We start from the raw sequence: 144,179 nt of genomic DNA on the forward strand, positions 1-144,179 counted from the left end.
CGTTCGTGCTGGACGTGCAGACCGCGTGAGACGACGCTTCATCCAGTCCCAAACATGCTCAATGGGGGACAGATCCGGAGATCTTGCTGGCCAGGGTAGTTGACTTACACCTTCTAGAGCACGTTGGGTGGCACGGGATACATGCGGACGTGCATTGGCCTGTTGGAACAGCAAGTTCCCTTGCCGGTCTAGGAATGGTAGAACGATGGGTTCGATGACGGTTTGGATGTACCGTGCACTATTCAGTGTCCCCTCGACGATCACCAGTGGTGTACGGCCAGTGTAGGAGATCGCTCCCCACACCATGATGCCGGGTGTTGGCCCTGTGTGCCTCGGTCGTATGCAGTCCTGATTGTGGCGCTCACCTGCACGGCGCCAAACACGCATACGACCATCATTGGCACCAAGGCAGAAGCGACTCTCATCGCTGAAGACGACACGTCTCCATTCGTCCCTCCATTCACGCCTTTCGCGACACCACTGGAGGCGGGCTGCACGATGTTGGGGCGTGAGCGGAAGACGGCCTAACGGCGTGCGGGACCGTAGCCCAGCTTCATGGAGACGGTTGCGAATGGTCCTCGCCGATACCCAAGGAGCAACAGTGTCCCTAATTTGCTGGGAAGTGGCGGTGCGGTCCCCTACGGCACTGCGTAGGATCCTACGGTCTTGGCGTGCATCCGTGCGTCGCTGCGGTCCGGTCCCAGGTCGACGGGCACGTGCACCTTCCGCCGACCACTGGCGACAACATCGATGTACTGTGGAGACCTCACGCCCCACGCGTTGAGCAATTCGGCGGTACGTCCACCCGGCCTCCCGCATGCCCACTATACGCCCTCGCTCAAAGTCCGTCAACTGCACATACGGTTCGTCCACGCTGTCGCGGCATGCTACCAGTGTTAAAGACTGCGACGGAGCTCCGTATGCCACGGCAAACTGGCTGACACTGACGGCGGCGGTGCACAAATGCTGCGCAGCTAGCGCCATTCGACGGCCAACACCGCAGTTCCTGGTGTGTCCGCTGTGCCGTGCGTGTGATCATTGCTTGTACAGCCCTCTCGCAGAGTCCGGAGCAAGTATGGTGGGTCTGACACACCGGTGTCAATGTGTTCTTTTTTCCATTTCCAGGAGTGTATTTCTATCTCCCGCGACAACGCGCGAACTGCCCAACAGTCTCCAAGTATTTCCTGCAACCGTACATCGCGCCTTCCCGTCCAGCATTCCCCCAGCTACTCTGCCCCGATGCTGCTCCCCCCCCCCCCCACCCCCCGTCTTCCATATAGTCACTACATTGACTTTGGTAGTCACCTACCGTAGTAACTAGCACTGTGATTGGCTAGAGCGCTCCCGCTATGTCTCCAAGCCAGCACATACTCACGAACATATCTAAACACACCCGAAATACTGGATTTACATGTAAATATCTTGAAATTAAATACATTTTCCTACAGCTGAACCATAAACACACTCAAACACACATTATTAAATACATTAACAAATTAAATAAACATATATCAAAGGAACAGAAACCAAAGTAGGCTAGCAGCCTAATGTGCTTTCTAAAACACAGTAAATTTTTGACCAATTTCTTCATGAATAGTATATAGCGGATATTAACAAAGACATAGACGAATGAATACATACATAAGAATGCTGCTACCGTTTTTTCGTTTAACTGTGGAGTACTTATGGCCTGACGGGATCAGTAGTAATCGGCCACTTTGACTTCCAATAACACATGTACAATTCAAGTTACGTACATGTAATTTATGACAGTTTAGGTTTGCAATAATAGCTTTCTAAAGACACGTCGTTCGACAAAATCGGATGAACCGTTTTGATTTTGGAAACTCGTTGCAGGGTGTTGCTCATATAATGTACAGTCAGATAGCAACTTTTAAACGAATAAAGATATTGACAATCTGTTTACACAATCAGAATCGTCGTGCAAATAATGGTAATGTACAAGTTTCTTTTTAAGGTATCATGAATCCTCTGGTTATTATTAACTTCTACATGAACTGTGAAATGTCTGCCATTATGGTTTCACAAAGTCCGCCGTCTTTGGCACTGCAGGCATACAAATCTCCTTCACTGACACAAAGCACAGTCCTCGACTCAGCGTCAACATGGAATTCCCAGCCACGCGGTGGGACTGGACCACACACTGAGGCTACCCTCCTTGCTCCGGCTAATGTTCGGCACCACGCTGTTGCTGAGGAGCCAGAGCTTGCCGAGCAGCCCATATAACCATGCCAACTCCGAAGGACTTAAAATAATTTCAGAGCGCCACAACTCGCCAGTTATCACACACACCTCCACTTATTAACATTCTTGCTTGCCAGAATGTTCAGAAGTAGCACCCCTCAGTTCATACAAGTACATATAAAAGAAATTACAAAGAACAGAATTACATGGTTAGAACACCAGGCCAATAGTGTTTACAAAATTTTTGTTGTTGAGTAGAAGCATGAATTTCGAAATAAACATAAACTAATACAAATTATGTACGGAATGGCATTTTAAACAAATGCCTGCATTTCAGTTATGCACGAATGATTTTTTTGGAGAAGAAATATAAATCTTTAAATGTGCTTTTACTTATGTGCGATTTTTTAAGCATTTCTTGTGCCAGTAACTCAACGCTATGTGCCTTCTTGCACTAATTTTTCCGTCGCACCACACACGCTCACATGGATTTTAGCACAAAGTGTTGATAAACTCACATCAGTCTTTTGACCAAGTGCCTTTCAGAAATAGTGTTTACCCCTGAATTCTGAGCTCCATCGTTTATCGTGACAAATCTGTTTACAACGAGAACCAAAAGTAGAAACCCATCAGCAAACCATTTCCCAAACCCAGCCAGGATCCTCGCTAAAAATTCCCGACAGCGGAAAAACGATATTTTAGAAACGAAGTCACAAGGCAAACGATTGAATCACAGTAAGCTCAATTTCCCCCAAGTTCTATTTAATTGAGTTTAATAAATCCTTTCTACCTTCACACACGAAAAAATTGAAGCACATACAATTACAATTTTAATACCCTTCAAACTGACTTCTAAATTCTTTGCTACACTCTTATACAAATCATAAATCAATACATGTTTTACTTAAATCCACGAGATCACTGACCTCCACGCATCCTCAGTGCCTAAACTTCCCCGTCTTGCACACGTAGAGTGCCACAATAAACTAACAAGTTACTAATGAATCCCCAATTAAAACATATAAAGACATCCCTCCAAAATTACTACCACTAATTACAAATTAGAACAGCTTTTCGTTTCTCCCCTTTCTTTTTATACAATCTCAACCCCGGTCACGTTTCTTAGACCCAAAGGTTTTCCTGAGACAGGGTATTTTAAACGGCATGCATTTGTGCGAGGGCACTCTGCCAAAACTAATGGTCCATTATATAGCTCGAAGAATCTCTTAATCTGTGTCCACTTCGCTGCAACGCTCTTTGGTGCATTCAAGCACTTTGTCCCGCACTTTGTACTTCATCGGTTCGTATCGCCCGTCGTGTCGCCTTTTCCTTTCAGCGGTTTACTTTTCCATGCGGACCGTTACTGTGTGCTCTCTTGCAGCAGCCGATTCAACTTTTCGCGGCGGTAATTCTACCGTTACTGTGAATAGGAAATTTGGTTTCACCCCGGTCATGACTTCCAAAGGTGAGTACCCCGTAGCCTTACTTTTTACGTGCTCAAACGCGCTCACGTACTCCACCCAATTCGAATGACGATTTCTGGCACACGTCCTACATAAACATCGTACTTTCCGCATATACCGTTCACAAGCGTTGCTCGCTGGGTGGAAGATGGATATACGGATATGTTGCACACCCTGGTCGCTCATGAACGTGTGCCAATCGTGTGAAGTAAACTGTAATCCATTATCGGGCAACAGCCTTACTGGTTTTACAATCTTCTTGAAGATCAGAGTTTTAGTATTCGCTTTCCGTATCGGATACAGTTTAATGAACTTAGAGAACACGTTCACCACAACCAAGATGTACTTCATGATACCGCGTCCTGTGGGTAGTGTGCCAAAATTGTCCACAGCCAGTAACTCGCCCTCTTTAGTCGGTATAATGCTTTGCATTTCCCCCTGTTGCGCGATCGTGCAGTATTTGACGCGTTGGCAACGGTCACACGCTGCCAGCTGCCCGCGGACCCGTCTGGCTAGCTTATTTACGTGGGCGTATTCCACGATGATTTCGGTGCACTTTTCAGTCCCATAATGTCCGTGACTTAAATGGACGTAGTCTATTAACTGTTCCACATACCTATTGGGAAAACACAGTCTCCATTTGTCCGTCTCTTCATCTTTCCGTCGGAATATCACTCCCTTATGTCCGCAGCTCGTGGTCGTGCGGTAGCGTTCTCGCTTCCCGCGTGCGGGTTCCCGGATTCGATTCCCGGCGGGGTGAGGGATTTTCTCTGACTCGTGATGACTGGGTGTTGTGTGATGTCCTTAGATTAGTTAGGTTTAAGCAGTTCTAAGTTCTAGGGGACTGATGACCATAGATGTTAAGTCCCATAGTGCTTTGAACCATTTTGAACTCCCTTATGTATCTTAAAATATTTTGGTACTTTCTCATATCCCTTGCTGTCGAAATTCACCTTAATGTGTTTCAGCTCAGGAACGTCGTTTTGTGCTTGCCACATATCTTTGCACACTGCACGAATTTCTTTCTCCCCCTCTAGCCCCTTCGTATACAGTAGCTTAAATTCGTTCGGCTCCTCCCTTCTATCGTCTTCCGCTCCCACTGGTAACCTGGGCAGAACATGGGCAACACAATTTTCTGCACCCTTGATGTAGCGGATTTCGTATTCGAATTGCTGGATGAACATCGCCTAACGCATCAAGCGGTCGTTCAGTAACCTGCAGTCCTGCAGATAACTCAGTGCCTTGTGGTCCGACAACACTCCGTGCCCTCTAAATACATGCGGAATATCTTAAATCCGTGCACGATCGCAAGCATCTCCTTCTTCGATACGCTGTATCGTCATTCGTGCTTATTTAGCATGCGGCTCGAGAATGCCACACTACGGTATTCCCTTTTTTCCATCGACTAGCTTTTCCTGAAACATCTCACAACCTGTTCCATAGTCCGAACTGTCCGACGCTGAACAGAAAGGGAGATTCATATCTGGGTAGTACAACATCTTACTATTGCTCAATTTGTCCTTTATACCCTGGAATTCCGTTTTACATTCCTCGGTCCACCTCCAAGCTGCATTTTTTTCAACAATTTGCCTAAATTGGGAATGTTCATTCCTCCCTCCCCCAAGAATTTTCTATAGAAACCGCACAAGCCCAAGCATGACCTCAGTTGTTTCCTCCTTTTGCGTCTATTACATTCTGCAATGGACTTACATTTTTTTGGAACTAGGTAAAATTCCTTCTGAAGTAAGGATATGCCCCAGGAATTGAATTTCTGCTCGAAGAAACTCACATTATGCTAGCTTTAAAGTCATTCCACCTCATCTCAGAGCCATGAGCACCTCCTCTAAAACTCGACAATGCCCATTCCACATTTCTGTAGCGATCTGTACGTCATCTACGTATATAACGAATTTGCTTGTTAGACTCACCCCCAGAACATGACTCAACGCTTTTATAAAGCCTGCCACAGAAATTTTAAGTCCAAATGATACTACCCTAAACCGGTAGCTTCGCCCTTCAAAAAAGAAAGAAGTGTACCGTCTGCTTTCCTCTGGCAATGGGGTCTGCCAAAATCCCGAGGTCAGACCAACACTGGATATTAAATTGATATTATTAAAATTCTGCAGCAGTTCCTCCATATTGCCAGGCTGGTCTAATTCCCTTACAATTACTTTATTTATTAATTCTCGCATCTAATAGAATTCGAGTTATCACTTTTTAACAGTAACGATAGGATTGCAGTAATCGCTCCTACATCGTTCGACTATCCCCCAATCCTACATTTGTTTTAATCGAGCTCTGACGGCATCCCGATCAGTTATATGTATTACATACGGTTTGCTCTTTATTGGTTCGTGAGGTTTCACTTTTACTAGTACTCGAAGTCGGTAACTTTACCAGGTCGATCAGAGAATACGTCCTCGTAGCGGTACAACAACCCACACAAATCATTCTTTCCCCTTTTAATATACTCTTGTCTGCATCAGTCACTTCCTTAAGTCCCTTATGCTTATCGACTTCCTCACTACAACCATCAGTAACTATGATATGAGCAATCTGATTTTCACTTGCCCTTCTTCACTGTGAAATTCATTTTATAGGGATTTCCCTACACAGTTAAGCGAAGTATTGTATTTGCACAGGAAGTCACTACCTAAAACTACCTCCTTTACTTCACCGCTCATTACAAAACATTCTATCGCGAATTTATTTTCCCCACATTTAAATTCTAAAAGTATGTGTTGTCTTATTGGCTTACTCATACCGCCAACTGCCGTTTTAATCCGAACGCTACTGACTTGAAAGATTACTAGATTCCTATTTTTGATCAAGTTCATAAAACTTTCGAACACCACTGAGACATTACTACCTGAATCTAGAAGTGAATCTACTATCTATTTGCCAACTTTAACTTCAATAATTGGCTGTACATTTACAATTTTCTCTCGTTCTAAATATTTCTCCTTTAATAAATCATTTTCTACGTCTCGTCCCTTCTATTCCTGTTCTAGTGTACACACATACTGTTCTATCCATCCCTTAATCTCATGTTCATCCAAAAATATTCATTAAATATTTCCTTCGGCGCACATTCATTTCTTCCCTTTTCTATACCTGTAGCAATTTTAAACTTCTCTCGTTTCCACACATGCGGCAGTAACGACCGTAACGTTCCACCGTATCAACACCAGTCAGTCACACTAAAATCACACTCCTCCTCCATATACTAATTCGTACGAACTTCATTACACAAATTATTCCCATCCACACTATTTACTTCAGCACTCTCTAAATTTTCTGCTAGTTCTTCCACACATTTCACCGGTTCACTACCCACAGCATGCACAACTTTACTGTTTATCCCATCCAAAATATCGACATTGGCAGATTCAACTAAAGTACACATCAATTCACTGTTAAACAGTGAAATAATACATCGATGCCTAAGCCATCATCACCATAAATATTCATCTTAGCAACCTTATCTGCTGATACACCATTCATACACTACATAAATTCGCATTAGAAACCTTGCTGTCCTCCGTCAACAAATTACCTTTACCTGAATCTTACACAACTTTATCGTCCGCCGCTACTGCCGTGGCGCTTACAACCACGGCAATACAACGGGCGGCTACCGCTGAAGAATAAGCCGCATCTACAACGTAGTTCCGGCGCGTTCCACCAGCCGGCACTAGAGACGTTTTCCCGCCAAATATGAAAGCAGCCGCGGAATACGCACGCGCACGACCGGTTTTTCCGACGTGGATGATAATACGATGACATCACCATCCGCCAATAGGGTAGCGCCAACGGCCGCCAATCCTAGCCGCCAGGAAAGCAAACCGGCGTCTTTCGACCAACCGCGGTCCGCCACCAGGAGGAGACAACGTCGCAGCCGGATCGACCAGGTGCCCGTCTTCAATACGCCAGTCTTCGACCCAGAAGCGGCGCCCGCCTAACTCCTCGGCATCCGTAGGAGAGCATCGAGAGAGCACTACCAAGGAACGGAAAATCAGTTCATTTACAAAAGTCAATATTATTAAGGTTGTATATTCATGTTTTGATACTAAATTTTTGGGCAGGAGAAAAGCCCTTTTTATTTTCCAAACAAGGTTATCTGTTGTAAAATTAAGTGGTGTCCTTGTTACCCCTAATAAAGCAAATTTCATTGTCACGTGGGTGTTGATCAGTGTATATAACAGTTGGCGACGAGGATAAAAACTTGGTACATTTTTCAGTATGGCGAATCTGGAGCTAGTCGACATGACCCAGGCAGTGCTGACCCTGATACAGAATCTACAAGCCACCAATGAGAGGCTGGTGCAAGAGATGCAGAGGTTGCTACTCGACAACGAGCGAACGACACCTCCCTCATCGGCCAGCCCAATGCTGCCTCCTTTTCCAGTTTTCGACCGTGAGGTAGAACCATGGAGCTGCTATATGGCCCGGTTGGAGCAACAATTCGCAGGATATGGAGTATTGGGTGAGACGCAGCAACGAGCTTTTCTATGGGCTCATGCAGGCCCTGCTATCTATCAACTTATAACGCAACTCCACCCAGATGAGGATCCACCAAATTTGAGGTACGAGGAGATAAAGATCAGTTTAGCACAGTACTTTTTCAACTGTCAAAAGGGGCAGCACAAAACTTGCCGAGAATGGATAGCCCGGTTGCAAGGACTATCACGGGACTGCAAATTTGCATGCACCAATGTAAGGTGTCAAGTCATATTCAGCCTCTCTCGTGAGGGACATGATTCTGGTTGACGCACCAGATGAGTCGTTAAGACATGATGTACTTAAACTTAGAGACCCAAGCTTAGAAACTTCTGCTACGGTCGCAGGTTCGAATCCTGCCTCGGGCATGGGTGTGTGTGATGTCCTTAGGTTAGTTAGGTTTAAGTAGTTCTAAGTTCTAGGGGACTTATGATCTAAGATGTTGAGTCCCATAGTGCTCAGAGCCATTTGAACCTTAGAAACTTGCCTACCAATCATTCGAGCATTTGAGCGATCACAGCGCTCGGTTGGGGACACACAGGAACCGGCATTAGTTTTTACCAGCAACGAACTAACAGGGTAACAATGACTAATGTTAGGCGCAGGGCACAGTTAGAACACCGCAGACAGCCTCTCCCATCCTGCAAGTATTGTTTCATCAAGCACAATAGACAAGACTGCAGGTTCGCAGAGTTCAATGCACAGCATGCGGACGTAAGGGTCACAAGGCGGAAGTCTGTCCTTGAACCGAAAAAATGGATGTGGACCTCACGCAGGATACTGCTTCTGACACAGGTTCGGAAGGAGGAATGCCGTGGAGCGCACAGCCACACAAACTGAACGGCCGGCTACCGCGGCAGAGTAAGCGGCGCCTGCAGCTAGAGGCGTTTCCGCCAAACATTCAATCAGTCGCGAACTACGCAGGCGCACGAGCCTTTTTCCGGCGCGGATGGTCACACTATGGTATCACCAGTCAGGGATCGCCAACGGCCGCCAATCATCACTCCGGAATTAGCGGAGGGAGACTGGAACCGCTGTGTTAAATAGCCGGAAAAAAGGGAAACAGGCGTCTTTCGACCCGCCGCGGACTGCCGCCCGGAAGATACTTCGACGCAGCCGGAACGTCCAGGTGCCACGTCTTCGCTACGCCGGCCAACGACCTCGGAATCTGCGCCCGCCTACTTCCGCGGCGTCCGCCGGAAAGCGTCGAGAGAAAACCCGACAAAGGAACGTAAATTCAGTTCAGTTGCTAGTATTTCAATTCAATAAGGTGACATTTTCTTGGGCTTGTTATAAAATTTTGGTAGGAGAAGAAGCCTTTTGCTTTCGAAGATAGTTTATCTTTTTATAAAGTTAATCGGTGGCTTTGTTCCACCTAAAAAAAAATTGTTCGCATATGGGTTTTAATCTGTGGATATAACGCTAATGACATCACATGTGTCCATGCCGGAGGCAGGATTCGAACCTGCGACCGTAGCGGTCGCGCGGTTCCAGACTGAAGTGCCTAGAACCTCTCAGCTTCGGCTTCTTTCCATCCTCAGATCATACAGTTAAGGTTACAATGGAAAGCAATCGTCAAGACGATAGTGTCCTACAAAAAAGCGTATAAAATAAGAATTTTGTGATTACTTGGTTTGGATCACAATTAATAGAAAACTAATAACAATAATTATACAGTAATGAATAGATTATAAACGTACCTTCGTCAAAAATTCTACATAGTACTGTCAAGCTGTTAAAAGTAATATCAAAATGCGAAGTTTTGGTGGCCAAAGAAAACTTCACATTAAGTAAGAGATTAAGAAAGCACGAGACTTACGATGGTTGTCAGCAACAGACTGATAGTTTAATTATAAACGGTTTTATTTATATTAGAAGCAACATGCGCTAGTGAGCCTAAGAGCTTACGAAGACTAAGTATTTGTGTATATAACATAAGTCAAACGAAACTTAATATCAGTGTTAAAGAAATGAAATGCCATTGAGACCTTACGTCAGTTACAGATTTACAGTACAGGTTTTAACACAACAATGATATAGCGTGTAGGACTAGGAGGTTATTTGAAAGAAATGACCTCAATGTAGTGTTCATCACTAATAATATGAGTAAGCTTCTTTTCATACATAATGAGATACCTCCTACTGATAAATATGTAAGATGTGGGATACAAAAATTCAGTGCTGCGTACGCGAAGGCCTTCACGCAGGATAAACAGCAATGACAATTAAGACTCGGTTCCGTGAACATTTATTGAACAAAGGCGGCGAGAATCCTTATAAGTCAAAGTTCGCAGATTATTTTAAAGCGGAAAAGCACTTATACCCACAGTTTTCGTTACTTGATGCTGAAATCTTGCACATAATCATACTGGCTATAAAATGAATCTTTTAGAGGACACAGAAATTTAGAAGCATTCCTGTCTGGGCTCCAAAGGTCTGATGATGGATGATCTCTCTCATGCAAACGGGTTGTTTTGTGATTGTATTTGTTCTCTTTTCAAATGATTTGTAACCTGTCTATGTGTTAACTGTGATGGCTAGTCCGAACCGCGCGCCACCTATTTGAGTAGGCCAGACCCAATCTTCCATATGTCGTCAGCCATGCGTCTACGAGCTGTACTCTTACATAAATTATGTTATTCTCGTGCGGGTCAGGCGTTGTACTTGAAAGTCGCCTGCCTGGTTTCGGCAGATAAATACGATGCTGCCGAGACTGGACATACATGCATTCTACAGCTGATGGTTGTCCTCATTCGCAATTGCGAATACATTTAATGTAGTTCACAACGGCTGTAGTCGCCGCAGTGCCTATTACTTTGGACATGTACGCTTGTCTAAAGAAACTTTGCATCGTAATCAGAATAACACAGGCGCTGCAGTATCGCATTTGTATAATGGTCAGTGTGCCTATTACATTTTCCTACGTTCTGCATCTACATGGTTACTCAGCAATTCACACCTAAGTGTCTGGCAGAGGGTTCATCGAACCATTTTCATACTACTTGCCTACGATTCCACTCTCGAATGGCTATTGGAAGAAAGGAACACCTACATTTTTCCATTCGAGCTCTTGTTTCTCTTATTTTATTACGATGATCAGTTCTCCCTACGTAGGAGGGTGTCAACAAAATATTTTCGTATTCGGAAGAGAAAGTTGGTGATTGAAATTTCGTAAATAGATCTCGCCGCAAAGAAAACCGCGTTTGTTTCAGTGACGGTGACCCCAAATCGCGTATGATATCAGAGAAACTCTTACCCCTATTGCGCGATAACACGAAACGAGCTGCCCCTCTTTGAACCTTTTCTATGTCCTCCCTCAATCCCACCTGTTACGGGTCCACACCGCATAGCAATATTCCAGCAGAGGACGGCCAAGTGTAGTGTAGGCTGTCTATTTAGTGGGTTTGTCGCTTCCTCTAAGTGTTCTGCCAACAAAGCGCAGTCTTTATGCAGTTTTGGTCTTTCCAATTTAAGCTTCTCGTAATTGTAATTCCTACGTAATTAGTCGAATTGACAGCCCTAAGATTTGTGTGATTTATCGTATACCGAAAATTTTATCGGATTTCTTTTAATACCCATGTGGATGACCTAGCACTTTCTTTTGTTTGGTGCCAACTGCCAATTTCCGCACCATACAGAAATTCTCTCTAGATCATTTTGTAATTGGAATTGATCGTCTGATGATTTTACTAGACGGTAAATTACAGCGTCATATGCAAACAATCTAAGGGGGCTGCTCAGATTATCACCTAGATCATTTGTGTAAATCAGGAACAGCAGAGGGCCTATGACACTACCTTGCGGAACGCCAGATATAACTTTTGCTCTACTCAATGATTTACCGTCTATCACTACGAAGTGTGACCTCTCTGAGTGGAAATTACGAATCCAGTCACACAACTGAGACGATACTTCATAAGCACGCAATCTGACTAATAGTCGCTTGTGAGGAACTGTATGAAATGCCTTCTGGAAGTCTAGGAATAGGGAATTGATCTGAGGTCCCTTTTCGTCAGCACTCATTATTTCATGGGAATAAAGAGGTAACTGTGTTGCACAAAAACGATATTTTCTGAATCCGTGTTGATTATATATCAATAAGTCATTTTCTTCCAGGTGATTCAAATGTTTGAGTACAGTATATGCTCCAAAATCCTACTGCAAACTGAGGTCAGTGCCTTTATCTCGCTAAGGTTTTAAGTTACTAGCGCTGACGTGCTGTGCCACAGCTAGTATTCATAAGAGCTGTAGGCAGAGGTCCTAAACGGAGAGACAACTTGTAAATACCCGCTGGGACCTCGCGCTCGCCATCTTGTCCGGTGTCTCAGCCGCGGCGGGCCCACTTACTTCCGTCACTGAAAACTCGTACGCAGCGGCCGGCCTTTGCGTCAACATACTGGAAAGTTCAATGTAGTGCCACTACTCCATAGGCTACGGCGCCACCGTCAGCTGATCATTAAATAAACCTAATCATTGCCCCCATTCTTCAGCCCTTTTCACAGGCTGGGTCATTTTTATATTAAAATTTATACGCTAGATTAGTACCTGACGTAAGGTCTTAATTTCTATAAGACTGGTGTTTAATTTCGTTTGATTTACGGTAGAGACTGAAGTGCCCTGATTTTGCTTAGTCCTTGTAAGCTCTTAAGACCGCTAGCGCTCTTTGCTTCTTACACAAGTGAAGTCTTTTTATAGTTAACTATCAGTCTGTTAGGGCTACTCGCCATATGCCTCGCGTTTTCTATATACTTTAGTTACGGTGCGAAGTTTTCTTTGCTCGCCATATCTTCGCCGTTTTTACGTTACTTTTAACTGCTTGACAGTACTATGTAAACATTCTAATACAGGTACGTTTATAATCTGTGTATTATTGTACACTTATTGCTACTAATCGGCTGTCAATTGTGATCCAACCCTGGTAATAACTAAACTCGAACTGGGGACCTTTGCCTAAAGCGGGCCAGTGCTCTACCATCTGAGGTACCCCAGCACGACTGACGCCCCGTACTAACAGCTTCACTTCTGCCAGTACCTCGCCTCCTACCTTCCAAACTTTACAGAAGCTCTCCTGCGAACCTGCAGAACTAGCACTCCTGAAAGAGAGGATATTGCGGAGGCATGGCTTAGTCACAGACTTGGAGATGTTTCCAGACTGAGATTTTCACTCTGCAGCAGAGTGTGCGCTGATATGAAACTTCCTGGGAGATTAAGTCTCGAGTGTTGATCCGGCACACAGTTTTAATCTGCCAGGAAGTTTCATATCAGCGCACACTCCACTGCAAAGTGAAAATCTCATTAGGGAAATTGAATTCTAATTTTATACGCTTTTTTGTGGGACACTACCATCCTTGACAGTTGCTTTCCGATGTATGCTTAACTATATGATCTTCTGAGGATGGCAAATTAATTTGCTGAAACTAGTCAAGAAATTAATTTAATAAAAATCTGTGCAGCTGACGACGGATTATTTCTATTTTTAAAATGTGCTTCACAGCTGCGGATTTACAGCCATGAATAAAACTGAGACACAATTATTTTTCATAATACAAGTATAGAAATACTACACTAGGTTTTCTACTAGTTGAAACTTAATCAGCTAAAACCACTTCTCATATTTTTTAAACTTCACAGACAATCGACACTACTTCGAGACAATCACAGCTTGGCACAAAAACAAGGCAACATCCACTAACGCATGTGTAAAACACTTGTAACACCATAATAGACAGGGAGTAATTCTTCAGTGTAATTAATGATGTGAATTGTCAAGTGTTTTCTCTTTACTGCTTAATATAATTGATTTACTGTAGGGAAATAGAGTTTTACCAAATGTGTTTTGTAGAATTGTAACTGTGTATTTAAATAATGTGATTTTCTAACATAGGTTTGTTTCTCTAAAGGAAATAATAATGTAAAAATAGTGGTTCATGCTTAGTAACTTGCATTGTATAATGAAAAAGACATAGTACTTCCTCTCCGCAACGGAAGTGAGTTGGCGCTCGCCAAAAGGTGGAATTGGCGCTCATTCTGGATGGCAAGCGAGAGAGCACAGTGAGGAGTCAGTAGCCAGCAGCCGATGAGTGAAAACCGCAGGTGCCGAGTGAGGCATCCAGTACCTAAGCTGAGATGGAATGGCCTCGGGTGTCATTGCGGTTGTAAAATGGTGCTCTCGCATTGGAAATGGCTCTACAAATGATATTCACGTCGCCAAGACGAATTTAATGGAGTCCAAGTGCCCTCCATGTGCTCGCCACCATTTCATCAGATCAAAGAAGTAGGAACTGTATAAATGTATAAACCAGAGTATTTGTGTGAATTAATTTGCAATAATAAAGCAAATAATACTAAACTTTTTGTTCGAACAGTGAATTGTCTCCTTTCGTGATATCTATCAGGGTCCTTTCCTGTTAATGACTAATATCCGAGTATCCTGTGTGTGAAAAATTGATAATCATCTGTGTATATAACAATGCATGTTTCTGAATACAAAAATATATAGAAATGAGTAGTCAGATTATTAATTGCATTGACATTAATGGAGGCACTAATTATTGAGTGTATGAAAATTTCTAATGTGTTCCGATTTGCTTCTGTTATACAAGTGTCAGTGTTTTTAAAGTTCAGCTGCATAAAAAATTGTCAATGAAAATTACTTGCTTGACAATTGGTGCTATAAAGCACTTGGTTTTGATACTATTAAAAGTGTAACATCTGCTTGAACCCATTTCTGAAGCTGTAGAGAGTATTGCCTGTCCAAACGTTTTTAAAGCTTTGCAAGGTAAATGATATTAATTGGGGAATTAACTAAGCTGGTATCGTAATGTAAACTAATTTTTAAAAAGTTTGTATAGTTTGCTTTTATAAAGAGGGGATGGTTTTTGCCCCCACCCCCACCCATTCAATTTTTGTACGTTAGCCAAACTGACTAGATGTTCTCTAGTTAATGAAACAGGAAGTAACTGTTTAAAAGCGTATAACTACAGAACGTATGTGTATAGTACTGCCTTGTTGTATTTGAGATATGTTTTCGTGTGTTGGTCAAACTTGAACTCTTGTCAGGTGCTTTGTATTTCTGTGTATGCCTTTGAGAACAATTTGTGTCTTACATGATTGAAAGGTAGGAGTGGAGATTTTGTTTAACAGGGATGAAGTTTCTGTTCATTTCTGTAATTGCTTATACATGCTATTCATAACTACTGCTATTCATTGTGTAGTGCGTCTGGTTACTGAAGAGATTCATTGCACTTCATTGAGAAAAAAATAATTAAAAATTCTTTTGCACAAGTAAAGATAGACACATTCAATATAGTGGTTCCACATAATTATGCCTAATTAGGCTGGCGACCGTTTTATTATTTCATTTAGAAAAATTCTGTTTCGTAACTTCTAACAAAATTAGTCTTTCTGTCTTCTACCAATTGCTATCCACACGAAATTGTCCGATACCCTCGTTCTGTTAGGTAATAAACGGTCAAATACAAAAATCCTTCCAGAGGGTAACACTATTTGCTAGCTTATGTCATAATTGGCAGATACGCTGCTAGAGTGTTGTACATGGCTCCTTAGTAACAGGTTAGAAAGTACTGTTACTAAACTTGAGTATAGCACGTAGCGCCAATAGTATTTTACGTGGCGCAGCGTGACAGGACGTTATTTCAAATTCACTGTCAGAGATTATGCAAAACAAAAATGTTAGGCGAAATACAAAAGGGGAACGAGTAGTAAACGTCCAGCGTCACGAACCTGTAATATATTAGGAGAAACTGTGGGTAGAAATTTTCTTAGAGCCGAAAACTAAAGATATAAAATAGCAACAGAAGATAAGAAATGGACACAAGGACGAAAGTAAACCAAGACGAACGGGGCGGAAGAGTACAGAATACATTAGGTGGCAATAGTTTGCCAAATATAACATCAGATAACGCCACAAGACGGCAGCAGGTTTATATAGAATATCACACGCATGTACATGAGAAAATTCGTACGATGAACGTGTCAGAAATAAAGATTCGTAAGTAGTAATGCCAGAAGGCATAACGATGAAAGACGCATGCAGTCAACTCTCTTTCTCTCTCTCTCTCTCTCTCTCTCTCTCTCTCTCTCTCTCTCTCTCTCACACACACACTCACACTCACACACACACACACACACACACACACACACACACACACACACACACACATATATATATATATATATATATATATATATATATATATATATATGTGTGTGTGTGTGTGTGTGTGTGTGTGTGTGTGTGTGTGTGTGTCACCTAACGTTACCGCTGGAAATATTTCGTTAACCACATCAAATACTGACGAACCGGTTCCACAGACCGAACGTGAGGAGAGGGGCTAGTGTAATTGTTTAATACAAACCTTACAAAAATGCACGAAAGTTTGTTTTTTAACACAAACCTACGTTTTTTTTTAAATGGAACCACGTTAGTTTTGTTAGCACATCTGAACATATAAACAAATACGTAATCAGTGTCGTTTGTTGCATTGTAAAATGTTAATTACATCCGGAGATATTGTAACCTAAGGTTGACGCTTGAAACCTCCGACGTTCAGTTGCGTGTTGTAACAAACACGGGCCACGGTCGGCGAGCAGCATCTGCAGGGACATGTTTACGATGACGACCGTGTTTACGAGTGTGGTTGTAGTGCACTGTTGTGGTTTGGTCTAGCTGTCGCAGTGTCCGCATGTAGCGCTTGCTGCTATTGTTATTCTGCATTCGTCTCCGCACGCGGACCATCTGTAGTACACCGTGTTACCAGACGTCTGTGATAGTGTAGTGTTGTAGGAACTGTGACCATGGTGTATTCGAACTCTGAAAAGACGGAGATGATACTCATCTATGGCGAGTGTCGACGAAATGCAGCTGAAGCCTGCAGGGTGTATGCAGAACGGTACCCGGACAGAGAGCATCCAACGTGCCGCACATTGCAAAACATCTACCGTCAACTGTATGCAACAGGTATGGTCGTAGCACGCATACGGATCCGTAACAGGCCCGTCACAGGAGAAGCGGGTACAGTTGGTGTGTTAGCTGCTGCTGCCATGAACCCACACATGAGTACACGGGACATTGCGAGAGCCGTTGGACTGAGTCAAAGTAGTGTCATGCGCATACTGCATCGTCACCGCTTTCACCCGTTTCATGTGTCGCTACATCGGCAATTACATGGTGATGACTTTATTCATCGAGTGCAATTCTGTCAATGGGCATTAACAGAGAATGCGTTGCAGTTCACCCTGTTTACCGATGAAGCGGGTTTCACAAACCACGGGGCAGTGAATCTACGGAACATGCATTACTGGTCCGTGGACAATCCTCGCTGGCTCAGACAGGTAGAGCGACGGCTACTGTGGACTGTAAATGTATGGTGCGGAATCACTGGCGACCACCTCATTGGTCCTTACTTCATTGCAGGGGCCCAAACAGCTGCAACATACATCGCGTTTCTACAGAATGATCTTCCAACGTTGCTCGAAAATGTCCCACTGGAAACGCGTCGACGTATATGGTATAAGCATGATGGTGCACCTGCACATTCCGCAATTAACACTAGGCTGACCCTTGACAGGATGTTCGACGGGCGTTTCATAGGACGTGGAGGACGCATAAATTGGCCAGCCCGTTCTCCTGATCTTACACCTCTGGACTTCTTTCTGTGGGGTACGTTAAAGGAGAATGTGTACCGTGATGTGCCTACAACCCCAGATGATATGAAACAACGTATTGTGGCAGCCTGCGGCGACATTACACCAGTTGTACTGCGGCGTGTACGACATTCATTACGCCAGAGACTGCAATTGTGTGCAGCAAATGATGGCCACCACATTGAACATCTATTAGCCTGACATGTCGGGACACACTCTATTCCACTCCGTAATTGAAAACGGAAACCACGTGTGTACGTGTACTTCACTCCTCATTGTAATGTACATGTGCGTCAGTGAAAAAGACCAATAAAAAGGTGTTAGCATGTGGACGTAATGTGCTGTTCCAGTCTCTTCTGTACCTAACGTCCATCACCGTTCCCTTTGGATCCCTACTTAATTCGGTGCTCTCCGATACACACGATCGAACAGCGGAGGAGTGGTACTCAAGCGTCAACTTTAGGTTACATTATCTCCGGATGTAATTAACATTTTACAATGGAACAAACGGCGCTGATTACGTATTTGTTTATATGTTCAGATGTGCTAACAAAACTAACGGGGTTCCCTTTAAAAAAACGTAGGTTTGTGCTAAAAACCATACTTCCGTGCATTTTTTCATGGTTTGTATTAACCAATTACACTAGCCCCTCTCCTCACGTTCGGTCTGTGGAATCGATTCGTCAGTATTTGATGTGGTTTACGAAATATATCCAGCGGTAATGTTAGATGACTCACCCTGTATAGAGTGAGTACTGCTCCATGAGATGACGGATTAGTATTTTATAACTGAAATTTTGTAGAATTCTGAGGAAGGTTCTGAAGATGTTAAAACACGATACGACACAAGGGTGCCAAAAGGAACCGCATTATAGTTGTATGACTGTGGTCGTAACCGATTAACAATAGAACGTGTCAGACACCAACAAGTGACGATGCAAAGGGCTATACCGATCATTAAGGGGAGGTTCTAATAACAGATCATTGAACGAAACACTTCAAAAGCTAAGAAAAGAGACAAAAATCATTGAACGAAACCCTGCAGATGCTAAGAAAGTGGGCAGACATCACTGAACGAAACACTTGGAAGGCTGAGAAAGGAACGTAAAAGGGCAGCGATGCATAGCGAGCAGCAGTATCCAAGCCACACTGTAACGCAACTGAGAAAAATTGACATATTGTAATACGTGAAGGTGGTGTACAGTTTGGCTAAAATGGCTCTGAGCACTATGCGACTTAACTTCTGAAGTCATCAGTCGCCTAGAACTTTGAACTAATTAAACCTAACTAACCTAAGGACATCACACACAGCCATGCCCGAGGCAGGATTCGAACCTGCGACCTTAGCGGTCACTCGGCTCCAGACTCTAGCGCCTAGAACCGCATGGCCACTGCGGCCGGCAGTGTACAGTTTATTTTTCATTCTATGATCGGTTTCGGTGAGAGACCATTTTCCAGGTGAACGTTTTGTTAATGGCAGGACATTTTTGTACGTCATAAAACAAATGCCAAAATATAGCATTTATAAACAACATTTTGCTGTAGAATCGAAGACACATGGAGGTCAATAAATGTTAAAATATAATATTTGTAACTAACTTTTTGCTGTGAAAAGACAGATGTATAGTGTGTAACTGACTCTCCATACATCTATATTTACATAAGAAAACTATTTATTAATATTATATTTTTGCCTTTTTTATTATATATGCAGGGTGGATCACCTACAACCTGAACCGCAAATATTGCGGAAATGGAAGGAGCTATTGTAGTGCTGTTTTCACAGAATGGATTGGTTCTCAGGGGCTCGTATTATTAGCCAATCAGCATACTGTAATAAAACTTAGAAACTGTATTTTTTGTGCAAATATACACTTCCTTAAATGGAGTGATTCCCATTGACATTAACAAACTAGAAGTAGGTTAGAATATCAGCGCCTGAATCAGTTCAGTTCAATACAAACTTCTTTATGAATAAATGTGTTGTACACGAAATAAAACACGGTACATCTACATCTACATGGATACTCTTCAAATCACATCTAAGTGCCTGGCAGAGGGTTCATCGAACCACCTTCACAACTCTCTATTATTCAAATCTCGTATAGCCCGCGGAAAGAATGAACACCTGTATCTTTCCGTACGAGCTCTGATTTCCCTTACATTATGGTGGTGATCGTTCCTTCCTATGTAGGTCGGTGTCAACAAAATATTTTTGCATTCGGAGGAGAATGTTGGTGATTGGAATTTAGTGAGAAGATTCCGTCGTAACCAAAAAGGCCTTTCTTGTAATGATGACCAGCCCAAATCCTGTATCATTTCTGTGACACTTTCTCCCACATTTCGTGATACTACAAAACTTGCTGCCTTTCTTTGAACTTTTTCGATGTACTCCGTCAGTCCTATCAGGTAAGGATCCCACACCACGCAGCAGTATTCTAAAAGAGGACGGAGTAGGCAGTCTCCTTAGTAGGTCTGTTACGTTTTCTATGTGTCCCGTCAATAAAACGCAGTCTTCGGTTAGCCTTCCCCACAACATTTTCTATGTGTTCCTTTTAATTTAAATTGTACGTAATTGTAATACCTAGGCATTTAGTTGAATTTACGGCTTTTAGATTAGACTGATTTATCGTGTAACCGAAGTTTAACGATTTCCTTTTAGCGCTCATGTGGATGACCTAACACTTTTCGTAACTTAGGGTCAGCTGCCACTTTTCGCACCATTCAGATATCTTTTCTAAATCGTTTTGCAATTTGTTTTGATCTTCTGAAGACTTTATTAGTCGATAAACGTCAGCGTCATCTGCAAATAACCGAAGACGGCTGCTCAGATTGTCTCCCAAATCGTTTACATAGATAAGAAAAAGCAACGGACCTACCTTAGCGAACGCCAGAAATCACATCTGTTTTACTCGATGCCTTTCCGTCAATTACTACGAACTGACAGGAAATCACAAATCCAGTGACATAACTGAGACGATATTCCATAAGCACGTTATTTCACTACGAGCTGCTAATGTGGTACAGTGTCAAAAGCCTTCCGGAAATCCAGAAATACTGAATCGATCTGAAATCCCTTGTCAGTAGCACTGAACACTTCATGTGAATAAAGAGTTAGTTGTGTTTCACAGTAACGATGTTTTCTAAACCCATGTTGACCGTGCGTCAATAGACCGTTTTCTTCGAGGTAATTCATAATGTTCGAACACAATATACACTCCTGGAAATTGAAATAAGAACACCGTGAATTCATTGTCCCAGGAAGGGGAAACTTTACTGACACATTCCTGGGGTCAGATACATCACATGATCACACTGACAGAACCACAGGCACATAGACACAGGCAACAGAGCATGCACAATGTCGGCACTAGTACAGTGTATATCCACCTTTCGCAGCAATGCAGGCTGCTATTCTCCCATGGAGACGATCGTAGAGATGCTGGATGTAGTCCTGTGGAACGGCTTGCCATGCCATTTCCACCTGGCGCCTCAGTTGGACCAGCGTTCGTGCTGGACGTGCAGACCGCGTGAGACGACGCTTCATCCAGTCCCAAACATGCTCAATGGGGGACAGATCCGGAGATCTTGCTGGCCAGGGTAGTTGACTTACACCTTCTAGAGCACGTTGGGTGGCACGGGATACATGCGGACGTGCATTGTCCTGTTGGAACAGCAAGTTCCCTTGCCGGTCTAGGAATGGTAGAACGATGGGTTCGATGACGGTTTGGATGTACCGTGCACTATTCAGTGTCCCCTCGACGATCACCAGTGGTGTACGGCCAGTGTAGGAGATCACTCCCCACACCATGATGCCGGGTGTTGGCCCTGTGTGCCTCGGTCGTATGCAGTCCTGATTGTGGCGCTCACCTGCACGGCGCCAAACACGCATACGACCATCATTGGCACCAAGGCAGAAGCGACTCTCATCGCTGAAGACGACACGTCTCCATTCGTCCCTCCATTCACGCCTGTCGCGACACCACTGGAGGCGGGCTGCATGATGTTGGGGCGTGAGCGGAAGACGGCCTAACGGTGTGCGGGACCGTAGCCCAGCTTCATGGAGATGGTTGCGAATGGTCCTCGCCGATACCCCAGGAGCAACAGTGTCCCTAATTTGCTGGAAAGTGGCGGTGCGGTCCCCTACGGCACTGCGTAGGATCCTACGGTCTTGGCGTGCATCAGTGCGTCGCTGCGGTCCGGTCCCAGGTCGACGGGCACGTGCACCTTCCGCCGACCACTGGCGACAACATCGATGTACTGTGGAGACCTCACGCCCCACGTGTTGAGCAATTCGGCGGTACGTCCACCCGGCCTCCCGCATGCCCACTATACGCCCTCGCTCAAAGTCTGTCAACTGCACATACGGTTCACGTCCACGCTGTCGCGGCATGCTACCAGTGTTAAAGACTGCGATGGAGCTCCGTATGCCACGGCAAACTGGCTGACACTGACGGCGGCGGTGCACAAATGCTGCGCAGCTAGCGCCATTCGACGGCCAACACCGCGGTTCCTGGTGTGTCCGCTGTGCCGTGCGTGTGATCATTGCTTGTACAGCCCTCTCGCAGTGTCCGGAGCAAGTATGGTGGGTCTGACACACCGGTGTCAATGTGTTCTTTTTTCCATTTCCAGGAGTGTATTTTCCAGCATCCTGCTGCATATCGACGTTAACAATATGGGCCTGTAATTTAGTTGATTATTCCTACTACCTTTCTCGAATATTGGTGTTGTAAGTAGGCAGTTTATGTTTTCTTTATGTAAGTAGGCTGTTTATGTTTTCTTATTGGCAACGTTACGTAGCGCTCTATATGAAAATCAATGGCTGTGCTGTGTGCAGTCTGTGGCTAGTTTGCATTGTTGTCTGCCATTGTAGTGTTGGGCACCTGGATGTGAACAGCGTGTAACGTTGCGCAGTTGGAGGAGAGCCTCCAGCAGTGGTGGATGTGGGGAAATGAGATGGCGGATTTTTGAGTACAGAATGGATGTCATGAACTGCTATATATATTATGACTATTAAGGTAAATACATTGTTTGTTCTCTATTAAAATCTTTCATTTGCTACTAGTAGTTAGTGCCTTCCGTAGTTTGAATCTTTTATTTAGCTGGCAGTAGTGGCGCTCGCTGTATTGCAGTAGTTCGAGTAACGAAGATTTTTGTGAGGTAAGTCATTTGTGAAAGGTATAGGTTAATGTTAGTCAAGGCCATTCTTTTGTAGGGATTTTTGAAAGTCAGATTGCGTTGCGCTAAAAAATATTGTGTGTCAGTTTAAGCACAGTCTTGTATAAATTGTTCAAAGGGGACGTTTCATATGTCGACCCTTAGCCGAGGATACCTCACTGGAATCTTCTGATTTTTTCTTGTAGTTTGTGTAATTAGTGTAGATTTTGTTTATTGCTAGCGCGTAATTGTAGAGAGAATCTCCTTTGTAGTTGCAGCCTTTCATTGTTGTACAGTAAAACAGTTGTGGCGTGCATGTAGATTTGCACCAAGTATTTCACAGCTGCGCTTGCAATTAACGAGATATTATTATCAGTGCTATGTTAATGTGTTCTCTTATTTTTGCTCTTCAAATTGTGCTTTTCTGTGTTATCGTGTGAAATATTGTGACAATAATGGCGTGTGAAAAACGTAATACTAGGCTCCAAAGTAAACTGAGAAATGACAGTGAAGACGAAAGCAGTGTTTTAGCGCCACCGAGTAATGAATTAACTAATGTTCAGAGTAGTAATTTGGTATTTGTACATAGGGAAATGGAGCGGTTTGCAAACAATGGTGTAGACAGTGAAACAATTAGTGAACAGGGAAGCATTATCGATCGATCGGTCGGCAACAGCTTGCCTCAGGAATCCGAAATGACAGGACACAATCTTGCAAATACTGTAGATTCAGGTTTTGCGTCCTCACCCTTTTCTCAAATAAGTCAAGACACATTTTCTGCTTTTCAAACTGCGAATATTGCCAGTTCAAATGCATTACCGAAAAGCACTGAGGAACATGTTTCAGACACCAGTGCATTGTTATTACAATTAATGCTACAAATGGGACAAAAGCTTCAAAAATTAGATACAATGGAACAAAATCTTCAAAAGTTAGACACAATGGAACAACACCAGAGACAAACACAGCAACAGTTAGACGCAATGGAACTAAATCTTCACACCACGCTTGAACAAACACGTGAAGATTTAACTACTGAGTTACATAAAATAGAATCGAAATGTCAAAAAGTCTGTAATGACGTAAAAACACAAATTTGTGAGCATTTCCAACCTTTTTTTTTTTTGCATCATGAAAATGCACTACAGAATCACGAAGCAGCCATAAAAGAACTACAAACTATTGTTCATGAAAATCATGAGACCTTGCAAGCTAAAATGGACTCAGTTGCATCTACCGATTCGGTTACGCAACTTGCAAAAACTCAGGAAAACTTAAAGGACACAGTAGAAAGACACATGGAGGAAATTAGTTCATTATCAGAGAAAGTAGTTGAACTTTCGGATCAGCTAAATAATTTATCTACGAAGGTAGATGATAATCTGAATGACAAAAAACCAGTAGTCTTTAATGACACAGAAGAGTGCGAACAAATTAGGAAATTCAAACAAAATCACAATCAAATTAATACGCAACAACAAAGAGAAATCCGGGAAGTACAAGATCAGCTGACACAGGTAATACAAGAATTACGCATTTCAGAGGTCACTCGCGCTCCAATACGGGAAGAGGGACATAGAAATACGGAACAGCCACAAAATAATAACACAGGGCACTTCGGAAATTATGAAAGAAATTGGCAAGGTTCACCGAATTTTTAAATGGAACCGCCGAAACGACGTAACAATGACCGATATGCGACTCGCCGACATGATGATTTTGACTATAAGCTGTTCATTACTACACGTAAATTCAAACATTTAAGAATTCTGACAACGACATTCATCCACAAGCATGGCTTCATCAATTCTCTCATTGTTTTCCTCCCAACTCGTCATTAGAACACAGATTAGAATTAATGTGTGGCTACTTAGAGAATAAACCAGCTGTAAGAATGCGATCGGTCATTCACGATGGTCACAGTGAAGGAGAATTTTACCATGCCTTCCTCTCAGCATATTGGTCTCAAGCCACACAAGACCGAGTAAAACATGGCATCATCATGATGAAACATTTCGAACAATCTGAATTTTCCAGTCTTGTGAAATATTTTGAAGACATGTTGCACAAGAATCAGTATCTGTCAAACCCATACAGCCCCTCGGAACTCATCCGCATTTGCTTAATCAAACTGCCTGAACATATGAGACATATTATTTTAGCAGGACGTTGTAAAGACGACATTGAAGCTTTTCAGGGACTCTTACAAGAACTGGAAATTGACACTGACAATCGCGGAACGCGAAAACAGGAGCACAACAATTACAGGTCACATCCGTCACAATTCCGCGATGACAGAAATAATAACTGGACGTGACAAGGCTATTCTCACAACACAAATCGTGACCAAAACAGACACCACCCATATGACAACTGTTGGCAGAGTAGTAATAATTACAGGGAAAGGTCACCTCTCCGTGGTAGTGACTATCACAGAGACAATCAGAGAAACAGACAATATGGGAACCAAAATAATTATTATCAAGGGAGACAGAGTAACTTTAGACGCAACGGTCCAGCGCACAGTTACGATTCAGAGAGAAATTCTCCACCACTTAACCGACAAGAAAGAAACTACAGGAACTACCAACATGACGACAGAAGATCTGATCGTAACGACAGACCTGAATTGCATCAGAACTGGCGGGATTTAAACAGAGCAGGGCCTTCTCGTCATGGTGAATTTGTAGAAGTTAGGTCTCCAAATCCCAATAACGACGCGCGCCAACAAAGAGACAATAGGCAATGACTCACACCGCTGGCAGACACAAAACGTACTTATGAAACTGACGACGCAGCTGCCGTAGCTAGTAATTACGTAAAAATGGAAGACATTAGGGACATCTTACTCCAGGAACACGATGTAAAACATAACAACATTGCATATCCTGTGATTCACATTACTGTAAATGACGTAAAATTTACGGCAGTACTTGACTCTGGCAGTCCCATATCAGTAATTAGTGAAACAGGTTTTAGCAAATGCAACAAATCGAATGATTGCTCCACACTTCCGTTACGTAAGATTAAATTACAAGGTGCAATCTTTGGAAAAAGTGTAGATGTACGCCAACAAACCAACTTAGAATTCTTTTGTCAAAGCCACAGCTTCTATATGAACTTTCTTATTGTTCCATTATTGTCGACGGAAAGTATACTGGGAGTAGACATTTTGAATGAATACAAAGCAATCTTAAGCTTTCACGATGCTGAAATAAGTTTAGAGAAAGAAGGTAAGTCAATCGCTTTGAAATTTGAAGACTGGCTCTCAAACCATGACGAGGAAATTGGTCGGCTTTACCTTCTGTTAGACAACAGTTCGGAATTTTCTACGGAACTAGACACTAACAATCAATCTGCAAGTACTGACAGGGGTGATATCGACGGCATATTTGAAATTAATGAGTTAATTCAGAATAAAATTCAAACAATTGAGAACTGTAATGACAGTGATAGGCAGGACCTTTTTGAGATTTTACAAGCACATTCCACAGTTTTTACTCACAAAACAGGAACAATCAAGGGATTTCAATACCAATTTCGTGTTCGTGAGCATACTAAATTTTGTGTTAGACCATACGTAATTCCAGCACATTATAGGGACCATGTTAGAACAGAAATACAATTTATGCCTGACGAGGGCATTATTGAGCCTGCAGTAAGCTCATACAACAATCCATTAGATGTTGTTGAGAAGAAAAAGGGATCGATCAGGCTTGTCTTAGATTCGAGACAATTCAATTCTATCACCATTCCTGAAACAGACAGGCCGCAAAAATTGGAAGAACTTCTTCAAAATTTTAATGGTGTAAAAGTGTTGTCTTCTATTGATCTCAGATCCAGCTTTTATCAGGTCGAACTTCATCCAGAATGTAGAAAATACACAGATTTCCTTTGTTTCGGCGTTTGTTATCAGTTTCGGAAACTTCCTTTTCGTTTGAACATTTCTTCGGCAGCATTCATTCGCGAGCTAAATTCCATATTACCTGAGTTCTTAAAACGTCACATCACCTTATATGTGGACGATATTCTGATAGCAGAAGCCTCATGGGAACAACACAATCGCATCCTCAACAGTTTGTTACGTATTTTTGCAGAATCTGGAATTACAGTTAACTTGGAAAAGTCTGAATTCGGTAGGTCAAAGGTGAGGTTTTTGGGACATATTATTTCTTCTGAAGGCATTCAGCCGGATCCTGAAAAGTTAGAAGCAATGATAGCCATTCCAGTTCCATCCACAAAAAAACAAGTCCGCAGTTTTCTACGTCTCGTAAATTTTTACCGTCGTTTTCTGAATATGCAAATTCTTGTTACACCAAAACTTTGTTCTCTCACTAGAAAAAATACTATTTGGAACTGGGACGAACAAGCACAGTTGGAATTCAATTCTTTGAAAGAATCGCTACTTAACGCGCCAATACTAGATCATCCAGATCTGTCACAAGATTTCTGCCTTAGCACGGACTCTTCTAAAGTCGGTCTTGGTGCTCATTCATTTCAAGAAGCCATAGAAAATGACATTATTGTTCAGAAAACCATTGCTTTTGCTAGCCGAATGCTAACAAAATCTGAAAAAAATTATTCCGTTACTGAATTAGAAGCTTTAGCTATCGTTTAGGCATTTAATTATTTCCGTTTCTTTCTTTCTGGTAAGCACGTAAAAGTATACAGTGATCATCGTGCATTACAATTTCTTATGTCTTCAAAATTAAATCATGACAGGTTAAAACGTTGGTCATTGTTTCTGCAAGAATTCCGCTTCACAATAGTCTACATTCCCGGCAAGGAGAAGATTGTTGCGGAGGCACTGTCACGCGCACCGGCTGGGCTTGAGAAAAGTAACACAGAAGGCAAACTCGAGAAAAATTTCAGTATTCTTTACATTCAGAAAGTCGCCTTTGAAAACTTCATCACCACATCTTAAAAGGACATTGCTCATGGACAAGATAAAGATCCGATTTGGAAAGACATCAAGAGCAAATGGCATGAAAAGACACACACACAGATTCGGCATTATTATCTGGTTAGAAACATCATACTGTTCAAACGCTGCACTGTTGATGACAAGCTATGGGTACTTTGTATTCCTGACGATTTTGTTAATAAGCTCATTTGGTACATTCATTTCAGCTACGCACATATTGGCCCACGAAAATGTTATTATATTCTTCGAACGACTTGTTATTTTAACAATATGGAAAAGAGAATTCGAAGAGTCTTGTCTATTTGTAAACTTTGTCAAAAGGCGAAACCATCTACTATCTCACATCGTGCTCCGTTGTTTCCTATTATTCCTTCTAAATTAAAAGAATTTGCTGCTGTTGATCTCTTGGGACCCCTTGTCAGAACATCGAATGGATTTTCGTACGTTCTAGTCGCTGTTGAACTTACTTCAAAATTTGTTTCTTTCACTCCGTTACGTAAAGCCACTGGACGGTCTGTATCCAACGCCTTTGTTAAAAATTTCTTACGTGAAATTGGCCACGTTGCTAAAGTCATTTCAGATAACGGACCGCAATTCAGATCTGCTGTTTGGTCACGCATGCTTCGGAATCATAAAATCAAACCTGTTTTTATTCCATTGTACTCACCACATTGTAACCCCTCCGAACGGATTATGAAAGAAATCAATAAGCTTTGCAGACTTTATTGTCTCAGAAAGCATCAGCATTGGGACAGATATTTACACTTATTTCAAAACGTGCTGAATGAAATGCCTCATGACTCCACTGCTTTACCACCTCCTCTTGTACTGAAGAATGGAGAACCACCGAACAGAATCAGAGAGCTTGTACCTTTCCCGAATACACGTAAACTTCGACACAAAGACATAATTGATCTGGCTCTTAAAAATATAAAATCTGCAGCAGACAAAAGGAGAAAACTATACGGTAAAGCAAATGCAAAGAAATTATATATTGGTCAGAAAGTTCTCATTAAGGGTCATTCATTGTCACATAAGAAGAAACACTTGAGTCACAAATTCTTTCTAGTTTACAATGGACCTTACAGAATCCGACGTATACCACATGATAATTGCGTTGAAGTTGAAGCTCTGCGTACTAGGAAGAGTAAAGGTTTACACCACATTTCACATGTAAAACCGTTTATTGTAAGATAATCTGCTTTTTAACTTTGTCTTTGCTATAAAACGTTTCACTTCACATTACTAGTATGCTTTAGAAACTGTTACCATGCAACAATGTTTGAAGTTAAATATCCAGTCAAGATCCAAGAGAACTTATTTAAACAGAAATTACGAATGCATTGTTATTGCGAACAGAGGACACAGTGTTATTGTGAGTGTACATTCTTGCTTGTTAGTTGCACGATTACGTAACGACTATAAGGCTCACATACTTAGAACATATACTGGTACTGCAAATGAGACTTTAATGCAACATTTTGGTTTACTTGAAAATACATTCTGGATTTAAAGTACTTTCTGTGAAATACCAGATGACACAGTGGTTAGTTTATGTGACAGCTACACGATTTTATCACGACGCTACTAATGAGTGACAATTTACAATGTTGCGTTTGCGGTGTTTCTGTTTTATATCTGCACAGTTTTTCTGAGTTCTTCTGTAAAGTAAAACATGTTTTAGTAGTAACTTTAGTGGTATAGCTACAATAAGACAGCCTTTTCCGTAGCACAACAATACGTTACAGCACAGTAACTTCTTCATCACAACAATAAGCGTAATAACTAACATATATATACGCAAAGCATTTCACTTTTGTTTATCATGAGGTAAGTACATTGGCTTCTGCAGAACTTAGCTTTCGGAGGACAATAACTACAACACTTCCACAGAGATTATCTTACAGCAAGACGCACATTTAGCGCTACAGGACACGCATTTGAGTGATTAATTTTGTACTTAAGTCATTTATTTTTAAAGATATTTGAAGTACAATGATACAAAGGTTTTCCGTAATACATTTCATTACATTCTTGTAATCTGTAACACCTGAGTGTATAATTACATTAATCCTCAGGGGGGTACACGCTTACTTTGTGTATCATGTGTTTGGCAAGCACAAGGAGCCCTAACTAATATGGTATTTGCTTACACAACTTTACACATCAGTACCATATTTCTCTAACACATAATTACACAGCTATCTGATCATTTAACTGAGAGATACAAACTTTTTTACTACGACAGTGACACATGTTTACGCAATTACAGAGTTGGATTACTTCACACTTACGAAATTGTATTTTGTCTGTACTTTGTGAACTGTTCACATTTTTCGGACCCATTGTGATACTATGAGAGCTTTGAATGATATATTTGGTATGGTATCACGATTTTTAAAGGACGTTTGAGGCAGGTGACACTTTTGACATGAGCAGAGAATTTTTTTTGGGTTTTGAAATTATTGGAGGAAGCTACGACGATTTTGAGAGTTGACTGAGGTGTTATGATGTTTTTATTACGATGACTATGTGTATTATGCTGTTGCAGTATGTTTATGATTAATAAGCTGATGCTGTATGAGTTATTTGATTATGCTACATATCTGTTATGATGAAATATTGAAGAAGTGTCGACGAATAAGGTAAGGAATAATGAGTAGTGGTTAGGGACGCTGATTTGTGAAAAAGGATGTTGGAAACCAAGAATCGTACTTTAAGAGTTATGAAATGTATGTAAATGCGTGAATGTATTACAATGGCGACGAAAGTTTTTTGGACTCTGTTATGTCAATAGCATTTTGTCTCTACAGAGTTGTAACGCAAATTCTTGACCTGTGAAATATTTTTATATGTGACTGTCACTGTAGCGGAAACTGCTGTCGTAAATATTTCTGTAAGAAAGTTAACGGACCACCTGCACGTAATGCGTCATGGGCACCCAGCTGTGTCAGACGCCTGAAAAAAAAAGCCATTAGTGAGGGCCTTTTCAGAGGCACAGGTAGAAAAAAAAAGGGGAGGCCATTATCCTCGCTATTAACATTCCTTTGTAGAAAGCATCGCAAATACGACATGCTCATTACTTGGAAACATTCTTACATTTGCACACATGATTATGACAAGTATCTTTCTACGAGAGTTGAGAGATTTTTTTACTACCTTATGAAATGCCATATGGCTAATTAATGATGTTTCATGCCTTCCTTTGTACATATTTTCATTTTTTTAAATATCTGGTTTCTAGCTGCACTGCAGCATTGGTTAAAATATAATTTTATAGATGTACTAATATAAATATTTTCTGTCTACAGATCCAGTAAATACTAATTTTGTAATACATTTCCCAAAAATGGGGGAGCACAAAGACATTTACCTTCACAGGAATTGCATACGGAATTTTCTTTTCAAGTACTTGGTAATTTTTTGTAGAATTAGTTTTTGTGGTGCACCACTTTAATTACATAGACATTAAGATGTGAATAGACATTTTACGTCATAATTCCTGTAACACTGATGTATATGTTATTTCTATTCTTTTGTAAAGCCTGTATTACTACAAATGTTATCTGTATTGTTATGTTTTTAATGATGTATTTTGTACCTTTGTAATTGTATTCTCATGTTATAATATTGTAATTGACACCAGTTCATCAAATTAAGTAACTTGTAAGCATTCATTTCACTGCACACATTTCTGTTGGTCACAGTAATGCACAATATGTGAGAAGTTGGGACTGTTAGTGTTTGCACGTGTGTTAATAATTGAGCAAGGGACTGGATAACAGCATTGCTGGTTCTAAGGACAATTCCTAAAACTTTGTGAGTGTACAAGTGGTGGTTTATGGACTTGCTATATTGTCCGCAAGACTCTTCGATGGTGATTGTGCACCTGCACAGTTGCAGCAGGTGGCTGCTGGCCATCTCTACAAGGACTACAGTGGGTCTGCATCTTTGATAACCCACCAATACCATTATTTCTACAAGGACTACAGTGGGTCTGCACCTCTGGTGGCCCACCAATACCACAACCTCTACCAGGACTACAGTGGGCCTGTCCACAATTTCTACAAGGACTGCAGTGGGTCTGCACCTCTGGTGGCCCACCAATACCATATTCTCTACCAGGACTACAGTGGATCTGCTCTGTGATGACCTACCTACCAATATTCTTCAAAACGTCGAGTGACTCTGCTGTGGGTTTGCTCTGTTGTGGCCCATTACCTGTATACTGCTCAGACTTTGAGAAAAGAAACGGCAGTTTCACTGTGATGATTGATCAGGACTGTCTTTATGGACTGTGAGGAACCAACATTGTGTTAATAAGTGTGTGCATTTGATATCTTTCTTACTGTAATTATGAAAAATTTTTTCAAATCTGTATTAGCCAGTGCCCAAAACAATTTGTAAATTTTTTGTGGGGAGCATGGGGGCTATGTAAGTAGGCTGTTTATGTTTTCTTTATGTAAGTAGGCTGTTTATGTTTTCTTATTGGCAACGTTACGTGGCGCTCTATATGAAAATCAATGGCTGTGCTGTGTGCAGTCTGTGGCTAGTTTGCATTGTTGTCTGCCATTGTAGTGTTGGGCAGCTGGATGTTAACAGAGCGTAGCGTTGCGCAGTTGGAGGAGAGCCTCCAGCGGTGGTGGATGTGGGGAAATGAGATGGCGGATTTTTGAGTACAGAATGGATGTCATGAACTGCTATATATATTATGACTATTAAGGTAAATACATTGTTTGTTCTCTATTAAAATCTTTCATTTGCTACTAGTAGTTAGTGCCTTCCGTAGTTTGAATCTTTTATTTAGCTGGCAGTAGTGGCGCTCGCTGTATTGCAGTAGTTCGACTAACAAAGATTTTTGTGAGGTAAGTCATTTGTGAAAGGTACAGGTTAATGTTAGTCAGGGCCATTCTTTTGTAGGGATTTTTGAAAGTCAGATTGCGTTGCGCTAAAAAATATTGTGTGTCAGTTTAAGCACAGTCTTGTATAAATTGTTCAAAGGGGACGTTTCAGTGCGACCTGTGCAACTTTCCAGTCTTTGGGTTCGGATCTTTCGTGGAGCGAACGGTTGTATATGGTTGTTAAGTATGAGTTAATGCATCAGCATACTCAGAAATGAACCTAATTGGTATACAATCTGGACTAGGAGACTAGCTTTTAATAAGTGATTTAAGTTGCTTAACTACTTCGAGGACATTTACTTTTACGGTACTCATGCTGGCAGCTGTTTTCGATTCGAATTCTGTAACATTTACTTCGTCTTCTTTTGTGAAGGCATTTCGGAAGGCTGCGTTTAGTAACTCTGCTTTGGCAGCACTGACTTCTATAGTATCTCCATTGCTATCGCGCAGAGGAGGCATTGATTGTTTCTTGCCGCTAATATACTTCACATACGACCAGAATCTCTTTGGATTTTCTGCCAGGTTGCGAGACGAAGTTTCGTTGTGGAAACTGTTATAAGCATCTCGCATTGAAGTCCGCGCTAAATTTCGAGCTTCTGTAAAAGATTGCCAATCTTGAGGAATTTTCCGTTTTTTAAATTTAGCTTGTTTATTTCGTTGTTTCTGCAACACTGTTCTAAAGCTTTTTGTAAACCAAGGAGGATCAGCTCCGCCGTTTGCTAATTTATTTGGTATAAACCTCTGAATTGCTGCCAATACTCTTTCCTTGAATGTAAGCCATATCTGGTCTACCTTACATTATTAATTTGGAGTCAGTGGAGATAGTCTCTCAGGAAGGCGTCAAGTGAATTTTATTTGCTTTTTTGAATAGATATATTTTTCGCTTATTTTTCGAGGATTTGGGGATTACAGTATTCAGTCTCGCCCGACAACCTTGTGTTCACTAATCCCTGAATCAGGTTTGACGCTCTTTATTAACTCAGGATTATTTGTTGCTAAGAGGTCAAGTGTGTTTTCACAACCGTTTACTAGTCGCGTGGGTCCATGAACTAACTGCTCGAAAAAATTTCATAAAATGCGTTTAGCACTATTTCGATTGACATGATAAGGACCTTCAGACTGTACAGTCATAGAGATATGTAATATTTTTAGAATTGTTAAATTTTAGGTGGAAAAATGAATTAAAAAATGAACTGTGCAAAACTGTCATAAATATATAATTTACACAGGTGTGAGGCACATTTGCTCCCACCATAGTAATTACAGTTTTCGAAAAAGTTCATATTAGGTCGATAAAGAAGCTTGTCACTTCATCGTAACGATCATTTTGAACAATCAGTGAGTATCGACATCCTCTGTCACCAGCAAGTCCTATTGTCATTATCTAAGAATGGCTCATTATGCAACCACATAAGAATTTTGATCTACCAATTCCATAGTGCTGTTTATTGAAAAAGAAGTTCGGGATGAAGTGAAATGATTCGGTCACTGACATAATATTGTCGGACGTATCTGTAATCAACCAGTATGATAACACACTAATGTCTATAGGAATGCTAACTGAATGTAATCTTTCGTCAGTAATTAAAATACTAGGAAAAATGTACTTCATGGCTCCAGCAAGTATCAAAGTCACAGGGTCGAACATGTCATAACAACGTTCAATACAGCAACGACAAATAATATAGCTCTTCACCAAACTCCATAATTTTATCACGATGCAGCATAACATACGAGTACATGCGATGATTGACGTATATCGTGTGCAGTAAGTTTCGTTGTCTTTCAGAAATAAAAGAATTTCAAGAAGCCTCGAAATAGTGATACGTAGCACTTTCGTTACTAAGCGTTTGCGGCTAGGGTGCACTGTTAAACCCAGAGTTTATGGTCACCTTAGGATAAGCAACAGATGTAATATTCGATGAGAAAGATACGAGAGCTACCATAGCAGTAATTAATTTAACCTACTAATACGGAAAATAACCACCGTCAGTGCTCATGGTGCGTAACCAGATCTTCCTTATCTTCTGATCAAAAAAAGTCTCAAAACTTATCATCCCTTTCAGCAGTTAGTCTCATTTAGGGATCGAAGCAGACATACCGTAAGATTTACTAAGATCTGAAAATGTCACAGATGATGTCGATATTGATGCCATTTTCAGGACAACTTAACCTTTTAGCATTATATGGGTAAAACGTATCATGCCAGAAATATCTTAATATATGATGAGACCTTTAGTACGAATCGTGAAACCTGGTCATGTCCTAGCGTAGTTAATTATTAACTACTCCGAAATTATTAAATCATAGTACTCTACACTGTACGGTATACTAAACTTGGCTCCCTCTATGAACCTCTTACTTGATCAAACAGCAAGCTGGGCTACGCAAGCTTCTTTAGGCGGCATCAATTGTGACAAAGGACATAGAAGAAATACTGGACCGTTTAAAATACACGTAATAGAATCCGAAGAAACATCAAATACAGTGCCTTGGTTTTTACTTTCTACATACAATAGGGAGTAACGGCAACGTTATGGTCACTAGACTACTTTCAGATTGGCGTGTCTGAGACACCAAAATGCTTTTTTAGGAAGGAGGAAGAGATGAAAAATGTCGTGTTTACTTCCTAATACAAGGAAACATAACGTGGATGTTCCCTTAAGATTTGTGGACCTAGGGTGTATATAATAATCAGTCTTTATGACTGGTTATAAATGACTTCAGTGTCTACAGACGTCAAGAAATAAGAAAGTTGGCGTTTTGAAGAATATTGGTTTCCGTATACAGCTAGAGCACTTTCATTGTCGATATATACCTTTGTACCAACATGTAGCTATCAGTAGAAAGTAACTGTAGCCAGGTCTACCAAGGCAATTGTCTATTGCCAAATAAATAAATAAAGTTATCAAACGAGAAGGCCTAGCTAAGGTTGTCAGAACTCTCTGTTGACAGACAAAACAGAAACTTTATTTATAAGTATCTCTGGGATTTTTTTCTGATTAGGAAGGACGAAATTATTTGCTGTCGTCCGCTAAAAAACTCTTACATTGATCAAAACATCATCCAATAGGAGAAAACAAAATGCTATTACAAAGATGCGCTCTTACGGATTTTCGAGTGTTGGCGAAAAAATAATGTCTGGTGACATCGAGAATATGAATGTAAATTTTAGCATAATAGATGAATACTATAAGTGCGTTTTTCACAGTCAGTAACACAAATATTTTCTAGCAAGAGTGAAAGAACCACAGACTTAATTACAAGACGCCGTCTTAGACGGCACGAAACAAAAACGGACGACGAATGTGTTGCAGCAACTAGATCGAAAGACACCAGAGAGAAACCTACAATGAGTACCACAGATTGAATTATACCGGTCTGCTGAACAGCAAGTGTGGCTTCTTGGAATTTACAATTTCTTTCTGTTATAGGGAGCCAATGTTAAAGTCATTGTTTGGACCGAAATAGAATTTAATTTTCACTTTGTTCAAAATTCGCGTGTTAGATTGGCATAGCGTCAGATGGTACTGTCATAAAACAGTCGTTTGGATTTTTTGCTACTTGATTAAGTACATGCATTTCCTTATGTCCCTAGAGTCACAATGTATAGATACCGCCGTGTTACTTACCCTTGCAACAGTACAGCTCGGATCACGATCAACGGAAGCATCACGTACGTCACAACGTCTTCCATCTTGACAGAGTATTAGAATATGTGTTTCCGCGGATACGTCTATCACGGGACATCGATTGTTGGAGCTGCGGCAGCCATTTTGTGGAACCTTGTCGGCTCTAGTGGGAATCATTAAATGCTAATAAGTAGCACTTTTCAAAAGACAATGGAACGCGAATGTGTACGTGTTTATTCACTTACTGTAAATGAATATCTGTCTCTAGGAATGAGGGCGTACAACGAAATCAGCAGAATAAAACTGGAAAACTGACAATTTTAGCAGCATTTGTCTTACGAATTCATATAGTTCAGCGAAATTGTGAAATTCCAATTCTGATTAACACACACGATTCGAAAACGAGATATAGCAACTAAAAATATCTTCATCCTCTACGCAGAACTCTTATTAGCATCAAAAAAGTTTGCACTTATGCAAAATTATCATTTTAACGTCCTAACTAACGAGATGAAGTTTTTAAAACGTCGATAGGTCATGCCACTGCAAAATATCGTGTGACATGTATTGAGTGTGACTGTGTTTTTGTCAATACGTGAAACGCATGAGGCTCTACTTTTCGTGTAGTAGTGCAAGTAAATGATAATGAGAGCAATGTCTTCGAACAGTTGCAAAATATTGCAAAGTGTGAGGTTAGAGACAGTACAGATGATGATAATATTTCTGCAGAAAACGACAATTCTATTCTATAGAAATTTGATGGTAATTTAAAGAACAATCCATATGATAACGGGATTAAAATGAACATGGAAAGCGCGTTGCACCATAGTATGCAATCTATAGAGCAACCCTATGGACCCCTGGGGAACAAAATACTAAGCTGAGGACACAGAGCGGCTACAAAAGAGGAAATTGCTTCTCAGCTTGTGGCGAGATCAATGTGTAGTTTTACGTACTAAGTGTACAATGTGTGTTATGTTATCAGCCCACCTAACTGTCAGTATTCTTCGGTACAATTACATCACAAACATATGAGCTCTCTTTTCAGGTTTTTTCACAGTCAGTAATGACCACCATACAATGCCATGCTTCAGATGCACATTCTTAGGAATTTACACAGATTTAACCACTAAAATGCTTTAGCTGACACTACTCTATTGAACTGAACTGAACCCAAAATAAAATAGAGCACAAAGGAAAGGTCACATTAGAATCTTCTTTGAATTGTTAGGTAGAAGTAAAAACAAGTATAAAAGCGGAAAATGTAGATCCAAACGCTTAAATAAGATCAAATAACAAAGGAATCTGCCATGGATTCGAAACTGTTAACAGAAGCTTTAGTCAGCGTGGCTCTGAACTGGAAGAATTTAATAACACACGCCACTCCCTAAGCTACTAATGAAAGTGATTAAATTAGGTAATGAAAGGACTTACTCCTGTTAACTACTTGCAAATAACGAACTATATATAAACAAATTTGACATGGTAACAAAAAAAGTACCTGCAAATGAATTGTAGTTGCTGAACCATAACATACAAAACACCAAAATCAACATGCTGAAATGCAGAGAATTTCTGAAACAGATTAGTATTAAGATAAGAAAATAGAATACAATTGTGAGAGAATTTGTAAGGGATCACATAAAACAGAAAAAGATCGGACCGGCCAATCACACTGCAAGAAAGGAAAATGAAATGGAGGAATGTTTGGTATCATAAAACAGACAAGAAAAAATTAATGCAAGTTCATGACAAGTAACTATGCACTGTACAGTAATGTCTTCAAGTTCCAGCACATTTCCACCGGAGGTGACATAAACCACGCTGCTTTCATTAGACAGGCTGAAGGAATTATCTTTGAATGCTGGGCAGAACAACAAAAAATGAATGAATTGCAATTAGATTTGAGAGGGATGCAATTTCTTGAGGAATGGCAACAATATCCACATGCAGTTATTACCAAGATAAACCATTAGAACTGCATGCCTAATTACCATGGCGTTTGCCCGCATGAGAACAGATAATAACAAAGGAATTTATAACTTTTTGATTTAAAGAAATATTGGGATTAGACATCTCAGGGGTTTGGCAGCTTTGATAGCTATGTGCTTGTGGTGCACAAGAGTCCAAGGCGCTAACCACATTTCCTCCAATTTCGTTTTATTTGTGGAGCGAAATTTCTTTCGCAACTCACCACTGACTGTCTCTTTAGCTATGAATCTGTGAAACAAAATTCGGTCAGCACACTAGTAAACTGTGTGAAAAACAATTACAACTATATTTATAACCAAAGCAAACAAAGTATTGCGAATTCTACAGTACACACAGTTGTCAATAACTATGTTCTTACCTTCACTGTCGATTTAAATAACTTATCCTAGGAATAAGCTGCATGTACTTATAGAGCAATTTGATTGTATAGTTATGTTCATAGTTATTTACTCTGTTGAGACTATAGAAGTACAGGTATTTGAGAATACTGTAGCGTCATCACTACTTTTTAGGCATTACTGTGGGAAAAGGTAGCTCAGCCACGGCTGTTGAACAAGCCATAAGAAGGTGTCAGAGACCAACGCATCTACATGCCTGTTGCAGCAACAGGGCTGTTCACTCATTGTGATGCTAGTGAGGTCGAGTTTCTAAACCATGAAGCTATGGACTGATTATTCCATACGTGGTTGGGAGCAGCATACAAGAACACACTTGAGCGTCTGAACGACATAAATCAATCCTAACAAAAATATTCGCATCGTGGCAGTACTTAGAGTCACAATAGGACTACACTAGGCCATGGGGTGATTTGTGTCAGCATACAACCACCACGAATTTGGGCGTCCGCCGCTGCCACACTGTTATCTGGCAGTAAGTCCTCCCCTCTTGACTTGGCACCTTTCTACTGGTGACCCATTTCCAGGTTCACTTCAGCTGCAACCTGACTCCTGTACTGGGAACAGCATATCAAGACTAGTAAAGTACAGCCAGTCGCACTCCTATACCGCTGCCAGTGTCCTGTCTTCATGCCTTAACCATATTGGGACTTGAAATTTTCTGGCAGATTAAAACTGTGTTCCAGACTGAGACTCCAACTGAGGGCATTCGCGGCGTGCGGCTCTAGGCGCTTCAGTCTGAAACCGCGTGACCGCTACGGTCGCAGATTCGAATCCTGTCTCGGGCATGGATGTGTGTGATGTCCTTAGTTTAGTTAGGTTTAAGTAGTTCTAGGGGACTGATGACCACTGATGTTAAGTCCCAGTGTGCTCAGAGCCATTTGAACCATTAGCCTTTCGTAGAACATTATTCTACCAACTCAGCTACCCTACCGACACTCACGACCCATCCACACAGCTGTACTTCTGCCTGTACCTCGTTTCCTACCTTCCAGAACGAAAAGTAGGAGACGAGGTACTGGCGGAAGTACGGATGTGAGGATGGGTCGTGAGTCGTGCTTGGGTACCTCAGTCACTGGAACACTTGCCCACGAATGGCAAAGATCTCGAATTCGAGTCTCGGTCCTGCAGAGATTTTATCTGCCTTGAAGTTACGTAGCAGCACATACTCTGCTGCAGAATGAAAACTTCATCCTGGAATTATTGTGACCGGTGATGAAAGCTGGGTTCATAATTGTCACCCTGTAAACAAGTGAGCATCATTGGAGTCGTATAAGGCGTGTCTCACTTAGAATTCGTGCCTAAAGATACCACCATGAACTCTGAAAGCTACTATGAGGCCTCAGAACACTGAACGCATGAACGAGACGAGTTCGTCCACGCACGGAGCACCCTCATCTTCAGTAGGACAGCGCCACATCGCACACGGACCCTGCGACATCTGCAACGATCTCACGCCTTGAGTTCACTGTAATCGATTATCCGCCACACAGTCCCGACTTCGCCACATCCGATTTTCGTCTGTTTCTGAAATTTAAACAACGTCAGCGAGGGCTACACTTTGATAGTAATGAAGCCATACAAGAAGAGGTGAGGTTGTAGCTGCGTCAAGACAGTCAAGAATTCTTCCGTGACGGTATCAACAATCTAGTATCTCGTTGGCAGAAATGTGATCGTCACCAGGATGACTATGTTGGGGAACAAATATGTAGACATGAAGAAGAAAGATGTAAAATGCCAATAATGTTATTTTTATTCGAAAGAGATTTATCAGCTTTCACATAAAAATTTCTGAGACATAACTTTACAGCACGCCCTCGTATACGCACACTTCAACTAAGTTTCAAATCTGACCCACACACAGGAATTGTACTCCACGTGGTTACAACTCTACGAGCAAATCTTGATGAAACTGTAAATCACCATAAATATGGACTTAGCTTTCCTACTTCAGAAGGTTCTGAAGTGGAGATATTGCATGAAAAACTTAAATTAATTAATTAAATAATAATCAGTGCCTAGTACAAGCATAAGGGGGTTTCTAGCGTTGGACAGTGAGCAGATGTTAACATTATTCCAGAGAACTCATTCATGTGGCCAAAATAAATTTTACACAACTATATATCTTACCAGTAGTTATACAGTAGATGTGGCGCTCATGATATTCGCCAACCAGTGAAGAAAATTATTACAGAGAAATCCTGTGTTCAATGTAATGATTCAATCTTTAAAATTCATTACAAAAGAATACAATAAGGAAATCCATTTATTTCTTTTAAAATTTATGAACAAACATTTGGTATGGTATACAAAATAAAATTAACATGGAATACACGTATTCCGACCACACGAAAAAAAATAGTTTCTCAGAATATCCTGAAAAATAACCCAAAAATTAATCTAAAACAGTTTATGAAAGAGAGAATGTTTTGGCGTTTGGATGCGAAAGAAGCTGGTCAGAATAGCTACAAATGCTGATAGATAAATATGGACTGGTTACACTGATCCACGTTGCCGCCTTATGTAATACCACTCAAAAAACGTGTAAGTCCCTGCTACATGTAAAATAACCATTGTTGTGAAATTTTATACTCCAACAAAGCCATTGGAATAAAAGACCTATTAGGAATGATGCAAAATGTAGCTGTTGGCATGCATTTTGTACAAAATGTGTGGGTACATCTTAGCAAACAAAACCACAAACTAGGACATCGAGGCCTCAGTTCTTTATCTCTGGACAGCTGAAGAGAAACAAGTCCAGAATCTAATGCTACTGACTCCAACTCTATTGCACACGTCATTGATACTACCTTCCATAATTTTCCTTTTCCTTTACTATTTTTTTTTGTGAAAGCTGAAATAAGCATGTTGCAATCTCACATGGAGAATATCAACACTTACAGCGTTACAAAGACTCAAAGAAAGTAAGGTGTCCACGATTGCAGCGTTGCACCCGTGAATGTGCACTCTGTTGGTGGCACATGACCTGCCTCTCGTGACACCTGCCAGAAATTCCGTAGAAAACAGACAAATCGGCCTGTTTGATTGTAGATCGGACGGACTTCTGATAGTGAGGCGAGAGAGAGTAAGTATTTGGCTTGAAGGTGCCAGCCCTGACATCGCCAGAAGGTAGACCACCCACTGCACAAGTGTTTTTTTCTGTCTGTGTGTGTGTGTGTGTGTGTGTGTGTGTGTATGTATGTGTGTGTGTGCACGCGTCTAGTTTGCGAGTCGCTGAGACATGAAAAGACGTGTTACAGTGGACAGTGTACTCAGGAATGCAGACACCAGCTCTTATATTATATTCCGATTTATCATGTTTGTGGAATATCCAGAATAGACGGAGGATTCAAGCAAGAGTATTATGTGGCACGAAAACTATGATGAAATCCCGCAGAGGAAGTTTTCACCTCTATAAAATTGGAAAAAGGTAGAGGAAAACGCAGTAAAAGAATACCCTCGAACAGCCTTTGCTCTGCTGTTGACATTGTTATGTTTGTATCTAGCACATATAAACTTCAAATATTAATGGAAGACCTTAATAAAGCAAATTTAAAAAAGGCATGAAAAGCAGTCAAGATACACTGAAGTTATGTATAATCAACATACTGAAAATAAAATAACACAATTTAACAACTAAGTCATGGAAGCAACTGACGAATTTTTGTTGTAATAGAAACTGAAGGAAGTTTGAAATCCATGGAAATATCTGAAGGACGCCATTATTAAGTAGTTAACAGACAGCAGATCATACGATGATAACAACCGCAGTCATGATACTTACATTGCTTGCGGTAGAACAAGATTCACATCTACAGTCGGCCGGGATGGACGAGCGGTTCGAGGCACTACAGTCTGGAACAGTGCGACCGCTACGGTCGCAGGTTAGAATCCTGCTTCGGGCATAGGTGTGTGTGATGTTCTTAGGTTAGTTAGGTTTAAGTAGTTCTAAGTTCAAGGGCACTGATGACCTCAGAAGTTAAGTCCCATAGTGCTCAGAGCCATTTGAACTATTATTTTTCACATCTACATCAACAAACAACTAACCCCGGCACACTTGGAAGTTCTGGTTGGCTATCTAATCACTTCCAGCGGCAACAAAATTTGATTTTCAATGTATCGCACTGTCATTGGTCGAATTTAATAATTTAAAAAGCTGACATAATCATCTTTTAAATGTTTAACACGGTAAGCGAAGTTATTCAACTGGTAACTGCCGATTTGTATTTCAGCAGCGTAACTCACAGCGCACAAATTACTCTGACTATAATCATGCAGTATATGAGAACTGAGCATATTATATTCTTCCACACACGTCACTGAATGTAACTGCAAGATTATATCATTATGAGATACATGGTTCGAGAGTTATAATTTTTATACCTCGTTATTTACCGGTAGCAAACAAAACTGGAATATTCCGTTGGTTATTATACATTTTGTCGCCATATAAAAAAATTAAAATACTGCAAAGCCTGCTGTCCCACGAACTGCTTGTAAGCTGGAAAACCTTTGAGGATGTGAAGAAGAGCCTCTATAAAACCGACACATTTACTTCATACCAACTCAGAAACTGAGCACTGCGCAACAAACTGAGGAAAGGGTAAAGTTTTCATTTTTTAAAATAGATAAGAAAACAAATAAATAAATCAGATACATGCGGTGGAGACTTAAAATTAAATAACATTCTGTAGGAAATGATTTCTAACGTGAATGTTGAAAAATCTTCTTGAAGGCTGCATCTACCATGTGTGATCAGTATGTGCACTCAACATATTTCTTTCATTTTACAAGTGCGAATATTTGCTTATTCTTTCGCCAGCCAGACACACACATTAGATGCATCACTACAGTGGTTATCCTGTTGAGAACAAAAATGTATGCTGAATTAAAGGAAAATATCTAAAGCCAAGAAGCAGAGGCAGCGAGATAATCTCAAAGATCTGGTTAAAATGAATCTGTCAAAAGACATGTAGTCACACGGTTCAGGACTCTCCAGCCATAAAATTTGGACCAGTCATCAGGATATGTCACATCAGCATTGAAGATATCAGTAAATCCTAATGCCAAGTCTTACGGAAGGACATTTCCGCTAACTGCAGAAAAAGGCACTAGCTGCCAAAAAAAATTGAATATGGCTTACCACAGGGATTCATCCTTGCTCCTCCCTTGTTTGATCTATATATACCTGCTATCCCTCCAACACAGTTCAAAAAATGTGGCTATGCAGACGACAGGGTAATAGCTACCCAATCCAAAACTTTTGAAAGGTCTGAAGAAATCCAAACTTCTGATCTACATATCTGTAGTCATTATTTCCGCAAATGGAGGATACAACCAAACTCAAATAATACAGAGGTTTCATGTTTTAATATGTCCAATAGATTGGCACACAGGTCCCTCAATGTCTGTTTTGAAGGACACAAACTTCATCATAATATGCACCCAAAATGCCTTGGGATAACGTTAGATAGGACACTTTCTTTTAAGGATCACTTGACACGGACGTCCGCTAAGCTCAAAACCAGAAACAGCATTCTCCATAAACTCTCGTTGGGGATAGTCAGCAGACTATCTCTAGGTATCAGCACTATTTGGTATACCCAGCAGCAGAGTACTGTGCGGTTGTCTGGCTTAATAGCCCATACGTAAATAATATAGATGTACAGCTTAACTAGGCCATGCTCTTTGTCAGTTGAGCGAATACCAGAAGATCGCTAATAACACCGGCCCTCCAATAATGAACGACGTATTCCATGCGGATCGAAAAAGACTAAGATCAAGACATTCCACTCTCATCCCAGCCAGGTCTCTCATGGAAACTAAATTCAATCTCATCGACGAATGGAAACGCTGCTGGCAACAAAATTGTTCCCCACAATGCCTGAAGCTGCCCTGCATCCAGAAGAAAGCCCCTGGGTTCAACTAGCCTCGGGATAATTGGACTACCTATAGCCGCATCCGGACGGGCAATGGGCAATGAGCAGACACTCTCTAGAAGTGGGGCAAATCCCATCACCATCCTGTGACTCTTGCGGAATGACAGACAGTTGCTCATGTTGCATCGACATGTCTCGCACGTCCTTACAAGGGTCTCCCACGTTGCGTCATAATACAAATCGAGGTGTACTTCTCTGACCTTTGCGATGTCCATTGTCACTCTCATCTGATGCGGATCACTTACCGCACAGCAATACTCCAGAAGAGCTGTCATCCGTAAGAATTTATTTGAATTCACAGCCCTTAGATTTGTGTGATTTATGGTGTTTATTATTTAGATCAGTTGCAGCTTTTGGCACGTTAGAGGTATCTTCCCCACTGTAAATTATTTTACCAACGGTTTTGATGAATTTACAAGACTGTAAATGACAGCATTGTCTGCAAACAGTCTAAGAGGCCGGACAGACTCTCTCCTAAGTAGGTTATACAGATGAGGAACAGCAGAGGAGGTCTAACACTTCCTTGGAGAACGCCAGATATCAATTCTGGTTTACTCTGTGAGTTTTCACAAATTATTAAGAATTATGACTTTGTGTTGACAGATGTGAAAATTACCGAACAATCAGTTTAATAAGCCACAGCTGCAAAATACTAACACGAATTCTTTACAGACCAATGGAAAAACTAGTAAAAGCCGACCTCGGGGACGATCAGTTTGGATTCCGTAGAAATACTGGAACACGTGAGGCAATACTGACCTTACGACTTATCTTAGAAGAAGGATTAAGGAAAGGCAAACCTACGTTTCTAGCATTTGTAGACTTAGAGAAAGCTTTTGACAATGTTGACTGGAATACTCTCTTTCAAATTCTAAAGGTGGCAGGGGTAAAATACAGGGAGCGAAAGGCTATTTACAATTTGTACAGAAACCAGATGGCAGTTATAAGAGTCGAGGGGCATGAGAGGGAAGCAGCGGTTGGGAAGGGAGTGAGACAGGGTTGTAGCTTCTCCCCAATGTTATTCAATCTGTATACTGAGCAAGCAGTAAAGGAAACAAAAGAAAAATTTGGAGTAGGTATTAAAATCCATGGAGAAGAAATAAAAACTTTGAGGTTCGCCGATGACATTGTAATTCTGTCAGAGACAGCAAAGGACTTGGAAGAGCAGTTGAACGGAATGGATGGTGTCTTGAAGGGAGGATATAAGATGAACATCAACAAAAGCAAAACGAGGATAATGGAATGTAGTCGAATTAAGTCGGGTGATGCTGAGGGTATTAGATTAGGAAAAGAGACACTTAAAGTAGTAAAGGAGTTTTGCTATTTGGGGAGCCAAATAACTGATGGTGGTCGAAGTAGAGAGGATATAAAATGTAGACTGGCAATGGCAAGGAAAGCGTTTCTGAAGAAGAGAAATTTGTTAACATCGAGTATAGATTTAAGTGTCAGGAAGTCATTTCTGAAAGTGTTTGTATGGAGTGTAGCCATGTACGGAAGTGAAACATGGGCGGTAAATAGTTTGGACAAGAAGAGAATAGAAGCTTTTGAAATGTGGTGCTACAGAAGAATGCTGAAGATCAGATGGGTAGATCACATAACTAATGAGGAAGTATTGAATAGGATTGGGGAGAAGAGAAGTTTGTGTCACAACTTGACCAGAAGAAGGGATCGGTTGGTAGGACATGTTCTGAGGCATCAAGGGATCACTAATTTAGTATTGGAAGGCAGCGTGGAGGGTAAAAATCGTAGGGGGAGACCAAGAGATGAATACACTAAGCAGATTCAGAAGGATGTAGGTTGCAGTAGGTACTGGGAGATGAAGAAGCTTGCACAGGATAGAGTAGCATGGAGAGCTGCATCAAACCATTCTCAGGACTGAAGACAACAACAACAACAACAATGACTTTTCTGACAGGAAGAAACGAATCAAGTTGCACGACCGCGACGATAATCCATTGGCACGCAAATTTCATGGAACTATCTCGTGAGGAACAGTGTCAAAAACCTTCAGATAATCTGGAAGTATGGATTACTTCGTGTGAATAAAAAATTAATTGTATATCTAAAGAAGATATTTTCTGAATCCGGCTTGGCTGTTTGTCAATAAATCGTTTTCTTCGAGGTAGTTCATCCTGTTAGAACACAGTTCATGTTACAAAATGCCACCACAAATCAATGTTAGTGATATTGGTCTGCAGTTCAGCGGAGTACTGCTGTTTCCCTTCTTCAGTATTGCCGAAACTTGTGAAGTATGGGGCTATTGTATCCGACATACTATACAAATTACCTGACTTCTATAAAATCTGGAGCGGAGGCCTTGACTTTATTAAGCGATTTCAGCTACTTCGCTACATCGACGCTATCTACGTCTGCTTTAGTGGCACTGTTACCATTTACGTTACGACTGATATTACGCACTGAAGGTATTGATTGTGTATTTACACTGGTGTACTTTAAATATGACCAGACTTCCTCTGGATTTTCTGCCCGATTTTGAGACCATTGCTTTGTGGAAACCATTAAAAGCATCTCGGAATGAATTCTGCGTTATGTTTCGAGCTTCGGTAAAACACCGTCAATATTAGAGTTACTTTTTTCGTTGCTTCCCAATCACTGTTCTGACAATCTCTTATTAATTTATTTGGTATACTGTATCTCTCAGTTGCCTTCGAAATTATTTCTTTGGATTTAAACCACATCCATTCTACACTTACATTGTCAGATTGGAAGGAACGGAGACTGCTTCTTAGTAAGGCGTCAAGAGATAATTTATCTGGTTAAACGTCATTGTTTGAGGTTGGCGTCAGCAAGGAGCATGTCACTTGCACACACTTTATAAACTGTCACTGATCCTCGCCCCTGTCATATCTCCTAGGCAGAACGTAACTAAAGCACCGGAGGGAAGTATTTTTCGTGACAGGTCGTTTTACTTTGACGAGTCTTGTTTCATCTTGTCGAACATACATAGCTGCCCTACTTTCGCCGTCATCACTGGCTCAGAACCACTATCATTACTTTCAAAGACGCTAATTTCTGTTCTCGGCCAGTTTGTGAAATCGCTAACGACTTCATGATACAGAACATGTTAGATCAAAACAGAACTCACACTACACAAACTGCGACTGATTTCAATCCAGAGTCGGAACAGCATTCCTACTAACAAGTGATTGATTTTGCAAAATAATTTTCTACATTAATGCAAATTTTAGAACCCACACGTGGAGGTCAGTCTCCTTCCTGCGGTTAGATATTCTTGACTTGCGTGTCAATATATTAATTCTCTAACCACATTATTCAATTAACCTAAGGCATGGAAATACTCTGTATATATTTTCTACCTGGGAATAAGCTAAAGCTTAACACATTATATTCCCTAATGGCCAGAGGACTTGGCAATGTGCACTGAAACAGGCGTGGAAACAGCACGAAAACCAGAGAGACTGCACGACATGTGGAAAGTTGCCTGACAAACTATGAGTGTTTTACAGTGACTCAAGCTGCAGCGCGAGCAAACTAGGATATAAGTCAGCTACTACTTACAGAACTTCAGCTGAGTCTTCCTATTAGATCATGAACACAGTTTGTGTACTGAAATATGTCCCAGACACTAAATATCAACGGTTAATCACACGATCTGGCGTTGGGATTGAGTTCAGAGATAGCAAGGCTTATGCAAAGCGTGAAGTAAGAGGGGGGAGGGACGGGACATTTATCGTAAGTAGCATAAATGAGTATTGAAGTAGAACATTAGCCATGTACCTCATACTACAAGGTTTCAAAGTGTAATGAATCGCACCTTGTGGACTCGGTTTGTGCAGGGACAAAGGTTTTGGCGTTTGTTGCCTACACTAACTAACAACCTGAAAATAAAGCCTGTGAGGCATAAGCAATAATTTACGATGACGTAGTCTCCGCTCCCGTACAGCTCGAAGAATGGGATTTGGGATGCCTTACCTGGACATCTAAAAGTTTGTTTCGAATGACAAATGGAAGTAAAACAAGCAAATGTAAAGTAGCGCTAGGGCGAAATACAATGTAAGTAAATGAAACAGTTTTTTCACGATAAAAGATTAAGTACTCAAACCTGGATTCAGGGTGCACGTATAGAAGTTGTGGACTAGGAGAAGGTTCGAATGCTTCAAATGGCTCTGAGAACTATAGGATTCAACTTATGAGGTCATCAGTCCCCTAGAACTTAGAACTACTGAAACCTATCTAACCGAAGGACATCACACACATCCACGCTCATGGCAGGATTCTAACCTGCGACAGTAGCGGTCGCGCGGTTCCAGACTGTAGCGCCTAGAGCCGCTCGGCCAACCCGGCCAGCCTAGCAGAAGGTATACGATAATATAGTCGTGAATTACTGATATACCAAGTATGTCCAGCATGCCCAGATCTGATTTTCAAGTTATTCGTTCTGGCTACAAATAGACGTCGAGTCAGAACATTTAATGTCCCTTCCGAATATCATACCACAAAGTTAGGTAAAAACGTCTCTAACAAGTGTTTGTGAGTAAGAGAATCTTTTTTTAAGTCTTTTGAATCTGCAGATGGGTAACTCAAAGACAGACAGTGATCACGGTATGCATTAAAACAACGGGTAACGTAAACAAAGCCTCAGTATTATGCACAGCAATCCCACATACAGAAGCAAGAGCGAAAATGAGACGCATTTACTTAACAATAATAGTATCACTGTTTCCAGTCACATGACTGCAGCCTGAATGCTGATCGTATACAAAAGCTGCTCATACACAAAACGGGTCAAAGACGAGAGGAGAGTACTTCTTGTTCCAAACTGCACGAGGGGACCAACAAAACACGGCACGCCTTCTCTCTGATTGTCTGGGCTGGGTCAAAGCTTTAGCCTTTTCAGTAAGAGGTGGGCGCTCTTTCCTGATGGGTGAAGTTGTGACAGTATTGCAAGACAGGGCGACTCGTCATTGATCGGCTGCGAATCAACAAATGACTTTCGCGTACTGCGGATATGCGACACATGAAAGGTGCTCACTACGAAAAGGCTGCCTATGAAAGGTTAAAATGCTATAGAACTACTATATTTACCTACCTTGGCCTCACACTCGACCGCCACCTCACCTGGACTCCCCATCTCCTTACCATCCAAAACAAAGCTCACAACCGCCTCCGCCTCCTGAAACTCCAGTCCGGCCGGAAGTGGGGTCTGCATCCTTCCACCATCCTGCACACCTACAAATCCATGATCCGCCCCATCCTTTGTTATGCCAGCATCGCTTGGATTTCCGCCCCTCCCTGGTTCTATAAAGCCCTCCAAATCCTCGAACGCCATGCACTCCGCCTCGCCATCCGCCTTCCGTCCCCCACGCGCATCCTCTACGACCTCATCCCCTTCCCCCACCTTCTCCTTTTCCTTGAACACATCCGCACACTATATATTGTCCGCCGCCTTGATCCCCCTCACCCCCTGGTGTCTCCCTTCCTCTCCACTCCCAACCAGTTGCCACGCCTATACCGTTGTGTCCCCCCCTCTTTCCATCTCCACACCCTCCATCTCCTTTCCCAACACAACTTCCACCGTCTACCCCTCCCGGATGATGAGCTTCGCCCTGACATCTACCCTTCCTACCAATTCTAACCCCCTCTTCCTGCCTCCTCCTCAGGGCTCTCTCTCCTCCCCCTCCCTCCTTCTGAGCGGATTTCCCCTCCTACTCCCCCTCCATTTCTTGTGCCTTCTCTCAGTGTCTCTGCGCTCCCTCCTGCCCTGTCTTCCCTTTTCCTCTCCCGCCCCATGTGTCTCCTGCCTCTTCGTGAACCCACGGTTGCCCCTCCTCTCTTCATCCCGCCGCTTCCCCAGCTGCTCCATGCTCTCCCCTCCTTTTCAATCCTCTCTGACCTTTCCCTCGGCAGGTCCCACCTGGTAGTTTTATTCTTCGTCATGTGTGCTCCAAGTGGGTTTTAAGTGTGTTGTTTCGGAGTGTTTTTAATACTGTGGCCCACTTTTCACCTGTGCATGCGCATCCAGTGTCTTCTCTGTGTTTTAAGAATCGCCAACTGTGTTTTTAACGTTCTGGTGACCTTTTTAACTGTCCCCAATGGACATATACATGTCAGTGTATTTTTACCTCCATTTTCTCCCCTTACTCTGTTTTATGTTCCCCTTTTTAATCTCCTTATGTATGTATTATTTTATTCTTGTTTTAGTTGTCGTGTCCCTCGGCTGAAGAGCGGCGGATTGTGCTGCTGACAGCCCTTCCCTGCCCATATGGGGCAGGGGAATGAAATCACAATAAAGAAAAAAAAACTATATTTACCTAGCGAAAAAGCGAGAAGACAATTGTTGAATATTTCATTATATAAATTTTAGGGAGGTTAACGTTATTGTACCCAAACAATTAGGTGACTAGTAAACTTCACGAAAATACGCCTATCACAAGCAGTGAATCTTGTTTATTAGCATGTGCGGTAGAGTTATCACAGCACTGGTAGCGCTATAAGTATTCGTTCAGACAACTGCTCAGACGTCGACGAGACTGTAACAAAATTAAATATGCTGAATGAACCAGCGGTCACTATAAATAACTGGAACATTAAAAGGATTAAATTTTTGTGAATATTTTTGTCGTCAATCCAGGTACTGGAATACGCACATAAAACTGACTCTTCTTATGCATTTAAATATTCTTGTTTCCTGTATCTAGGTATATGCCGTGTAGCCACACATCACCATTTTAATCGAAGATATGTGAAACTTCAACAGATGCGACCTACCTGCAAAATGTTACTAAAAATAATAAAATTTAGAGACTACGTAAGTTGGTATCTGATATCCAATTTCTTGATTGGCTTCTTTCTTTCTGTTACTTTGCTTTCCTTACTAAAAATTTTGTTTTGCGTTGTCAGCGACATATGTCCTGAAATTTTCAGGAAGTGTAAGAGATACCCAGTTTAGGCAAATTTTCGTGTCCTTATAAAGGTAGATGGTTCAAATGGCTCTGAGCACTATGGGACTCAACATCTTAGGTCACAAGTCCCCTAGAACTTAGAACTACTTAAACTTAACTAACCTAAGGACATCACACACACCCATGCCCGAGGCAGGATTCGAACCTGCGACCGTAGCAGTCCCGCGGTTCCGGACTGCAGCGCCAGAACCGCTAGACCACCGCGGCCGGCATAAAGGTAGATTTTATTGGCTTCGGCTATATGAAAGATATAGTGAAGAAAGTGAAGGTGTTAGTAGATTTTCATTTATTAACCAATCTGAGATGCACATCTCCTATGAATAGTGTTCACAGTTTCATAGCGACGCTGGTTTTCTACTGAAAAAAACATCAAGCTCTAGGACATATAGCACGAGAACTATTTGTTTATTTAAATGCGGTCAGTCGCGAAATGGAAACCATAGTGAAAATCAAAAAGGTTTTCTTTGTAATAGTTAGCTACATATCAGAACTACTTCATTACGGGGTGACCACTCCGACTTAGACATTTGTTGTAACGCTGTACAAACTTTACATAGAAGGCAGCCGCCTGTGTTTTCTGTCAATCCCTGACGCTGGTCTGCAGCTCATTGTCTGTGCCCAAATGTACTCACAGCCAGCGGACCACGCGAGTAGAGACGAAAATCAGGGGGAACCAAGTCCAGGCTGTATGGTGGGTGATCAAACACTTCCCATGGGAAACACTGCAGGGGCGCCTTCATTTCCCCTGCAGTGTGTGGCCAAGAATTGTCATGAAGAACGAAATGCATGACATTTATGTTATCTGGGCTGCATGAAGTCAGGCAAAATCCCTCAGCAGGCACTCACACTTGGCGGGAGATAGTATTTTCTAGGCTCTTTACGTGGCCACTGTGTGCTCAAAACTGAAATGAGTGACATGGCGCAATCGATGTGCATACTAGAGACACTGACCAACAAATATGTGTAGAACTTCATCGGATTTTCCCTGTGGTTTCCGTTTCAGACCTTAATAAACGAGCAGCCTTCAAAATTCTCAAATGGCTGTCTTCGAAATTTGTCGACTATATTAGCATAGGGTGTCAAGAGAAGGGTGGATAATGCGTGTAATTAAATGACAACAGCGACCGATATTTTCTTTAAAATGTTATTTATTAGACTGCTCAAATAGTATGCGCTAATAGTATGTGTTCCATATAATTTGTCTTCATATAGTATATCACAATATAGTTTTCGTTTGTGTTTGCTTTAAACTTGTTAAGACAAAATATTATGGTTTTGCTAGTATGTTTCTTGTAATTACACATCGTTTGCTACAAATCACTTACTGCAATAAACAACATATTGTTGAAAGCTCAAGCTCAACAAGGAATTGCATTGTGAATTTGTGACACCAACTGTACGCTTCAAGCTATAAATATACACAATTACGTGAGCATATGTACACAGTAGCGTAAGTATTTAAGGCAAGAATTTTTGAATGAAGGAGTGTAAGTAGATTTTATAACTTTTTTTTTGCATTACTGATATGGGCTTATTACTCACCTCTCAAAATATGTGCTTGTGATATGTACAAACCAATTTAAAAGTACCGGGTGATCAAAAAATCAGTATAAATTTGAAAACTTAATAAACCACGGAATAATGTAGATGGAGAGGTAAAAATTGACACACATGCTTAGAATGACATGGGGTTTTATTAGAACACCCCCCAAAAAAACAAAGTATTGCTAGACGCGTGAAAGATCTCTTGCGCGCGTCGTTTGGTGATGATCGGGTGCTCAGCCGCCACTTTCGTCATGCTTGGCCTCCCAGGTCCCCATACCTCAGTCCGTGCGATTATTGGCTTTGGGGTTACCTGAAGTCGCAAATGTATCGTGATCGACCGACATCTCTAGGGATGCTGAAAGACAACATCTGACGCCAATGCCTCACCATAACTCCGGACATGCTTTATAGTGCCATTCACAACGTTATTCCTCGACTACTGCTATTGTTGAGGAATGATGGTGGACATATTGAGCATTTCCTGTAAAGCACATCATCTTTGCTTTGTCTTACTTTGTTAAGCTAATTATTGCTATTCTGATCAGATGAAGCGCCATCTGTCGAACGTTTTTTGAACGTTTATATTTTTTTGGTTCTAATAAAACCCCATGTCATTCCCATCATGTGTGTCAGTTTGTACCTCTCTATCTACATTATTCTGTATTTTATTCAGCTTTCAAATTTATACTGACTTTTTTATCATCCTGTATACTCAGTTCCAGCAAACTGTGTTATTTCTTTTAAATTATCATTACTTTGGAGATAGTTGTTTGATTACTACGAAGTACGCTATGGCAGCGGTTACCACTGATCCAAAGAACTGTAGGTCAATGACGAAAAAGCCACAGACCGAGAAACGCAAATCGTGGAGTGGTACATCGAAGACATCAGATCCATTACACTTGCGTAACAACACCCGCAACTTCGCCATTGAATGTCCCACTTTAACGGCTCGTTCTTCTGCAGAAGAACACGCCCAGCATGCGACCAAAAGGTGACTGAGTACCAGTGCCAGGTAGAGACACAGATGCAGCAGAATCGTTCTTATCACTTCTGGCGGTATGGTTGTTGCTTCTCCCACCACTACAGACGCGTACACCATGCAGACTATGACGACAGCGTTGTGGAGGACGGCGACCAACAGGGCGGGGCCAAAGTGCAGCGAGCAGAGGCGGCCAGTCCTGTGCAGCACCAACCCGGCGTGCTGCAACCGCCACAGGCTGTCCCCCACTGGTGCGGCCACAGCAGGTGGTGCTGCGCGCGTCACTGCTTCGTCGAGGTCGGCCTCCGAGGTGACAGGCGGCTGTACACTCCGCAACATCAACACGTTGACGTCACCCAATTGGGCTCTCACTGTCAGCACTACTCCCAGGAATTGCATGTGCCACAACAGGGAGTAGGCTCTCAGACAGACATAAACCATAGCTGTAGGATGTATAAGAAATCCAGCTGCACTACATACTGCGGGCACTGTCACGAAAACTATAATTGCTCCTAAGAAAACCATTGTCACAATCTGTGTTTTTTTGTAAAATTCTCTCATGTGTTCACAGCTGATACGAGCTAACAAAGAGTCCACCAGCTCCATACATTGGATGACGTCATTCAAATACCGCTTTCCTGTTAGCACAGACCAAAACAGCATTGTACCAGGCTCTAGCAAATTAAGCCACTTGATTGCCATGTATAAATGGTAGGTACCGGGCAGGTGATGTTTATTTGAAGTTAGCCAGTTTTCATTATCAGTGCACTGCATACCAACAACCGTGACTGCTATTAACCAACATAAAGAAATGGAGAAGTTGACAACATTTCTAAGTCGCACTTTGGAAGGAAATTCAGCAGATATGGTGCTGCAGCAAGTAACTGGTGCAATACCGCAAATTTGGCTTACAACATACAGAGGTCTGATAGCATCTCTAAAGGTGTGTTCATTCTTTGTCGTCCTAGTAGTACACATAATTTTCAAAAGAACTGTAGCAAGACCACTAATATGAAATAGAGGGTAGACCACACCTACTGTGTCACAGGAAAGCTGCAGCCTCACCTCAACAGATTGTGTTCTTCGACAAATAAACGCAACCTGTCACTTGATCTTCTGTTGTAGTAAAACCTAATAATATTTACATGAAAAGCCCATGTATGAGAAATACCGTATGAAAAAGTGTATTTGGAGTGTTTAAGCACTGCCTTTAAGAAACAAGAGTGAATAACACATCACCAGCAGTTAAAGTGTACCAGATGCTTACATCAACCATACTGCTGTGAAGCAACTGTATTCTATGCTGCTGCAATTTACTTAATGCAGTATCGATCGAACGCCACTAATTTCAATTAAGGAAATTAACATTCTGCCATCAGGTAATGATAAAAAACGCGTAACTGCTTTCAGACATTATTATCGCACGCTATCGAAGAGTTTGTATTACCTTTTCCAGTCTTTGTGTGTTTATGTACATTTGAGTGTTTAAGTAAGTGTGTGGGCACGTGTGTGTGTGTGTGTGTGTGTGTGTGTGTGTGTGTGTGTGTGTGTGTTTGTGTGTGGTTGTGTGTGTGTGTGTGTGTGTGTGACACACAGAAACAGCACCAGATTGGTCGACATTGCATTTTTATTCCAAGCAGAAATCTTTTTAATGATGACATACCTTAAACTTTCTTTCGAGGCAATATCTACCGCTGTCATGCATACTGCTGCATGCAAAACAACAACGAAATGTATTTAAAAGTTAGGCAAGTACACCGAGAGAAGAGTGAGACGAGAATTTCCGTATAAACGTCTTCTCAATACATCAAACCAGAATGTAAGTTATTAACCATTTAGCATTTGTAAATACCTACGGCCTTCAGAAATTAATAGCTGCTATATGCCTTGAGCGATTTTAACAAACCAAACGTCCATGGATAGCACTAGAGAAGCTCTATCTGCATACTGTTCCAGAGTGCCTATGAATGTTGTAATCTTTAAATTCTGAGCCGGAATGGTCATTCTGAGAACTGAAAACGTATTTTAACGCAAAATAAACTGCAGTTCGTAGAAATAAGTGACAGTATCTGAAGCACACTACGACAGCTAACCATAGGTTTGTGGATTTCATTATTTTGGATAACAATTAATAGAAAGTTAGGATAAATGAATTATCTGACAGTTAAAAATATAAATACTTCAAAAACGAACAACTCCAGTTAAGGCCAACTTGGGGAAGATAGTGAAATTCTGTATATGTAATTACGTATGATAGCTATAATTAAAAGTATATTAGAAAGTTTCTGCAGTGACAGATGGAGTGTGACGAAGGGTAGTAACCTTCCTGTTCTGGCACAGCCGGCTTTGATTTTGAACAAGGCTGGCAGTATGTTCCTGCGAGTGGCATTTCGATTGAAAGTTTTAGTTGATCGGATGTTTTTGGAGGACAATTTCGTGAATTTGGTAAAATTTCGCACAGCATTTCTCAGATATTGAAAATATTTCGGCAAGGATTTCTTGGATATATGAAATGTCGTGCAGATGTTTTGAAAACTAAGGAAAATTCTGATAGTTTTTTTTTTTTTACTTCTAAGTGGAAGCGCTGAATTTGTAAGACTGTCTGAGAGTAGCCACAAGTGTTTGGCCTGTAATGCTACAGTTCCATCCAGTTAGACTCCTACATACCTGCCACGGGAACCGCATATTTTCATTAATGAGTGTTGCTCAAAAGGCGTCTGTATCATATGCCAGATAGATTACACTACAGAAATATAACAATATTATCCATAAGCTATTCTTGCAAAAGCCACTACTGACTCTGTGATGCGGCAACTCGGGCCTCTTATTATTAATTGGGATCCTCCATGATGACTCCAGCTGCTGATCGTTATAAGTTGGCACTTTTATCTGTTTCAGACTGTTGCCATCCTCAGCGACCCTAAAGTTGTAACACCGTAATTGTCTAAGGAAGTACTGCTGTATTGTCTGTGTGACTGTATGGTAAATTTATTAATAACTATAGCTGTACTTATATTTAAATGTGTTATGCATTATGAGACACGACCACATGTGCTTACTAAATGTTTTGAATATCATTTTTCTTCTGCTCATTGCGTTGTATTACAATTGCCTTAATTTAGTTTATTACTCCTTGCTGCAGAAATGTGCCGCGTGTCAAGACGACCGCCAGTGTAATGCACAGTCACGAATCCATCAAAATTTTGTTTCAGAAAAATACCATAGCAGCTGATCGGTAAGATGTGCACACGATTTTGAGTTGTCAGAAATGAAAGACAAACAAGAAAACTTTCCCCCCTCTTACATTCCGTAACCTGTAGTGTTCGCACCACTTACCCCCCCCCCCCCCCCCCCCCCCGTCTCTGAGGTAAGTGGCCAATGTTGCTTAGCTCACTGCCGAATTCAACGGCGTCAATTTAAATCAAGTACATCATAAAATATTGCTGTCTCCGTAAGTATTTTCCCTTGTTACTAATCAGGAAAAGCGCACTCTGAAGAAGGTCTTGGCAGAATGGTAAACCCTATCTTAAATAACGTAAAATTTATTCTTATGTAACTTATGTTTTATCAGAAACTGTTGAGTATAATTTATTAAGAAGAAAAAGACGTATATGCCACCATTTTCCTACCACTTTAAGATAACATTTTCTAAAAATATTGTTAAATTTAGAAATAACAACTGTTTCTTTAAAAATTAGTCATCAGTATAAGAAACTGTCTACATTTTTCTATGTACCTAAGCCTCTAACTTCCTTGAGATTTACAAAACAGGAAGAGCCATTTGTTAAATATGTACAATACTCATATTAGTGTCTTCTGTTACTTGAACAAATTCTGGCAAGTAGGCGCTGAGGAAAAGTAATTTTTTTCCAAAAAAAAATACGACGAACAGAAAACAGCCATTAGAGTTGTCAATGATTTATAGCTTCACAAGATGGGTAGTCTGTACCCTCCTCAGTCTCATCTTGCATTTCCTTTTCCCTGATCGTCTCCGTTGTATTTGTTTTGTTTAATGGCCTACATGGCCTCCAACAGCTCTTTCTGATGCGCTAACTCTTTCTTTATCGAAATGTAACATATGTCTCATTGTAAAACGACCGACACTTTGTTGCAGTCTTTTCAGGACGCCACACTTTGCAGCATTTTCCTCACTTAAAGTTGCCACTGAGGCAGAGTACTAATAGACATAAACACCAGCATGAAAATTCTGACCCAGATTACGCTGTTGATCGACTCTTTGTGATTCTTGGTGCGGTCATGGAGATATTTCTTCTGTAGTCTTACATCACACAAATCTCTGAAAGTTCATTCCAAAATCTCGACTATAGTCTGTGAATGAATTTCTCACGATTTTTCTGTGTTCTGCAACGTGAATCACTTCACTGAGGTCATAGACCATGACTGGATTTATCGTCCTCTGAAGAGAGATGCAAGAAAACTGCCCATAGCGCTATTCTCGTATCTTCTGCGCTACTGACATTTTGCCTGATGACCACATCATAATAATTTTGGATTTTGTCTGTCATAGATTCTGCAAGCCTATTATTAGCATCTAATCCTTCGCCATCTTCCAATTTCTTTCCATTATATGCAGTTTTCAGTCGTCAAATCTGCATACGCATTCGCTTTCTTACATGGTGTGTGCATTCCGGTTTAGTGACGGTTACATTTTGTCCATACGTCTTCCTTTTTCCAGCTGCCTTGAAAGCTTTTGAATCCCCATCTCCTAAATAGTTGAGGAATCTTACGTTGTTCCACTCTTCAGATTTTTGGAAAATGGATACGTCCGCACAGTGTTCTGTTGAAATATATGAATAAACAAGAATAAACACATATAATGATATGAATTCTGTTGATTAAGATCAATGAAGAGAGAAATAGAATTGAATATTTCAAGATTTCAACTGCTAGGGGCCGTACAAGAAACTTTAAACGTTTGTTAATGTTTTTGTATTCAACTCTTAGATGCTAGATGCATATTTTTATAAAACGCAGCTGAAAACCGCGGGTGACACTAATACTTGATTCGGCCCGCATGGGACGTTCATGATGCAGTTTGGCGACTGCTACTTTAGCTCCTCAGGCATGCACCAGAGACCGTCCCATTACACAGGAACACATACAGTGGCTACAGGTCTGCGGGTTCGGTTGGCTCCAAGTCTGCAGTAGTGATACTCGGATACTCGAGACACTCTGCTCTGTGCAATTCGTTGTGCCCATCGTCTCTTGGTGCACCGCAGTTAACATTTTTGTAATTGCGAGAGACGCCATACCTCATGTTATTTCACGCAGTTGGAGATTCTGCAAGTATTATTATTTTTAAAGATAATTCTTCCAGTGTTTGGAACCTTATGCATTTTCACTTCTGTCCACTATCTTGACTGCAGTTATTACGAGGGTCACTCCAAAATAAATGCACACTATTTTTGTAGAAATACAGTTCTCATTCTGCATGTGTGAAAGTTTTACAGTGTGTAGATTCATCTTTCCCGCTTGTTGTTTTCAAACTTAGTTCAACCTGTTCCCGTGAGTGGCGCCGTCACAGCATGTCTTCAAGACGGCTGCTACACTTGATGTTCGTCAGAAGCAACGTGCTGTCATAGAATTCCTGTGCTGTGAAAACGAGACAGTGGGAAACATCCACAAGAGGTTGAAAATGGTGTATGAAGATGCTTCTGTCGATCACAGTACAGTTAGTCGGTGGGCAAGCAGGTTACGTGATGAAAGCGGGCAGGCCTCTTACTGCACACACACCCGACAATGTGCAGGAGGTAACGAATTGGTAACTGCTGACAGACGCATGAAAGTGAACGAATTGTCACGCTACGTTGGGATAGCGGAAGGATGTGTTTGCAGAATACTGAAAGTGTTGGCGTTAAAAAAGGTTTGTGCCCGATGGGTTCCCAGGATGTTGACAGTGGCTCACAAAGAAACAAGAAAAACGGTGCAGCGAACTTTTGGAACAGTACGAGAATGGTGCAGATGAATTTCTTGGAAGAATTGTGACAGGTGATGGAACATAGCTCCATCATTTTTCACCAGAGGCGAAGAGGCAATCAACAGAGTGGCATCATGCAAATTCACCCAAGAAAAAAAAGTTCAAAACCACACCTTCTACTGGAAAAATTATGATTACGGTGTTTTTCGATTCTGAAAGACTCTTGCTTGTGGACATCATGCTAAGTGTAGCCACCATAAATTCCTATGCATATGTGACGACACTGAAGAATCTTCGAGCTCGACTGAGTCGTGTTCGACCACATCGACAAAAGCACGATGCTTTGTTGTTGCATGACAATGCACGGCCACATGTCAGTCAAAAAACCATGGAAGCGTTCAAAAAACTCGGATGGATAACACTGAAACACCTGGCTTACAGTCTTGACCTGGTTCCATTTGACTATCATCTCTTTGGGAAACTGAAAGACTCTCTTCGTGGAACAAGATTTGAAGATAATGACTCCCTTGTGCACGCTGCCAAACAGTGGCTCCAAGAGGTTTGTCCAGAATTATACCGTGCGGGTACACAAGCGCTGGTTCCAAGATGGCGTAAGTCAGTTGAGAGGGATGGAAATTATGTGGAGAAATGAAAATATTTTTCCTAAAGGATGTATCTACACAGTGTAAAACTTTCAAACACGTAGAATAAAAGATGGATTAAAAAAAAGTGTGCATTTCTTTTGGAGTGAACCTCGTAATTACTGAGCAGTTAGTATAATTATTAATTACGAAGCAGTTAGAACAAAAAACTTGCTCATATCGGCACGTGTATAATTCAGAAATCTGCCCAAATCGTACAAGTATTTCAGTCCCGACGCATTCAGTGCACTTTTATATGCTAACTTTTCTGTAAAGCGGAACGTTCCTAACACGGAAAGGAAAGCAAATCTTAGAACATACTTAATAATTCAAGGTATAATACAAAGTAGTAGTGTATTACAGTACATTAGCTATTCACAAGGATGTTACTTTCAACACCTTTGTTAAGCGGCGCAAAACCAAGAAAAGCGATCCAGTGAAGCGCAGCGCTGTAGACCTAAAACCACCCCGCTCTGTGCAACGACGAATACGTTACGCTCAGTGTCTGCACAGTACATCAAAGCAAGCGGTTCGTTCGTCAGCGCTCTGTTTGTCGGCTTTCTCGTTTTCCTCATTAATGACGCACACCGGCAAATACAGGAACATTGTTGGGCATCTACCAACACACTGCTGCAATGTGCGCAGTGAAAGAGGTTGGTATTGCTCCGTTAAACAATGGTTTTACCCGGCAAGGTCATTTATTTTCTTCCAGTTTCATTGACTAGTAGCACTTTTAAAAGATACAATAACACAATGTCGAACAAACGGTACGTGTCATTAACAACTAAAGAAAAGATTGACTTAATCGAGGCGAGTGAAAAAGACAAACTCTCTGTGCGCGAAATAATGTTGCATTTCAAATGTAGCAAAACGCAATTTTATAGGACTTTAAGAAACAAGGGATGAACATTTGGGGCGAATGGATGAAAGGGAACAGGCAGATGAAAAGAAAGGCACAGAAGACTGGGAACGAAGAAATTAACGGAATAGTGTGGAAATAGTCGTAAGTGCGCGAGAAAAAAACTTATCTTCATCTGGACCCATGTTGTACAGTGAGGCTCTGAAAGTCGCTAAAGATCTTGCAATTACGGAGTTTAAGGCATCCACAGGATGACGAAATAAATCTCGGGTGAACAAACTGGTATGAGTGTGCATTTTTTTTTTTTTTTTTTTTTGTCATCAGTCTACTGACTGGTTTGATGAGGCCCGCCACAAATTCCTTTCCTGTGCTAACCTCTTCATCTCAGAGTAGCACTTGCAACCTACGTCCTCAATTATTTGCTTGACGTATTCCAATCTCTGTCTTCCTTTACAGTTTTTGCCCTCTACAGCTCCCTCTAGTACCATGGAAGTTGGTTGGTTGGTGTAAGGAGTAAAGGGACCAAACTACAGAGGTCATCGGTCCCACCATGGAAGTCATTCTCTCATGTCTTAGCAGATGACCTATCATCCTGTCCCTTCTCCTTATCAGTGTTTTCCACATATTCCTTTCCTCTCGGATTCTGCGTAGAATCTCCTCATTCCTTACCTTATCAGTCCACCTAATTTTCAACATTCGTCTATAGCACCACATCTCAAATGCTTCGATTCTCTTCCGTTCTGGTTTTCCCACAGTCCATGTTTCACTACCATACAATGCTGTACTCCAGACGTACATTCTCAGAAATTTCTTCCTCAAATTAAGGTTGCTATTTGATATTAGTAGACTTCTCTTGGCCAGAAATGAATTTTTGCCATAGCGAGTCTGCTTTTGATGTCCTCCTTGCTCCGTCCGACATTGGTTATTTTACTGCCTAGGTAGCAGAATTCCTTAACTTCAATGACTTCGTGACCATCAATCCTGATGTTAAGTTTCTCGCTTTTCTCAATTCTACTACTTCTCATTAACTTCGTCTTTCTCCGATTTACTCTCAAACTATACTGTGTACTCATTAGACGGTTCATTCCGTTCAGCAGATCATTTAACTCTTCTTCACTTTCACTCAGGATAGCAATGTCATCAGTGAATCGTATCATTGATATCCTTTCACCTTGTATTTTAATTCCACTCCTGAACCTTTCTTTTATTTCCATCATTGCTTCCTCGATGTACAGATTGAAGAGTAGGGGCGAAAGGCTACAACCTTGTCTTACACCCATCTTAATACAAGCACTTCGTTCTTGATCGTCCACTCTTATTATTCCCTCTTGGTTGTTGTACATATTGTATATGACCCGTCTCTCTCTATTGCTTACCCCTACTTTTTTCAGAATCTCGAACAGCTTGCACCATTTTATATTGTCGAACGCTTTTTCCAGGTCGACAAATCCTATGAAAGTGTCTTGATTTTTCTTTAGCCTTGCTTCCATTATTAGTCGTAACGTCAGAATTGCCTCTCTCGTCCCTTTACTTTTCCTAAAGCCAAACTGATCGTCTCCTAGCGCATTCTCAATTTTCTTTTCCATTCTTCAGTATATTATTCTTGTAAGCAGCTTCGATGCATGAGCTGTTAAGCTGATTGTGCGATAATTCTCGCACTTGTCAGCTCTTGCCGTCTTCGGAATTGTGTGTATGATGCTTTTCCGAAAGTCAGATGGTATATCGCCAGACTCATATATTCTACACACCAACGTGAATAGTGGTTTTGTTGCTACTTCCCCCAATGATTTTAGAAATTCTGATGGAATGTTATCTATCCCTTGTGCCTTATTTGACCGTAAGCCCTCCAAAGCTCTTTTAAATTTCGATTCTAATACTGGATCCCTATCACTTCTAAATCGACTCCTGTCTCTTATTCTATCACATCAGACTAATCTTCACCCTCATAGAGGCTTTCAATGTATTCTTTCCACCTATCTGCTCTCTCCTCTGCATTTAACAGTGGAATTTCCGTTGCACTCTTAATGTTACCACCGTTGCTTTTAATGTCACCAAAGGTTGTTTTGAATTTGCTGTATGCTGAGTCTGTCCTTTCGACAATCATATCTTTTTCGATGTCTTCACATTTTTCCTGCAGCCATTTCGTCTTAGTTTCCCTACACTTCCTATTTATTTCATTCCTCAGCGACTTTTATTTCTGTATTCCTGATTTTCCCGGAACATGTTTGTACTTCCTCCTTTCATCAATCAACTGAAGTATTTCTTCTGTTACCCATGGTTTCTTAGCAGCTACCTTCTTTGTACCTATGTTTTCCTTCCCAGCTTCTGTGATGGCCCTTTTTAGAGATGTCCATTCCTCTTCAACTGTACTGCCTACTGCGTTATTCCTTATTGCTGTATCTATAGCGTTAGAGAACTTCAAACGTATCTCGTCATTCCTTAGTACTTCCGTATCCCACTTATTTGCGTATTGATTCTTCCTGACTAATGTCTTGAACTTCAGCCTACTCTTCATCACTACTATATTGTGATCTGAGTCTATATCTGCTCCTGGGTACGCCTTACAATCCAGTATCTGATTTCGGAATCTCTGTCTGACCATGATGTAATCTAATTGAAATCTTCCCGTATCTCTCGGCCTTCTCCAAGTATATCTCCTCCTCTTGTGATTCTTGAACAGGGTATTCGCTATAACTAGCTGAAACTTGTTACAGAACTCAATTAGTCCTTCTCCTCTTTCATTCCTTGTCTCAAGCCCATATTCTCCTTCCCCTACAACTGCATTCCAGTCGCCCATGACTATTAGATTTTCGTCCCCCTTTACATACTGCATTACCCTTTCAATATCCTCATACACTTTCTCTATCTGTTCATCTTCAGCTTGCGACGTCGGCATGTGTACCTGAACTATCGTTGTCGGTGTTGGTCTGCTGTCGATTCTGATTAGAACAACCCAGTCACTGAACTGTTCACAGTAACACACCCTCTGCCCTACCTTCCTATTCATAACGAATCCTACACCTGTTATATCATTTTCTGCTGCTGTTGATATTACCCGATACTCATCTGACCAGAAATCCTTGTCTTCCTTCCACTTCATTGACCCATGGTCCATGCTGTGGAGTTCTGACAGGCAATGATCAGCGATTGCCAACTCACTGGGCTCTTGCAATCTAGTGTGCCGTTGATGATCTCGGCATTGGTCCTCAGTGGTACGAATGGTCTGCCCTATGTATACACTACCGCATTGGCAAGGTATCTGATAAACCCCTGATTTACGTAGACCAAGGCTCTTGGTTTTACTTGGAGGACGGAAGATGGTTTTCACTTGGTATTTATATAAAATGCGTCCAATTTTTCCGGATTAGGCCCCACAAAACGGAATAATAGCCAAGGCCGCCTCCTCCTGAGGTTTATCCTAAGTTTCTTCCGGTGTTGCAGGTGTGGGATGTAGAGCCTTCCGAATTCGCCCTTCCTTGTAACTGTTCCTCCGAAACACGGTCTTCAGATGGTCCAATTCTTGTTGGAAGCTGTACCTGTCGGAGATGGTGTGAGCTCTGTTTACAAGAGTTTTTATCACGCCATTATTTTGTGCCGGGTGGTGGTAGCTATCCGCATGTAAGTTAAAATCGGTGTACGTCTTCTTCCTATACAGGCTGTGACCCAAAGTGACGTCAGCTCGTCTTCTAATCAAAACATCTACGAAAGGGAGCATCCCATCCGTTTCGATCCCCATGGTGAACTTAATATTCTCGTGTCTGGAGTTGAGATGTCTGAGGAAGTCTGTCAGTTCATATCTTCCATGTGGCCAGATAACGAAGGTATCATCCACAAATCTGAAGAAACAGGTGAGTTTTAGATGTGCTGATCAAGAGCTTCCTCATCGAAATGTTCCATGTACACATTTGCGACAACTGGTGAGAGTGGACGCCTTTTTTTGGGGCCTTATCCAGATAAAAATGGACGCATTTTTCGTAAACACCAAGTGAAAACCATCTTCAGTCCTCCAAGCAAATCCAAGAGCCTTCTTGTTAGTGTCAGGGACAACCTAGGTCTACGTAAATCAGGGGTTTATCAGATACCTTGCCAATGCGGTAGTGTATACATAGGGCAGACCATTCGTATCATTGAGGACCGATGCCGAGAACATCAACGGCATACTAGCCTGCAACAGCCTAGTAAGTCGGCAATCGCTGAGCATTGCCTGTCGGAACTCCACAACATGGATTATCGCCAAACCAAAGTCCTGACAAAGACTTCCAATTACTGGGACTCTGTGATCAAAGAAGCCATAGAGATCAGAGTAAGAGAGCCACAACTAAATCGCGACAGCGGTTACATCCTTAGCAAGGCGTGGGAATCCGCGATCACCTTGATTAAGAAGAAAAAGGATATTTCCCAGAGAGTACCGACTTCGGGGGAGGAGGGAAGAATAACGAGAGCGGTGCCGGCAGACCCTCCCGAACTAGAAGACCTAGGACGCAGCGCCCAGACGGTGGGAGAACGGACGCTGCACCTGAACCGCGTGCGGGGCGCGGACCGCACCGACCGCGCATAGGAAGCGCCTGTGGGGGAGGGGGATTGTCCTATATATAAATGGCGCCGACCCACCGCCGGTCAGTACATCAGCGCACCTGATGATGGCAACGTGGTCGATTGCCGAAATATTGTGTTCTATGCACAATTGAAAAATCACATCCACACGATGGCTGGAGAGTTTCAGAGCTAGGCATAACATTGTGTGGAATGCAGTGTGTGGGGAAGCTAAGGATGTACAAGGAAGTGTGGCAGCAGAATGGAAGACAATACTGTCCAACTTAATTTTGAATTATGACCCGAAAGACGTGTTCTATGCCGATAAAAAGGCACTGTTTTATCGCGCTGTCTTCAAAATCGCTAGTCAAGTAATTCGAGGTTAAAAGTGCATCGACGGAAAAATGTCCAAGGAAAAACTCACTGCACATCTGCTTAGAAACATGTTAGGGAAAATGGAAAAGCCACTGGTGATTGGAAAGGCGGCAAAACCGCGTTGTTTCAAAAACGTAGATGTTAGTAATTTTACAGTCACATGACGATTCAATAAAGAGGCGCGGATGGTGAGTGGTCTCATGGAAGAATGGCTGGGCTCTTTCAATGTCAAAATCAAAAATGGAAATCGTCAAGTTCTCCTTTTCCTAGACAATGCAACCTGCCACCCAAAAGCAATGTTATTAAATGTGAAGTTGGCTTAATTCCTTCCAGGTTCGACCAGCCTCACACAACCCACGGACCAGGGCGTTATTTACACATTGAGGTGTCATCATGGGTGATTACTGATGCAATCTCTTTTTTTGTGTGTGGAAGAAGACGATAGTGCATTTGCTCTTGCACGGTCAGTTTCTGTCGTCGATGCAGTATATTGGATTGACTTGGCAATAAAGGAAATAAAACCCGAAACTGCCACAAAGTGCTTCAACAAAGTAGGGTTGGGGGGTCAAGAACTAGACGCTTCTGTGGCCATCGAAGTTCAAGAAAATGGAGCAGCAATTGCTGAATTAATGAAAATGTGAAACATTTCATATTGTGCAGATGATTACATACCAAATGAGGACTTTCTGACAACTCACTCCACTTTCACCTCAGCAACAGATTTAATAGAAATCTGCAACACAGAGAATGCTAAAGAAGAAACAAAGGATGACGAAAAGGAGCAAAACGCTGTCCCTAGAAAAATTAATACGCCTGAAGAAGCCATTGCATACATAAACGATGTTATGAAGTTTTCAGCACACACAAATTCTCCCAACTTTTTGGAACTATTGCATAGTGCAAAAAATTGCCAGGAAAAAAACAATTTTGAACGGCATATTAAAACAAGATTCTCTCCTTGATATGTGGCAAATAAAGTGAAATTCAAAGCAAATAAAAATGGGAATATTATGTATGTACATACAATAATAAATGAATTTAAAGTTCGAGTAAAAATATAGAAATGCCATGTTATTTTTCAATTAGGATAATAGTCCAGTGTTGTTTGGTCCAATATACAGTAAATGAACATCTACTGTGCTGGAATGAAGGTACGTGAATAGAGTAAATATATAACTAAAAATTTTACTGTTGTTTTGTGCATTGTACCTGACAAATTTTACGTAGCATATTGAGTTTTGTGTGTTCCTGAAACTTGTACTATTTGGAAAATTATTTTAGTCCCATGCGATTCCGTTTTGAGCAAGTGTTGCTGTATAATTATTAGTAGGGTTATGCAATAGGCAAGTGACTGTCACCTAGAGCCGGCCGCGGTGGTCTAGCGGTTCTAGGCGCGCAGTCCGGAACCGCGCGACTACTACGGTCGCAGGTTCGAATCCTGCCTCGGGCATGGGTGTGTGTGATGTCCTTAGGTTAGTTAGGTTTAAGTAGTTCTAAGTTCTAGGGGACTGATGACCACAGATGTTAAGTCCCATAGTGCTCAGAGCCATTTGAACCATTTTTTTGTCACCTAGAACAATGTAGTCCAGACGTATTAAAATGAGTGGCGTCTGACAAACCCTTCAGCTGCCAGAAATATGTAATAAGCAGCGGCGGCAAGTACGTCGCAAAGAGCCACATCCAATCCACGAATGGGCAACGGACGGCACGTGAGCCAGATCCGGCCAGCGATTGGTTCAGTCCGGCCAGCGGAAAATTAGTGTGTGAGAGAGCGAGGCGCTCGCGCTGTACTACGCCCTTGACGCATTTTCGGATACGCACCATTCTGTTGTTCAAACTTTTCCAGTTTGGCCTCTGTGTAATACAGTCGACACATGCTCACTTAAAATAATTTAGATTTTTAAACTTTTTTGAACAAAGAAGTGATGGCCTAAATCAGTGTTACAGAAACAGCCCACGGCTGTGCTGTTAGTAATGAAAAGTATTTTTTAGCAAATTTCGTGGTTCTGTTCCTGAACTGGTAGAAATGGAACCCTTATCGGATCACTTTTTTGTCCGTCCGTAAGTTCGCCAGACTGTCCGACTGTTAAAAATTATTTTTCATACGATCTGGTAGATGTATCAAGTTAAAATTTATGTCACATGCTAAAGCGTACAGTCCACTGGCGGTGTACAAAATTGAAGTTTCTAAGTCAATACGGTCAAAATATACGCCCATTTAATTCACGTATTTTGGTACTCGTAAACTCTCTCATCAAAACCTGTAGAATACTTTCCTTTGACATAAATGGTTCAAATGCCTCTGAGCACTATGCGACTTAACTTCTGAGGTCATCAGTCGCCTAGAACTTAGAACTAATTAAACCTAACTAACCGAAGGACATCACACACATCCATGCCCAAGGCAGGATTCGAACCTGCGTACGTAGCGGTCACGCGGTTCCAGACTGAAGCTTCTAGAACCGCATGGCCACACCGGCCGGTCCTTTGACATCGATTCATGGTATTTGGCAAGAAGCAAAGTTTGAAGTGCAGAAAAGGAATTAATCCAAAAGTGTTAATTTATAATTACATCACCTGAAAGAAATTTTTTGTCATTTATTGTCCAACTGTCTGTCTGCCTGTCTGTTAAGACCCCTTATTCTCAAGAACGGCAAGATATATTAGTTGAAATATGTGTCACATTCTAAGGTCTATGGTCCCTTGGCGGTGTAAAAAATGTCCGCTCTTAACTCAAACCAATCAAAAGATGCGACCATTTATGTCGCATATTTTCAGACTCGCAAACCCACTAATCAAAACCCGTAGGGTACTTCTCAATGGCCTGGAATAATAAAATTTGGCAAGATGAAACGCTTCACAGCACACCAAAATGGAAATATTCGAAACGGTTAATTTGTGATTATGTTACGCGGAACAACTTTTTGTCGTTTGTTATCTGTCCCTATGTCGGTCCACCTCTGAAGTCTCATTATACTCAGGATGGGGCAGACGTATCAAGCTGAAATGTCTGTCACACCATAAGGTCTACGGCCCTTTGGTGCTGTAACGAAGTTAAGTTTTTAAGTAAATGCGATCAAAATATACGGACATTTACTTGACACATTTTGACACTATCAAACTCGCTCCTTAGAATCTATGGGGTAATTCCCGTTTCACAGTATAAGTAACGGAAGATATCAGGAAATTATTAATTTTCAAGCGTATCGCATGGAAACATATTTCGTTTATCGTATGTTATCCGATTTCAAACGCAAAAAAAGTTCTCAATATTGTTGGAAGCTCCCCGAGCGTTATCTGCCAATAACAGGCTAAATACACCTAGATTCTCGATTGGCGGAATCTATAAACTGTCAGTGCACATATATTCGTACGGAATCCTCAAAGCACGATTCCTATGCGTATCTGACCACTTAAGAAGAAAGTTATTGCTGAATATGTTTTTTGTTGATATTATCCCACTAAATTTCAAACTCTTTAATGGTCTGGCTGCGCACAAAAATCGCAAAGTTGACCCTAATAGGTTTTGTTTCTCTGTTCTTTCTCATACTTGTAAAACATAGCAAGTAATGAAACAATATTCACGACGCGTAAATACATGTAAGCATCTGATAATGAGGTGAACATAAAATGAGTGCACTCTGAAAAACGTGGTTTTTGTCGCATTATTTGTTGCCGTGACGTGTCGGGAATGGGGTGCCATTGATAGCGGTGCGTAAACCCCATACACATTACCGTCATGGACGTTGTAGTTCTGACCTTATGTGCTAGGAGCGCTCCTGTCGCGTCGCTGACGAGCCAGCCCGCGAGCTTAGTAACTACGTGAATCAGACCCACAAGTCACCAAATATTCCGTATGAACGATCTAATCTATATGTCAGTTTAGAAATACACCAAAAATGTAGCTGTAACGTAACAGTAACAGAATATGAAAATCGTAAACGACAACGAGGAAAGTTTTGTAGAAATAATTTTAAATCTTCACGGATTCTAACATTCGCCTATAACCTAATGCATCACGTTCTGCTTGTAATTCTATATACGTTCTATGACTGTCAGTACCTAACTGTTTTCTTTTTATGTCGCAATGTGTTTACTGATTTAGTAATAGGCCAATGTTTTTGTATTCCTTGCAAAATTCTCTTTACTTAAGTGGTTTGTCTGTTCATTCGGACACTCTCACTCACACCCACATACAAATACATATATTGCGTGATGGCCAAAGACGAATTCTTTCAGTGCGGACGCACACCAAGCCTGACCTGTTGCGGCAGTGCAACATGACGAGTGAGGGGTTCACGGATAGGTGACTGCACGCTAAAGTTCGCGTCATGTAAGCAGGCGGCCCAATTTTCAACGGTTGTGCGCATCCTCTTCCACAAATCACTGGCGGCCAATAATATTCATTCTCTGTCCGAGCAGCTAACGGAGAGTTACAGCTAGATAGCAAGAATCTCGCCCCTACATGCTGCTCTGTTGCCGAACTTCACGACAACCAAATTATTCATTCAGCTATAAATTTTTTGCTTCCTTTCTTTTCTTGCAGCAATATAGCTGTGAATCTGTATCTTGTAAATGTTTAAGTGCTGTTGAAAGAATATCCAGGTGACAGCAATAAATGTGAAGTGCTTGACAAGCAGGCGAGGCGGAATGTTTACCGCATTTATAACATTTTCAAACGTGAATTTTAAAGCAGTGCTTTTTTTGTTGACATTGGAAAACTCAAGAACAGACTACAGAACCGTGTGGTGTCGGCAAGAGAACTGTAAAGAGAACTGTAAACGAAAGCGTCAGAGCTGTAGGAACTAAAGAGGCAGTTCCTTTCATGTTGCCTGGAAAACATCGATAACGCAAGGAAACTTGAACACAAATGGATGGTTTGAACAACGATGTTATAAGGTGCTCCATGTGAATGATGAATGCCCGACATAACAAAAACGTGCTACAGTTATGCAAGCTTCAATGGTAAGCGCTTCGTCAAAGTAAAGAAATTTAAAAGGTTCCAGATATCTTAAGAAGAGAGTTTTTAGTTCACAGAAGTGACATAGGTGCAGCACGAACTATGTCCCATATAAAGATTCACGATACAAGAGAAGGAGGTAGTTCCACAGTATATTACCTTGATGAAACATGGATCAATTAGAATCTTTCCAAGAAGATCTTCTGGAAAATGTGTGATGGTGCTGGTGGTTTTAAAGTTCTCATAGGGATAGGTTCTCGAATAATTATTCCGCTAGATGACTCTTCTTCTGGTTTTATTTCTTAGAATTAACTCGTATTTACGTATAAGAAAACAGAAGTGATTACCATTCAGCAATGAACACTGTCAGTTTCGTGACGTGATTTACAATTCTTGTCATACCGTACTTTGGTCCGAAGTCATTGGCAGTTGTAATTCAACTGTTACAGAGAAAACACCAGAAAAGCGGATACTTTTCCCGAAAAATATTAAGCACAGTATAAACCAGTGTCGTGCCGATCTCCTGCAGCTCGTTAATTTATGCAAGTCACGTGACAGAACGTACAAACATGACTTCCTTGGACGTGTGGGATCACTCAGTTTTGCCTTTACCGACGCGTCACTGTCATTATAGCGCGATGGAATTAATTTGGGCAAAGTGTTTTAATGCTATGTGCGAGAAAAAAAACGAAATATTCAAGATACCATACAGTGAATCGCTTGTGCATGAAGCAATACCCGATGAGGTAACAGACAACATCTCACCTGGAGCTTAAGCACAGTCTGTGTGGCGTGCTGAAAAGCTTCAGAGAGAAGAATTTGAGAGGGAAGTGATGACTGATGTAAGCCTTGAAACTATCATGGTAGATTTACAATCAGATTGTTCGGAAACAGACTCAAATAGAAGTGACGATGGTATTACGATGTTAGCTTTGGAACAAAGTAATAATATTTCTTAGTTTTAAAGGCTCATGGCTTAAAAAACATGTTATCAACATATTAGTTGGACACATAATAATGAGAACCTCCTAGCCTTTTTGAGTAGGTCATTGTAATCTTCTAATTATGCAGACTATAACGTTCAACATACTGCCCAAGGAGAAGCTAAGCTTGTCCCATCATTTTGTAAACCTCTGTCATTTTCAAGGCACGAACTGGATAAGGCCCTAAATGACAGTAATTGTTACTTGACTAGATATAGGTGGTCTTCGATGTTATCGGTCAGATTCACCAGAGTTATTCGCAGATGATGGATAATTGTTTGCTTGTTCAATGGATTGCAGATGCTGTCTCTAACTGTGAAATGGAACATGTTAGTTTACACTAATAATGCCCGTTAATAGCTAAAAATATGACAACTTTCTGACCGTTTTTACGAAAGTCTTTTACATTAATTTTTTCTATCAGTAATTCTTTTTACGTGAAATGAATACACTTATCTATAGTCAAACACACACACACATTACACATTTTTAAAAATTGTATTGAACCGAAGCAGTCGTCAAGCAAATGTAACAATTTAGGTTTGTGCTTGAGGTTAATTTTGTTGTGTAATAAATATTTACTTACTACGCAGTTCAAATCGCAATAAATGGTAACTATTGCAAGCAGTTTCATTTTCCTTGTCGTTAGACAATTGTCGTTTTGAGAAAAACTGTACTTCACGTCTTCACACAGCTGTGTCACCTGTTCTCGCTTCCTGACGACACGCAGAGTACATCTGTGGAGCAGTGGACACAACGTCTTCAAGACGTGAATTAATATTTCTCTCATGATGATCGAAATTGATTTTAATACTTATTTTTCCCCTCGTAGATTTGAACGTATAATACAGTGTACCGCAGGCAAACGAGCCTGTTATCTGCAGCAATGCAGTTCGCCAGCTTGAAACTGGCCCTCTCTCCGCGCTACAGTCTGGAGCCGAGAGACCGCTACGGTCGCAGGTTTGAATCCTGCCTCGGTCATGGATGTGAATGTGATATCCTTACGTTAGTTAGGTTTAATTAGTTCTAAGTTCTAGGCGACTGATGACCTCAGAAGTCGCATAGTGCTCAGAGCCATTTGAACCATTTGAACCTCTCTCTGCTGCCGCGCATGCGCAGTTCTCATCTCCTCACGCTTGCTTTCAGCTCCGCCTCTATGCGCGGAAGCGCCGTGCTTGGTGACGCAGGCTAAATTAGAGTGCGAGAGGCTGGCAATTTGGATCACAAATTTCAAGCGTGCGGGCATAGCTGAGGCGGTTAAGGTGGCCGCTCGAGTTGATAGGGAGTCATCTCCGTTGCTAGTTCCTCTTCCTTATGGGTGTTTCACGGTCGTGGAAAAAGGGACCGACGGCCTTTGTAGTCTGGTCCCTTCAACCCCCACAAACCATCCAACCTGTACATCCGAATTACCGTCTCCTTTTCCCGCCCTCGACAGTCCATCTCCCGCATCGGCGGCCCGGTTCGGGGCTAACGTTTGTGGTTCGTGTGCCTTCCCTTCTCCCCGAACTAGAGCCCATCCCTTTACCACCTCTATTTGATGTCCTTTCACGTAGCCTCCATGGCGTGCTCCTCGGCCGCAGCTTCGTCTGGACCTCTCACGTGGCCCTACGGACTCCGTCAACCCTGCAGTTCTCCGCTGTTACTTCCTCTCGATTCTTCAGGTATTCCGGGGCTCTGAAGTGGTTTACACTGACGGCTAGATGGATGGTCGTCGGGTTGGCTTTGCCTATGCTCACGGCGGTCATATTGAACAGCATTCCTTACACCATGGCTGCAGTGTATTCACTGCAGAGCTGGTGGCCATATCTCGTGCACTTCAGTACGTCCGTCCGTGACCTGGGGCGTCTTTTGTTTTTATGTACTGACTCCTTGAGCAGCCTGAAAGCTTTTTCAGTGCTTCGCTCGTCATCCTTTGGTAGCGTCCATCAAGGAGGCCATCTATGCCCTGGAACTGTCCAGTCCTTCAGTGGTGTTCGTCTGGACCGATGGTCACGTCGGAATCCCAGGAAATGAACTCGCCGACAGGTTGGCCAAACAGGCGACACGGAAACCACTTCTGGAGATCGGCATCCCTACATCCGACCTGCTTTCGTTATTACGCTGCAAAGTTTTTCAGCTTTGGTAGGTGGAATGGCAAAATTTCACTACGCACAGCAAACTGCGAGCCATTAAGGGGACCGCGAATGTGCGGAGTCCTCGATGAGGACCTCTCGCAGGGACTCCATGGTTCTCTGCCGGTTCCTAATTGGTCATGCCTGGGCGACCCACGGCTAACTCTTGCGCCATGAAGACCCATCTCAATCTCGGTGCGGCGCCCCGTTGACAGTGGCCCATATTCTCCTGTTCTGTCCTTCTTTGCGTGCCCTGCAACTTCATCTTCGGTTGCCGGACTCGTTATCATTGATTTTAGCAGACAACACCTCATCGGGTGATCTGACTTTACGTTTCATCCGTGAGGGTGGGTTTTATCATTCCATCTCAGTTTTAAGCATGTCCATTGGTCCTCTGTGTCCTCCACCTTAGTGCTTTTACGGTAGAGGTTTTAATGAGTTGCAGGGTGGCTGGCTGTTCCTTTATATTTTCGTTGTCGGCCAGCTACTGAAATCTGCTTTCTTGTTTTACTCTTTTCAGTTTCTTGCATCTCTCGGTTTTTTCTTATTCTCTTTTGTTCCTATTAGTGTTCGTTGCCTTTCCTTCGTTCTTGTGGTTTCTCCTTTCTTTCCGTTTTGTGTTACATCTATCGTCCGTTTTATTCTCACACTTATGGCATTGTTTTATTAGGAACAAGGGACCGATGACCTCGTAGTTTGGTGCCTTCCCCCTCTACTCTTATTACCCAGCTACTCTCATTACCTACGCTTGCCACATTTATATTATATGGCATATTTTTTTCGTGTTATAATCGCATCGGTTACAAGACCTGTAAGACTGGTGACTAGAGGCGTATTGGTACAGTGTCAAATGGTCCGCAATGAAAACTTTATACGTCGGTGATTTCAGAAACATAATGTATAATTGTTTACAATCCTTGAAATTTTCCGAACAGCTTAGGACCATTGGAACGAACACTCATTCGAATTACTTCTCCTGTCCATTTTGGCTCAATGTTCAAAAACCACAAACAGCATGCCGTAAAGTGTTACAAAGGCCTATTTGATGCTAATGACATGTTTATGTACTGACTTGCTCCTGACATTTTTAGATGTGATTATAGCTGCAAAGACGAAATCGGTTCTCAGTTTATTGGCTCTGAGTCCAATGGGACTTCTGAGGTCATCAGTCCCCTAGAACTTAGAACTACTTAACCCTAACTAACCTAAGGCCTCTCAAACATAGATACCCGAGGCAGGGTTCGAACCTGCGACCGTAGCGGTCGCGCGGCTTCAGACTGCAGAGCCCAGAACTGCTTGGCCACCCCGGCCGGCTTCTGTTTATTTAAGTAGAATGTGACCAAGACACTGACGTATATAATATATAAAACCATATTCAATATTGTTTCTCTCAATAAAATTCTTAGGGGTATATGAGCGCATCGTCAACGAGTAAAATTCTGTGACGTTTCATCCACTATTGAATATTGCCTCGCAGGACACTCAGGAAGAACATTTGCAACAGTGCTTAAAACGTTGGAGAATTTACGCATTGTCAATGTTGTCACAAACCCTTCAAAATTTTTTTCATTGTTACTTCAACTGCGGAAGCCTACCCTTGAAAATAATACTATTAGTCACGGAAAGTAAATCTGTGATTTAGGATTTAGGTTTTCAGCCTTAATTCTGCATTTATGAGAGGGAGTAATGAAAATTCCTTGTGGCAGTGCTTAGCCAGGCTCTAAAATAGCTATAACTTTTAATATTTTAAAATGTGACGCCTATCTTCTCTTACCTAGTTTGCTAAAACATAAGACTATAAAGGAAAACTTGAACACTACGTTGTCAGGAGCACAGACTGTATTCTTGGTGCGGTGTATTCTAAATCGAAAATATTACCTATGTAATTTTTTACATGTTGTCCACGACACTGTTAAATGTGATTGCTTACTCCATAGTTTAATAACTGACGGAGAAGCTATCCGACAACGTATTACATGGAAAAACCCTAAAAAGCAATGAATATGGTAACTAAACTAGCCTCCAGCGGAAGACGACATCAGATAGACGGAAAATTTCGCGATCCCTTCGGATTTTACTTTACTGGAATCCCGTATTACTAATTATAGTTATTCCTGCGAAAACAAACTGTCATATATGCGTTCTTTTTAACTTAACCGATATACCTTTCAGAACTTCTACCAGAGCGAAAGAACTATGCTGCTTTTTCTCTTTGTGGTTCCACCAATGCAGGTTGATAAGTAGCCCATTATACCCATAAGTGCCTCGACTCCGTACTGAATACTAGCGAAGAAAACTCGGATACTGATTACCGATAAGATCTTCAATAATCGCTGTTTAGCTCGGAGACTGTGCTTATGTTTCACAAGGTTCCTAAATTATATTCGTAGTCAGAAATGATAGTTTTCCAATAGCTTTACAAAGAAAAATTTTTGTCTGTGGTCTAAACTGAACATGGATCCTCTGCATGTAGTGGTATACGGTAACAAGCGAGCAAACAAAAGCGGCGGAGGCGGTGGGGGCGGAGGTGCGGCGGCTGCAGCGCGCCAGGATGGCCCTCCACCGCTGCGCCCGCCTCTGCACTCTCCACTTCGGACCCGCACTGTTGATGGCGGTCTTTGGCGACCTCGTCCTCATACCTTGCCTCACTTATTCCTTGCTAAACATATAGGGTTCGTCTAGAAGCAGTGTTCAGCTAGGGCTGACGTGACTTTGGCTAGCAGTCGCGCTGTGTCGCCACCTGCTGGTCTGCTGGGTGTGTTCCCCGGCGGCCGACCGCGTCTCGTGATGTCCAGGATGCAGCCGATGTTGCACCCCGGAGCGGCTGTGGAGGTCCTTCGGCTCCCAGTCGATACACTGCGCTTCTCCGCCGTGGGATTTTTTGACATAAATCTCCACTTGTTCATGTCTATTGTTAGTACTGCTGTTGCCTATCTCAAAATACTTGTCGCATTTCACAGATACGTGAGTCTATCGGAAGTGTCGGAAATTACCTAACTGCAGACACAGTTCACCAATACAGCGCATGCTGCAGGCCTCATGCTGTCAAGAGCCACACATCGCACTGTATATAGTTCTGCTGGGAAATTAACTACTAGCAACATTTAACCGGGAATAATAGCATTATCTTGAACTGCTGTGATAATTATAATAACAGTGTTTAGGATTATGTGCATTTTAAAAATACAGTGTACTACATTATCTTTTATTAAACTAAAATATAGTAATTCCAAATGGGCACAACTATTTTATTTTAATTTTTTGGCTTATACGCATTATTACAAGTTTACGCCACTATATTATAGGTTATTTGCTAACAAAACTTGCCTCAAAATCGATAACGATGTAAACTCTTAACAAATAACGTCATTCAGCAAAATAGTAACACAAGCAGAATATTATCAAAGTCTGACATCCATTCTTTTCAGTTAAGTTTAGTGATAATGTGGCTCACCTAGTCCATGTCATGCTATTCTATATTATGTACCTGAGATTCTTTTTGAATTCAAAGTGTGTCTTTACAGTATATTTCACCACTATGATTCATCTTATTTCTGTAAGTTTAGTGTGTACCCATTCAGTGACACTAGGGTTGTCATACACCCTTGCCGAACGTCGCAGTGTTAGATTTGTGTATACCACCACCATTTGCTCACAGTACCCTGAAGCAGAGTTACCTAACTATTAATCAGCAGAATTTGGTTGAAAGCGGTCGACTTGGTCCCACTACTGTTTAGTGTCCCACCGATGTCAGCACTGGCTATCCAAAAGTACCTTTACCGTTATGAAGCGACTATACTACTGTAAGAAAACAGTAAGTGGACGTGAAGTGGCAGCACAGAGCACAGCGTGAGGAACGCGCAGTTTGTCCCTCCCCCCCCCCCCCGCTGCACAGCCACTCTCCCCTCGGCTGACATTGTGCTGAGATTCAGTGGGAGGACCTTGCTTCCACCACTAACTGCTAACTCCGCCCTACCCCCTTCAAATCGCACCCCTGACACCGCCCAACTCGAGAATTCGTTCAGGACATGTGGCTCAGATTTTCCCAGTCGGTGGGTAACGACATTTCACTGAATGTCTCTTTATACAGAGTGCTTCACGAAATTTTGTTCTATACGGAGGTCTAACTTTACAAGCTTACAACACAATGAATTTTACTTTTCGGCATGGGATGTGATAATACAGAATCTCTTTCCAGACAATCTGTACATGTCAGCATGAGCTATGGCAGGCCACTGTCAGTTCTGTTTGCTGGTACTTCAAGTGATGACGAAAATCTAGTACAGTTAATACAAGAGAAAAAGGGTCTTGGTCGCTTGGGCTATCTCAGAGAAGACACAGCCAACGTAGGCTTATTTGAACTTTATTGTGTAGAGATGTATTATTACTAAATTTCAATTTCTCTGTGTTATATGAATAGAGCTATCAGTAAGCGACAGTGATGGTTAATTTTAGTGTCTCGAATAACGTTAGTTATGTTAACAAAATAATGGTTCGAAAAATCAATGCAATAAAATTTTGTTTATCGTCGCTCCTTATATGCAAGTAAACGGAACTATTTTAAAAAATAGGGATGTGTACGCTGAATATAGCCCCGAAGTTCATCAGAGCTACTGGCCCTGTGGCACATAAAAACAACCTTGGCAGGACATGAAGACTGAATTGTACAGCTATCAAACTGTGTAGGTTTCTCAACTGGTTATTGTTTCGTATGTCTTGTTCATTTAATTTCCAGTGGATCTCTGCTACGCTCTTAACACAATATTCAAATAATTCAACTCAAGTTAGATAATTTTCATTTGAGATATATATATTTCCAGTAGTCACCAGTTGACAATCAGCTTGCAGATAATAAATTGCACACTAAACACAAATCCACAGACTTCAAGGATTCGATCTTAAATGAAGAAATGGCCGTACTGCAAGATACATATCTAGGGCCAATTCGAAAATATTTTTGCACACAAGCAACAAATACTTTAGCGCCCTTCCTTCCATCACCCACTCCAATCTCTATGCTGGCCGTGGTGGCCGAGCGGTTCTAGGCGCTACAGTCTGGAATCGCGCGACCGCTACGGTCACAGGTTCGAATTCTGCCTCGGGCATGGATGTATGTCATGTCCTTAGGTTAGTTAGGTTTAAGTAGTTCTAAGTTCTAGGGGACTGATGACCTCAGAAGTTAAGTCCCGTAGTGCTCAGAGCCATTTTGAACTAACCTCTACTGCATACTCCCTTCATCAAACATTAGTTTCCTTCTTTGGAAATCTCCTCATTTTACTGTTATCATTAATCTAAGTGTCCTCCTCTGAAGCTGAAAGACAGTGGTTATGCTTTCCACACTTGGTGAAATCAACAATTTCAATTGATATATCCTTCAATGAAATAGCGTTGGGTGGATATATTTGTACCAAAGTGTAAGCCACACAGGACTTATTATTTATTTAATTACTAACTGTGCTGAGCATACGTTGCAAAGTCTGTTTTTGTTTCTAAGGAGGCACACATATGCAATGCAGACACAGGTACATGTACAAAATAAATGAAAGGCAATGATGTTTCGTGCGTGAAATGTCACCCTTTCTCATCATGACCCACAACTCTAGCTGTAGCAGGGTATCTTACTTCTTTTATTCATATAATGTGTGTACTAAATATATTTACTAGATCTGGTTGAAATTGCTCCTAGATTTACTGATTTACGCTTTAATATCACACATTTTTACCCCAAACCCTCATCGAAGGGTGTTCTAGGTGTCTTAAAGTTGTAGTAAATTGTTCCATATAGCATGTAATACATACGTCAGTTTTAGTAGACGTTCCTTCACGCATTAGATATGATACATCACAGCCATTGCATTCCCCTTCCTCTCCCGAACTCTACGGGTGCCTATCACCAAGAAGCCGAGCGACCCCGAAAACTATTGATTTGATACTTTTAACAGTCGTAATCGAATATTTTTTCACCTGACGTCTTCTCCGTCCAACTACACTCCATCTCTAGGTTTGTTTGGCAAATGTAACCCCACAATATTTTGATACAAATAACTAGTCATTCCCTCTTTCCCCCTCCCACCCTTCCCAACATTATGGGTGTTAGGTTCTTGTTACCACCACAGGCATGAATACAACAATTCATCAAAGATTCATCATCATCCAATGAAAGGCATAGATATGCATAGAGGACGATCAAACAGACATTCATTTTTATATGTTTGGTAAATACTTTAATCGAAGTTTTTTGTCATACAGGATATCCCAGGAGGAATGGTCAATATTCAGGGATATTGCAGGAACTGTCACTTGAAGAAAAAAGGCCTAGTACGCATGGGCTCTAAAAGATATACCTTAAGAACTAAACTGATCAGTTAGAACATTAATAGCCGGTATGTTCACCTTCAGCATGAATAACAAGGGCGACGCATCGTTACATGGAAGCAATGAGGCCTCGGTAGGTCGCTAGATGGATTTAGCACCACGTCGGAAGAAACAAACCACCCAATTCCCGTAAATCCGGGGAGGGAACTATGATCTACGTATGATGCCACGATCAGTCACATCCCAGATGTGTTCGATCATGTTCACGTGTGGCGATTTGGGCGGCCAGTACATCAACTGGAACTTGTGGCTGTATTCCTTGAACCACCAAAACAGGCTCCTGGCCTTGTGACATGGGGTCTTATCTTGTAGAAAAATACCACAGCCACCGGGAAACATGATCGTCTTCAATGGTCTAAGTGCTCTGCACCCAGTGTATCGTATACTCCTAGGCCCTCAAGGTGCTTTGCACGAGCTACGCTGGACCCCTGGTTTTCTATACGAATGTTCCCCATAACATAATGGAACCGCACTACAGATGCAACGAGCTGTTCCCTAGGAAGACGGGGGATTCGCGCCTTCGCATCGGAATGGAATGTTGATGAAGGTATTTGGATTCATTAATCCACGCAGTGCTTTGCCCTTGCACCAGCGCCCAGTGCCGATGGCCACATGCCCATTTCCGTCACAGTTGCCGGTGTCTTGGTTTTACCATTGGTACAAGCATGGCTCGTCGGCTGCCATGGTCCATCGTTAGGAATGTTCGATGCACTGTCTGTTCACATAAGTTTTCACTCTGCCCAGTACTGACGTCTGGTGATAGTTCCGATACAGTCTGTCCTGTTTTACCACTCTCCCCAACCTACGACCTCCGAAATTTGTAATGAGAGGTAGCACCCAACCCCACGAAGTATGACGTGGTATTATCTTGATTTCACCATCCTCACCACACCAGTCCTCGAACACAAGACAATTCGTTCAGTTTACGAAATCTCGTGCCGAGCATCCAGAACACCACAATCTGCCCTCGACCAAACTCAGATAGATAGCACGCCTTTCCCACTCTACACACGGAGAGAACGCTAACTAATACTACATGCACCGTTCGTGTATCTGACTAGCAGTGATTCCTCACCAGGTGACGCAGCTGTAGCCTGGACCGGTTTATATCGATAGCAACTCCGTGGTCTTAACGTTCTGGCCGATCAGAGTATGAGAACTTCTTTATCTTCGATACGGTGAAACAAATCTCTTCAATTGCAAGCTGTTTACTGTAGATGTTTTGAGAGGAGGTACTATAGACCAAAACGAAAAAAAAAAATCCAATAAACATGAAATATAAATTGCATACCTCAAGAACGTTGAGCACTTGGTCAGTAGAAAAAGCTTGTTTTACAGCAGTGAAGACAAACAAGTGCTGGTAGTTCTGTAGGTATTCACTTTAGAGTTCACGTTTACCGAATATATTTTTCTTGTTTTGTTCCATCCTGTATCATCTGAAAATACGGAAAGCAAAGAGCTTGCCATTGAAGACAGCTATTTCCCACTTTAAAAGATGAAAAAGTGGTCATCGCTCTTAAGGTGTGCATTTAACAGCCCATGTATAGTAGACGTTTTTGCTTCGAGTGATCATTGGGTGGAAATCCATCGTTATAGACAGTTTCAAAATCATATAAAACCTTTGATGCGTATGGAACACTAAATCTGTATCTCGGTCACTATTCACCTGATTCTAAGACATATTGCTTAAAACATTTGTGCAATAGCTATTCTAAACATTGCTGAAATTTCCTTCGAAACATGTACACCGATTCTGGACTTCTAAGCAAAAAGCTTGACATTCGAGGTGCGTTCACATATTCATTTTTATTTTTTGGTAAGAGCTTTATTTGTTAATCTACAGCAGTGTTATCGTCTTCCAAATATTTCCCAATACATACTATACCAGTGCTTTTTCCAATTCCCGAAACACTTTAGGAGCTGTTTCTTCGGGACTGTTTACAGGTCTCTTAACTGTGCATTTTTAATCTCATTCACGCTTGTAAAACCGCTGTCTTTTAAGGCCTGCTATGAAATGTTTATACCGCTTGTCTGCCCTTGGTTTACTCATAACATGCTCACCAAAAGCAATATTTCCTATTTCTAAAAATTTCATAGACATTATTTCATTCTTATAGCAAAATTTAATACATACTCTCCTATCTATTTTTATACAAAGCAAATAATCGTTGATGCTACCAAAACACATGTAACCTTTCTGACAGCTGACAACAGAGTAAATACCCAATATGCATAACATTGTACACATACTTTTGAGGCGTGTTTATTAAGACAGTAACAAAACAGTAGTGCAAATCGGACTAATACAACACACAAAATTAAAAATTTCTGCTCACTTTTTAAACACTCTTCGTGTTGATGTAATTGTTAAGTTTCAGTGCAGTCCTTGAAAGAAAACTTCTACCTTTTAGTAGAAACATAAAATAAGAACAAGCCTTATATTCTACAGATTTCTTGCATTGTATGGGGTTCGTTTTACGAATAGCAATAGAGGAACATACATTCACATGAACAGGCATTTGGTTGTATGTTTGTAGTAAAATCCTGACTTCCGTTCTTATGTTAATAATATTTACTCTATAATGTTGTGTATCGGAAGAAGCTATCGGATATTGTATTCCTTATACTCTTAATGAATTTGTCTAAAAATAAACCCAGCTGAGACGTATCTGTACACGGCGTCGCCCCAGATTTAAAGCGCGCGCCGCGGCAGGGCTGGCACTACGTTGTGAAACAGCCTGTAGAAGCGCCTTGTGACGTACTGGGATGGCGGAGTGGCGACTCGCTCGCTCGCTCTTCAGTTTACCGACAGACTATATCATGCGATGCCTTGTATATGCACACCGAAAACAGATAATTATTTCAGAATTTTACTTGAAAGAGACAGTATGCTTGTTTTAGGTATACTTTAATTTATTGTATTTCAGATACTATTTGAAGTACGCCATCTGAAATGTCCAGGCTGGGAATTTATCAACACCAATGAATTATCTGGGGAGAATGTTCAAGGACAGAAGTAGCTAGTGCCCGTTAACGTTTTAAGTTCTGTATTTGTTTTCCCCTCCTATTTAGGTGTTGTGCCCACACTCTCAGAAATATTTTTGTGTTTAGTGTATGCCTCAATTTCAGTAAACGAGTGGATAGCACCAGGAATTCCACTTCACCGCACTCAGAACAGCGCCACACCCGTGCCGCAGTCCTCGAGAGAAGGCTGTCTTAGCACTTACACTTCAGTGAGGTTATACTGGAAGATCGCTTGAAAGACTCATCCGAAAAAAAGATATTGGCGACTGTAACAACGGATACTCTAATTTTTCTTTCACTGGTTACTGAAGCAGCTGTAAGGGCTAAAGGCATGCACGGAGCGGCTCGTGCGTACACGCACGTGTAGCTGCCGCCATCTTGGATTGCTAACCAGCTTGTTGTGTGATGACAAGCGGTCGCCCAGAGGCAAAACGCATCCACAGCTGAGTCGCTGGCAGAACCGCTTAACCAGGGAGGCTGGAACGAGTTGTCAGTCGTTCAGAATGGCGAGTCTCCACATATATGTAATTAAGTGCGGCCACGGTGACGGACACAGTGTAGCGAGTTGGCGTAGCGTTAATGACAATAACACAATGAGATATTCACTCTGCAGCGTAGTGTGCGCTGATATGAAACTTCCTGGCAGATTAAAACTGTGTGCCGGACCGAGACTCGAACTCGGAGCCTTTGCCTTTCGCGGGCAAGTGCTCTACCAACTGAACTACCCAAGCACGACTCACGCCCCGTCCTCACAGCTTTACATCTGCCTCGTCTCCTACCTTCCAAACTTTACAGAAGCTCTCCTGCGAATCTTGCAGAACTAGCACTCCTGAAAGGAAGGATATTGCGGAGACATGGTTCAGCCACAGCCTGGGGGATGTATCCAGAATGAAATTTTTCACTCTGCAGTGGAGTGTGCGCTGATATGAAACTTCCTGGCAAATTAAATTTGTGTGCCGGACCGAGACTCGAACTCGGGGCCTTTGTCTTTCGAGTATTTTATGGACGATTGTATTTTACAATCGTACAGGAAATAAAGAAAATGGCAGGTGAAGGCTTCAAGAAATCATTCAAAAAATTCATCGCAGCTGCGCACCCTATCTCACTGAAAAGCTCAACTTTATTTGACACGCTTTTCAATTTCTCAAATCAGATTTGTTGAAACGTTGGGAATAACCATGGTAGGTCAGTTCGACCACGCTGTCCAGTCCTGTATATCTAGTATTGCTCAACAAACCAGCCACACAACTGAATTTGGAAACTACACTCCTGGAAATTTAAATAAGAACACCGTGAATTCATTGTCCCAGGAAGGGGAAACTTTGTTGACACATTCCTGGGGTCAGATACATCACATGATCACACTGATAGAACCACAGGCACATAGACACAGGCAACAGAGCATGCACAATGTCGGCACTAGTACAGTGTATATCCACCTTTCGCCACAATGCAGCCTGCTATTCCCCCATGGAGACGATCGTAGAGATGCTGGATGTAGTCCTGTGGAACGGCTTGCCATGCCATTTCCACCTGGCGCCTCAGTTGGACCAGCGTTCGTGCTGGACGTGCAGACCGCGTGAGACGACGCTTCATCCAGTCCCAAACATGCTCAATGGGGGACAGATCCGGAGATCTTGCGGGCCAGGGTAGTTGACTTACACCTTCTAGAGCACGTTGGGTGGCACGGGATACATGCGGACGTGCATTGTCCTGTTGGAACAGCAGGTTCCCTTGCCGGTCTAGGAATGGTAGAACGATGGGTTCGATGACGGTTTGGATGTACCGTGCACTATTCAGTGTCCCCTCGACGATCACCAGTGGTGTACGGCCAGTGTAGGAGATCGCTCCCCACACCATGATGCCAGGTGTTGGCCCTGTGTGCCTCGGTCGTATGCAGTCCTGATTGTGGCGCTCAGCTGCACGGCGCCAAACACGCATACGACCTTTATTGGCATCAAGGCAGAAGAGACTCTCATCGCTGAAGACGACACGTCTCCATTCGCCCCTCCATTCACGCCTTTCACGACACCACTGGAGGCGGGCTGCACGATGTTGGGGCGTGAGCGGAAGACGGCCTAACGGTGTGCGGAACCGTAGCCCAGCTTCATGGAGACGGTTGCGAAGCCGATACCCCAGGAGCAACAGTGTCCCTAATTTGCTGGGAACTGGCGGTGCGGTCCCCTACGGCACTGCGTAGGATCCTACGGTCTTGGCGTGCATCCGTGCGTCGCTGCGGTCCGGTCCCAGGTCGACGGGCACGTGCACCTTCCGCCGACCACTGGCGACAACATCGATGTACTGTGGAGACCTCACGCCCCACGTGTTGAGCAATTCGGCGGTACGTCCACCCGGCCTCCCGCATGCCCACTATACGCCCTCGCTCAAAGTCCGTCAACTGCACATACGGTTCACGTCCACGCTGTCACGGCATGCTACCAGTGTTAAAGAATGCGATGGAGCTCCGTACGCCACGGCAAACTGGCTGACACTGACGGCGGCGGTGCACAAATGCTGCGCAGCTAGCGCCATTCGACGGCCAACACCGCGGTTCCTGGTGTGTCCGCTGTGCCGTGCGTGTGATCATTGCTTGTACAGCCCTCTCGCAGTGTCCGGAGCAAGTATGGTGGGTCTGACACACCGGTGTCAATGTGTTCTTTTTTCCATTTCCAGGAGTGTAATATCCGGTCCGTTTGAGAGTGTTCTCACTTACCGAGAATTCTCGTTGCTGCGCCGTGTCTCCTCGTGTATTTTAGTGATGGACATCACCGACATCATCTGGAAATTAATACAGGAAGCTTAGTTGCTTCGCAATACAAGTCAGTTAATAATATATTGGTGTGAGGAGGCGTTTTCTTGTATTACTCAGTGAGGATTCAACTTCAAAATATCTTATCGAAGAATAGATCCATTTTTAACAATCATATACGGCCTCTTGTTTTGTCTAATGATCCGTATCTAAAGGCTGTAAAATTGTTCGGGTCACACCAACATAGAAGAAATGAAATAGAAGTTGTTGTTGTTGTTGTGGTCTTCAGTCCTGAGACTGGTTTGATGCAGCTCTCCATTCTACTCTATCCTGTGCAAGCTTCTTCATCTCCCAGTACCTATTGCAACCTACATCCTTCTGAATCTGCTTAGTGTATTCATCTCTTGGTCTCCCCCTATGATTTTTACCCTCCACGCTGCCCTCCAATACTAAATTGGTGATTCCTTGATGCCTCAGAACATGTCCCACCAACCGATCCCTTCTTCTGGTCAAGTTGTGCCACAAACTTCTCTTCTCCCCAATCCCATTCAATACCTCCTCATTAGTAATGTGATCTACCCATCTAATCTTCAGTTGTAAATAGCCTTTCGCTCCCTGTATTTTACCCCTGCCACCTTTAGAATTTGAAAGAGAGTATTCCAGTCAACATTGTCAAGAGCTTTCTCTAAGTCTACAAATGCTAGAAACGTAGGTTTGCCTTTCCTTAATCTTTCTTCTAAGATAAGTCGTAAGGTCAGTATTGCCTCACGTGTTCAAGTATTTCTACGGAATCCAAACTGATCGTCCCCGAGGTCGGCTTCTACTAGTTTTTCCATTCGTCTGTAAAGAATTCGTGTTAGTACTTTGCAGCTGTGGCTTATTAAACTGATTGTTCGGTAATTTTCACATCTGTCAACACCTGCTTTCTTTGGGATTGGAATTATTATATTCTTCTTGAAGTCTGAGGGTATTTCGCCTGTTTCATACATCTTGCTCACGAGATGGTAGAGTTTTGTCAGGACTGGCTCTCCGAAGGCCGTCAGTAGTTCCAATGGAATGTTGTCTACTCCGGGGGCCTTGTTTCGACTCAGGTCTTTCAGTGCTCTGTCAAACTCTTCACGCAGTATCGTATCTCCCATTTCATCTTCATCTACATCCTCTTCCATTTCCATAAAATTGTCCTGAAGTGCATCGCCCTTGTATAGACCCTCTATATACTCCGTCCACCTTTCTGCTTTCCCTTCTTTGATTAGAACTGGGTTTCCATCTGAGCTCTTGATGTTCATACATGTGGTTCTCTTATCTCCAAAGGTCTCTTTAATTTTCGTGTAGGCAGTATCTATCTTACCCCTAGTGAGATAAGCCTCTACATCCTTACATTTGTCCTCTAGCCATCCCTGCTTAGCCATTTTGCACTTCCTGTCGATCTTATTTTTGAGACGTTTGTATTCGTTTTTGCCTGCTTCATTTACTGCATTTTTATATTTTCTCCTTTCATCAATTAAATTCAATATTTCTTCTGTTACCCAAGGATTTCTACTAACCCTCTTCTTTTTACCTACTTGATCCTCTGCTGCCTTCACTACTTCATCCCTCAGAGCTACCCATTCTTCTTCTACTGTATTTCTTTCCCTCATTCCTTTCAATTGTTCCCTTATGCTCTCCCTGAAACTCTGTACAACCTCTGGTTCTTTCAGTTTATCCAGGTCCCATCTCCTTAAATTCCCACCTTTTTGCAGCTTCTTCAGTTTTAATCTACAGGTCATAACCAATAGATTGTGGTCAGAGTCCACATCTGCCCCTGGAAATGTCTTACAATTTAAAACCTGGTTCCTAAATCTCTGTCTTACCATTATATAATCTATCTGATACCTTTTAGTATCTCCAGGGTTCTTCCATAGATAGAAGTAATCTGTTGAATTATTGAACCATAACACTGACATCGGTTTGTGGTAGGATTATGAAACTATCACGTTCGAACATTACAAAATAACTAGTAGAAAATGCTCTCTTGACAAGCAAAAAGCACAAATTCAGGAAATTTGTTTCTTACGAAACACAGGTGGTTCTTTATTTCCATGAAGTAAAGATGTCTATCGATAGGAGCTTCTAAGTTAAGTTTTTAGGTTTCCAGAAAGATTTTGACGTCGTTCTTCACAAACGGATTTTATTCAGATGACATGCCCATGGCGTATCGTCTCAGCTGTGAGACATAATTTGTGCTTTCTTTTTAGAAAAGTCATAATTTGTAGTCATAGTCGCGAAGTCGCCCTAGTAAACCAAATTTAGGCCTGAGGTCACGCGCGTTGTAGTTTCTCTATTGTTCTTAATCTATATAGACGATTTAGGAGACAATCTAATCAACCCTGTTAGATTGTTTTCACATGATGCTGTTGCTTACCGCCCGGTAAAGTCAACAGACGATTAAAAAGAGTCGTAATATGGCTAAGACAAGATATCTGAATGCTGCGAGAAGTAGCAATTGACCGCAAGCAATGAAAAGTGTGAGGTTAGGAGTGCTAAAATTTTTGTGTGCTGCACCAACTGTGAATTTGCCGTCTACAAGATATATGGCAATGTACAATACTTTTTTCATCTCAGTAATATTTATTTCACGTAAAACTGCAAAGTGTTTGGAACTGCTTATCAAAGGACGGCCACAATGACGGAAGCAACGAAAGTGTTCAAGATTAGTGGCATTCATCAAATCGAATGCCACGTAATCACATTGGAAGATTTTCTACCTTTGGCTCCTATAAACCAGAGTCACAGTTTCAACACTGTTTTAGTATGTCCATCCTTTTGGTTGGAGATTTGACAGACTTCGGAACTAGTTGTCGGTGAAGACACAACATTGTTGTTGCAGGTAGTCTGCGAAAATCAGTTTATAGATGCTGACCACTAAGGAATCATGTATACGATTGGCGTTAACCCCTCAGCGTCATTTGAGGGCTCAAGATGGTGTACTGAAGCATCCACAGCTCAAGCTGGATCTCTCCAGAGCCTAAATTCACAATTGTTTACAAATGAACCACAACGAAGACGAAGCACCTACGTTTCCCGAAAAGAAATACTTTCTTTACCTAGAGGAAAAGATTGTTAGAAGGGACAGAAGAAAGGGAAGAAGCCGGAAATAGTATCTGGGACTATATTCAAGAAGCAAGTGTAACCCCAGTTAAGAGAAAAGAAATAAATAAACCAAAGAGGAAACTGATTCTGGTCAAGCAAACAAATGGAATAGAAAGCAAAACTTAAATGTCGACAGATAAAAAATACAGCCTTTTCGCTGTCCAAACTGCTCTGAAAAGTACATTCCATCAACATAAGACTGCATTCATTGTCTAAAGAGCGAGTAGTGCTGGCATGAACACTGCTATTGTTACGTAGGCTCTGGCGGCTTCATTTCTGTTCTCTATTAAACAGAATTCCTTCCGATTGGAATATTATCGCAGGTTTTTGTTCACAAACACCAGAATTATTCATTAAACCATTAAATTAAATATATTGTTTGCTGAGACGCAAAGTACATTACGTGTATGTGTACCGTAAATTAAACTAAGAAGGACAGCTGAACGGCACGTATGTTTTTCCATTTTTAGCGCTCTGTATCTCAGTAAGATCACTATTTTGTCCGTCTGTCTGTCTGTTTGTCCGACTGTTAAAAACTCTTTTTCTCAGCAACGGGTCGACGCATCAAGTTGAAATTAATGCCACGTACTAAGATCTACGTTCCCTTGCCAATGTAAAAAGTTGATGCTTCTACGTCATTTACATTATAATATATTTCATTCCTCAGTCGTACGTTTACTATATTTTATTTATTTTTATTGAGTTGTAACACGATCACGTAATGTGCTTGGAATAATAAGGCTTTAGTGATTGGTAGGACAGAGGAGTAAGATGAAATATAAAGCAAAATTGGTCCATTTCCATCAAAATTGATTTTTAATAATGTAATGCGATTGGTGACCTTGAATGACCTCACTGATAAACATGTTGATCTCGTGTTTCAAACTCGGGGAAGGGGATTCAAGCACAGAGTACCCCAAAGCCAATGTAAGACAAGTATTGATCAACAGACAAAAGATATAACTTTTCAGATTATCAGTGCAGTTATAGAAGCAATTACCAAGTTTTAATACTTAGGACAGTAACGGCAGGGCAGCAGAACAATGTAATAGAGGAAAGAAGTAGCTGAGAGTGCTTTTCACGTGGTAAATAGGGTAATCAAAATTGGGGTTCTTCTTCTTCTTCTTTCGATTTCGGCCATCTTTGGACCACGTTCAACAATTCACTTGCCCGGCTTTTTGATCTTTTTTTCTCTCTTCCCAATATTTCCTCATCATTTTCGAGTGGTTCCTCCTCCGCTCTTCCGACCATTTCCTGTTATTATTCTTTAGTTTCGTTTCTTCTGGAAAACACTTAATTTCGTTCACTATTTGTCTAAACTTTTCCCTGTCCCTGATTGACTCACGGGTGACATTAAAATAGACCAAATCCTTTTTCACCATCTGTATCCATTTATTGTTGGTTTTTTCGTTCCTGTTACTATGTTCAAACACTTTTCTTGTTAGTCTGTTTCCATCCATCCTCGACAGGTGACCATAAAACGTTAGTCTGCGTTTACGCATTGCCTCACTCACTTTCTCAATAGTTTTGTATATTTCCTTATTACTCTTTAGCTTGTACTCTTCCCCAATCTTTCTCGGTCCTAATATTTTTCTCAAAATTTTCCTTTCTTTCTTTTCCATGTTTTCTATTTCCCCCTTTTTGTTAAGAGTTAGGCACTCCGATGCATACAGGCATTCTGGTCTAATGACAGTTTTATAATGTCTTAATTTAGCTTGAATCGAAATGTTTTTTTTGTTATATATGTCTTTGGTTTTTTGAAAAGCAAATTCCATTTTCCTTGCTCTCGCCTGGTTTGCACTCTTGTCTAAACCATTCACTTGAATTATTTCACCTAAGTACTTAAATTTTTCTACTCTCCTAATATTGCCGTATTTAGTGATAAGATTTTTCTTGTTATTTCTATGATTAGACATATACACGGTTTTTTCAAATGAAATCTGCAGTCCAGCTCTGGCCGAAACTTCTTGTAGTTTCTCCAAGTAGTTCTGAGCTATTTCTTCGTTTTCTGTAATTATTGCCAGATCGTCTGCAAAAGCTAAACAGTCCACTTCTATTTTTTCTTTTTTTGTTCCAATTCTGATGTCATTCTTGGTGCCTTTGAGTTCTTCTTTCCATATTCTCAATATCTTTTCCAGTACGCAGTTGAAGAGGATTGGGGATAAACCATCACCTTGTCTAACACCTGTTTTAATTTCGAACTTCCTTGAAATTTCACCCATAAATTTAACTTTGGCCTTACTGTTTGTTAGCGTCTGTTTGATAATTTGAATTGTTTTCTTATCGACCCCAAATTCTTCCAATACTTTCAGTAATGTTTCTCTATCTACCGAGTCGTATGCTTTTTTGAAATCTACAAATACTATTGCAAATCTCTGGCCTCTTGAGATTCTGTAACGAATTAGTGTTTTCAGGTTAAATATTTGTTCAACACAGGATCTACCTTGTCTAAAACCTGCTTGATATTCACCTATTTTTTTATCCAGAACTGGCTCCACGATTTGAAGTAATTTCCTTGACAAAATTTTGTATCCTACTGGTAGTAGCGAGATCCCTCTATAATTATTAACATTCATCTTATCCCCCTTTTTGTGTAGTGGGTGTATCAGGGCACACTGCCAGTCTTCAGGAATTCTTTCTTCGTCCCAGATCTTCTTAAACATTTGTTCCAAAACTTGTGGGAGGTTGGTATCCATTATTTTTAGGATTTCTGGTACTATGGAGTCTTCACCTGGGGCTTTATTGTTTTTTAGACTGTGTATTATGTGTTTTATTTCTTCAGCGTCTGGAGGTTTTGACTCGGTATTAGTATTTCGGTGGTTTTCAAAACTCATTTTATCTTTGGGTGGTTCACAATTTAGTAGATTCTCGAAATATTTTGCTAGTATTTCACAATTAGTCTTGTTTGTCAAACCTAGCTTGTTCTCTTCATCTTTAAAACATAAATTTGGGGATTGGTATTTGGTTAGCTGTTTTCTAAAAGTTTTGTAGAAATCTCTAGAATTATTTCTTTTAAAGTCTTGGGGTTCTTATGAAACAAAAATGCAAATTTTTCAGTTGGTGTGAACAACAAAGTGTCACTTTTGGCAGCATGACGTGAACTTTTAATAAAAAAAAAAAGTATTTCATAACCTGCGGCCTGTTCAGTGAGCATTAGGCAGATACTTGCTAACAACAACCAGCCAATGTAGTTGAGGCTCTTCTTATTCTTTTTAGTGGTCAAATCGAGGATTGGTTTGCAGTAATTAGGTTGGCGACAGGTAGACTTGACAGGCTCTTAAGAACTATACCAGTGAGATACAGCATAGGAAAAAACCCCAGAGGAAGACGACTTTAGGCTTACAAACGACAAATGAAAATGGATGTTCCCTGTAAGTCCTACACGTGAATGTATAAGAAGGGAGGGAGATGTGAATGTTGAAGGTCTACACCCAATCTAATAACTGCAAAACCAGTCCGCAGAACTGGCCACTACATAGAAGAAAAAGCGTCACAACTAGCACATAGTTATTCCTAAAAAGCATCTCTCAAATGTTCACTGAATAGACTACAGGTTATAAATGATTTTAATGTTAAAAGTTCATGTCTTGCTGCCAAAAGTGACATGTAGTAAGTAGTTCATACTGACTGTAAAATTTCTATTTTAGATTCATAAGAACGTCAATTTTGAAAACCGTATTTACCACATAAAGTACTCCAAACCATTTTCTACTTTGTTCTGTCCATCCTTTTACTGCCTTAGGTACTAGGATTTTGTTGTTACTTCTATAAGTGCACTGATAATTCGCTTTTATTTAGCAAGCTTATGGTGGCTTTTCGCCACTGAGTGCTTGCAGCTCTTCTCCTGAACACGAAATGTGACGTCATCATGTTTTCCTGTGGTCCTAGGTCCGCATGCGTGGCACCCATCGTGAGCACACCTTCCGGTGGTTCAATGTTTCCATTAAAATTCTGTGAGAGATGCTTCGGGAAACCTCAGGAACCAACGTGCAGAGACCATCCATGGTGATCCGCCGATGTTCACGCATGCTTTGCTCAACCTTCAACACTGTCTCCTCAGAAATAGACGGTCTCCCGTTCCATTGTTCGTCGTGAATTTCGGTCCGACCAGCTGCAAACTCTTTGCACCACTTACGAACATTTTTGACATCCATACACGACTTACCATACACTTGCGATGGATTTCAATCGGCCTAATGCCCTTTGCTTTTAAAAACCGAGTAACTGCATGCAGTTCGCTGTAACAACCAACGGGACCTCCATTCTCAACGGCCGCCAAGCCGAGATTGAGCGCCTCAGCGTGGCGTGCGCATGTTTACACACAGCGTGTGAAGCACTCTTCATAACAGTGTGACCAACTGCCACACAAACAGAGTTCTGTACATATATAAAAAAAAAAATAGGAGACCTTACTTTTGGGATTGAGCGGTTCTAGGCGCTTCAGTCTGGAACCGCGCGACCGCGACGGTCGCAGGTTCGAATCCTGCCTCGGGCATGGATGTGTGTGATGTCCTTAGGTTAGTTAGGTTTAAGTAGTTCTAAGTTCTAGGGGACTGATGACCTGAGATGTTAAGTCTCATAGTGCTCAGAGCCATTTTTTTACTTTTGGGATTACCCTCGTAAGAGTGTTGGTTGGAAATTAAAATCACCCTCTTCGCTGTCTTGTGTCCAGACAGGCATAGTACAGTCTGACATTGATGGAAACAGACCAATGATGCATCATACCCTAAGACCCCTACTCCTCTCATCAAAGTTTACCCTTAGTTTAAAGTTGAGGACATTCATTATTTCTCTTAAAGTCACATACACATGACTTGATATTAATATTGAAGTGATGTCAAAGTCAAAGCTACGGATTACATCATTTCATCCTCATCCACTAGCAAGTCGCCGTAGTGGCGTTAAAGAACTTGTGGAGCGGCGGCCGAACCGCCCCGCGAGGGGTCTCATGGCCACCAGTGCCGTACGCTCACTATCACTTCTTCACATACACACACAGACACACACAGGTAGTTCTGCGTTTGCTGTGTCATGATTTTTTTTCATACTAGTTACAAACGTCTTATCTCTCTGTACGTCATACTTCAAAAATACAATACGCAGCTGTGATCTATGCCTTATGCGAAGTAATCATCCTCTCTCTCTCTCTTTCTATCCTCTTTTCTCGTTTGTGCTCAATAATCAATTCTTGTCTATTTTCTGAGAAACTGTAACAAATTTCCCACAAAATAACCCTCTAAAACCTCTCTTCATTTAAATTAAAATGTTTCCCTCATTAAATCTGACCTCACCTCTGTTTCCGCTTGTCATTAAATATCACGTGTCCTGAGTCTATGACCGCATCTCGTGGTCGCGCGGTAGCGTTCTCGCTTCCCACGCCCGGGTTCCCGGGTTCGATTCCCGGCGGGGTCAGGGATTTTCTCTGCCTCGTGATGGCTGGGTGTTGTGTGCTGTCCTTAGGTTAGTTAGGTTTAAGTAGTTCTAAGTTCTGGGGGACTGATGACCATAGATGTTAAGTCCCATAGTGCTCAGAGCCATTTGTACCTAAGTCTATACTTCACACCGTACTCGTTACAAACATGTGATCTCCCTGTAAATTTTCATTCTTAATTCAGAAGTGCTATATACAACTCTGCTCTATCCCTCATGAAAGTAATCATTTATTCCCTCCTTCTCTCCCTCTTTTCGTATTTCTCTCTCTCTCTCTCACTTAACATGCATACATACATTCATACACACACACACACACACACACACACACACACGTATCTGTATTTCACATGCCAAATATAATATCCTCAAAAAGCATATATGTGATCAGTAATCAGTTTTTGTGTATTTTCAAACATTTCTGCATTTAAATTAAATATTTCCCTCATTAAATCTGATCACACTCATGTATTCGCCCACATCCACTTATGTGTTTCAACCAAATATAATCTCTCAGAGACTATAAGTACTCAGATCTCGCAGGCTCTTACGTTAGTTACTCAGGGACCTGTCAGCGCAGCATTCGCTTGCTGCTGCGAGGCAGGGAGAGAGGTCCAGTCCAGAGAGAGAGGGGGAGGAGGGATATCTCTGCACATCTCAGCAGTAAGACACAGCCCAGCTACAGCCCAGCTAAGGGACAGACACACACTCGCTAACGCGGTGTTGTGTGGCGCAAACAGACGGTGGAGAATGTACTAAGGGTAACAAAAAAGAACTGATACACAAATTATGATAGATATGAAATTTATTGATAGATTTTTCAAATAATGTTATTACATACAATGTATTCAAATTCAGTGGTTTACCTTATGGTAACAGTGATGCCAAGTCAGAAGCTAATCCTTACAGTTTTCTCACGTTTTTTTTCAAGTAAACGTGCATTTAACTTCTCCTTGGAATACAACAATAATATATTACTGTATGCTGATGTGAAGAATTCATGCTACTACCTGCAATCGTTAACAAGTTATTTATGTACTCTAATACGCACGACATATATTAGTATTATCAGTGCCCTAGAACATTAATAGATTAACATGTTCTTAATGGAGTGTTTTGTAATATTATGCAGCGGTGCACCTGGGAACACTTCATCTTCACTCTCGTCAGCTACAGTTTTCCATTCATAATCTGTATACTGGATGATGTAGACCTTTAAAAGACATATTAATTCTGTTATTGGAAAACATGAACATATTTGAGCTTTGCTGGTAATGATACATTAGCACAGTAGTTTATTTGCATGTGGAATATATTTACACTACTGGCCATTAAAATTGCTATACCAAGAATAAATGCAGATGATAAACGGCTATTCATTGGACAAATATATTATACTAGAACTGACATCTGATTATATTTTCACGCGATTTGGGGGCATAGATCCTGAGAAATCAGTACCCAGAACAACCACCTCTGGCCGTAATAACGGCCTTGATGCGCCTGGGCATTGAGTCAAACAGAGCTTGGGTGGCGTGTACAGGTACAGCTGTCCAAGCAGCTTCAACGAGATACCACAGTTCATCAAGAGTAGTGACTGGCGTATTATGACGAGCCAGTTTCTCGGCTACCATTGAACAGACGTTTTCAATTGGTGAGAAATCTGGAGAATGTGCTGGCCAGGGCAGCAGTCGAACATTTTCTGTATTCAGAAAGGCCCGTACAGGACCAGCAACATGCGGTCGTGCATTATCCTTCTGAAATGTAGGGTTTCGCAGGGATAGAATGAAGGGTAGAGACACGGGTCGTAACACATCCGAAATGCAACGTCCACTGTTCAAAGTGCCGTCAATGCGAACAAGATGTGACCGAGACGTGTAACCAATGGCACCCCATACCATCACGCCGGGTGATATGCCAGTATGGCGATGACGAATACACGCTTCCAAAGTGCGTTCACCGCGATGTCGCCAAACACGGATGCGACCATCATGATGCTGTAAACAGAACCTGGATTCATCCGAAAAAATGACGTTTTGCCATTCGTGCACCCAGGTTCGACGTTGAGTACAACATCGCAGGCGCTCCTGTCTGTGACGCAGCGTTAAGGGTAACCGCAGCCATGGTCTCCGAGCTGATAGTCCATCCTGCTGCAAACGTCGTCGAACTGTTCGTGCAGATGGTTGTTGTCTTGCAAACGTCCCCATATGTTGACTCAGGGATCGAGACGTGGCTGCAAGATCCGTTACAGCCATGTGGATAAGATGCTTGTCACCTCGACTGCTAGTGATACGAGGCCGTTGGGATCCAGCACGGCGTTCCGTATTACCCTCCTGAACCCACCGATTCCATATTCTGCTAACAGTCATTGTATCTCGACCAACGCGATACCATAAACCACAATCGCGATAGGCTACAATCCGACCTTCATCAAAGTCGGAAACGTGATGGTACGCATTTCTCCTCGTTATAAGAGGCATCACAACAACGTTTCGCCAGGCAACGCTGTTTAACTACTGTTTGTGTATGAGAAATCGGTTGGAAACTTTCCTCATGTCAGCACGTTGTAGGTGTCACCACCGGCGCCAACCTTGTGTGATTGCTCTGAAAAGCTAATCATTTGCATATCACAGCATCTTCTTCCTGTCGCTTAAATTTCGTGTCTGTAGCACGTCACCTTCGTGGTGTAGCAATTTTCTACATCTACATCTACATCTACATCTTCATACATACTCTGCAATCCACCATACGGTGCGTGGTGGAGGGTACCTTGTACCACAACTAGCATCTTCTCTCCCTGTTCCACTCCCAAACAGAACGAGGGAAAAATGACTGCCTATGTGCCCCTATACGAGCCCTAATCTCTCTTATTTTATCTTGTGGTTTTTCCGCGAAATGTAAGTTGGCGGCAGTAAACTCGTACTGCAGTCAGCCTCAAATGCTGGTTCTCTAAATTTCCTCAGTAGCGATTCATGAAAAGAACGCCTTCTTTCCTCTAGAGACTCCCACCCGAGTTCCTGAAGAATTCCGTAATAGTCGCGTGATGATCAAACGTACCAGTAACAAATCTAGCAGCCCGCCTCTGAATTGCTTCTATGTGCTCCCTCAATCCGACTTGATAGGGATCCCAAACGCTCGAGCAATACTCAAGAATAGGTCGTATTAGTGTTTTATAAGCGGTCTCCTTCCCAAAATTCTACCAATGAACCGAAGATGACTATCCGCCTTCCCCACAACTGCCATTACATGCTTGTCCCACTTTATATCGCTCTGCAATGTTACGCCCAAATATTTAACGTGTCAAGGGCTACACTACTAATGGAGTATTCAAACATTACGGGATTCTTTTTTTCGTATTCATCTGCATTAATTTACATTTACCTATATTTAGAGTTAGCTGTCATTATTTACACCAATCACAAATCCTGTCCAAGTCATCTTGTATCCTCCTACAGTCACTCAACGACTACCCCTTCCCGTACACCACAGCATCATCAGCAAACAGCCGCACATTGCTATCCACCCTATCCAAAAGATCATTTATGTAGATAGAAAACAACTGTGGACCTACCACACTTCCCTGGGGCACTCCAGATGATACTCTCACCTCCGATGAACACTCACCATCGAGGACAACGTACAGGTTCTATTACTTAAGAAGTCTTCGAGCCACTCACATATTTGGAAACCAATCCCATATTCTCGTAAGTTAGTTAGGAGTCTGCAGTGGGGCACCGAGTCAATCGCTTTCTGGAAGTCAAGGAATATGGCATCCATCTGATACCCTTCATCCATGGTTCGCAAGATATCATGTGAAAAAAGGGCGAGTTGCGTTAAGCAGGAGTGATGCTTTCTAAAGCCGTGCTGATGTATGGACAACAACTTCTCTGTCTCAAGGAAATTTATTATATTCGAACTGAGAATATGTACGAGAATCCTGCAACAAACCGATGTTAAGAGTATTGGTCTGTAATTTTGAGGATCCGTCCTTCTACCCTTCTTATATACAGGCGTAACCTGCGCTTTTTTCCAGTCGCTCGGGACTTTACGTTGGGCAAGAGATTCACGATAAATGCAAGCTAAGTAAGGAGCCAATGCAGTAGAGTACTCTCTGTAAAACCGAATTGAAATCCCATCAGGACCTGGCGATTTATTTATTTTCAACCCATTCAGCTGCTTCACAACCCCAGGGATGTCTATCACTATGTCCTCCACACGGGAATCTGTACGAAACTCAAACAGCGGTATGTTTGTACGATCCTCCTCCGTGAAAGATTTTTCAAATGCTAAATTTAAAATTTCAGCTTTCGTTTTGCTGTCTTCCGTTGCCAGGCCAGACTGATCAGTGAGTGACTGGATGGAATCCTTCGACCCGCTTACCGATTTTACGTAATACCAAAATTTCCTTGGGTTTTCAGCAAGATCTTTTGCTAAGGTATGACGGTGGTAGTGGTTGAATGCTCCGCGCATCGCTCTTTTTACAGCAACACGAATCTCTACTAACTTTTGCCTGTCCTCATTCTCCCGATCTTTCTTGTACCGCGAGTGCAACCGCCTTTGCTTCCTGAGCATTCTCCGAATTGCGCTGTTAAACCACGGTGGGTCTTTTCCGTCCGTAACCCACTTTTTCGGCACATACTTGTCCAAAGCTTGATTTACAATGTGTTTAAAATTTGCCCATAATTCTTTCAAATCCATCGTACCGGAAGTAAATGAAGTCGATTCATTTACTAAGTGGGACGCTAACAGCTGCTTATCTGCTCTTTCTAGTAACAATACTCTCCTTGCTTTCTTGGCCCACTTTTTTCCTTTCGTAACCATAGTCGTAATGATAACATTATGATCACTAGTCCCTGTCTCAACACTGACACCGTCGATGAGCTCTGGTCTGTTTGTGGCTACCAGATCTAAAATATTTCCATTACGCATTCGCTGTCGGTTTAGCTGCTCAAGACAATTTTCGGATAATGTGTTCAGAAGTAATTCACACGACAGCTTGTCTGTACCACCTGTAATGAATCCATAGACATCCGAGTCTATACTAGGTAGTTTGAAGTCGCCTCCGACTAATATAGCATGATCCGGGTACTTCTGCGATACAAAATATACACTCCCTTTGAATGATTCTAGAACCGTCGCGGTGGAGCCTGGTGGCCGGTAATAACACCCAACGATTAACTTTATTTCCCCTAGCCCTGTTAAACGTGTCCAGATAACTTCACAATCACACTCTACTTTGACCTCAGTACACATAATATTTTTGTTAACTGCAATGAAGACACCACCTCCTACGGCGTCTAATCTGTCTTTCCGATACACGTTCCAACCCTCACTAAATATTTCAGAATTTCCTATCTCAGGGTTCAGCCAGGTCTCAGTCCCGAGAATAATTTGAGCACCACACGCTTCTTAGAGGGCAGTAAATTCAGGAACTTTATTCCGAACACACTGAAAATTCACTGCTAATATCTTGATAGCTGAAGTGTCTTTACACTGAGCACGTCCTGATTTCCCTGCCTGCACGTCGACTGATGAGTGTTCATCAGGACACTTCGCACTACTGCCTAGCCTAAAAAATACCTATGTGCACGCCACAAGTACTCTGCTACCCCGAGTAGCCACTTCTTTTGTATAGTGCACAATTGACAGTAGTGTAGGTACACGTTGTGCATTGCTGTTTACAGGATATAATAATGCTAGTGTAGACCGCTTAAAACAGCCATTGTTATACGACTGAACGGTTATTATCACGCTCTTTTAAAACAAGCACTGTTATATTATTGGACTTTATTATCATAGACTTACATTAGACAGTTTCGTGTGTTTTCCAGCATAACACCCCTTATTTCCATTAATGTTAACGAACAAAAGTATCTTATTTTGCTGCCCAGACACAATAGTGAGCTTAGAAAGTGGCTGCTCTTTTCAAAAGTCGTTTGGCTGAGTACCATTTACTGATGTCATCGGAGAGCGATAGAGGCACGTTCTTATTGTTCACATACATTTCGTATTCTCAAATGTCTTCGTCAAAAGGAACGTACAGAGCAGTGAGACATTCATTTTAACAGACTGATTCACCTCTTGCGCGTTGTTGATGAAAACTGTGAGGTATGTGACAAGAAGAAGTATGGGACTCTTAGGGCAGTAAATATTCGCTTTTAAAACCTGAATCCCCACAAACCTATTCTAGACTAGTATCACTGATTTTGACACGATTTTTAGATAGCTCATCCGTTATTTATATTCATATAACGTACCACTTTATTGGGACTCATGCTGACAACGACGATGATAACGATGATGATGAAGAAGCTCAGGTGGTTTTCCGCTGCAGAATGTCTGCTGCTTCCCCTTGTTGCAGAGTTTTTCGCAGCTGCTCGATCAGGAGACCGGCAGATTAATTAAAATGGAATAAAAGCGAGTATTCAGATATGACGAACAATTGAAGCACATTGTGCAACAGAAGAAAAGCAAGGAGAGAAGAAGAAAAATAGTTGCGTTTCCCAATTCTGTTCTCTTGCTATTAACTCCTTGCGGAAAATAGATCAGATTCCCAGGAAACGAATCTGCTCACAACTGACCAACGATGTTGAGCGTTCACACGATGATGGGGAAATGCCTTCTGCGGGTCGGAAGTTCTGCTTTTATAGCCAGAGCATCCTCTTAACTCGGCAGAGATTGTCTGACACTACTGATTATACAGAGCATCAAGTTAAGCCCTAGTTTTTGCATCATACGGTCGTTGAAATGAAATACTGCGATCTAATTAATGACATCCACCTTATCATTACCCCAACAACATCCAATTTCTTTACTAGCAGCGTATTTGGGGAAATACTGTTGTCCACTGCGTCATTCATGATGGTGAGCATAGCGGTCTTCTGGTGCCAAGAGGCATAGTGTGGTCGGAAGGACTGATTCACCATACAAGAAAGTCAAAACAACCTTCGGTGAAATGAGAGATAACGGTGTTAACATCAGGAGTCCAACGGTAAATCCACTGTTAAATGTAGAAGAGAGAGTGGGTAGGTGGAAAGTGTACACTGAAGGCCTCTATGAGGCGGAAGATTTGTCTGATGTAATAGCAGAAGGAACAGGAGTCGATTTAGAAGAGATAGGGGATCCACTATTAGAATCAGAACTTAAAAGAGCTTTGGAGGACTTAGGATCTAATAAGATGGAAGTGATAGATAACATTCCACCAGAATTTCCAAAATCATTGCAGGAACTCGGAACAAAACGACTATTCACGTTTGTGGGTAGAATGTATATGGCGATATAGCATCTGAATTTCGGAAAAATATCACCACACAATTCCGAAGACTTCAAGAGCCGACAAGCGCAAGAATCATCGAACAATCAGCTTAACAGTTCGTGCATCCAAGTTGCTGAAAAGAATGATATACAGAATGATGGAAGAGAAAATTGAGGATGTGTTACATGACGATTAGTCTGGCTTTAGCAAAGGTAAGGGCACCAGAGAGGAAATGCTGATATTGCGGTTGATGGTGGAAGCGAGAAGAAAGAAAAATCAATACACTTTCATAGGATTTATCGACTTGTAAAAAGCGTTCGACAATGTAAAATGGTGCAAGACGTTTAAAAGTCTTAGAAAAATAGGGGTATGCTATAGTGAGTGTGGTGTTACCGCCAGACACCATACTTGCTGGGTGGTAGCCTTTAAATCGGCCGCGGTCCGTCAGTATACGTCGGACCCGCGTGTCGCCACTATCAGTGATTGCAGACCGAGCGCCGCCACACGGCAGGTATAGAGAGACTTCCTAGCACTCGCCCCAGTTGTACAACCGACTTTGCTAGCGATGGTTCACTGACAAAATACGCTGTCATTTGCCGAGACGATAGTTAGCATAGCCTTCAGCTACGTCATTTGCTACGACCTAGCAAGGCGCCATTACCATTTACTATTGATACTGTAATCATGTACCGTCAAGAGCGACGCTCATCATTTATGGATTAAAGTTAAGTATTCCACCAGCTACATCCGTTTTTCTAAAGTCTAATTTCCTTGTCCTGTTCCAGACCTCACGCCAGCCTGCATGAGCTAAAACGCGTGCCTTTCGGCATCCTCTAATAATACGGTGTTGGCTCTCCTGCCAACCCACAACAGTGAGAGATGTGTAATATACAATATGTAAAATAGCCAAGAGGGATTAATAATAAGAGTGGACGACCAAGACAAAGTGCTCAGAATTAAAAGGGTGTAATACAGGGATGTAGTCTTTTACCCTTACTGTTCAGTCTGTACATCGAAGAAGCAATGACGGAAATAAATGGAAGGTCCACGAGTGGCATTAACAATCAAGGTGAAAGAATACTAGTGACACGATTCGCTGATGACATTGCTAACCTGAGTGAAAGTGAAGGAGAATTACATGATCTGTTGAATGGCATGAATACTAGAGTACATAATTTGGATTGAGAGTAAATCGAAGAAAGACAGAAGTAATGAGAAGTAGCAGAAATGAGAAAAGCGAGAAATTTAACAACGGGTTTCATTGTCACGGAATGGATGAATTTAAGGTATTGTACTACGTTGGTAGTAAAACAACCAATGACGGAAAGAGCCAAGAGGGCAGTGCAAACTAACACTGGTAAAAGGGCATTTATGGCCAAGAGAAGTCTACTACTTACAAATACAGGCCTGTGTTATGACCTTCTGAAGAAGAATTTAAAATATTAGTCAAGTAATGGACCCGGTTTTACATACATAGTGTACAGCATGAGACAGGCAAACAGGTGAGTGAGGTAACGTATCTCTCAAAGGCCGCAGCGAGTGCTGAGAGGGCTCTCATTATCCTTGCTTCACAATAAAAGCAAACTACTTCTCTAATAATTATGTGCGCGCATTAAAATGCCGTTAAGACAGTGTTTCCATAGCAATTTCGTTCCTTTACGCGAAGTTCTCACATACAGAAGCGAAATCTATATATTCGTCTCAAAGAGATCCAGGTACCTCGAGAGATTCGGTTGCCGGAAAATCTCACGGAGCTTGTGCTCTGGGGCGGGGTGGGAGCTCAGATAAAACCAGAGAAATAAGAAACCTGCTCATAAATGCTTACTGATCACATTTGGCATATTTATCATACTCTTACCTGCTGATTCAGTTGGTAGCCAGACTATAGAACTTAAGAATGTGACGGTAGTAACATTTTAGTTAATGCTGAACTACTGGAGGTGCTGTTTTTGCAAAAGATGTACCACAGACACTGTTCCTAACATGCGTCTACATATTTTGCTTGTCATTTAGTTGCTATAATACATTAAAGGAGGCATTCCGTCTTAAATACTTTGATGAGTCGGGAAAGCACATTGGGCCCTGTAAGATTATCCGGTACCACCAATATTTTGACAGTAACACTGAACTCGACTCCCCCGACAGCGGTAATGTGTACATAATATATTGTAAAAGACTGAATAACATACATAGTCGACCTGGAAAATATTGGTACGTAATTGTTTGTGTATATCAAAATGTCAGTTTCTATTCACAAAGTACCATACAGTTGAGGATTCAACATTAGATCTCTAAAAGAAGACTGTCCTACGGTTTTATTGAAAGAATATTTGTGATATAAAAGAGATTTCACATTTAAATCTGACAGGTGATCTAAAAGCTTTTACAGAACTGAACGAGATAGTAACAACTAGCTAGAGAAAGAGAGAGAGAGAAAGAGTGTGCTTCACAAGTTCCGAGTACTACTTTTTTTAATCGTACCACTGGTAAAAATTATTTGCTCTTTGATACTATTTATAAGATAGACCGAGAAATATCTAGCCACAGAGTACATACGCGTCGAAATGTTTCTGGGTTAACAAACCTCTCAAATTAAAGAGTCATTAGTCTTAATGATTCATTACTGGTGTTCGCGAAATTACGTTTCGATCGTTATTCCATTAACGAAATTGGAATAATCATTTTGTGCTCTGACAGCTGGCTGGCCTCTTAGTCTTGAGAACTGTTCGCTAACGCGAGTGTAACTCGTTGAATAATGAGAAGTACGTACAGCTTTGCCTCTCAAATGAGTGCCCACAGCTTCCAAAATGCTGTTAGGCCCTTTTATCTCATATTCCAAACCTTTGGTCTGGCTCCCGTCATCACTGATCATAAAGATACTGTATCACGTAGCTTCAGACTTTCATTAAATAGATTCTCGGGCTTCATCATATCTTTAATATGGCTTATTGGTATTAGTGCCTCTGGTCTTTATACCTGTTATATATGGATGGATACGTTAATGACTAGTACGTGGTCCCCTGTGACGATGCGTTTTGTGCTTGTGTTATTTCCATTACTGTCTTTGTTAGAGCCGGCTGCAGTGTTATGCAGATGTATATACACAGGTCACCATATAGTCAGTGGCATCATGGAACTGTTGGAACATATTGATGCATTGCTTACCATGCGAGATTACACTTACAGGTCGGAAATATATCGCAAAACTCACCATACGGCAGTTGTACTTTTGCTTGCAGTCTTTATATATATTGCTGCACCAGTTAGCTTGTTAGTAGCGTATTTCCTCACACGCGATAAAACAACTGCCATCCATGTGTGTCTACAAGGCTTCGTTACGATCTGGCGAGCTCAGTTCTTTGGCGTTGTGCTGGTACTCAGGAACAGGATGGGGATCGTCTGTGGGCAACTGCTGAGGAGTACCCGGCCCACGGTGAGCACCGAGTCTGAACTGGAGGAGCTGGCGACGCGCGCAGGACAGCCGGGGTCGGCGGGGGCTGCTGGGGCGGCGGGGGCGGAGGTGCGGCGGCTGCAGCGCTCCAGGATGGCCCTCCACCGCTGCGCCCGCCTCTGCAGCCTTCACTTTGGACCCACACTTCTGCTGTCCGTCTTGGGCGATTTCGTCGCCATGACTTGCTGTGCCTACTTGCTCATACTTAGGACAACTGATGTACATTTCCAGTCAATGGACTGGAGTGTGACAGTACTCCCTAACTGTTGGTGCCTCGCTAACGCCCTGTGTCGCCATCTGTTGGTGTGCTGGGTGTGTTCCTCGGCGGCCGAGCGCGCCGACAGAGCTGGTCTGCTGCTGACCAGGCTGCGGCCGCTGCTGCGTCCCGGGCCAGCAGTGGACGTCCTTCAGCTTCCGGTGGACAGACTGCGAGTTTCCGCCATGGGGTTCTGCGACATCGACCTCAAGATCTTCATAAAAACCATCAGCACAGCCGTCGCCTATCTCGTGATACTTTTACAATTTGATGAATAAGGTAAAATACATGGTCTTCATCTTCGCAGTCTGCCCTCGAGGTGCTGTTTCCGGAAACTGCTCCTAGGCAAGCTTCTTTTTGCAAATAAATTGAGTCATATATTACCTAGAGGTTGTTCTTTAATGACTTGTAACGTTTGTATTATACCGAGGGTTGAGTGAATTATGTGTTTCAAGAGACAGATACCAATAAATGGGGCCCCAAATGTTACGTCTTAAACCTGTGTATTTATAATATTTCCGTCTACAGCTGGTTAATGAATGGAGCTATAACTTTGTTTGCCGGCTGGTGTGGCCGAGCGGTTCTAGCGCTTCAGCCTGAAACCGCGAGACCGCTACATTCGCAGGTTCGAATCCTGCCTCGGACATGGATGTGTGTGATGCCCTTAGGTTAGTTAGGTTTAAGTAGGGCTAAGTATAGAGACTGATGACCTCAGATGTTAAGTCCCATAGCGCTTAGAGCCATTTGAACCATTTTTTGAATTACATTTTCCTGGAGACATATGTCTCAACTTTATCTTAATTAATTGAATATGTTCTGTAACAATTAAAATTAAGTGTTACAGAAAGCACAGAATGCATTAAATGAATAGAAATGTATATATTACCATACTTAAACCTGAAGTGAGCTTTTGTATTAAAGGACAAATCAGAGCTACATTATCCTATTATTGAAGTGTAACCATCTCTGTAACCATAGCTGTTACCGCTCACTTGTGCATTGGGTTTCATCGCTACGCTTGCAGGTAAGCCTGTTCAAATTCCGGTAGAGCGAACTCTTTATTTTGCTGGGAGAGGGAGAAGAGATGCTGGAGTAAAGTTCCAGAGTCCTGTATTAAATTCCAAACCTCTTCGTAGCTCTTCATGGAGTGATGGCACGTGACGCTGTTGGTGCTGATCCGCCTTGCGTGTGAGGACGTAAAACTCGGTGGAACCCTTGATGCTTTTCGGATGAGGTGAGTTTCATCGCCTTCCTTCTCTTCATCGATAACCGCACAAACGTAGCAGTATACCATTTAACCACTCATCTCAGTCATCCACATGACACACATACACTGCTGACGCTTCACAACAGGTAGGAGGAAGGCAATGGAAAGACGCCTGCACTAGGACGTTGCCATGAGCGGCTATGCAGGATTCCTGTACTCGCTCCACTGCATTCACTCCCTGAGTATGGAAAGACTTTGACTTTTTTCATTATCCAAGTATGCACTAACTATAAAATGTTACTCCCCAGCTGCTATTAGTCACAATCTCATACACTACCTCTTTGATATTACGTGTTACTGACGGCACCTTTAATGCAGCAGATGTGAAGAGATGAAGCATATTCATTCACAAAACATCAAATGACATCCAGACAGCATTGAGACACATAATAAATAGTTTAAACAAGTTTCTCTGAGTACTGCAGCATGATACGTCACTTGAATAAAACGTACACAGCACCATCTTCAGAACCCGCTTTGTGCACGCAGTCCCCACTTCTCCTTCCTGTAAGGTGTTGATTATTCGACACACCTACTTCGGATCCGAGCGTGACGACACCACGCCAGGGGATGGCCTGAGGATAGTACTGTCTACCAAAACCGCTAGCCAGCAGGAAAAAATTAAAAAATATAAAAAAAATGTTGCTGTACACTAGAACATATATTATTCGTAAAGTAAAAACATTGAAAACAACGTTCAAATGATGTTCTCTAATGAGTTAAATTGTGTCAAGTTTACAGTTTCAACCACGAATAAAGCTGCTCTACACTGGGCAGATTCTTATCGTTCTTCTTAAGCATACGAGTAATCATGAGTAAAGACAACTTCTAGGATGCAGCAAGACTTTCAATAAGTTTGGCACAAAATGGGATCCCACTTCGACAAAAGCGATAGCAACTTGAAAAGCTTCACTTTGAAAGGATTTCTTGTAACGACTGTAATGTGATTGTAGCGGTTGGCTCATACTGTGATTATCGCCAGGATTGTACAGCACGTATTCCAAGATATTTACCAGCAGTGAGAATTCCTGTGGTACTGGTTTCACTGTTTGCAGCAGACAGAGTCAGCTGCAGTGGTAATAAAGTGTTTCGTTATTGGGAATCGGCACCTACGTGAAACTTTTGAGCTGCTGGAAAGAATGGATAAATTACTTTTGCGAGTGCCATTCACGAACAGCAAGATTTTACGGAAAACAAAAATAGTGGCTTTTGTAATCATCTTCGGGTTGAAGCTCTTTTCTTCCGTGTTTGCTTTCACAATACGTATGTTTTTGGATAGGGTCCGCTAATACCAAAACACAATTTTTTTGTAACCCAAACATGTTTCACTGCAGTTGCAACATCTTCAGTGGGCTTTATTTTTCATGTGTTAAAGATAAAGAGTGTTCTTTGCTGTTTGTGTACATGTAGCTATTAATTTTTAAAACGTAATTACAGATATTTGAAAAAACACATAAATTACGAATTCATACCTTTTTACAACATGGTGTGGTTTTTCTGATGTGTTGTGTTTCTACAACGACCGTTTTGTTCCACTTATATCTTAAAGTAGATAAATTGTCTAAGCCAAAATTACGATTTGAAAACTTGTTATTTCTATGCCTGAAATCATTTAATTTTCTGTGTGTGTGTGTGTGTGTGTGTATTTACACAATGTTTCACTTACATTTTCCTATTAATCATCTTCACCACTGTCTAACACTATATACTTAGTTGCCGCTATCACTGTCACTGTAACAGTTTCACTGCTTTACCAGCTGTAAAAACAAACATGGCGGGCAGTGAAACAATTCAGTGTGTAAAAACAAGATATCTGACAGTGGAACAGTTGAAGGTGTTCCTGGCACTTATTCTGAATCTTTCAGAGGTGTCTGTGAGTTTTATTCATTTGTGTGTGTGTGTGTGTGTGTGTGTGTGTGTGTGTGAAAAGGGAGGGAGGGAGAGAGGGAGAGAGAGAGAGAGAGAGAGACAGTAGGTCTTAGAATTTGCGTGCGTGTGTGTGTGTGTGTGTGTGTGTGTGTGTGTGTGTGTGTGTTTGTGTGTGGGTGGGGGGGGGGGCTGGTATGCCGGGGGGTGGGGGGAAGTGAGAGCTCTGTTGGTTGGTCTTGTCTAATAATTCTTTGAGGGCAGAGAACAGAGTGCCATTGCAGAGAGCTGTGTATTCATTTATCACTTGTTTGCCTTCCACTATCGCTTTTTGTATCTGATAGTTTTCTCCAATTATTAGTTTTTATGGGGGACTGTTGCTGCATTTCAGAATTTTCAAATTCGTACTGATGTTTGTTGGGTTATGTTTCTTGTCCATGAGATGTTCAGCAAAAGTGGAATGACAGTTGTTACTTTTTAATGGTCTTCTGTGTTCTGTGTATCTGGTATTAAAGTTTCTACTTGTCTGCCCTATAGAAACTGCTTTGCAGTCCTGGCATCACACAAACACAATAGATGTACTGAACGACAAAATTAAAAACGACACCCAACACACAAAAACGAAAGCCTCCTCATCAACTTAAAAACGCACAGAACCCCCTCATGAGCACACATGGAGAGGAAACACCCACAATTACAAACAGGTGGTTCACTCTCACCTATAACAACAAATCAGTCCACGGAATAGGTAACATACTCAAAAAACAAGGGGTAAAAATAGCCTACAGGACAGACAACCCAATAGAGAGAAAACTAAGGACAACCAACACAATCATAGACAAACACAACACAATTGGTATTTACCAACTACCATGCCAGGACTGATAAGCAGTTTATATAGGGCATACAAGCAGAAACCCAAAATGGCATCGCACTGATAGTAGTTAAGGCCTGTCCACATAGCGGCTAACTCCATCTTCTCGACTGACGATCGTGGCAATCAGTCGTGTTTACTGAATAACAAACAACATTGCAAGATGTTCCTCCAGTGATCTGTCAGCGGACAAAGTTAGCTTTGCTGCCAAAGGTGTGGCACAATGGCGGTCGGCGGTGTCTGTAACTAAACGCTTGGATAATGTTTTCGGATACTTGGTCGTATCCTCAATTTATTCCTTAAAATACTCTCTATACTCCTTGGAAGTTTGTCGCAACACTTCTGGGACATATTGTATATTTATATGCAGCACACAGTCGCAATTAAAAACACAAAAAGGTATGAGCAAGTAATCCTAATATTAGCTTATAAAAACGTACAGGTCATATCAGTATGAAAGTGACTACTCTATAGACTGCTATGTTATATGGGCTAAATAGCTGGTGAATGTGATTACTCCACGGAGAACATCACATTAATATCATAAAAATGATATTCATCCAGACTATATTTAACAAATCTGGACTCTTTCCTGTCTACGACTCCTTTTATGTCCATTCAGTCTAGTAGTTATAGCAGTTACTTATTTGCCAGACAAATTTTCGGGAACCCTCTTCATAAGTTTGAATCTCTTCTTTACTGTTGTAAGAACATGCACTGCGTTTTCAGGCCACAAATGACCCATCGGGACCATCTGACCGCCGTATCATCCTCAGCTGAGGATGGGGACAGGAGGGGCGCGTGGTCAGCACACCGCTCTCCCGGTCGTTATGATGGTTTTCTTTGACCGGAGTCGGCCGAGTAGCTCCTCAATTGGCATCACGAGGCTGAGTGCACCCCGAAAAATGGCAACAACTCATGGCGGCCCGTATGGTCACCCATCCAGGTGCAGGCCACGCCCGACGATTAACTTCGGCGATCTGACGGGAACCGGTGTATCCACTGCGGCAAGGCCGTTACCCAACCTTGTAAGAACAAGGCGAACAGTTATCTGCTATAAAAAGCTGCTGCATATTTCCTGGGCTTTAATTTTCCGGCAAGTGCACGTGAAGTCCTACCCTATACAGCAGGGGCGGGCAGGAATTCTGCACGTGTGCAGTTAACAGGTGTTCTGCGTGCACACAGGGGCAAGCTGGCCACCCGCTTCTCACCCGTCCCCAACATACCGTCTCTCCGCTTCTTCCCCTGTAATGCGTTTTGTTTCCTGGCCTGCTTTATTAAATGAAGGAATAAGGTTAGTAGGAGTGTTTGAAAGTAATCATGGTTTGAAAGAGTACCTATTACCTACGATACGTTCTGTTTAATTATCACAGGTGGAGTTTACAATACGTTTAATGTCTGGAACAAAATTTCTACATACAGAAAAACGCAAACAGTTACGTAAATTTTCATTACTGATGTTTGCTCTTAACCGAGACTTATTAATTTTCATAACAGAAAAAAATCTCTCACAAAAGTATGTCGAGCCCAACATTGACTATCTTCATGGCTTCACGATGGAGACGTGGAAACTCTTGCTGTGGAAAGTCGTGATAAAAATCTATTACACGTCTTGCCAAAAGGAACTTGTCCCTCAGACGAAAATTACACTGTAGATCTATTAATTCCATTTGCAAACTGAGATGAATATCATCTACAGAAACCAGATTCTCTCGAGAACTATTCAAAACCTTGGGATAAAAAAGATATATCCCCAAATCGCTTGAGAAATTCCTCTTTTATTGCACTAAGAACGGCAACATACTGAAATTTATTATAATGGCGTTCAAAATTAAACTTCCTCTCATCAGCGAGAATACTGTCACATATTATACATTTCCAATTTTCACGTTTTTCCACAGGGAACAAATGATTCTCCCATTCCTTATTAAAAGATAGCATATCTTCAATTCTCCGTTTCCTTGATTCACTCTGCATTTTCCGGTTATTGAAATACAACGTTCACTACGTAGTGGTCGCTTCGCTTCAACGTCCGCAGCTTAAGGTACGTTGTCCAAGTCGCGACGCACACTAGCGACTGCGACGGGTCGCTACGTGACGTCAGAAGTTGCTTGCTGGCGCATGCGCAGTTCGAGTTTGGGATGCGACTCGTGACTGCTGCGGCAGCTGCCGCAGCACTGCACCAGTGAGCAGTGTTGCGATGGAAGTCGCACGACACAAAGACGTACGGCTGCCAGAAAGATGTCGAGCCAGTCAAGGAAAACTGAAATGAGCCACTCATAGGATGTGATTCTCTGTGAGCTGGTCTCGCAACATCCTTGCCTTTACGATTTGAAGAACCCTAAATATAGAGACTCTATGTTCAGAGACAGAATTTGGGAAGAAATTGGTGCACAGTTGAAACTGGCAGGTGAGTGAAATATATAATATTTTCCCATTAATGCAAATTTTTCAGGCCTGTTATGAAAATCAGTATAATCCATGCAGATGTAGAATTAGAATGATGAAAATGAACTTGAAGGTCAATTTTCGCATTACTCTTTTTTGTTACGATAAAAATTGAAAACGGCAAGTACATTATAAAATGAACAATCTAAAGTACAACGAGAAAGTTGCATTTTACAATACCTTCACTTTGAAAGTAAACGGTAGATTGGTGTCTTGATGATACCTTCTAGTTGTGAAAAACCACCACCAGATTGTTGTACAGCTTTCTGTAATCAATAGATGCTCGTTTTTGAGGAAGGCGTTTCTCAACAGATTGCGCAAACAGTATGCTGCAATAAGTAATTTGTCGCAGTCACTTCAATTCATTGGTAGAAGATGGTGCTCAAAAAACTTGTGCCAAAAGTGCACTACTGTTTTACAAGGCCCTTCTGGTCTGACACAGTTCACAATTGAAATTCGTCTTTTGTAAATCCTCGAGTCATCTTTTGAGTGCAGCTTGGCAAGATTAAATGTTCATGTCATCCATAACGATGTATGCTGTCAGAATATAAGAATATGGAAGTTCATTTGGATGGGAATAAAGACTCAGTCGGCTATGAAAGTTGCCTTAGCTTGTTCCAAAAGTTTCTGCATGGGAGAAACTGACAAGTATAATTTGGGGAAATTTTGTGAACAAGCACGGACATTATTTCTTCCACATTTCTACCAGTGTATACTGTAGACGTTCAGAATGAAAATTCTAGAGATGTTTAAGGTGTAACCCTATCTTGTTGTCAAGAACTTGAAACAATGCAATGATGCAAGCATGCGCTTATTGTTAATAAACTTAGCTTTCATTGGAATTTTAGGTGAAATGTGCAAAAACAGATGGAGGAATATTCGGGACTCGTATCAGAGAAATAAACGAGAAAGAAAGCTTGGAACAGGTTCAGTTGCCTCAGCAAAACCACGAAAATGGGTTCTGCTTGATCACTTGGGTTTAAGAAACCTATATTTCGTGGCATTTTAAATGAAATTGTCAAGAGCATATTGAGAAATATTAGTAACTCATACCGGAGAAATATGACATAAAATGGTTTCATTAGGTCCAAATGTGTCAGCGAAACAAAACAAATGCATTCTCTATCGTGTGATGACCACACGATTCTCGTTGCACGTCGACAGAACTGGCGGCTAGTCGCGACGCTCCCGGAGATATATGAGCCCAAATCTCGGTAACGGAGTTCGATGTCATTCTGATCTCAACTTTAAAAATAATTTCGATATGTTAGCTTCTTTTCATCGGCAACGATGTATGACCTAACGTAAACCATACGTAAAGTAGCCAGCGACCACATTTTTCACTGTACACAATTCAAATTTTATGCAGTAGGTTACTTGTAAATTAAGTATCTGGATAACTGTGACGAATATCGGAAAAATAGACACCTCATTATCAAGCTGTGATGTGAAACTGTAAGATACGCAAACATCAATTTTTTGTGCCTTTTACTTTCCTCACAATTGATAGAGAAGTAATATACAGCGAAAAAAACACGCAAAACCGGAAGAGATACTTTTCAATTTTTTAAAGTAAAAGGAGAATCTGTATCGACAAACTAACTCTGGGAGCCGATGTAACTTTGTTGCATTAACATACAGTATTTTTTACAGCAAGAAAATCGGAATTCTTATTTTTCTTATGTATTTGAATCCGCCGCCGCCGACCAGAGCTTGGGAAACGGCGACGACTCCAGTCGTGTTGCGGCCGTGTCGCCGTCTGCCAGGGTGGGAAAAGAGGAGGGGGCAGCGTCGCAATCGCAGCCAACTGTCGCGTCTTGCACAACGTAACTTTAGCCTGGTACTACACTGCCGCAGCCTGCAGGCTGTCGGCACTGTCCCGTTCGACGACTGCACGCGAGCAGCACACGTGCAGCGCTGTGTGCTCATGAGCCGCGTGCAACGTTTGCCCGCCCCTGATATACAGCATGGGGGCACAATTGTTGTGTGTGTGATTTCATACCGTCTGTGGAGGTTGCTGAGGTACTGTTTTCTTCTATGTCTCTTTCTACTAAGTATTTTATCAATTGGTGGAGGACTGAAGCCATTAATGTATGCAGTTTCCTTTCTATTTTTAATTCATTTTCGAAACATGATTTGTTTAGTGGGATAGATATCACGACGAAGTCTACGTCTATGTGCGTGTTATAGGGCGCTGGTTATTGCCAGGTCTTACGTTGTCTGTAAAGCTACTTTCCTGTGCTTTTTAAGTAAATGCTTTTGCTTGCTGGTATTAATAACAAGGATTATGTAATTGACTGAATCTTCTATTAACGTCACTGAAAAATTTAATTTTACTGTAGCCCCAATTTAAATGTTGGAAAATTTGTTTACCTGTCTTGTAGTATCTCTGCACAAACACAGTATATCACCTATTATTATGTCTGCTAGTTGTACTCGCCATTTTTACGGCACGTGAACATGATTAAAAATACGCTGACAAGAAGATAAAGACACCATAGTTACATTTCAGACCATGAAAAGGAGCCAAGGATATCAGTCACATACCGCGAAGAAAGCACTAAAGATATACTATCATTTGCTGAAACGTTTGCTCCAGTATCTTGAACCATTACGTTTGGCCCAATGAATAGTAAATTTCTGCATTACGTTTGGTCCAATGAATAGCAAATATATCCCAGAATACACCAGAATACATTTGAAAATAGACATCATTATCTTTAACTAATTGGAAAAAATATATTGCAAAAAATTTATTCAGTGTATTTTGAAATGCTTCACGTAATTATGAGTAATGCTCAACATTGCACCAAACCTGTAGCAGGTAACTAGCAGGGAGAAGATTGGGCTTCTCAATACAGCGGATCTTATCTCACCGGATGACGTAACTGAGTGATCTTCTTACGAGTCATTGAGCGTCAAGGGACAGTTTTGAGTCTCCAAATTGCACTCTCTCAAAGAGTATTCGTCACATAATGGACGTTTCAAGAACAAGATGGTACTGTATTGCAAAATCCACACTTTGGAAGTGAAAAAACTCACTTTCGAAATTTCATTTATAGGTTAGTAGCAGTCGCAAAATAAAACTTGTCTTAAACCACACAAGTTGCCAGTGTACTCGGCTGAATAAAGGAATTTCATTACACAACTGATTAGCAAGTATTGACCGATTGAAGTAGCGCAGCGTATACTGCTGAAGCCTGCCAGGAGGATGCAGCGTGGCGGCGACATCAAACGGAAGACGAGCACTGTAGAGTTGAGGCGGGGCTACCTGGTGGTTTTAATTAAAGTGCAGCTACTCACAGAAGGCCAGTGTGAGTTGTAATTATCCTATGGTCGCGAAACTTAGTCGATATGCTAATGCGTTAATGCCGAACCGATTTACGCTGAAAAAATTGTTCACAATTTGGCCACTAGCTGTAAATCAAGCGCTGTGAATACAAGAAAGACGTCAACTTTTTCATATGTGTTGGATTATCAGCGGGTTGTGAGCAGCGAGCGTCAAACAAGTGAAAATGGTGTGAATGTCATAACGTTGACTTCATTACTAACCGCTGCATTTACGATATGTTCATTATAAGCACCCGAGACGTCGAAGAGTTGCTACACAGTGCGAAGTTTGCACCTGTTGGCCAAAACTGGTATACTTGTTTTCCAGTGAACGTCGTAGAAACTTTAATGTATTAGCATATTTACCAACTTTTGCTGCCATGCGATAATTACAGCCCTTATTGTACCTCCGTGAGTACCAACTCTCCAGCTGCAATTACCAGGTACAAGGTTCTCAACTGCACAGATAGAGCCAGCTTCCTCGTCAATTCGATCGCCTCACGGCAAGAATAACGTCTGGAAAGCTGAAAAGAACACACCAGTAAACAATGGAGCGTGCGCGGAACCGGGCTGCCGAAAATGAAATTCCTCCACCACGACAGTTGCCAATATGACTCACAGGGATGATCCATACATTGACCGTTGCCGCGCTACTCGCTCACTTAGTACTAAATAGCGACGCAATTCCTGTGTTAAATCGCCAATGTGAGGGTGGGGGCATACACTAAACTGGCAGTTGTGCACCGGGGAAGAGCTACATGACTCACAGGGAGGATAGATGCGTGGCCAATAGCCGTGTTACTCGCTTGGGCAGAAATCAGCATCGATCCTTTACTATTGAATGGTGACGCAGTTTCCGTGTTAAGTCGTCAGTGTGAGGTTGCGAAGGATACAGTAAACTGACAGTGGTGCACCGGAAAAAAGCTACATGACTACCAGGACGTGATCCATATGTTCACCGTAGCCACATTACTCGCTCAGATAGAAGTCCGTATCGATCTTTAGTATTGACCAACGACGCAAATTGTATTCAATCGCCAATGTGTGGGTGTGAGGGATACGGTAAAGGTGCATTGGTGCACCGGGAAAAAGCAACATGACTCATTCACCATAACCGAGTTACTTGCTAGGGGAGAAGACGGCATAGTTCCTTTAGTGTTGAATAGCGACTCAAATTTTGTGTTAAATGGGCAATGTTAGGGTGCGAGGCATACAGTAAACTGGCAGTGGTGAACCGGAAAAAAGGTACATGACTCCCAGGAGAAAATCCATACATAGACCGTTGCTTCCTTACTCGCTCAGGGAAAAGTCGGCATCGATACTTTAGTATTGAATTGCGACGCAATTTCTGTGTTAAATCCTCATTGTGTGGTTGCTTTAATTTGAGGAAGAAGTTTCTGAGAATGGACATTTGGAGCACAGCATTGTATGGTAGTGAAACATGGAGTGTGAGAAAACCAGAACAGAATAGACTCGAAGTATTTGAGATGTGGTGCTACTGACGTATGTTGAAAATTAAGTGGACTGATAAGGTAAGGAACGAGGAGTTTCTGCATAGAATCGGAGAGGAAAGGAATATGTGGAAAACACTGACAGGGAAAAGGGACAGGATGCTAAGACATCGATTAAGACATTAGGTAATGACTTCCACGGTACTAGAGGGAGCTGTAGAGGCACATTGTGTAGAGGAAGACAGAGATCGAAATACATCCAGCAAATCATTGAGGATATGGGTTGCAACTGCTGCTTTCAGATGAAGTGGTTGACACAGGAGACGAATTTGTGGCTGGCTGCATCAAATCAGTCAGAAGACAGATGACTGAAAAAACAAAAGAGATCTTCAGAATTTCAAAAAGAGAGTGTTGCAGTCAACTCTGTCAAAAGCATTCTCTAAGCATACAAACGCTCTAAACGTAGATTTCCCCTTCCTTAACCTATCTTTTAAGAGATGTTGTGGCGTTAGTATTGACTTGCATGTGCTCAAAGTTCTCCAGAATCCGAACTGATTTTCACCGCGGTCAGCTTTTACCAGTTTTTTCATTCGTTTGTAAAGTTTTAGTTGATCACGATCATGATTTACTGAACAGATAGTTCGGTGATATTCCCACCATGAGCACCTGCTTTCCTCGGTATTGGAATTGTTACGTTTTTCTTCAAGTCTGTGGGTATTTCCGCTGTCTTATATATATCTTGCATAAAAGATGGAAGAGTTTTGTCATGGCTCTCCTAACGTTACCATCAGGTCAGACGAAAAGTCATTTACTCTGGGAAATCGTTTCGGCTTAGGTCCTTCGTTGCTCTCTCAAATTGTTCTTGCAGTATCATGTCTCCCATCTCCTCTTCATCTACATCCTCTTCCATTTCCATAACACTGCCTTCAAGATCATTTACCTCGTATAGAACGTCCATGTACTCCTTGAACCATTCAGCCTTCCCTCTTTTGCTTAGGACTAGTTTTCCTTTGGAGCTCTTGATATTCAGACAATTGCTTTTCTGTTCTCCAAAGGCCTCTTTAATTTCCCTGTAGGCAGTATCTGTGTTTTGCCTAGTGATATATGCTACCAGATCCTCACATTTTTTTCCTTTAGCTTTCCCTGCCTAGCCATTTTATACTTCCTTTCAGTCTGATCTTTTAGACGTTTGTATTTTCTTTCGCCTGCTTCATTTGCTGCATTTTTATATTTTCTCCTTTCATTAGTTGAATTTAATCTATCCTGTGTTATCCAAATATTTCTACTAGTCTTTATCCTTTTACCTATTTTATTCTCTGCTGCCTTCACCATTTCACCTCTTAAAGCTATCTATTCGTCTTCTACTGTAATCCTTTCCCCTGTTCTAGACAGTAGTTGCTCTATGCTCCCTCTGAAACTCGCGACGACCTCCGGTTCATTCAACGTACGCTCCTTAATTTCCTATCTTTTTCGAATTTCTTTAGATTTAATCTATAATTCATAGCCAATAAATTGTGATTAGGCTCCACATCAGCCCCTGGAAATGTCTTATTACTTAAAATCTGGTTAGTTGCTCTATGCTCCCTCTGAAACTCGCGATGACCTCAGGTTTATTCAATGTACGCTGCTTAATTTCCTACCTTTTTTGGAATTTATTTAGATTTAATCTATAATTCATAGCCAATAAATTGTGATTAGGCTCCACATCAGCCCCTGGAAATGTCTTACTACTTAAAATCGGGTTCCAAAATCTCTGTCTCTACATAACAGAATCAAACTGAAACCTTCTGGTGTTTCCAAGTCTCTTCCACAAGTACGACATTCTTTCATGGTCCTTAAAGCTATTATTGGTGATATTTAAATTATGCCCTGTCCAAAATTGTACCAGGCTGCGTGCGCTTATGACTGTGAAATCGATATCATGTTGGTTTCAGATTTATCAGTACGGCTAAATCGACAAAGAAATCGGAAAAAAAAATGCAGGAATAATAACTATTTTTCTCCGTGAATTCTTGATCAGCTAATAACTCCATCGTTGTGCTTCAGTATGGAAGCTTGCAGCATCTTGGTTCACACTAAGACATTCTTTATTGTCCTCGTCTACTGCTAGTATTAGTAGCCATACATTTCAGAAGTTTTGAAATACGTGTAAGCTCTAAAAATATTTCATACTCTGTGTATTTTCTAAGCTGCTCCAACTCTGTTCTCACCCGTATAAAGACTGTTAGCACCACAAACTGTCCGTGTACACTAGTTTTACATAGCTTTTCCACATTTTATTAGGTTCTATTAGGCGATGATGAGATCACGTTCTACATAAGAAGTGAGGTCTAAGGATATCTAAATGTTCTATCACTTAGCTAGTATACAATCCTAGTTGTGTCCTCTGCTATCTGCAAATGAAATATAAGTGAATTTCTTTCATAAGACAATTGTGACTTCTACAGAACTTCTAAAAAATTCCGGCAGGATTCCGTGTAACTACGATTAATATCATTCAAAACAAAGATTAAAAATGTAACAGCTTTCAGTTTACACACAATACTGGTAAAAATAGAAAGACTAGTTAAATCAACTGAAACACTAAAAATTAAGGAGTAAGACATCAGTCCAAGGCTAAACTTATTGCAACCTTTCAGATGAACGACATATATTCGATACCTTGAAAAAAAAATTAAAACCAAATAGCTGTAAAGTGTGAAGAAATGCTAATGGGACATCACACAACGTACTGGGGTGGGGGGGGGGGGGGAAGTCGGCATCGATCTTTTAGTATTGAATAGCGACGCAATTTCTGTGTTAAAAACTCAGTAAGAAGGTATGAGGGATACAGTTAACTGACAGTGGTGCACCGGAAAATAGGTCCGTGACTCCCAATAGAAGAATCATAAGTTGACTGTAGCTGCATTACTCGCTCAGGGAGAAGTGGGCATCGACCTTTAGTATTAAGTAGCAACGTAATTTCTATGTTAATTCGTCAGTGTGAGGGGTGAGGGATACAGTAAACTGTCAGCGGCCACCGGAAAGAAGCTACATGATGCATATGGAAGATCCATACGTTGACCACAGCCGCGTTACTCGATTGCTGAGAAGTCGGCATCGATCCTTTAGTACTGAATAGCGACGCAATTTCTGTGTTAAATCGTCATTGTGAGGTTACGAGGTATACAGAAAACTGGCTGTTGTGCAAGGGAAAAAGCTACATGACTCCCAGGAGAAGATCCATACGTAGAGCAGAGCCGCGTTACTCGCTCGGGGATGAGTCGGCATCGATCTTTTACCATTGAATAGCGGCCCAATTTATGTGTTAAAACATCATTGTGGGGGTGCGGGGATACAGCAAACGGTCAGTGGTGCACCAGAAAAGAGGTACAAGAATCCAAAGCGAAAATCCATACGTAGACCGTAGTCGCGTTACTCGCTTGAGGAGAAGTCAGCATCGATCCTGTACTACTGAATAGCGACGCAATTTCTGTGTTTAAACGTCAATGTGAGGGTTCGAGGTATACAGTAAACGGGCAGTTTTGCACAGGAAAAGAGGTACATGACTCCCAGTAGAATAACCATAAGTTGACTGTAGCTCCGTTACTCGCTCGGGAAGAAGTCGGCATCGATCTTTAGTATTGAATAGCGACGCAGTTCCTGTATTAAATCGTCAATGTGATGGTGCGAGTTACACACTAAACTGGCAGTGGTGTACCGGAAGAAAGCTACATGACTCACATGGAAGATCCATTCGTTGGCCATAGCCACGTTACTTGCTCAGGGAGAAGACAGCATCGATCATTTAGTACTGGATAGCGACACCCTTACTCTGTTCAACCGTCAGTGTGGGACTACGAGGGACACAGTAATCTGCCAGTGGTGCAAAGGAAAAAAGCAACATGACTCCCAGGAGAAGATCAATACATTGATAGTAGCTGCTTTCCTCGCTCCGGGAAGAAGCCGTTATCGATCCTTTAGTATTGAATAGCGACGCCATTTCCGTGTGAAATCGTTAATGTGAGGGTACGAGGGATATATCGAACTTTCAGTTGTCCACCGGAAAGGAAGGTACATGACTCCCAGGAGATGATCTATACGTAGACCGTATCCGCGTTACTTGCTCTGTGAGAAATCGGCATCGTTCCATTGGTATTGAATGGCGACGCAATTACTGTGTTAAATCGTCAATGTGATGGTGCGAAGGATACAGTAAACTGGCAGTTGTAAACAAGAAAAAAGCTACATGACTTAAATGGAAGGCCACTACATTGACTGAAGCCACGTATCTCGCTCAGAGAGAAGTCGGCATTAATCCTTTAGTATTGCATAGCGACGCATTTTCTGTGTGAAATCGTCAATGTATCGGTTCGAGTGATATATCGAACTTTCAGTTGTCCACCGGAAAAAAAAGGTACATGACTCCCAGGAGAAGATCTATACGTAGACCGTACTCGCGTTACTTGCTCGGTGAGAAGTCGGCATCGATCCATTAGTATTGAATGGCGACGCTATTTCTGTGTTACATCCTCAATGTGATGGTGCGATGGATAGAGTATACTGTCAGTGGTCAACGTGAAAATTGCTACGTGACTCGCAGGAGAAGGTACATACTGGACCATAGCCGCGTTACTTTCTCGGGTTGAATTCGACATCGATCCTTTAGTATTGAATAGGGTCGCAATATCTGTGTTAATTCGCCAATATGAGGGTTCGAGGGATACAGAAAACTGAAAGTGTGCACCGGAAGAACGCTACATGTCTCTCAATGAAGATCCACACGTTGATCGTAGAAGCGTTACTCGCTTGGGGAGATGTCGCCATCGATCCTTTACTGTTGAATAGCTACGTAATTTCTGTGTTAAATCATCCATGTGATTGGGCTAGGGCTACTGATAACTGGGAATGGTGCACCGGAAAAAGGTATATGACCCCCAGGAGAAGATACATATGTTGACCGTTTCAGCAGTTCTCGCTCGGTGATAAGTCGCCATCGATCTTTTAGTACTGAATAGGGAAGCAATTTCTGTGTTAAATCGTTAGTGTGTGATTGTGACGGATACAGTAAACTGGCAGTGCTGCATCTGAAAACAGGTTCATAACTCTCATGGAAGATACATTCATTGACTGTAGCCGCGATACTCGCTCGTGGAGTAGTCGGCATCGATCCTTTAGTAATGAACAGCGACACAATTTCTGTGTTAAATCTTCGATGTGAGGTTTCGCGGAATACAGTAACCTGACAGCCCTGTACCGGAAACCTAAATGACTCCCAGGAGAAGATCGATACATTGACGGTAGCTGCTTTGCTCGCTCGGGGAGAAGTCGGCATCTGTCATTTAGTACTGAATCGCGACGCAATTTCTGTGTTACATCGTCAATGTGAGGTTGCAAAAAATACAGTAAATTGGCGGTGCTGAACCACAGAATTGCTACGTGACTGTAAGGAGAAGTTCAATACTTGACCATAGCCGCATTACATTTACGGTTATAACACGAAATCCATCATTTAGTGTTGTATAGCGACGCAATTACTGTGTTAAATCGTCAATGTATAGTTACGAGGCATACAGTAAACTGGCATTGGTGCACTGGAAAAACGATACGAAGTGATGTTCCATACTTAGACGGTATCCGCGTTACTCGCTTGGAGACGAGTCGACATCGATCATTTAGTATTCAATAGCGATGCCATTTCTGTGTTAAATCGTCAGTGTGAGTGTTCTAGGTAAACAGTTAACTGGGAGTGGTGTACCAGAAGAAAAGTACATGACTCCCAGGAGGAGATCCATACGTAGAACGTTGCCACGTTATTCGCTCAGGGACAAGTCGCCTTCGATCCTTTAGTATTGAAAGCGAAGCAATCTCTGTGTTAAATCGTCGAAGTGAGGGTGTGTGGGATACAGTAAATTGGCAGTAGGGCACCGGAGAAAAGGTACATGATCCAGAAGGGAAGATCCATACGTAGACCATAGCCGCAGTACTCGCTAAGGCAGATGTCTGAATTGATCCGTAAGTACTTAATAACAAGGCCATTCTAGTGATAAATCATCAATGTGATGGTGTGAGGGATACAGTAAACTGGCAGTGGTGCATGGGAAAAAGGCTACATGACTTACATCGAACATCTATACATTGACTACAGCCATGTATTTCGTTCAGGGAGAAGTCCTAATCGATCCTTATGTATTGAATAGCAACGCAGTTACTGTGTTAAATCGTCAGTGTGAGGCTACGAGGGATAAAGTTAACTGGCGGTGGTGCTCCGGAAAAGAACTACCGGACTCCCAGAAGAAGAGCCATATGTAAACCGTGGCCCCGTTACTCGCTCGAAGAGAAATCGCCATCGATCCTTCACTATTGAATAGCGACGCAATTTCCGTGTTAAATCGTCCATGTGAGGGTGCTGGGGATACAATAAACTGGCAGTGGGGCACCGGAGAAAAGCTACATGAATCTCATGGAAGATCCATACGTTGACTCGCTCAGTGAGATGTCAGCATCAAACCTTAAGTATTGAATAGCGACGGAGTTTCTGTGTTAAATCGTCAATGTGAGGCTGCGAGGGATACAGTAAACTGGCTGTGGTGCACTGGAAAAAGAGCTTCATGACTCCCTGGAGAAAATCCATACATAGACTGTACCCACATTAGTCGCTTGGGGAGAGGTCGTCATTGATCCTTTAGTACTGAATAGCGAAGCAAATTCTATGTTAAATCGCCATTGTGAGGGTGTGATGGATACAGTAAACTGGCAGTATTGCACAGAAAAGACGGTACATGACTCACATGGTAGATCTTAGATTGACTGTAGCCACGTTACTCGCTCAGAGAGAAGACGGCATCGATTCTTGTACTGAATAGCGACGCAAATTTTGTATTAAATAGTCACTGTGAGGATGCTAGGCCTACAGCAAACCGGCAGTGGTGCACCGGAAACTAGCAACATGACACACAGTGAACATCCATAGGTGGCCCCCAGCCGCACTACTCGTTCGGTTAGAAGTCGGCGTCGATAGGTTAGTATGGGTAACGACGCAATTTCTGTGTAAATGTGGGTGTGCGAGGGATGCAGTAAACTGGTAGTGGTGCAACGGAAAAAAACCTACATGACTCCAATGGAAGAGCCATACGTTGACCGTAGCCACGTATCTCGATCAGTGAGAAGTTAGCATCAAACCTTAAGTATTTAATAGCGACACAGTTAGTGTGTTAAGTTGTCAATGTGAGTGTGCAAGACCTACTGTAAACTGGCAGTGGTGCACTGGAAAAAAGCTAAGAAACTCACAGGGAAGATCCATACGTTGAACGCAGCCGTCTTACACCATCGTGGAGAAGTTAGCATCTATTCCTTAGTACTGAAATGCGGTGCAAATTCTGGTTTACATCGTCAATGTGAGGGGGCGAGGGTACAGTAAACTGTCAGTGGTGCACCAAAAAAAAAGGTACATGACTCCCGGTATAAGGTCCATACGAAGAACGTAGACATGTTACTCGCTTGTGGAGAAGTCAGCATCGATTCATTAGTATTGAATATCTACGCAATTTCTGTGTTAATTCGGCAATGTGATGATGCGTGGGGTGCAATAAACTGGCAGTGGTGCATTGGAAAACAGCTGTATGACTCCCAGGCGAAGATTAATACGTTGCCTATTGCTTGGTTTCTCGCTCGGAGGGAGTTGTCGTCATCGATGTTTCAGTAATAAATAGCGATGATATTTCTGTGTCAAATCGTTAATGTGATGGTGTGGGGATACAGTAAACTGGCAGTGTTGCACAGGAAAAACGGAACATGACTCCCACGAGAAGATCCATACGTTCACTAAAGCCACCTCATTCGCTCTGTGAGAAGTCGGCATCGATCCTTTATTATTCAATAGCTAAGCTATTTCGGTTTTAAATCGACAATGTGATGATGCGTGGTGTGCAGTAAACTAGCAGTGGTCAATCGGATAAAAGCTACATGACTCCCAGTTGAAGATCCATACGCGTTACTCGCTCGGGAAGAAAACAGCATCGATCCTTTATTTTGAATAGCGATGCAATTTCTGTATTAAATAGACAATGTGAGGGTGCGATGACACAGTAAAAGTGCAGTGGTTCACCGGAAAAAAAACTACATGACTCTCAGGACAAGATCCATACATTGATCGTAGCTGCTTTAATAGCTTGGGCGAGAATTCAGCATCGATCCTTTATATTTAATAGCGGCGCAATTTCTGTGTTAAATTGCCAATGTGATTGTGCTATGGCTACAGTTAACTGGCAGTGGTGGAACCGGAAATAAGTTATATGAATCCCTGGTGAAGCTACATACGTTGCCTATTGCCGTGGTTCTCGCTCGGTGATAAGTCGGCATCGATCCGTTAGTACTGAATAGCGACGCAATTTTTGAGTTAAATTATCAATGTGAGTGTGTGGTGGTACAGTTAACTGGCAGTGGTGCACCGAAAGAAAAATGCTTTACTCCCAGCAGAAGATCCTTACATTGATCCTAGCAGAATTACTCGCTCGGGGAGAAGTCGGCATCAATCCTATAGTATTGAATAGCGACACAATATCTGTGTTACGTCGTCAATGTGAGAGTGCTAGGGATACAGTAGCCTAGGAGTGGTGCACCAGAAATATGTACATGGCACGCAGGACAAGATTCATACGTTGACAGTAGCCGCGGTTCTTTCTCAGAGATAAGTTTGCATCGATCTTTTAGGGTTGAACAGCAAAGCAATCTCTTTGTTAAATCGTCAATGTGAGGGTCCGAGGGATACAGTAAAGTGGCAGTTGTAAACTGGAAAAATGGTACATGACCCAAATTAGCAGATCAATACATTGACCGTAGCTGCGTAACTAGCTGGGTGGAAGTCTGAATTGATCCTTTAGTATATAATAGCGATGAAATTTATGTGTTAAATCATCAATGTAAGTGGGTGAGGCCAACAGTATATTGGCAGTGGTGCACCCGAAAACAGCTACATGACTATCAGGGGCCGGCCGCGGTGGTCTAGCGGTTCTGGCGCTGCAGTCTGGAGCCGCGGGACTGCTACGGTCGCAGGTTCGAATCCTGCCTCGGGCATGGGTGTGTGTGATGTCCTTAGGTTAGTTAGGTTTAAGTAGTTCTAAGTTCTAGGGGACTTATGACCTAAGATGTTGAGTCCCATAGTGCTCAGAGCCATTTGAACCATTTTGACTATCAGGGAAGATCCATTTGTAGACCGAAGTCACATTACTCGATCGGGTAGCCGTCGGCGTAGGTCATTTAGAATTTAATGGGGATACTGTGAACTTGAAGTGGAGCACCAGAAAAGAAATACTCGACTGTCAAGAGAAGATCAATACGTTGACCATTACCGCATTCCTCGCTATTGGAGCAGTCGGTATTGATCCTATAGAATTTAATAGCCACGCAATTTCTGTGTTAAATCGTCAATGTGGGAGTTCAAGGAATATAGTAAATCGATAGTGGTGCACCAGATAAAAGGTACATGTCTCCAAGGAGAAGATCCATACCTTGACCGTAAACCGCGGTACTTGCGCCGGGAGAGGTCGGCATCGAACCATTAGTAATGAAATGAGACACAATTTCCATGTTAAATCGTCAAAGTGAGGTTTCGGGGGATACAGTAAACTGACAGTTCTGTACATGACTCCCAGGGTATAATCCATAGAAAGACCAAAGTCGCGTTACTTGATTGGTGAGAAATCTCACTCGATCCTTTAGTACTGAATAGCGACGCCATTTCTGCGTTAAATCGTCAATGGGGGGTCGCGAGGGATACAGTAAACTGGCAGTGGTACACCGGAAAGCAGCTACATGACTCCCAGGAGAAGATCCATACGATGACCATAGCCGCGTTTCTCGCTTGGGATATGTCGGCAACACAGTATTGAATAGCTACGCAATTTCTGTGATAAATCATCGATGTGTGGGTGCGAAGGATGCAGTAAACTGACAGTGGTGCACCGGAAAATAGGTACATGTCTCCCAGCAGAAGATCCATACTTTGACCCTAGCCGCTTTACTCGCTCGGGAAGACATCGGCATCAATCCTTTAGTATTGAAGAGCGACGCAATATCTGTGTGAAATAGAGAATGTGAGGGTGTGAGGGATACAGTAAACTCGCAGTGGTGCACCGGAAAAAAGGATACGTGCCTCCCAGGAGAAGATCCACTCATTGATCGATGCTGTTTCATTCTGTCAGGGAGAAGTAAGCATCGATCCTTTAGAATTGAATAGTGACGCAATATCTGTGTTATATTATCAATGTGAGGGTGCGAGGAATGCAGTAACTAGGACTGGTGCGCCGAAAAAAAGAACATGAATTCCAGGAGAAGACCCATACATTGACCGTAGCCGCGGTTCTCGCTCGATGATAAGTTTGAATCGATCCCTTAGTGTAGAGTACCGACGCAATATCTGTGTTAAATCGTAAATGTGAGGATGTGTGGGATACAGTAAACAGGCAGTGGAGAACCGGAAAAATTACGTGACTCCCAGGAAAAGATAAATATGTTGAGAATGGCCGCGTTATTTGCGCTGGGATAGGTCGCCTTCGATCCTTTAGTATAGAATAGGCAAGCAACCTCTGTGTTGAATCGTTAATGTGAGGGTGCGAGGGAGACAGTAAACTGGCTGTGGTGCACCGGAAAAACGGTACATGACACCCGAGGGATGTTCCATACTTAGACCGTAGCCACATCACTCTATGGGGCAGAGGTCTGAATTGATTCCTTAGTATTTATTAACGACGCTCTTTCTGTGATAAATCGTCAATGTGATAGTGCGAGGGATACAGTAAACTGGGAGTGGTGCATGGGAAAAAGGCTACATGACTAACACGGAAGATCCATACATTCACTGTAGCCACGATACTCGCTCCAGCAGAAGTCGGTATCGATCCTTTAATGTTGAACAGCGGAGCGATTTCTGTGTTCAATCGTCAATGTGAGGGTGTCAGGGATACAAGAAACTAGCGGTGGACCACCGGAAAAAAGCTACATGTCTTACATGGAACATCCATACATTGACTATAGGCACGTATTTCGCTCAGGGAGAAGTCGGATTCGATCCTTAAGTGTTGAATAGCGACACCATTTCTGTGTTAAATCGGCAATTGAGCGTGCAAGGCCTACATTAAACTGTCAGTTTTACACCGAATGAAATCTACATGACAAACAGGGAGGATCCATACCTTCAGCACATCCGCTTAATTCGATTGGGGAGAAGTCGACATCGATCCTTTAGTATTGAATAGCGACGCGATTTTTGTGTTAAATCGTCAATGTGAGGTTGCAGTGATACAGTAAACTGGCAGTGGCGCACCGGAAAAGAACTACATGACTCCCAGGGGAAGATACATACATTGATTGTAGCTGCTGTACTCGCTCGGCGAGAAGTCGGCATCGAGCCTTTAGTATTGAATAGCGACTCAATATCTGTGTTATATCATCAATGTGAAGTTGCAAGGGATAGAGCAAATTGGCAGTGGTGAACCAGAAAATGGCTTGGTGTCTCGCAGGAGAAGATCCATAGTTGACCATAGCCGCGTTACTTTCTCATGTAAAAATCGACATCAATTCTTAGGGGTTCTATAGCGACGGAATAACTGTGTTGAATAGTCAATGGGGCGTTACAAGGCATGCAGTAAACTGGCAGTGGTGCACCGGAAAAACGGTACATGACTCCCAGGATGTAATCCATTCGTGGACTGTAGCCATGTTACATGCTCAGGGCGAAGTCAGCATCGATCCTTTACTATTGCAAAGAGACGAAATTTCTGTTACATCGTCAATGTAAGGATTCGAGGGGTTCAGTAAACTGTTGTGCACCGGAAAAGAGGTACTCCCAGGAGAAGAACCATACGTAGACCATAGCCACGCTACTCGCTCAGGGACAAGTCGGCATCGATCCTTTAGAATTGAATAGCGACGCTATTTCTGTGATAAACCGTCAATGTGATGGTGCGAGGGATACAGTAAACTAGCAGTGGAGCACCAGAAGAAGTACATGACTCCCAGAAGCAGAAGCGATGTTGAGCATGGCCACGTGTTTCGCTCAGCAAGAAGTCGTCTTCGATGCTTTAGTATTGAATAGTGAAGCAATGTCTCTGTTAAATCGTTAGTGTGAGGATGCGATGGACACAGTAAATTGGCAGTGGTGCACCGGAAAATAGGTACATGATTCGAAATAGAAGTCTACACCTAGACCGTAGCCACGTTACTCGCTGGGGCAGAAGTCTGAATTGTTCCTTTACTATTTATTAGCGACTCTATTTCTGTGATTAGTCGTCTACAATATTATGATTATTATCCCGAGCGACATGAAAGAAAAATATATAGACCAAGATATTATTACATAAACTGTTATAGTTTAATAAAATGTAAAGTATTGGCTCCTAGAGGATTGTATCACCCTGTTTCGCCTGTACGCACGAAAATCGATAAAAACGAAAAACTATTATTTTTACGAGCGCGCAATGTTCCCCACGCATTGCGTGATGAGGTTGCAAAAACATTACACGATTTGGAATCACAAGGTGTAATCGAACATGTGCAGGCTTCTCTCTGGGCACCACCCTTAGTAATTTTGCCAAAACCTTCTGGAAAATTGAGACTTTGTGTGGACTTCAAGGCAACAGTGAATCCACAACTAATGATTGCAACATTTCCTTTACCCCGCCCGGAAGATCTTTTTGACAAACTGTGCCCAAGCACATATTTTTCGAAGTTGGACCTAGCAAATGCGTACTTGCAAAGAGCGGTGGACGAAGAGTGTGTGTGTGTGTGTTTGAAGTTTACGGGCGCTAAACAGCGTGGTCATCAGCGCCCAAACGCATAAAAACAGGAACACAGGCAGTGAAGGGACTAAGACAAACAGCGAACAAGGAGAACGGCTAAAAGACACAGACCTGACGCAGCTCCAAATCCTCACATACAGAGGCAAAACAAGAGGAGAAGGAACACACCAAAATGGAAAGGAAACACAAGGAAACGACAACAGAAACCGAAGGGAAACAAGGAGGTAATCGTGACTGGCTGACCTCTTACCTAAAACCTGGGTGAGCCAGTCACCCAGCAGCACATTATAACCCTCTCCCTAAAATCCGAGGCAACAAATTGGACAGAACATAAACCGTAAGACCTTAACTACAGTCGTTGCGTCATCTTGTAAAATACAGGGCAAATCCGGTGGCAAGGAAACCACCGCCCTCTGGTCAGAGTATAAAAGACATTCAAGTAAAATGTGGCGGACAGTAATCTGGACGCCACAAGAACTGCAGATTGGGGGGTCCTCCCGCCGGAGTAAAAAACCATGCGTTAAGGGACTGTGCCCGATGCGGAGGCGAGTGAGGAGAACCTCATCCCGCCTGCATGACTGGTAGGACGTACGCCATGGCCGCGTGGTAACCTTGACCAGACGCAACTTATTTTCACCGACTGCCAGCCACTCCTCTTCCCACTGACGCATAACGCGAAAACGCAGGAGAGAGGTAACAGCATGGAGGGGGACGGCTCATTCAACAACGTGAGGGACGGAACATGCATCTTTGGCAGCCACATCCGCCAGTTCGTTTCCCCTAATACCCACGTGCCCCGGCACCCAGCAGAAGGAAACCTCCTTCCCTTGCCGTTGCAGGTGGAGGAGGGCATCATGGATGTTCTGGACGACCGTATCCGCTGGGTACAAGTGTTGCATGGTCTGAAGGGCACTCAGGGAGTCAGAACAGATGAGGAACTTAAGACTGGGAACACACCTCATCTGCTCCAATGCCCGCAAGATCGCAAACAATTCGGCATCAAAGATGGTAAACGCCGCAGGAAGCCGTAACTTGGCGACTCGATCAGGGAAAACAACAGCACAACCAAAAGAATCCCCCAGTTTAGAGCCATCCGTAAATACTGGTACATGGTCGGGATGCTGGTTTTAAATACCATAAAATAAGGAGGTAAAAACAAACGCAGGAGTGCAGCTCCTCCGGTACTCCGACAAGTCTAAAAGGACGCTGGGCCTCTGGAGCAACCAGGGAGGCAGGCGAGTAAAACCTTGGCGTTGGGGGGCCACACGCTCCACACCAAGGGACTCAAGCAAATGCTTGGCACGAATCCCAAATGGTCTCGTTACCCTGGGACGACTGGAAAAGAGACGTTCCATGGGCGGTCGGGCAACGGTAGGGTACGCAGGGGAGGTAGGACAGGCAAGGAATTGACACACCCGTCGCACCATGAGGAGTTTCCGCCAGATGGCGAGCGGCGGTTCCCCTGCCTCAGCACCCAGGCTGGGGATGGGACTGGTACGGAAGGCACCAGTGGCCAGCCTGATACCCTCATGGTGTACTGCGTCAAGAATCTTCAGATACGAAGGCCTTGCTGACCCATAGACGGTGCAACCATAGTCAAGACGCGATCGGACGAAAGCCCTATAGAACTGCAGCAGACGCGCCCAATCTGCTCCCCAGGACCGATGGCACAGACACTTCAAAATATTCAGTGCCTTCAGGGCCCGCACCTTGAGGTCTTTAAGGTGAGGCAACCACGTCAACTTGGAATCAAAAGTGAGGCCCAGGAACCGCACAGTGTCGCTAAAAGGAAGAATGGTGTCCCTCAGACGCAATTCAGGGGAGGTAAAAAGACGTCGAGAACGATTAAAATGAACACACACACATTTGTCTGCAGAAAAGGTAAAACCCGTCTGTGCAGTCCATGCCTCTAATCGCTGTATCGTAGGCTGCAACTGCCGACGAGCAGTGACAAGACTGGAGGAAGAACAGAAAACAGCAAAATCGTCCACAAACAAGGAGCATTGGACAGGACTCCGGATAGTGGACGTGATACTGTTAACGGCGATGGCAAAGAGGGTGACACTTAAAACGCTTCCCTGAGGAACACCATTCTCCTGCACATACAAATCAGATAGCACATTACCAACCCTATAACGAAAGAGGAGGTGGGAAAGAAAGGACCGTATGAAGATGGGGAGACGGCCACGAAAGCCCCACTCATGGAGTTGATTGAGGATATGGCGGCGCCAAGTAGTGTCATACGCCTTATGAATGTCAAAGAAGACACCTAGACAATGCTGGTTACGTAGGAAGGCCTGCTGGATGGCCGCCTCCAGCAGGGTCAAGTTGTCTACTGTCGAACGACATCTCCGAAAGCCACACTGAGAGGGGCTAAGGAGCTGCCTGGTCTCGAGCAGCCAAACCAGGCGACGGTTGACCATGCGTTCCAACGTCTTCCCGACACAGCTCGTCAAAGCAATACTGCGATAACTGCTGGGATGCGTTCGGTCCTTCCCCGGTTTGAGGAGAGGAATCAAAATCACCTCCCTCCACGAGTCAGGGTATGTGCCGGATAACCATATCATATTAAAACAATGCAGGAGAACTTCCTTGGATGGCAGCAACAAGTGCTGCAGCATGCTGTACCGGATTTGATCATGACCAGGCGCAGTATCATGAGCCACAGACAGCGCCGAATCCAGTTCCCACATTGGGAAGGGGCAGTTGTAGGGTTCAGAATTTGGAGACCGGAAGTCCAAGTGACCCCTCTCGATGGCAGTTCGGTAGCGGCAGAAATCTGGATCACAGTTAATAGTGGCGGTATATTCCACAAAGGGCATGGCCAGTGTCTGGGCAATGTCTCTCGGCGCCGTGAGGAGACATCCCTGATGCAGCAATGCCGTGACAGGCAGTTGGCTGCGTTTCCCGGAAATCCTCTTGAAGGCTTCCCATACTTTCGTAGAATTAGTGGAGCGGGAGATGGAGTTCAAGAACAATTGCCATGACCGTCGTTTGCTCTCTTTAATCACTCGCCGCGCTTTGGCCCTTGCCAACCGAAAGGCCGCAAGATTGTCAGCTGAGGGACGGCACTTGAAGCGGCGCAGAGCTGCACGGCGGGCTCGGATGGCTGAGCGGCACTCAGTGGTCCACCAGGGGACAGGACGCCTCTTGGGATTACCGGATGACCGTGGAATGGACAATTCAGCAGCATGGGAGATCACGGCTGTAACATGGTCTACCCATTCGTGGACGCTGGCACGGTGTTCCAAAACAGCCAGTTGGCTGAAAAGTGTCAGCTCTGCAGAGGTGCCACCGAGGCGGCACTGATAATGCCACAGCCTCATCCAGGAGGCGAATCCAAAGGGGGAAGTGGTCACTAGAATGGAGGTCAGCAACAACCTCTCACAGAGCAGAATCCGTGAGCGCTGGAGAGCAAAAGGAAAGGTCAATAGCCGATGACGACCCGGAAGCAGTACAGAAACGAGTGGGAGCACCAGAGTTGAGGATGCACAGTTCTTCAGACATCATGAGGCTTTCCAGAATGCGACCCCTGGGGCAAGTAGTCGGAGAGCCCCATAAGACATTATGAGCATTGAAGTCCCCCAGCAGAAGAAATGGGCGTGGGAGTTGGCTAATAAGGTCTGTGAGAGCCTCAGAGTCTATCACATCCTGAGGTGGTAAGTAGACTGAACAGACTGTGAGCCTCCGACCCACAAGAAGGTCAACTGCAACTGCTTGCAAGTCTGTAACGAGAGGGAGCTCAGATGAGGGGTGCATGTCACGGACAAAAACCGCAACACCACCCTTTGCCCTTTGCCCCGTCAGATCATCTTTCCGATATACGGTATAGCCGCATAAAGAAGGAGCATCAGTGGCCCGAAAATGTGTCTCTTGGAGACATAAGCACAAAGGGCACTCTCGTACAAGGAGTTGTAATTCGGCCAAATACGTCCTGAACCCATTCAGGTTCCACTGTAATATGGGAGCCAGTGATTAGGGTGGCTGAACTTTCACCCTTCCTCTGTGCTTCGGAGGAGAGCCCGTACCCGCTGGAGGTTTATTCCTGGGGCGAGAAGATCGCCCCCGGTCGACATCAATGTCCATCAGCTCTGATGACGACCCACGGGAGATGTCAGACAGTACAATGGCCTTGTCATTGGACCGACCCTGACTAGTCTCCTCAGGTGGCAAAACCTTCACCTTCGGCGTCTTTGTCTTGGTGGGCTTAGAATGCAGAGCCTTGTCAACAGGGGAGCTTTACTCGCCTGGGCAGAAGGCGCCATATGGGGAGAGGCAGGAAGTACCCCAATGTCAGCAACCACGGCCTTGTCCGACGTTGCGGGGAGAGCTGCAGGTTGCAAAACAACCGCAGCAGCACAAGTGCACTGGCAAACGCAGGTATTAGTGCTAACACTAGCAACCTCCGTTTGCGTAGCAACAGTGGCCATTTGTACTGGTTTTCTCAGAGCGGAAGCGAAAGATGTTGAAAACACAGGAGGTTGCATGGCCTTAAAGAGCTTCTTGGCCTCACCATTGGGGATGCGCTTAGATGTTTTAATCTCCTGTATCTTCCGTTCTTCGAGATAGATGGGGCAGACCCGGCTCCAGACAGGATGACTCCCAGAGCAATTCACGCACTTCACAGGCGATGAACAATCGGCTCCTTCATGGGCAGGCTGATCACATTTACCACAAGTGGCTATCCCATTGCTCTCCAAACGTAGTATGCCCAAAGCGCTGACATTTAAAACAGCGCATTGGGTTATGGAAATATGGCCGTACTGGCAAACGTAAGAACCCCGCTTTAACATGCTCTGGGAGTCTCGGGCAACTGAACGTGAGAATAAACGAGTCGGATTTGATGAGGTCCCCATCGACTCGTTTCATAATACGCTGCACGTCAACAATACCTTCGTCAGCCCACTCAGATTTTAACTCGTCTGTAGGGATATCCACCAAGTCCCTACATGTCACAACACCCTTACTATAATTCAAAGTGGAGTGGAGCTCGGTCTCGATAGCGTACTCTCCAAGACAGGTTGCTTTCGGAAGAGAAGCGACTTGACGGGAACTAGAAGTCTCAACTAACAGAGTCCCATTGCGCTGTTGCTTCACAGATTTCAGTGTTCCTGCAATTCCCTCAAGACCCTTGTGGATGTAAAAGGGAGAAACCATCTCAAAGCTACCCTCCTTCCATTTAATAATCAAAAACACATTCTGATTATCAGCAAGTGCTCTGTTACGACAGTCTGATAAATCTCGAGCAACACCAGGCGCTGGAGGACTCGTAGCACGAAGTCGCTTTTTCGATGGGGTGGGTTTTCCTACCAGTGACCCACCCAAGCCACTGGTAGGGGGAAATTTAGAGGTCGAAGGGTCCATTGCGGTTCCACGAGCAGCTAGGGAACTAAAGGTCCGCTCAGACAGAGCCCCGCGTGCCTAAGTAAGCCTTATACAACTGGGGTACGGCAGGTGCCCCAGAGGTTGCCCGCTTGCGACTGTTCCAGCCCAACAGCCATGCATCTTATAGGCGCGGAGCACACCGCAAGATTGAGGGGTTTTTATAGAGGTTGGCCTTCCTTGCAATCCAGGCGATCAAGCCAAGATTACCATTCCCCGCAGCACACAACATTTCACCGCCGCGCCATACGGTGGTCGCTGAAGCATGTCCGGGGCTTACGGTGACAGGAGACTGGCGCTGACCCAGCTCAGGACCCCGGGGTCGCCAAGCCCGTACTCAGCAAATGAAAGCTGAGCCCCTGGGGGCAACATTGGAAGAGAAGTAACACATCTAGACTGATGTAGAAACATACAGTAAGTAACATCTTTGCAATGAAAAAGTAAAAACTGAACTGTACATGAATAATAATGGAGTAGACAGGAAAACCCTAAGCACAAAATAGGAATAGCATGCCTACATAACAGTTTCTATTAACAAACAAAATTAATAAAATAAAATAAAACTAGTACTAGATAAGGCTTCATCAGGAGGTAGGAAACATGGAGAGTGATACACAACAAATCAAAAGAATAGACAGTTACCAATGTAAATACAGAATACATAAGGAACTTAAGCAATATCAATAAGATAAACAGAAATAAATAAATGAAGGAAAATGTATACTAAGTTTTTCCACTAAAGAGTGTCTTTGTCATAAGCACATGCGCTCTCTGGAGAGAACCTATTTTCGTTGGACAAACACTTGAGATAATCACTGAATTGCTACTGCAGCTTTAAATTACAATAACAGTGTTTATCGAAGTATCTACGTTTGCAACAACACTCTATATCATCCCACTGCCTAACAAAAATTTTTGCCCAACGGAAGCGTTAACACGTAGCGAAAAAACAGAGCCGCAGCTGGCCATTGTGGTTAGTCTTTTTAATTCGTCTCTTAATTGACACTGCATGCGCGAAAACCATATTTTGTAGACATATTAGGGTATTCAGCATACAAAGTGTGGTGAATACATATGGGCAGCAGAGATTGTTGAAAGTGCAGCTAACTCAGTTATTACACCAACAGTATATTGTTCATCAGCGTTCTGCACCTCGCTTTCAGTCTGAATATTGTGTCCTATGTTGTTGAAAATTTTTAAATCGATAGTAATTAAAAATAAATTCGATTAACTGCTGTCTGTCTTAGCCACAGTGATGTCATGTAACAATTTAGACGAGGTAATTTAGTAACCACCTACAACTTTTCGCTGCTGGTTTTGTCTTTCTTTATGATAACAGCCTCAGTTTCTTACCATACGCTTTTAATTCTGCCACAGATGAGACACTCACACCAATCTCATTAGAATAACTTAAATTTTCCTCCCATCTGCTGGAGGACTTATGCATTACCTTATCTATTTTTACAATTGTAATGCATGCCTATTTCTTGTCCTGTGTGAAAGTTGTGACCATAAAACTAATCTACGTGCCATCTCCACATATTCTGCTGACTGCCGTTGTAGTCTGCTGGGGAGCTGGGGAGGGAGGTAATGAGCAAGCAGTTAGGCAACTCATTTTAACTCGCTATCATACCAACATCTACTGTAAGCGGGACTGACATCATGTGTGACGCCTCAGCCCTTGTACTGGAATGTATTAATCAGCTACTGTAGTAATAATTGTATCAGGCGTTCACGCCTTATTTAAACTGTACTGTACTGCAGGCCTACCTTATTCCAACCACCGATTCATGACTTATGCTGTGTTTCTTCCTTGTAAAGAGTCTCAGTTTACTTGTGCACCTGCAAGAGCTTTTAACTTCATTTTGTGTCCTTCCTGCGCCAAACAAACACTGTATTTTAGAGCACCATAGAGTACATCTTATCTTGGAAACTGCCATCGTATCTGGTTATCACGCTCTAAGAATGTGCACATTATATTGAGAATTCTCTGTTACTCTCAAATGCTAATATGTGCCCCAGTTGCAAGCTGATGGCAGTTTGATCACTGGTGGTAACTTTGTTTTCTACCATCCACGATGTTATCCTCGCGAATGCGAATGTTCAAATGGCTCTGAGCACTATGGGACTTAACATCTGAGGTCATCAGACCTCTAGAACATAGAACTACTTAAACCTAACAAACCTAAGGACATCACACACATCCATGCCAGAGGCAGGCTTCGAACCTGCGACCGCAGCGGTTGCGTGGTCCCAGACTGAAGCGCCTAGAACTGCTCAGCCACACCGGCCGGGGTCTGGATCAGCCAAGGCCACATCAGTAGCTCTCTGCCAAACATGAACGGAAATGTCCCCTATAGATCATTAGAGTCTGTACGGAGAGCTACCAAAAACACCCTGTATATCAGGTCATCCATGTTGCACACAAATTGCTCGTAGTGCTATTACTAGAGGGCTACGTGGTTTAGTATAAGCTGACAGTACAATTGCTTCTAGGCAGCTTTCATGCATTAGATGGGATGAGGCAGCCTTCCTCCTTTGTGTTGTCCATGGTGAATGGTAATGCCTGAAATTTGGTGTTCTCGGCGTACTCTTCACACTGTGGCTCTTGGAATATTATATTTCCTAACGATTTCCGAAATGGAATTTTCCAAGCGTCTAACTACAACTACCATTCAGAGTTTTCAGTCTGTTAATTCCTGTCATGCGGTCAAAATCACTTCGGGAACATTTGCACATGAATCATCTGAGTAATAATGACAACTCTGTCAATGTGTTGCCCTTTTATACCATGTGTAGACACTACTAATGCCATCTGTATGTGTGCATATCACTATCCCATGAGTTTTGTCACCTCATTGTAGATTGATCTCAATAAGTCATACCGTAATCACTGCGTAACGTAACAGCTTCAACTGAGCTTAAACTTCTCAAAAAAAATTTTAGTTAATCCTTGGAAACACAAGTCAACGTGGATATATCGACATTTCACACTACTTTCAAATCTATATTACCTAAATGAAGGGGCATAGATAATTATCTGTTAATCATTATTATAACGCTAACGTGAAAGCTCAATGTATCAAATATGACTGTAATATTGTTGATGACAAAAATTATGTATTAACGTTTTGGAACGAGAAGTATGCAAGGTGGGAATCTACAATCAGTCCAGCAGTCAGTACTTTCTACCTGGAAAGTATTCTGAAATTTATGATATTTTGGTATGTTGTTTGTGGGCAGTCGGTGGAGCAGATCTGAGTTTTAGGCCTCGAGGACCCTGTGCCAACATGATGGATGAGGTGGGAGGGGTTGCATGGGGAGAGGGCAGAAAAGAACCAAATTTTCGGCCGTTTTTCTTTATTTCTCTTACATTCTAAACCTTCCTTTTTTTTGCGCAACACACCTATTTACAAAGTTGACGACCATTAAACATCTTGCTCATTTCACCAGCCAAAACCATTTTTGACCCAATACTTACCAAGATATTGAGGTTCACAAAAACAGTAAGTTTCTAAAATTATTACAAATAGCAGCAAACCACAGGCTTTTGCTTACAGCTTTCGTCTGTCAACATTTCTATGTAAATTGTGCTATATGTCCATAAACTACGACAGATAGAAACAGTTCAGTGCCTTATAGCTTCAATTTGTCAACATTTCTGTGTAAATTGCGTTAGGTGCAATAACATATAGAAACAGTCCATCGAGGTGGCACACTGTCACTGTCACCATGACCAGAGTTAGAATTCCTCATGGTTCACACGAGAACCTGTTCTGTGATTATTACTGACCATATTCCTACCACAATTTGCCAGTTCCGTGAATAGTGATCAACTTTTCATATCCCTCACAATACTTTCTGCCCTTTGAGCATCGTAGAAGTACAAGTCTTGTTTCAATGGCCAGATGCATGGAAGTAGGGAGATAAGATGGAGGTTCCAGCCACCTGTACATTCAAAGCTGATGAAATTTTTCATTGGGGTACACATTCGAAAGTGTTGGATTCATGTTGCAGTATTTGACCCTCTTTCCTTAATTTCCATCAGCACATTTTTTTCCTGCATTTAACTTTCACAGCATGCAATGCAGGATCCTCAATGTATACAGGGTGCTAGAGGAGTAACTGCAGATATTTCTATTGCCAATTGACGACAAGAACATCACATTTGAATACTTCATTTCCACACTAATAATTGTAGCTATTACTAGTAGTATGTTTTTAGGTTGGTTAGTAACTTCAAGTATACGTGGCACAAGGAAGCCATTTCCCCTGGTCAGCAGGTCAGGTACTGAAGTGTGGACAAATGGGCACAAAGAAGATAATTATATCGACAGGCGTAGTCCATTTCGTGGGACAGCTACAATCATGCAGAAAACAACAGGTACTAAATAATGAGATATATTTGTGGGAGAATTTTAACCACATAGAAAGAACAACTAGCACACTGAATTCGGTGAAGTGGGTACATATTACAGTACCTACCACCACAATATCTCCACCTACATCCTAATACCCTGTATATCTTGGATTGGTAAGAACAATCGATTGTAGCATCCACTGCGAAGAACTGTTCTTCTTTCAGTCCCGAGAGTACACTTATCAATCCACCCGTAAGAGTGTAAGGAAGGCTATTTGCCCATAAAGCCCTGGTATAAGAATGTCCAGACTGTATCTTATCAACACTTTTCGCTGCATGTATCGCACGTAACAGCTATAATGGTCCGCATGGCATCCATGAATAACATTAAGAGGTGGAAACCTCCTCATCTCACAACAACGTCGCTCAACTCTGGCATGACGACAACCACATCATGAGCCTTCCAAAACATTGTATCTCAAAAGTGACAACACATGTTTTGGTTAATTCCCTTACTTTCTTCAATAGCAGTGATGATGGATACATGTGCTGTAGCGCACGCTTGATCACTTACAAGTTCATTGATGAATGGAAGCCACACAGTCTTGGTGTATTTCTGTTTCTCACCTTGTGTACTCAGTTCCATGAATCGATTCCAACTGGATAATGGTGATTGATGATGACTGCCTGTTCATCCCATGCAGGTGATATGATGTGCTGTTTATGGATCATATTTATGTCAAAGAATTTTACAGTTTTTAATCCTCCACTGGGGAGGGGGGGGGGGTGTACCAGAGAAAATGCTTAACCTGTACAGTGAAAGGTTTTCAAGTTATATCTCATGATGTGAGAAGGCTTTCATGTGAATTTCATGCCCCTTTGGTCACAGTACTTCGAGAGGTGATGGCCAATACTCTTCCCATGGCGTGGAGTGTGTCTTTTCCCCCTAGTGTGGCCACACTGAAGTCAGCATGGTCGAAGATCAACTGGCTGAATGGATTGTCTGATTCATCAACTATGTCTTTCAAGCCTGCAACACATACGATCCTTCAATCCTACAAGCTGAAAGTCCTAATATCGCTAGGAGGTTTAGACAAAGTTTAATAAATGTACATTACAACCGTTGTTGAAATGGGTAACAACAATGAGTTTGATCGCATGTCTAGCATAATGGCATGTGCACAGCAACACATTCCCTCCTGTACGACTCTAGTGAACACATTGTTTGTCTAAATGATCGTTTCCCAGTCATACGTTTCACAAAAAAGGTGTCAGTGTAAATTTATAAGATTTGAAACATCCTAAGAGAATCAAAAACGTTATCACAAAGTTTGTTTTCTTGTAAATTTTAAATAATTGTTTTCCAGCTACAAGATGTATTATTGTTTCACATAAACATAGGGGCTGCTTTGGTATCTTGCTAATTTTGCTAGAAAGTAACGTCACAATTTTTCGGTAATGGATATAAATGCTTACGTAAATTCAGAACTATGTATAGTCAGTTCAGTACTTTTACAGTTTGCATCCATCTTGTCCCTAAGTGAAATGTCAGTCTCACAAAAAATAATTATATTTTATTTTAGTAAAAACTAAATTATTTCTGAAACAGTAAAGATAATTGCTCCTTGAGAGCTGGCGGCAGAAATCTTCATAGAACAACTTTCTCTGCAGAGTGATTGTCAAACAGGTAATATCAGTCCTCTTCCAGCCTTCAAACTGCGTGTTGCTATGTTGAGGTTTATGTTATTATTTATTTATCGTATGGCAATACAGACACATAAGAAAGAAACAGACAAATCACTAATATAACAAACGTTAATAATTGCAAACAAACATTACTAATATAACAAAGTTTAAGGATTACAAACAAACATCAAGTCTATTAATATAATCTATCGACTCTGGAGTTGCGAGCAGGAAGTCATCGAGGCTCCCATTATAGGCTCTTCTGGAACACTCTTCAACAATGTGGCTGATGGTCTGACTTTCTCCGCAGTCACACTGAGGGGATAGTATTTTACCCCATTTATACAGGGAGTAAGCAAATCTGCCATGACGATTTCTAATGCTATTTAGAGTAGACCACGTTTTGCGTGGTAGGTGAAAACCAGGTGGTTTTTGGGTGATGCAAGGCATGTTATGATTTTGCCATGCTTTCCATTTTTCAGAACATGCGTTTGTGATATTGAAATCTTCTTGTACACAGTTCCTTGCTGTTCTTGTTGGCGGTTTCCTAGATCGAAGCCTATTAGTGTTTGCAGCCTCATTGTCTTGGTGGATTGGCAGGCTTCGATTTCCCATGATGTTTTTGTATTCATGTACAAGGGCGTGGCGGCTGGATGTGGCTTAATATTGGGAGCCATTGCGTTGGAGTGGGTTTAATTACTCCAGAAATCATCCTTAGAGTGTTATGCAACTGGACATCCACCTTTTTTATATGTGGGCTGTTTAGCCAAATCGGAGCACAGTATTCGGCAGCCGAGAATACAATTGCTAAAGCAGAGGTGCGGAGAGTGGAGGCCATTGCTCCCCAGGTAGTACCACAGAGCTTTTGAATAATATTCTTTCTTGTCTTTAATTTTTCGGCAGTCTTTCTTAGGTGCTCTTTAAAAGATAGTGTTCTGTCCAGCGTCATGCCCAAGTACTTCAGAGTTTTATTACGCCTGAGAATGGTGTTTTCAAATCGAATGTTGAGTTCCTTTCCAGGGAGTTTGTTGTTGAGATGGAAGCAACTAACCTCTGTTTTGGAAGCATTTGGTTGAAGTGTACACTTACGGAAATATTCGCCCATTATCTTCAGGTCTTTCGTTAGGATATCCTCAGATGCTTCAATTGTGCTACATCTTGTAGCGAGGGCCCAATCGTCAGCATACCCGAACTTACTTAATTGTGTTTCCAGGAGGTCTGCAATATAGAGGCTAAACAGCAGTGGTGCGAGCACTGATCCTTGTGGTAAGCCATTCTTTATTTTTTTCATGGAGCTGTAGTCAGTGTCCATATTTATTTGGAACACCCTATCATTGAGCATGCTGTCTATTAAGAATGCTATAGATTTCCAAGGAATTACTCGAAGAATTTTGTACATGATGCCTTCTCTCCACACAGTGTCATAAGCTGATGAGAGGTTAATAAAGGCGACTGATGTTTTCAATTTTCTCTGGAATCCCGCCTCAATGTAAGTAAGTGACAACACCTGGTCGGTACAACTTCTTCCTGGCCGAAAACCTGCCTGTTCAACTGGGATCGCTCTGAACAATTCTGGGCTAATTCTGTTATATATAAGCCTCTCTAGTAATTTGTAAATTACAGACAGCAGGGCAACTGGTCTGTAGCTTTTGGGGTTGTCAGCTGAGTTCCCAGGCTTTAGAATAGCTATTACCTTAGACCGTTTGGGTTCTTGTGGGATACTGCTAGTTTGCATGATGTTTGTGAAACATTGAGCCAGCCATACTTTTGTATGCTTGCCATAGTTTATTATGAATCCAGGGTGAACGTTGTCGAAACCTGGTGCCTTTGTTGGCTTTCAGAGCTATTTCTATGTCTTCACTAGAGAAAGGGCGAGAGTGTTCAGTTCCTGTGGCTTCATTTTTTAAGATTTTGAGTTCTCACTTCACTTGGATTGTATGTGTTTTATCCTTTGGTGTCCTAGACGTGTTAACTAGATGTGCAGCTATGGCATTTGGTGTTACAGCTGCTTTTTGTCGTTGTGCTGGTGGGCTGCTACCTAGTTTTCGCAGCAGTGATCATGCTTGCCTGCTAGATGTTTGGAAGTTGAGGCTTTCTACAGTTTCCATCCACTTTTGTCTTCTGGCAGCATCCAAGCTGTGAAGCAGTTCATCCGCTATTTCCTATTCTCCGGATTCAATGAAGCCCTGGTATAGTTCATCCCTGGTTTGGGACCATCCAGGGATGTATTCTTTGCGGTATCCTCTTGGTATTTGGTTCTTGGCCGTGATTATCATGGCACCAGCAAATCTTTGGTAATTTTTGCTAGTAGGTGGTATCCATCCCCAACATTTGTCCAGATCTGTGGAGAACCCAGTCCAAATGGCTTTTTTAAAATTCCATCATGGGCAAGGAATAGAGGTAATTAGGAGAATTTGAGTTTCTA

This window comes from Schistocerca cancellata, chromosome 1, assembly GCF_023864275.1.
Source record: "Schistocerca cancellata isolate TAMUIC-IGC-003103 chromosome 1, iqSchCanc2.1, whole genome shotgun sequence".
Lineage (NCBI taxonomy): Eukaryota > Metazoa > Arthropoda > Insecta > Orthoptera > Acrididae > Schistocerca > Schistocerca cancellata.